The 144,179-nt window shown below is 42.1% G+C and overlaps 1 protein-coding gene and 3 long non-coding RNA genes across 6 annotated transcripts in view; all 4 read left to right on the forward strand.

Moving 5' to 3' along the window:
- The first annotated feature begins 522 nt into the window (after positions 1-522).
- LOC134513567 (uncharacterized) lies at positions 523-27,527 on the forward strand. Of its 2 annotated transcripts, none has more exons than XR_010070463.1 (4): positions 523-718; positions 3,496-3,645; positions 25,347-25,403; positions 26,935-27,527. It is a non-coding gene; the product is annotated as an uncharacterized LOC134513567 (long non-coding RNA). The 2 variants fall into 2 exon arrangements; XR_010070462.1 differs by lacking the exon at positions 523-718 and adding an exon at positions 2,527-2,866.
- LOC134513568 (uncharacterized) lies at positions 10,943-15,864 on the forward strand. Its single transcript, XR_010070464.1, has 3 exons — positions 10,943-12,229; positions 12,599-12,772; positions 15,685-15,864. It is a non-coding gene; the product is annotated as an uncharacterized LOC134513568 (long non-coding RNA).
- A 9,044-nt stretch (positions 27,528-36,571) lies between the features above and the next one.
- On the forward strand, positions 36,572-87,373 carry LPIN1 (lipin 1). 2 transcript variants are annotated; one of them, XM_063330487.1, is made up of 21 exons: positions 36,572-36,672; positions 45,701-45,901; positions 47,221-47,316; positions 48,525-48,859; positions 49,249-49,368; positions 49,862-49,969; positions 54,996-55,125; positions 57,043-57,352; positions 58,847-58,940; positions 60,328-60,515; positions 61,646-61,739; positions 63,094-63,163; positions 65,085-65,177; positions 66,568-66,644; positions 68,682-68,826; positions 72,044-72,192; positions 73,879-73,965; positions 77,479-77,631; positions 79,448-79,562; positions 82,875-82,978; positions 83,799-87,373. In XM_063330487.1, the coding sequence occupies exons 2-21, from the start codon at positions 45,710-45,712 to the stop codon at positions 83,956-83,958; spliced, it is 2,820 nt and encodes a 939-aa protein (XP_063186557.1). In that variant the 5' UTR covers positions 36,572-36,672; positions 45,701-45,709; the 3' UTR covers positions 83,959-87,373. The 2 variants fall into 2 exon arrangements, with proteins under 2 accessions (XP_063186557.1, XP_063186558.1); XM_063330488.1 differs by lacking the exon at positions 49,862-49,969.
- Positions 87,374-142,733: 55,360 nt separating this feature from the next.
- The window catches only part of LOC134513971 (uncharacterized), a 6,586-nt gene continuing 5,140 nt past the window's right edge, over positions 142,734-144,179 (forward strand). Inside the window, exon 1 of the long non-coding RNA XR_010070584.1 lies at positions 142,734-142,826. This is a non-coding gene — a long non-coding RNA (uncharacterized LOC134513971). The remainder of the gene's footprint in view (positions 142,827-144,179) is intronic.

Consider the following 144,179-nt stretch of genomic DNA (forward strand, 5'->3'; position numbering starts at 1 on the left):
TAGAGAAGAGCAGATCCATGCGCTATGTCGACGGCAACTGCAGTAATCTGAAACGGCTGGAGAAAGTTAAACTATTGTAGGTGAGTGGCAGCGTCCCAGTATAGTAGAGCTGTGATTATGTTTAAAAATACCTTAAATTAATCTTTAAGTTGAACAATTACACTATTAAAAATAAGATGATATAATCTTATCAGTTCAGCAAAATAAAGTTCACAGCAAGGTTACCACGATCGAATATTACTATATTTAAATAACCTGGGATGATTACAAATGTTTTTTTTCCTTCTCATGATACAGCATTTACAAACGCTGTTTATAAAAAGAAGTTGGCTCCTGTTTACCCTGTGTCACCACGCGGTGAAACCATTTGGCAATGTTTAAAAATGACATCGATTTCTATTTTCACTGCATAATTATTCAATGATGAAACTCGTTGCTACAGGACGTCACAGAGGCTACGAGCTGAGCAGGAGTCTAAAAACTGTTGTGAAGCTTATGTGAACTGTGAGTCTGAGAACATCTTCTTTGAATTTTGTGTCAGCCCCCCTGTTCCACGTGTGTCTTGGGTTGAAAACACCCACTGGGGAAGTAGCAGCAAAGTCAAGAAGTCCTGAGAGTGGGGAAATGGGAAGGGAGTGAAGCAAAAGCAGCCGCTGGGAACACTGGGAAGGAGGCAAAGAGAGAGTGGCCTGGCTGTGTGGGCACGGCAGCGGAGGAGGTGAGAAGGGGAAAAGCTGGTGGGAACGGCAACCTTGGGAAAAGGCTGGGAACCACTGTTCTAATTTATGAAAATTACAGAGAAAGTTCTTTTCACAGCTGGTTATTATTCCATGTCTGGACTTCTTGATCAAAAGTGTTTGGTGATGGTCACCCTTGGACGTGGGATACCAGCAGATGCATTGAACAGCAGTTGCTGGGTTCATATGTGTTGCAGGGAAGAAAAGCTCGTACTTGTTAGGTGCTTCCTGGTGAAAGCAGAAAGGTTCTGATGTTGGACGGTGCAGAACAGGACAAAGGCTTCAGAAATACAGTGTGGTGGGAAAGATGCACAGCCACTTCTTGAAGAATTTTAAAAATAAACATTACATGACTTATTACAATGATTTAAACAGTATTTCTGATAGATTGTTATACTTACCCATCACAGCTTGAGAGCAAATTTAACAGAAGTGGGTGGGAGAGTGGAAAATTACTCCAACAAACAGTGGTTCCTATCTTTTAAGTTTAGTGAATAGACCTTTCAGCAGAAGCAGGAATGCCATTGAAATTCATTAGGTGTGGCATTTCCCTCTTTAGATGAAATGAGAAGAATTGTATTGAATTTCCTTCCCCGAAACTGTTCCAGAAAGAAAATGTGATCTGTCAGGCGGCTAATAAATGGGTTTCTGTGCTCACAGTCTTAGCATTCGGCATACAACAGAAACAAGTAACTTAAGCATCTTGGTAACTTAAGTGCGGTGCTGCTTTCTCCTGGAAGTGTGAGCCTACAACTTGAGAGGGACTTGGCTTTTGGGCCACTTCAGATTCTGAGTTTCTAACATGAAACGTGAAAGAATCGAAGTAAGCATCAATTTCTCTGAAAATTACATCTCTTCCAGATGTCTCTGTGATCCTAAGGTGGGAATTCCACTGGGGACTGGCACCAGTGGGCCAGAGTGGCGGAGTTTCAGGCCAGGAGCAGGTCAGAGGAGCACAAAGCTGTATGACAGCGCAGGAGGGAAGCTGAGGGCACCCCAGCAGACTCCCGTAGGCCCAGTGAGTAACTGGAGTGAGCCGAGAGGGTGTTGCGTGCACCTGATGCCCGTCCTGTGAGGCAAACTGACATTTCCTTTGCTATGGCAGACTTTTGCAGCTGTTTGGCAGCTGTGTTACTTTTGGTTGATGCAGGAATAACACCTCTTTCCCAATACTCCCGAAGCTTAAAGGCAACTCCACGCAGCAGTGGGCTTCCCTCTCAGCTGGGGTGTCATAGCTCTTCTTGAGACCCCAGAATAAATTAGGAAACTGTTTCAGACTTTAAAAAGCCCTGAATGTTGTAATTTAGGATAAGGACGACGACGGAGGCAAGTCCAGCTGATGCTGGTGTTGCTGTTGAAAACAAGTGTCAAACCACAGCCTGGGCGACTGTGATCCTCAAGCTGACAACACCTGGTGGGCTACCAGCTGTCAGGGAGGGCTGTCACTTTTTAGTCCTCTCTGTCTTTGCACGCTGCCCAGCTTAGTGACACTCACAGTGATGAGAGACCGCGGGCTGGCACCAGGCTGTTTCTCTACTCAACGCTATATTGCCAAAGTTCTCTTTTTCCACCACTTTATTATTTTCTTACCTACTGAATTTGCATTTAGCTTAAGGTTAAATATCAAACATGGCTCGGCATGTTGTTCATTTGATAATCATTATCAGCTCATAGCTAAAGCTAGGACGCTCCTGCAGCGCTGTGCTATAAATAGCCCATTTCATGAAATGACTCAGTGGAAAGATTTAGAAGCTTTTGGCCAAAGTCAGAGATGGATCAGAAGGGTTCGGGAGTTTTGACAGCGATTTTGTTTCACCAGCTACTGCAGCCAGATACCTTATAAGCAGAGGAATAGTAGTAGTAGTAGTAGTAGTAATAATAATAATAATAACAACAATAATAATAACAATAATAATAATAATAATGATGATGATGATGATGATAATATTCAAGCTAAAGGTTGTGAATTGAAAAACATATCACAGCTATGAATGAGTGGTCAGTTCAGGCACAAAGCCTCCTCCAAGCCTGGTCTTGGTGACTAAGCTGCCATTCCTGGTGGCTGCCAGAAGTGATTTCAAGATGCTGGACCCGGCAAGTCCCCTCTTACAGAACCAGAGGTCTCACAGGTAGGTATCAGGGCAAGTTTGTCTGTAGTTACACAGGGTGATATCTATAATAATTGGATTCTACACTCGGGTACCAAACCAAACAGAAATGGAAGATCAAAAGGGACAAACGGAAAAGAAAATGACCTTCTTTCAAACTTGATTGCCCAGAAGAACGGAAAAGCTGTGCTGCCTTCACACGCACACAGTTGTGGTTGTGGAGTTGTGCAGCTGTGCAGAAAGGCAGAATTAGATTTTGACATAAAGAACCTGTCTTGAAAACAAAATTAAACCATTAAAATCCATGCAAAATATGATTAATGATGGTAATAAAATGTTGGCAGTGAAAATTCCTTATATTCTCTTCACGGAATTTATTACCCAGCAAACTGTCTGACCATAACATCTCACATCAAAGTAAGGACACTGACTGTTTGGAAGTGAATTTATGTTTGTCAGGCTCTAATTTTTCACCAAACCTTATGACTTAATTAGGATACTTGAGGAGTCAGTCGCAAGGAAAGTGTGCTCTGATTTACTGAGCTCAGGTTTCTTGCTCTGACTGTGCTTCCAAGAACTTCAGCAGGTAAAATTAGCAAGCAAACACGATCACTGCGAAATTATATTCGCTGGAGCTTTGTTGTCAACAGCTAAAACGTGAAGGCAGCATTTTTGTATATGGCCAAAACCAAGAGTGGTTTTAGGAGCAAATGCAAAGAATGGAGGAAAACGATCGGCTCAGGACGTCGTCTGAGGAGGAAGACCAGCCAGAGACCCCCACTGGCTCCCCTTGGTCTTGGGTAAGATCTTATGCCCTAAGGTTGCATAAATATAATTTTAAAGCTCTAGAAAAAAGTAACTGTGCTGTGCGAACCTAAATAGAACTGAGTATCATCAACATTTTTTACTCTCCTGTTGAAGTTTGAGTTTCCTTTAATGATTAGATTTTTCTGTTCGAGTTCTACCTGTGGACACTTAAAAAAAAAAGGAATCGGGAAAACTTGCTTTTGCTTCTGTTGCGTCTATCAGATGCTACAAGAAAACCTGGCTGGCTGTGTGCTCTTTGCTTTGCTGTCTCACTGGCCGTGCAAAGCAGCACTCTTGAAAGATACCTTTTAGGTATAATGGAGGGAAAATGCTGTAAACAATAATGTAAATGTTTGCTGTGAAGTTCTGCATTAGGAAAAGAGCCAGTGAGACCGCTATTACAAATACAGAAATGTCTTGCCATAATTTTTTTAGTAAGACAGAAACTTCCTTAATGGAAGACAGTCTGCACTGACGGTCCACTACCAGCGGTTGCCTGGTCCCGTGCTTTAAGATCTGGGCTTGATGCCTAATGCTCCTAGAGAGGATGTGGGTCAGTACGGTTTTCTGATGGAAAGAGAGGATGCATTTGCTCCGAAAGGGCTTTGAGTGGAAATAGGAACAGCTCTGCTGAATGGCCTGGGAATTCTCTAAGTTTCAGGCAAAGAGGTGAGGGTACAACCAAGGCTTTCAATTACTTTAAAAAAAAAAAAGCATCAAAGTGATTAAAACCAATTCTATGTCTTGAAATTAGTATTTATGGTTTAATTTCATAACCTTAAATTTCCATGTCTTTCTATAGACATACATATCCATGATTTTTCTGAAAATGTCAGTGTTTGAAATGGTTTCTAAGTGTTTGTGGTCAGGCACGAATGTGTGTGTAAGCATGGAAGTGATATTTCCTGCAGGTGCCCAAGGAGATATCAGACAATTACTTTTTGAAGATAAAAGACATAGAATAAATTGGCTTAGCTGATGATAGGAATGTGGATTTAAAATAGCCTCATCTTTGGAGGACCATGAAAGGAGGATGAAAAGGAGTGCCAGTTGTTCTCACTATCAGGACACAGGTTTCCTGGCGAGCAACAGTATTTGTGTGTTGGTGAATGTCTATTTTTGATGGGTAGGAAGATAATTTATAGATGTTGATTTCTTAATTAAACCTAAGTGGAAACTTTCTATTTCCACTGAAAATCCCCAACAGACTGAGCAGAACAGAGGCTGGGTGTGGAGAGATAGGTACTGAAGAGTTAGCAGATGGTTGGAGTGCTAAGGAACATCCAAACTACATTGAATATAAACCAAAGTCTGAGTATAAACGAAGAAGGCAGGGATTTAAATTTTTTTTTTAAAACTTCAAATGCCAGTGGTTTTCTGGCTATCAGTTTTATTAAAAATTAAGATGTCCTACACAACATTTTGACTATTGCATTTGTATGTTTTGTACTTTAGCTTAAGTTTCCTTCTGGGAATTTCCTTAACATATAAGTCTGTTAAATTGTCAAGGATCCCACTGCTCCATGGATCAATCTGTTCTGCAACAAATGTATAAGTTTCATTACAAGTTAAACAGTGTTATTCAGCATATTGGATTTCTGATAGAAATAGATGTGTAAAGATCATTTGAAACTGTTGCTGTTGGCCTTTAGGAGCTGCTGACTCTGGGCTTCTCCTAAGGACCATTTGCTTCCATAGATTTACTGAAGTGCTTCTGCATGTTGGTGTATCATAGAGTACAGAGAAAACTCTGGTCCTTGGAGAGGATGACAGAATACACATATTTGAGAATATTAAAAGATGATAATAGAGAGCTCTTCAATAAAAAGATTCCCTGGCTATGCAAAGATAAACAAGATAAAGAGCCCTAGGCTTTGAAATGTAGCATGTGATTAAAAAATTACATGCTTCCAGAAGCGAAAATTTGTTTTTGTAAGCGTCTAGACCTCAAAACACATCCTCTGATTTACCATGATGTTGCAAGAGGACCGCACAAACAGAATTTCATGCAGACATTTTCTTTCCCTAAGGATATGACTGAGATTGTACACCTCTGTCCCTTTCAGAGGAGGAATAAAGAAAAAATAACAAATAAATTATGCACCACTGAGAGAAGCTGATGTAACATGGTGGGGATGGTGGTACTAGAATTTAAAGACAAGCGCCCTTAGACTCGAAACAGAGAGAGACTTAGGCAGACAGCTTTCTGGTAACTGCACAAGTAAAGCAGCAAGGAAAAACTACCTTAAAACCCTGCAGAATCAGTCCAGTTTCTTTTCCACTTTTGCCCAGTCACTGGCAATGTGACGGCATGTGAAGTTTCAATAGGAAATTGTGACTGACCTGTGTTGTTGGAACTGGGAATGTTCAGAAGGGAGGACTCTGCCGGAGCAGCGTGACCTGAAACCCATGTTGGTGTTTAGGTTATGCTGTCCTTAAATATTTGCCTTTCTAAATCCTCCACAAGTGTTACAGTGCATTGCCACAACTTTGTATGGATAATGCAAAGGTGGATACCTCTAGCCCATTCTTGCACCTCTTTCACCAACCTGCAGATGATGACAGTGTCTACAAGTGTCTGACAAACTGGGCCATGTGTTACTGGTGAGGAACTCGTCCCACCCACACCATTAGCATGGGGCTGGCGCTGGCGACCCCATTTGAGCATGTTTGCCAAACAAGATGGGCTGGGGGAGCTGGAGAGGGCAGGGAACATTCCTGCACTGGCCTCTGCCTCCCTGAAACCGTGCTTGCCCCTTATCCCCGTGGTTGGACATGGCTGCATTGCGGGGTGGCCTTGTGACACCCTGTTTGCTCTGCTCTGCTGGGGTAACCCAGCCAGGTGGTGGAGCCACAACGGCTCGTGCCCACACAACACCAAAGAGCCAGGCCAGGCCATAAATAACAACTGCAGCAAAGTGGTGCGATGGTCGGATGGCTGCGAGCTGGGCATGCAAACCTAGTTTCCCGTTTGGTGACCGGGACAGGGACACATGGGGCATGTGTTGGCAGCTGGGCTGGTGTCAGGTGCTGCTGTTGGCGGCCTGGCACAAGTGTGATGTGCAGGGATGGGGTTGTTGGCGGGGACATGGAGGAAGGCCCTTTTTCGTTTGGATTCCAGCTTTTTCTTTGTTTCACCAGTTCAGTCAGGGGTTATTTATTTTGGTTTTAAGGATGTGCTTGAAATCCTGTGGGGTAGGCAGCTGTCTTGCCAGTGCAGGATGGTGTGAGGCTGCTCCTGGGGAGACACGTTGGCCTGTTTGGCTCCGGCTTTCCAGGGAGAGCCACCAGCTGGGCTGGAGGAGTCTCAGGGTGGCTGTGGAGCTGCTCTTCTAACCAAAGATTGCCCAAACGGCCACTGCTGGGCCATGTGTGGAGAACATTTCTGCTCCTCCAGCCTGGGGCAAAGAGCAATCGTATTCAGCAGGGTGATGGGACCATCTCGGATGGAGACATGGTGCCTGGCCTGACTTGCCCCCTGGCATCCCTGGGCATTGCTGTCCTTCTGCTGAGCCATGGGGGGGATTTTCTGAGTCATGCTTTGTGGTGAGCATTGAAAGCCAGTAACTTATTTAGCAAGAAAAGCACATTGGAGAAAAGAGAATATTATTAAAACATCTCCAAACTCTCCACGTGGTGGTGTTTCTTTCAATGTTGTCACTGCTGTTCACATTTAATTACAGAAATATCTAGGTGGGACATTGAAAGCACTCACCCACCCTCATTATCACCAGATTTTAGAGCAGGATTGGGCCTGTCAAAGCATAGCAGACACAAAGAAATCTGCAAATTTCTGAATCAAATACAAACTTCCCATATGGCCCTAGGCAAAATTCAGGTTTTCTTTTCCAGCATTTCCACTTATTGTAGGTAGCTCTCTCTGAGATCCTGGCTCAAGACCCTCATGTTCAGAGGAACTTCTACAAATTCCACCTGAACCGCAAGGGCTGAGCATCTGTGAAAATCCCCCCTGAGCCGCTCATATGGGGTAGCTGAAGTAAATGGGCACACTTGAGAGTGGTAACCTTCATTTCCCTCCTACCTCCAACATTTTTAGGTTAATTTAACCTGAAGCTTGTATTGTATTTTGCTGTCCCCTGGGAGAAGCCTTCCAGAAATGCAAAGCCTTGCTGCAATTAAGTTGCCATCTGCTGCCAGCGCCGCAGCTGCAGTTGATGCTGCCACAGGAGAAGGACTCGTTGACTTCTCAAGGGCAAGTTTCTACCAATCATCTCTGCCCAGTCCCAGGCCAAACCTGGGATAAAACATTGATAAAACACTGTCATTTCTCCAGGGCTGCAGTCAGTCCTGGATTTACCAAATTCCCGTGGGAGTAACAATTTAATTAGCATCAGTTTCTTTGGAAAGCTAAAACCATCTGTGTGTGTCTCACTGTGAGACTTTTACTGCAAGAAAACAGTTATCCTGTGAAACTGTGAAGAGTGGGCTGGGGCCAGAGTCATAGAGGCTGCTCTCCCCCCACGGATGCTGTGCCGACTCAGACCAGCTGGAGACCAGAGCCCACTCACCCCACGGCTCCATCTCCTTGAGTCTCCTGCACTTTGCAGCAAGGATGCCACCGGCTGCTCTGACAGCAGGACGGTTCCCAGCTGTCCCCACAGACGGGAGTAGTGTGGGCTCTGGGACTGCCACAGCCTGTGGACCTTGCCCACTGAAGGATCTGGTGCCCCCCTGGCTTTCTGTCCTGTGGCTGATCTCTACAGCCACAAGGATTCAACTACTGCCCTATGCACAGGGTCTACGCTGTGGGCTCTTGTTCTGTTTCCATAGAATCATAGAATGGTTATAGTTGGAAGAGACCCTAAAGATCACCTAATTCCAACCCCCCTGCCATGGGCAGGGACACCTCCCACTAGACCAGGTTGCTCAAAGCCCCATCCAGCCTGGCCTTGAACACTTCCAGGGATGGGGCACCCACAGCTTCTCTGGACGACCTGTGCCAGTGTCTCACCACCCTTAGAGTGAAAAATTTCTTCCTTATATCTAATCTAAATCTACTTTTTTCCAGTTTGAAGCCCTTACCCCTTGTCCTATCACTACATGCCCTGGTAAAAAGTCCCTCCCCAGCTTTCTTGTAGGCCCACTTTAGATACTATGGGCTACTATAAGGTCTCCCTGGAGCCTTCTCTTCTCCAGACTGAGGAACCCCAACTCTCGCTCTTATATTTTGTTGGGCCTTTTTTGCAGCCATCTGCTGAGCAGACCTCACGCTTTTCAGAGGCAGGAGCTCCCTCCCCCCACATGTCCCACAGGTCAGCAGCTGCAGCCCGGGGAGCAGGTGCCGCCCAGTTGCAGCCCCTTGCTCCCATTTCAGAGGGCTGACACTTCAGCGACTGGAGGAGGTATGTTTGCAAGGGTAAATAAGTCTCAGAGGTATTCGCCACAGATCTGCTCGCCCTCAGCATCAAGCGCGTGTGCTGCCTTCCCACCTACTGAAAAACAAGCAGTAAATGGAACCCAGACCCTTCCCTGCGGTTCACCCCGGAGCTCCCAGAGCACCTCTCAGGGGAACTGACCTGAGACCAAGTCCTTTTGCATTTTATTTAGAGCAGACTGACGGAGGTCAGCCATCTTTCTGTATCTGGAGATCATGTCTCAGAGAGCCTGCCCTGTCTTTATATAGATTTGAAAGTTCAGCTGAGTCCACGGGGACCAAAGGCTGCAAGGGCACTAAGTGACAGGCAAATACTGCCAAGGCTGTCAGCTGCTTCGCCCCCCAGTTCCTGTTGCCTACGCTGCCTTTGCATGATAACCTTTCTCTGCATGGTGCGTAATGCTTTATTAACACTTATTTATCTCATGCTGCTGTAAATGCAAGCGGAGTGTTAACCTCTCTGTTGCCAATTACTCCTTGTAGTGGGCTGTGACTGCCGAACCTCACCTGGAGCAGGAGTTTGCACCACCTCAAAGCCATGGGCTAAGGGCTGGTCAGCCCAGGGTGAGCTTCAGCAGCCCTGACCGAGTGGCTAAGCAATAACCCACACTGAGAGCTGGGCTGCAAGTGTGAAACACTCCTAAAAGTGGAGCACATAAGAAAAACCGAGTCCAAACAGGCAGAAAGCCCAAACACATCTCCAAGAACCAGGGCTGCCTTAAAATCTGGGATTTCTGACAGCAGTGATATGTATTTGTTTCCTGCTACCCACTTTGCATTTAAAAATTTATCCAGCTCTTACCAGTCATGGTGAAGGTTAAAAATTTTCCATTTAAAGTCCCCTGTCTCTGGGAGATAAGAAGAAGCTTCCTGAAAAGCAGCAGAAGTCTGACGCTTACACTGCAGGCTCCCAAAGAGCTTCTACTCCAAATCAACCAGCAGATAAGGGCTGGGCTGTCATCAGCTGAGCGTTTCCCACCGCTGTCACCCAGGGAGCCACGAGGCTGTGGGTGCCATAACAGGGTGTGCACAAAATGGGACCATCGTGTTGGCACCCCAGAACACGTGTCCTCTGGTTTCAATGAGCACAAGTTGGGTAGATCATCGGAGAAGAACATTCACGGCAAAATGCAGAACTGTCTTCTAGTTTGCTTGAAATTATATTGGGGGGCAGGTGTTAAGGAAATGGGAGCAAATGGTCTTGTGGGTCTCATTGCTTTTACAGAGCTAGAATTAAGAAATTGCAAACGGAGCTGCATATATCATAGAATCATAAAATCATAGAATGGTTAGAGTTTGAAAGAATCCTAAAGATTATCTAGTTCCAACCCCCCTGCCATGGGCAGGGACACCTCCCACTAGACCAGGCTGCTCAGAGCCCCATCCAGCCTGGCCTTGAACACTTCCAGGGATGGGGCATCCACAGCTTCCCTGGGCAACCTCTTCCAGTGTCTCACCACCTTCACAGTAAAGAATTTCTTCCTGATATCTAATCTAAATCTACCGTCTTTCAGTTTAAAACTGTTACCCCTCATCCTATTGCTCCACTCCCTGGTAAAGAGCCCCTCCCCAGCTTTCCTGTAGGCCCCCTTTAGGTACTGGAAGGGGCTATAAGGTCTCCCTGGAGCCTTCTCTTCTCCAAGCTGAACAATCCCAACCCTCTCAGCCTGTCCTCATGGGAGAGGTGCTCCAGCCCTCTGATCATCATGTCAAGGGCTAAAGACAGGTGTGGAAGTGAGCATGGGCACAGAAAGCAAAGCTGTGCTTGCCTGTGGAGCGAAGGAGCAGTGAGAAGAGAAGGATACGTTGTACTGAAAAGCCTTGCATGCACAAGGATTGCATGCATCCTGACAGGGCACGCTGACTTACAGCTCAACCCCCCACGCTCCCAGTTTAAATGCACCGTGTATTAGAAATGTGGCACATCCCACCTGGGACTGCAGTTCATGAAATGAGGAGGGAAAGTGACCCTGAGACCATCCTCAGAATTAATTTTCTCTCTTTTGGTACCAGCAGCCACCCTCAGGGGAAAATCGGCCACCATTTTTCTGAGAGATTACCAGTATAATGTCATATATATGAGTGCAGAAGGAAAAAGAAGTTCCTGAAACCATTTCTCATTTAACCTATGGTCTGTATTGGTCCAGCTGAAGCTGGTATCTTCTACTGCACCTTCATCACCAACCCCGAGCTCTCTGTACGCCTGCGCCGCTGCCGTTGTTGCTGTATTGGGATGGTTTCCCTGCAAAGCCGACAGCAAAGGACCGTCTCTGGTCAGCTTTGCAGAGCCTCTTTGCATTGCGTCCTGTAGGGGCCTGAGACTCCCCCCGTGGGCGGGAATTTTGTGTGGTTGCTCATGAGTTTTACTTAGGTTTCAGCAACTGACCTTCTGGGGCAGGGCCATGGCGCGCAGGGGCAGGAGTCAAGAGCCTGTTTGTCCCTCGGCAGTACCACTTAGAAGTTATAGCGCTTTAAATCTTCAACAAGTGGCAAGCTGTGATTTTTATCTTTACAGTCTCTCAGGAAGTTCATCATCAAAACCACAGACCACAGCACAAAAGGGCAATCATTTACTCACAGCGGGCGCTGTATTACAGGCGCCGTTACCAGGCAATGGAGACATGCCCATTCGTGATAAATTTTCCATTCCTTCAGAAAGGCCAAGAAGAAAATACCTGATGGAGGGATTTATGTGGTTTCTGTATTCTCTTGCTCTCTCTTCCTCTTTTCCTTTCTGTCTTCCGAATTTCACAAAAGCCTTGGTCTGATCTTGCAGTAAGGCTGGTTTTGTGGCATCGCTGCTGAGCTGCACTGCTCCAGTGGGTGAGCGGATTGTCCTTTGCCCAGGAGACAGGGAACACAAGGGATAAAGGGATTCCATAGGTGCTCCCAAGCAGGAGAGGCCAGGAAGCAGCTCCCCTTCCATAACAGCCTGAACAAACAAGAAAAACCGCAAAAAGAAAGAGGCTGAACATGGAGGCTGGGCTAAAAATCCTTTTTTTATTCAGACACAGCCTGCCTCTGACGGCAATTGTCGCAATCGCCTAAGGACGACCCCCTCAGAGGAGCAAGATTTTGCAGGAATAATCTAGAAATTAATGCAGTGCCCAGAACATCGCAGCTTTTCTTTGCTCCTTCTTTACTTCTTCAATGGCAAAAGCTGGAAACTTGGAGCCTTTGAGGTAAGAGGCAGATAGCTGATCCATGGAGCAGGTGAAGAGTTTTAACATTGTCTTTTAAATGCAGAGCCAGTAATGTGTCTGCATAGCCACAAAGACAGAAAATATGTTCTTCTTCTAACCCAATCTTACAGTTTTTCTTTCAATTCATTGATTTAATAATGTTATTGTCTTTCAGGCCAAAACAGCCACACTGCAAAACTCTGTAATATGGAAAAATTAGTGAAAATAGCTGTTTCATGAAGAGAATTTGCTAGAATTCCCTGAAGCCCTTTTAGGCTATAAAGTATCCTAAAATGAAATAAACATTTTGCAATGAGTTTTCATGAACAAGTTGCAAACCCCCGTTTTGCCTTTTTTCTGCTTTTTCAGCAGTTGTATTGCTGTCAAAAGGCCTCCAACGTGGAGGATTTCTAAACCAAAAGTGACCTCCAGTGGTCACCCACATTATTTATGGCTGAGGTCTGGTATTTGTCTTCCCCTGGTTAGAGATGAGGCGATGTGGTAACTAACAGCCCGCAGCAACCGCGCTCAATTAAATTGGACGTATCCTTTAAAAAAAAATATAAATCAGTTAATCTGGATGCATCTTTACATCCCCATATTTTCGTGTACCTGCTAACCAGTACGAAAGTTTTTCATTTATTTACTTTTACGTCTCAGGGGTGGGTTTTCTGCATTATGCTGGGGTATAACGCACCATTCTCTTTGCTCACTCTCTGCACGTAGCAGAGCTTCGCTGCTAACACACTCCACAGAGCAAGCTGCCACGCGATGGAGGGGACCTTTTAAAAAGCAAATAATATATCATCAAGCATATCAAGGTTAATTTTTACTTACACAAGCAATTAGGAGTTCTGCATAGCTTTGCTAATAAAATCATTAATTTTCCTTTAAAATCTGGAAATCATGATGGACTGCTCTATATTTTCCTAAATATTTTAGGATCCCATGGACTCATTTCTTGGGTGCTTGAAGGCAGAGAAACAGGAGGCAGAGGTACAAGCCGGGGCTCTGTGGGATCTCCATCCCAGTAAATATCTCTGAGAAATCTCTAGAGTTCAGGGATCTCCCTTTATCATAAATGTCCGAGCACCCCCCAAGTCTGCCAGCTTTTGCTTAGAGGTTTTTATGAGTCAGAGACCACCTGCAGGGGGGCTTTTATGCAGGGAACGCTTAGAAAATTCAATGGAAATATGCTATTTAATAAATAAATAAATTTCAAGAAATATTTGTATGAACACTCTCTTGAAAAACAAGTTTCCTGAATTTGTATTAGCCTAACTTAAACCAAAACAGATTAAACTTGAAGGAGGGTTTTCCCATGGGTATTTAAATGTCCTCTGTGTTTATATCCTTAGTTAAATTGGATTTACTGACCGAGTCCTGGCATTTTGGGGAGGTCAGTGGAAATGCAACAGTCATTGCAATGGAGCTAATTTAAAGCAATACAGACATGACCTTTGGTAAAAATGTTTGCGTACTCATAAATCCCTTCCCCTGGAACTTTTATGTTGTGTGTGCAATAGAGGCCAAAACTTGAATGTAAGTGAAGTAAGACTTGACTCTCAGCTAAGATTGAGAAACGAACCGGAGCTCTTGGCCTCATCGGTGCTGGCCTGAGACGGGATGACGAAGCTGTTTTCCCTTGTGCTGCTGGATGAGTGTCAGCAACCCACCGCAACTTTCTCGGTTGCTCCATCTGCTAAAAGGGGATTATGCTAATAACAGCTTTTGTAATAGACTTGGAAATTCATGGAGGCCGTGCTGTGCGTGAGAGGGGTAATGAATTTAATAAACAGATTATAAACATAACAATATTTCCCCCCTCCCACCCCTGTATAAAATAACATTAAGTGAAGGGAGCTAAAATCATGGAAGAAGGAAGTTTGCTTTATTTTTCATTTCACCTGTCCCTTCTGCTCCCCTCCAGCAGCTGTATTAGACTTGTAAAGTAGGAGTCCACGAAGATGGACACAGAACATTTCTGCAGCAACACATTTGGATATAAACTGTGCCATAAAGCTTAGCTTTTGCTCAAAATTAATATACTTTTTCTCTCTCCCCCCCTTTCTTTTTTCCCCCTAGGGTAGTAGGTTGTGGATAGTCAGGCCCTAATGGTATAGCTGACAACAAGGAGTTTCCTGTAACTTTATTTATGTGACTAGTTCACTAATTTTTATATACTTCCTCCTCTTGTAAATGCTACACAAATCTCAGTAGATCAGGAAATGGCACAGAAAGGAAAGCTGTGTTGGGACCCGTGAAAGACAAAGAAGACGGATGGTAGAAGGGGAATGGCATCTTATCTTGGCATAACTGCAACAGACAAAAAGGTGGTTTATTAATAGGGCTGTGGCAGACATACTATACCAACACTTGATGACTGCAAGAAGCCCAAAGCAGGTGTCCAGTTTCCTGCTGGAAGAATGTCCCTAATGGGTGACAGGTTAACGCAGCAGGAGAGGCAATGGTCGAGTTTCCCAACTGTTTTCTCAGTGGTTCTGGGCAGCTGAGTGGGAGAGGGAGGTTTCTGCGATGGCTCAGGCACTATGAAAACATTATGAACTAAGTATTAACCCAGTGCTTACTGCAGGACCCGGATATTCAGCTTTAGCATGGGCTGGGAACTTTTCCTTTAGCCTATAAGTAGGAAAGGGCTATTAGTGGGACAGCCTGAGGGGACGGAGCTGGGTTTGGAAGAAAGGCTGGGCAGAGATGGGGGGTTAACGGCGAGAGTGCATCAGAGTCAGGGGGTGAGGGATCACAGATCCGAAGGGATGGGGACACTGGCTGGTGGGGAAAAGGTTTCCCTTCCACAGAGCACCCAAGTAAGATGTATGCAAGAGCTGGGCTGCATCCAACCCAGAAATGCTCTCCCTTAGCTTCTGGCAGGAGCTGGAGGGAGCCTTCAGCCTGCACTGAGGAGGGCTGCCAAAGGCCATCAGCTTTTAGCCCTTCCTCGCATGGCAACTGGGGAAGGAGACTTAGTACCAGCCACTGCTGGAATTCCCACTGGTTCCCTGGGGCTTCCCCCCTCCTGCTTTCCCATGGACTCATTTCGTCTCCACCTGCATCAGATGCAGTGAAATAGGATGCTGCAGGTTTTTTTACCGCATTTGTGTACAGTGGAAGGAGAGGGACATCCCTACAGAAGGGCTCATTTCCCCAGTTAAAGAAAGACAATGATTGTGTTGGAGTAAATCAGCCCTTGAAATCGTCTCTACCTCTCCACTGCCTACAGAGGGAACTGTAAGCTCGCTTCGGCTTAGGCTCCGGCTAAGGTCAGGGAAGATGCTGCTCGCTGGGGATCTGCACGACATTTACACAAGGGAGAGGCAGTTCCTCACTTTAACCAGCTTCTGCCAGTTCACGGCTATTGAAAAACGGTGGCCTTATTGCTTGGTAATGCCGGTGGTTTATTTTCTGCTTTGTAAAAGGCCTTAATAAATCCGCAGACAAGCATCCCTGAAAGCAGGACGGCGGGAGTGTTGGAGCAGACACACCTCCTGATCGCTCGCTGGCCTCACAGCAGCCGGGCAGCATGTTCCTCACCCTGCCATACACTTCAACGAAACTTCTCAGCTCATCCTACGCTGCCTACATGCATCCATCTGAACGCAGGAGTACCTTTAAAATCCAACATACTCGATAAAAATGATTCACAAAATAGAGCTTCGAATTCCTTGATTTCACCTCTGGGGAAGACCAGCCCTGTGTAGGTAACAGAAACACCACACAGGAGCCTCCACTGACAGAGGTGGACCTCTGGTGTCCTCTGTCATGTTGCTGGTCTCTGGGAGAGGTTTGTGGTGCAGGTCTTGAGTCCTGTCTCTCCATGTCGTTATTAAGCTACAAATCCAGAGAACAGAGTCCCAAAGTGTTCCTGAGGGCAGCTGGTTGCTGCTGCATCAATCCAGCACTGCTTCACCGCCAGCCGAGCAGCAACGGCATCTTCAGGAGCGTAAAATAAACACCTGGAGTTAGTGATAGGACCTGTTGCTCTATTCTGGGGCCAGCCAGCCCTGTGTAGAGCATCCGCTGGCGATGTAACTGCATTCTCTACAGCTGGGGATCTGTAAAGTTTCACCCATAGCATTGCGCTGCCTGGATAAAAACTGTATGACATTTAACAAAAGAGAGCAATAGATGCCAGGCCACTGAGCCTGGTTTAGCCAAAATACTAAAGGAAGTAGGAGGAGAGGCAGGCGAACCTCTAAAAGTGTGATATTGTTACATGGTGGACGAATTTCAAAGCCAATCCAATTATTTTAGTATTAATTAAAGCCTGCTTAAGCTCAAGGGATTATTAACATGTCTTAAAATATTTCTAAAGACTTTTAAAGCTTTCTGTATCAACAAATACTAAACTTTTGCCCCAGGACTAATACCACATTGCATTCTGTGATGCTTCTGCCCAAGAATGTGAGTCAAAAACTTCCTCTTGTTCAGCACGTGCTGTTTATCTACTAATCAGCAAAGCCGTAGCGTATTTTGATTGGTTTTTATGATTGCCTCCTTCTTCCTAGAAATAGTCCTGAACAGTGTGTAGTGTTAGTGAGAAAAACAAATCACGTGCAATGAAAGACACCCTTAGCTTTCCCCTCCTCCTTATTTTCTGACCTCCTGGATAAAATCCAGTAGGGAACTGCTTCCAAAGTCTATTTATGAACTTGTGTTTACTTTTACATATACGTAGTCTTTACTACACGTGAGCCCTGTGTGCTGACCCAAGGAACTCAGAACCTTTGTGAACATTGGGAAATTCAGTTTCGTAACAGTAGTCTGAGGTTGATCCTGTTTTCTCTATTTTATATTCAAAAAAAGCAGAAGCCGAGTGAGGCTGGCTGGGTTGTGCAGCAGAGCACAGAAAGCTTGCGATAGCGCCAGCCCCAATGGAATTTTCCGAACTTCCTCACCCACCCCTCAGATGTAGGATTGTTTTTCCTCTCCTGTTGTTTCCACTCCAGAAAGATGATCTTGGGACACAGGTTCTGGCCTCTCCGTATTACAGATGTACCCACATTCTACGAAATAACCTAAACTTACTCCTTAAAAGGCTGTGGCTAGAAAATCACTTTAAGAAATCTATGAAGACTACTCATAAGACAATGATACCATTTTTCTGTGGTTAATAATGTGCATGTGAGGCTTTAAGATTTGACTGCATGGAAGGTTTGAAGGAATCATAGTAAACCTACCTGTATTTTTTTTCCTAGATGGACAGAGAAAAGTGGAAAAAAACCACCCTGTATATTTTAATTCACTTGCGCTTTAATGCAGGCTTGTTATCACTCTTTCAAACCTGTCGTGAAGCCAGATCTTGAATCCTGATGTGCGCATTACTCTGTCAGTACTCTTGCTGACTCTGGACTGTAACTTATACAGAAGCAGATATCAGTACTGACTCGAAGCAACTTCAGTCTGTGGCAAAATTTAATCCGCTTAATAAATTAATTAATAAATAAATTAATAAATTGCATTCTGATGGGAGGCTTACCACAAATCAATGGGCAGGGGGATGGGAAGCATCACCTGCAGTCTGAAATAGCTACGATACCCACAGGGAAGACCTCCAAGTAAAAGTCTACAAGCGAACAAGGCGAGTAAACAGAGCGCATAAAAAGCCCAGCTGATCTGCAAAGGTCGGCCCCAGATGTGACCATTACCTCCCACTTGCTGCTGTGACGTCTACGGCACGCTGCAGAGGCAGCTGCGTTAGACAAACGGACAAAGGGTTCAATTCACAACACCAAAGGCTCGGACAGCTTTTCCGCGTGCAGCACCCAGTTTTGCGACTGTCATCTTCCTAACCCCATCCCCACTCCTGGAAGTCCTGCCCAGATTTACACAGAAAACAATCAGGGAAACGCTCCTTTCCAAAAGCTCCCCACAAGCTTCTGTAAGGTATTTGCATGCAACCTCCAGCAAAATATACCAGCAAGTGAAAACACACACAGACTGTGCCCGGTGTTATTTTAAGAGCAGGCAGCAGCACAGCAGTTATAGCAGTTTTTACTCCTGAGTACTTCTGGGTGCCGCAGAGCCTGAGGATCCAGCGTGTGTCACAAACCCAGTTTCTCAAGCCTGTAAACCAGACTGCTCCGCGTTTAGCTCCGCTGCCATACCTGTTTGACCAGAATACGTCTGAACTAAATCAAGACTTTCTTAATAGCTCCTGACTTTTTTTCTTCCTGAGGGTCCCCTGCGCACATGACTAAGCAGGTATCTGCAGTCTCAGAGCGAGTATCAATGGGGCAGGCAGCAGCTTGCTCTGTTCTCTACTTATCATGAAACCCCAAAACTTTCCAGATTCTTCACGGGTGCAAATCCCATATTCTGCCAGCTCTAGCTCTGAACTCCTCGTATGTAACAGTGAGGATTGGGACGACCCAAAGTTTGCCACAAGGCTAAGCCCAACGTGCAAAAGGGCATGTATGGTGCGGATACCACCGTTGTGGAGCTCCACTACCAGCCAGCTTTCTGCCCCTAACTGTGAGGAGGAGGAGGAGGCAGTCGTTTTAACCCTCCTCTGGTGAATGGTATGTATGGCCTTCCTCGGTGGTGCGGTGGAGAGCTGCTGCCAGCAGCCGCCATTTCCAGGCATGAGGGTGAGGTTGCCCTGTAAAGGAGAGGGCTGGGAGGCCCCTGGGTCTGGAAAGGCCGAGGCCACGAGGGAGGGTGTGATGATGGGGTGATGTGGAAACATCACCTCATGAAACACCTTTTGGTAGCCTGGGGGAGTTCCTAAGAGGAACATTCCCAAGTGCGGTGTTAACTGCAGTCATTAAAATCTCCGCCAAAAGCAAGCAGCAGGCGTGCCGGTGGGGCCACCAGGCCAGCCAATGGAGGCGGCGGTCAAACACGCTCCTCCAGCCAAATGATGGAGATGAGGAAATGGGGTTTATCAGCCATCAATAGATGTGTCATAAGATTTTAGATAAACAGCTGATAATTTTCGCTGTGACTAAGAGAGGTTAAGAAATGGGAGGAGCTCGGCAGAAGGAATTCAGACCTGGCCTAAAGCACATGGATGGGTGTATTTCAAAGACCTGCGCTGGAGTCTCACACATTAACCCAGTGCTGAGACATCCTCAGCAAGGTGCCTGGCTAAATAATTTAACTGATGTGAAGTGATCCTTCTACCTTTGCTCGAACTCACTTTCAAATGTGGTTATCAATCAAACCACTGCCTGGGCTCTGCTGCAGATTGCAGCAGTCCTGCAGGTCCTCATCTCCCACTGACGCTTAGCAAGAAGATTGGAGCTCCAGCACAGAAATGCCATGGATGCCGGATTATTAAAAAGCATTCAGCATAGGTCTAGATTTTAAAATAATTTAGGAACTTGAGGTAGTGAAAAATGCATCTATCCGTATTATCAGCAGTGATGGGGCAGGGAGAACATTGTGCTTTTACTGGAGGAGCTGCCGCGGCTCCCATGTTGTCCCTGGAGCAATGAAGGCTGTGAGGGCTGCGCAAGTGAGGAGGCTCCAAGCTGCTTGGGATCTTCCCACCCTATACCTGTGCCTCTCTCTCCATGTGATGCCTTGGGACCCCAGAACTACCAAAGTGCTTGAGCACAAGGGCTCCTTTGCTTTCAAGCAACGATGCAGGCCAAGTTTGAGTGAGGTGCTAAAGCAGAACTGTTTTTTTGTTGGGCCTCCTCCACTTCATATGATAAAGCTTGACTATGCTTTTCCTGTTGCAAAGTACTTAAACTGTGCTGATCTCCATGTGCTGTAGCCCCCCATGTGGTCTCCTGCAGCCCAGTTGGCTATATTTTGGTAGCCTTCTTGTAGAAAGTAAATGTAGACCGCAATTATTTGGCATGGTGGGTTAAGATGTCAGGCCATTTGACCAGGAACTCACTGCTGCAGTTTCTGATGGAGCTCTCAGTAGTTACATTTCTTTGACATTGTTTACTGATGTCCCAAGCTTCACCTGACTCTAGCTACACCTCTCCAGTCAGTCAAACCTGACTATTCTAGATACTAGGAAATGATTTTTTTTCTTTAGGTCATTTAGAAAGGTGATTTGGTCATGCGCTAAATTTAGGATTGTCGTCTTATCTTAAAAGAAGGCGGCCCTCCTTCCTCTTCGTGGCTTAAAAGATGGTCTGTAGTGGAGATAGCATCCCCCCCTCAAAGGTACTGGCTCTGGGTGTCTGTGAAAGAACAGATCAGCCGCTCTGCGCTAGGCCCCCACACTACAGAGAAAATGTAAATCACCTCTGGGCATCAGAGCTGGGTCTTATAATTACACAGAAATTGTTTTTTAAAATCACGTGCTCCCCAAGGCAAGAAATAGGGTGTTTCTAGCTGGTATTAGCAGCAACGAAGCACACATACGGTGTGTGCTTAACTACATTAAGAGGCATGATTAGTGTAGGAACCAGAATTAAATTACCTGAGTAATTCACAAATGAGTAACTTTGTTTACAGCATCTGTTGCATCAGTGTGATGAGTTAAACACCAGTCAGGTGATGTCGTGAGACTGAGTCGGAAGTTTGAGACAGAAGAGCCTCTTAGATCACCCAGTCCACCCCTTGGCTACTCTGCCATGCTTCCCTACAGCTCGTTTCTGCACTATTTTCTTAGTCAGATTCAAAAAATTTCATGTAACAGGGTTTTCACCACCAGTTTCTGAATTTTTTGCACTGCGAGGAAAGAGCTCCGGAAAATGCAGCCTCACCCTGACGTGTCACTTTATCGCAGAATAATAGAATACAAGGCTGGAACAGACTGGGAGATCGTCCGGTCCATTTCTATGCCTAGAGGCAAATCCAACTATAATTAAAACATTCTGACAAATGCATGTTCAGCCTGCTCTGACAGATGTCAGCCTCTTCCGGCAAGGCATGCCTTTGCCTGGTATTATAAAATTTTCCTAATGCCTAAATGTTTCCTGTTGCATTTCATGCTCACTGCATTTCCATATCTTTCCCAAGGAGCCATGGATTACAGTTACCACCTTTTCATATTTTTTTTCCTTGCAATATTTTTATATATTTTTCACTCTAGTGAGAGTATGACGTATAGACTAATCTGTTCTACTGCAGATATCATGCCATAATATCTGTTGTCTCCGAAGTTTCTCTTGTTTTACTCCATCTTCTGTCAGCTACAAGAAATCTCTTCTCAAATGCTTCATGTTTAGCTGGGAAAAGTACAGCTTGGCTTAATGCTGCCAGACTGGCCAAGATGGGATCATACAGCCTCTCTTTAGGGATTAAAAGGCAAATTTTGCTTTGCACCACAAGTTACAGTTTTCTTATTAATATTAATGAATTTACCCTGAAGCTTAGGAGGATATTATTCCTATTAGACATCAGGAGAACTGAACAACAAAGGCTTGTGATACGTTCACACTCCTGGAAGGAAGAAAGCTCAGGTAGCTGCAGAGGAGATCTGTACCTGCTGGCTACACTGGTGCTAGTGAAGTAAACAGTGACGGTGCCCATCCTCTGGCTTTGATGCTGCCTGGCGCGATCTAGTCACCTCCATGCTATTAAGCTCCTTCAGCCCTCAAAACCGGTTGACCCCATTCAGATGCCTGTTGGAAATGCTCGGTGCTCATTCCCAAACTGGGAGCTGTTAGCTGGCCGGCGCTCCGGCCGTGCCAAGGGCTGTTCTTCCAGTGTCAGGGCACAGACCAGAGTGTCCCAGCACCTCCTCCTGTGCCATGACTGTTCAGTTTTCTTGTACAGGAATAGCCCTTGTGTCCTATTTCACTAGCTTAAGTGCAAGGTCATCTTTTCCCTACGTTAGCTTTGTTCTCTAAGGTCAGCAGGGTGACTACAGAGACCGGCACAGCTGAAAAAAAGGTTTGACGCATTGTTTCTGCTTTAAAATCATTTTTACTCATGTCAGTTTGCATTCCCAAGCCTACTAAATACGAAAGGAAGACAGTTGATTTATAACAGTCACTCTAAACAATGGACAAAGTATCATTCAATAAATACTAGGTTTTTCCACTAATTGCAGGACTGAATGAAAGCTCCTTAGGGTTGTTTTTCAAATGCGAGCAGGAGCAGAGATTAGACAACTCTAAAGATCAAATACTTAACTGCGACATTAACTGTACTTTCAAACTGCTGGCAGGGATCCTGGAGAGTCGCGTGGTTGTTACACCAGCACACAAAGAATGTTTTACAGGACCGTCTCTGACCACTGTTTTTCAGAGGAACTGAATGCACAGGCAGCAGCACTATTGTACAATTACCAACGCTGTTGCAACACACTGTTGACTTTTCTGCTAATGAAACGTACTGTTTTCCTGTGGCAGTTCCTATTATTGTGTTTCTGAGATTTATTAATTTAATTGTAGATGTGATTTATCAGGAACTTTGATTGTTTTTAAGAAAGAAAGAGAAGGAAAGAGAGAGGGAGAGCAAGAGCAAACAAAAGTGAGGGAAAGAAAGAAAGAGAGAAAGAAGGAGAAAGAAACAGAAAGAAAAAAAAAGAAAGAGAGGGTCAGTCTAATCCTTACATAAATACAGATATTTGAAAAGAAATCTACTCATATGAGCTGTTTTCTAGCTGGATGGGCTCCAGAAAAGACTGCAAAGGTTGGGAAAAGAGGAAGAAGGGATGAATTAATACTGAAAACCCTTGATCCACTCTGCCAACGTGTCCCTGATGTTTGGAGTAAGAAGGTGTCACCTCCTTGTGTACTGCCTGCCTTCACAGCCACTCCTTCCAGCCCACCCCAAAGCAGCTATTCTGGACCCAGCTGTGTGCACAGCTGGCAGATTGGTACCCCAAATGGTTCTTGTTTTGCACAGCTGATTTACTTTGGGAAATCCGGAGGCTCCGGCCAAACTGTGGGGCAGGCATTTTCCAGGGAATTAACCCAGTTGTTCCCCAAACACTACATCCAGCCCACACATCTGGGTTTCCTTCTTACATGGTCAAGACATGGACGAGGCTGGCACCGCTCCCTGAGAGGTGCAAGTGCTCCTAGAATTCAAAAAGTGACAAAGACTAAAGATATACACTGAGACCCACATCCCAGACTGTGTAAAATAGGATGAAACTTGCCCTATATATAGAACACATACACCATATGTATTCTGTATGCACCAGAAATACAAACATCAACTATATAAACACTTACTGTGAATTTGATATGATATTTCATCTTCTAAATATTTAATGTTATCCCTAAGCAGTCAATGCTATGATATCTTCAAGCCACCATCTTGGTCAACAAAGCATCAAGACGCATCTAAAACACAAACAGGTACAGACAACAGGAAAATGTAATTATATTAAACCCAGCATTTGCATGCAACACACATCTATATTTCAGTCAATAATTTAGCCTGTGAGAGTATTTCCGTTTATTTAATTATTGGTGCAATAATGCCAGTATTTTTGTTCTGCTTCTGATAATAGAAAGAAAGGACAGGATTGTTGTTAAAACAATGGGCCATATGGAAAGAGATCTGTTTCTAATTCTGATGCTAAGCTTCCTTTGTAACACAGAGTAAGTCATTTAATCAGGGTGTAGCTCAGTTTTCTTCATTTGGAAAATGGAATTAATAATACCTCCTGGCTTATAAGGTTGTTGAGAGACTTGTAAATGGTGTTTGAATAGTGTGGTGCAATCCCTAATGGAATGCTCAAGCGCAAGGTATTGTTGTGAACAGAGAAGGGCTCTGTGCCAGACCTCTACTGTCTTCTCCTGACGGTGCCACCCCAAACTTACTTTTCACATCACCCACATGAAATGTTATTCTAATTATACATATAACAGAGTGTGTGAGTGAGTGTAATGAACATTAATGGAACCCTTAAGAACTGCACCTACCACAACCGGGCAAATTTATTTCTGTAATGCTTGTTTTTCTATTTCTCATTCCTCCTTATTTGTTGTTTCACTACCTGTATTTAAATGACACAGAATTCAGAAAAGGAATCATTTCATACCATTTCTACTTGCTCAGTAAGATTGCACAGTCTTCTGGGTGTCATATAACTTGAGAATGATAAAGAGTAGAATGAGTTTGGTTTTTTTTTTTCTGGTATTTGTGCTTGAAAGATCTTGAGATTTGAATATGAGGGAAGATGAATGTTTTCAGAACGCACACCACCAGCAAACCTGGCCATATTTGAATGTGAATTTTTCTATGCACCAAAGGGAAATCTTTCAAATCATTTGTTCGTATCATCATAGTTATCAATCCTGTAGGATTAGTCCTTTCAGTGTAAAATTTCACTATGGAATCAAAAATAGTATAGAATGCAGTACAGAATTTCTCTTCCATAACTTTTCCTTTTATTTTAAACATGAGTCCCATCATCTCCAGCAACACTGGAAGCTTACCCTTTTTACTAGGTAGTCATTTATTTCAACGTGTCTTGCAGCTGTGGCTTCTTGAAAAAGAAAGTCATCATTCATTCCTACTTCTGAGTACTCAGAAAGCGGTTTGTCACAGTACTTGTGTGCCACCTCAGCTTTGGGGCTCTGGCTCTGAAAGTACACCCGCTCTCTTGAGGCTCCTGTGCTGCCTGTCAGGAGGGAACTACTCAGGGAATGAAGTCCTGGCTCTGCTAAACACCTGCTGAACTCCAGGTTGCCTCAAAGGGGCTGAAATGTGCTCTTCTTGTCCTACAGAATTCCTTTTCCTGTCCTACTGGGTATTAGAGGTCTTCCTGTACTATGAACAGATCTAGGGATGCTGCCATATGAAAAGATCTTTTCCCTAGGCAGCAAGGTGGGATTACAGCTCTGCCCCTGTCCTTTCCATTGGGCATCCCCATCCCCCAAAAGAATAAACAGAGCTTGTTGAGGTCCGCGCTTCTTCAGCGCTCACAGGGATCTCCTGCTTCCAAGCTCTCTCTCTAGCCGATGATACAGATCTTACTAGCAGAGGACTAAATCCTGCTGCAAAACCCCTGAAAACTGAGATGGTGGAAAGAGGGAATTGAGAACATCTCTCAGTACAGATACAAAGTGGGTACGCCACAAGGGCAAGGTGGTGTACAAAGGAATCACAGGAGAGGTATTCATTAGAGCAGCTGGGTTTCAAGGCCCATAATTGAGGCCTGGATACATTAACTTCTGTGCATAGTTAATTAACTCTTTTATTCCTCATTATTCTTTGTTTCTTTCAGATTCCGTTGATGAAAGATCCCGGTTGGATTCGAAACGTCTGGACTCGCAATCTAAATGTAGGAATTCAATTGTTCGTTTGCTTTTTAACTCCAGTGCCTTAGGGCAGGCCTAGCTTGGAGCCTGGTGGGTCTTTTGGAAAACAGGATAAGTCAGTGGTTAACTCCTGTCCACCTTCTGGTACCCAGCACAGCATGTCCAAGTGTCACCCTTTGGACACTGTGTTACTGTATGTCCACTGTGGTATTATTATTGCTGTGAGAGGTTGGGTGGCTCTGTGAAACTGGTGGCCCTCACATTTGGCCATCACCAGCAGGATAAGGATGGAAGCAGCAGAAAAATTGAGAAATCTGGCACTTGACCTGGGAATAGGAACAGAATCAGCAAAGCTGTGACAAATGTGAGATGCCAGGCACGTTCTGAACTAGGGAAAATGTGCCCAGACGCCCCTGCTGCTGAAGGCAGAAAGCACGTCTTTGAGGTGGTGGTCTTGGAACACGGCCACGAACTGAACAGAAGAACCACTCAGGGGAAGTATTGAGAGAGGGAGAAGGGCACTTCCCACCCGGGTTATAGAGCTGCTACTGCTGAACGATTGGTGAAGGAGGAAAAAGACACAGATCCAGGAAACATGATGATTTCCTAAGCGACTCTGGACTCTATTCCTCAGCAGTGACCTGCTCTTTCAGCGATGATGGGGCAGAATATTTAGCGGGTGATGTGTTTGAAATCACAGGTAGGATCACAGCATTTCTACACAGCACCAAGCAGTGCCACGTAGACACATCCGCTTAGCTGAACTATTGGAGTCACCATACAGCTCTGCGTAGGTTTCACAGGAGATGTATTAGCCCGGGTGGAGTATAATGTTAGCATAGCTATACTGCTATCTCACGTTGGTCCCACTCAGGTGTTTCCATACAGCCTACACAGTGCAGTTTAGGATATACTCTATGGTTTACAGAGGAACCTTCCTGATCCAGGAGTCTACGGCAGCTTGCGTGTAGCTCCCCGGTGTGCTAGCTGGTTGGTACACCCTGGCAGCTCTTCAGTTTGGGTTCTGGCAGTTGTAGGTCAAGATTTCCATGAAGATGTGTCAGCTTTTACAAATTGAGAATGTAACCTTTATGATGAGTTGGATATTAGCAATGTCATGTAAACCGGACAGGTGGATAAGTCAATCAGGCAGTTTGAAATGAGGGTGGGGTTGGTTGGTGTTGGCAGGGGTTGGGTTTGCACATCCAATTCCAGTAGCTGAGCTATGCAGACAGAAAGGTACCTGGAACCTGCCAGCAAAATAAACAAGGAAGGAACTCCAATTAGCAAAGGACAGCATACATGTAAAGCAATATTACAGATGTGATCTTTCCTTTCCAAACTTTGGGAACATTTGCATCTGCATTCTGGTGAGATTCTGAACAGGAACGTCTCCGGGGTTACCAAAACATGTCACATGAACTTGTACTGTAACTTTGAAAGAACTGAGGATAATGCGTTCTTGCAGTAAGATTAAGAAGAATCGGTTTATGTTTTATTTGGGCAAAATTTTGAATTATATTTTATATATTATTATTATGCTATTTGTCCTAGATTTCTCATAACGTAGTACAGAAATATATGAAGAAGAGGAGGAGGAAGAATTTTGTAATGTGGACATGCTACATTTAAAATGTGCTACAGAGAAGGGAGATCGTGGGAAATTAGCAAACCACCAATGATAAAAATATCCCAAAGATGTTGCAGATAAAAGATGTATTTGCACTAAGTGGTGCCTACGTCTGTACAGACAAGTTAGCAGCATGAAACAGAAAGTGAGAAAACCCTGTCAAACCGAATCTGCCACAGGAAGCAGAATTACACAGGATAAATTACATCTGACCTGGACAAGGAAGATGAGCAATGAGCATGATCCCAACCCCATGCAAGCAACATGCCAAACACGCAGGGTGAACGGGCTGGGCTGTCACCCAGGGCTGCCGGGGAGGGGCATCTGATATCACCGGGATGACTGCACAGGGAGGCTTTTTTGTTTGTGTCCAAATTGCAGTGTGGGGGTGGGCATGGGGAAAAACAGGGCGCCTGGAGAGTTCAGATCAGAAGCAGACATGTACCTTGACATGACTCTGAGCTACCTGTGGGTATGACTTTGTTTTTTATTCTATTAAATAGAATTGTTTTCTGTATTTTCTGACCAGGCCTTTGTCTCTTCTTGTACTATGGCAGAGCTTGATACAAAACACTATCCTCTTGCCTGTTCCAAGTCTTGCTATTTTAAAAAATATTTCCACCTGTTTGTAACAATGAGCAAGACCCTTCGCTTGTGTAATACAGAGTTCACTGGCTTGAATGGGATTATGTCACTTTGTGGGAACTGAGCATCAGGCCTGGTACTTTTCAGACTCTAAACTCACTGGGATGGGAATTCTCTTTGCGCATGATATGCTGAACACAATATCGCTGATGTGCGAATAACAGTAAAACCAGCTCATGTTGCTTTTGTGGGCAAAAGCTGCTAGGTTTGAGAGACTGTTCATGGTATGTAGATTCGTCTGCAGTAAATAAACTGAAGGGTAAACTGTAACGGGGGCAGCAGGAATGGGGCAAAGTCTGTGGTGAATTGTCATATTTGCATAACAGAATATGTAAAGCATACAGGCCGCCAGCACAAAGGCTTTCTACAACAAAACATGCTAGACCTAATGAAATGGATTCCACTAATTTCACTGAAGTAAATGAATTCCATAGGCTTATGCAAAATGCTTGTTTTAAGAAACACCTCTGCCAAATTTATGTAACAGGGATAAATGATTTCCACAGCGTGCTAATTCTTGAATGCAGCCATTTTCTTGAAATAACTCTGAAACAGAATTCTTTAAAAAAGTTCTTGTAGGTATGTGCAAGTCCTTGAAAGCTTTTTTTCAAATTGTGAAGAGAAATACATGGACACAGAGTTGACCCTCATTGGCTTTTATGTAAGGGTGGGATCTAGAGACCGATATGTAGAGCAGGCAGAGTTGATTACACGTTCATTTACAGTATTTTAGTACTGGACTAACTAAAATTGTTTCAGCTTTCTCAGTTCAACATTGAATTACATTTCCTTATAACAGATCATTGCCTCCTGAGAGCCATTCAAATACATCATACCTTCTGGTCAAGTTACATAGCCATAATACCCCCCCTTTAAGGCAGGAGTTTCACTTGCAAAAACTTTTGCGCCTTTTATACTTCAAGATTCTTTAATATTTCTGTCTTCGTTCAAATATTAATATTTGAATACTGAAACTTTCCATTAGGGAAAAAATCTAATTTTTGCTCAGCTTTCAACACAACAGCGAAAATACTTCCTTTCAGTCCACAGACTGTAGTTCCTCCATTAAATACTTCGTTTTCCAAATCTGAATTGGATGTATACTCTTTGTCACAGCAAACCTAAGTTTAGTTTTACAAAGAATTGTTTTTAGACTGATGCAGATGAAATGCTGTTTAATTGCAGTTCTAAAATAACATCCATGACTATGTTCAGGGATTGCAGTGCTGTAACACTTCCAGTGAGACTACACTCATTTTGACACCAAGAATATTTTGAGGGAAGCATTTTCTACTGAGTTACCAGGGACACTTTTCCCATTCAGAAATTTGAACATGAAACTGAAATAAAATAAAGTAGTATTTTAATGATTTTGCAAAGCCGATCACATCCGTTAACTATATTAGTGTTCCAGATGTAGAAATCATAAACATTAAGCCAGTTCCTCAGATAATGTCACATAGATATGCATGTCCTTACAGAAGATGTAAAGAAAGATAGCAGATACAAAACTGGAATAAATGACAATGTTCCTGCTTTAACAAACCTGACTTAGAAGTACCAGGGAGAGTTTTATAAGAGCCTTCAGCCTAAACCAGGAGAGTGAACTGCTTAGATAAGAGAAAGACTGCAGTAAACCACCCTATTCACTGATTAATCGCCCAGGCTTGATGCAAGTCATTAAAGAGAATTTTTTTTCCTGTGACTGTACGTGCAGGATTCATTTCTGTGCCTCGACTTGTTTCAAGGATTTCAACACAATCTTGATCATTAACTTTATCAGTAACAATATATTTCTGAGAACAAATCAGCCCACAAGAGTAAGACTAAGTCAGCTCTCACAGCAAGCAAGACTGAAAAGATCATTTGCTTAAGCCAAATGTATTTTTAAACATTATCATTGTTCCATACAGCTCGAGTTTTGCCTGAAGAACATATTATCACAGGCATTCAAAGGATGACTGTACTTTAAATCCAGAACAAGCACAGTCCTTGCAATCACTAAAATCCCCAAGAATGGAATTGCAAAGAAAATGCCTCTAAGACAGGTTATCCTAAACCAGTATCTCACCTCTTCCCCCAAATCACCTGATACGGAGTCTAGAGGTAAAAGATCAGAGAGATCTGAAATCCGTGCTGCCAGATTAAGGCATCCTCACAGCTCGGCACATGAGAAGGAATGAGAAGACAGCGTGGAAACACCTGAAGGCCAAAGTTCTTGAACAGACTTGCACCCTTGTGCCTGCTTCGCTGTTACAGAAAGCCTTGGGGAGGGCAAACAGGTGCCCTTCAGCTGGAGGCGCAGGATCCACACCTGCTGCACAGGCTGAATTGGGAGAAGTGGTAAAGTGCCCTTTTAAATGATACACACAGACTTTTCAAAAAAATGCCCTGACCTGGGTACATTCTACCACTTCAAATACTCAAGCAAGTTGAGACCTAGTGAGAGCGAGAAAAAAAAGAAGTAGCAGCGGGTTGGATTATCTCACTTTTTTTCAGCAAAATTAATACACAAGGGCTGAAGAGGGGAACTTTTGGGCAAAGGCTACAGAGGCCTCCCCCATCGGTTCACTGGTGTGGGAGAAAGCAGCCAGGGTCTGCCTCTCCTCCCGACAATCCTCCTGACAGCCTGCTCACAGTCCTCCATCGGCCTCTTTTTTGAGGGAGGATTAAAACCCTTTTCATCCAGTTTATATGACAGCCTGAACTCATGACAGTACCTGAGATAGTGCAGAATTTTCCGACTTCAAAGCCCAGCAAACCTGCTTCTCGTAACTACAAGCAAGGGACAGAGCGTACCTTCATTCACCAGGAGCCACCCACAAAACAACCACTTTTATACCCTGGTCTGCAAAGAAGTGAAGATTTTTTCTGTCACAGTAAGAAGCACCAAATATTGTTACTTCTATATAAAACTGATTTTAGACACTTTACTGTCTCAGTGGAGTCACAGAATGAACTTCAAGCTGAGCTCTATAGCACTTAATGCTTAGCCTACCATAAGAAAAAACTTTATACAAAGTATCTCTTTGTCTTCCTATTATCTTGACTATACCTGTTATATCTTTGCTAGCTACAAGAAAGAGGGACTAGTTTGCATATTAAGGAGGTAACAATACAGTGAACTAATCAAGATGTGCTGCTTTACAACCCCTGAGCAATAACTTTCAGAACCTGTTTGCGAGGATAATTCAATATCGGAAGAGAGTCTGATGTAGAAATTGCAGCCGTGAGGCTGAGAAGAAAGCAACAACCTTCTCAACAGAAGGAGCTGGTTTCCAAATGCCTTTTCCTCTTCAGGATTAAGACTGCTGTTTTAGTTTGCAAAAGTTGCAGGAATAGTAAAGAAAAGATTATACCCTGGGAAGTAGAGCAGCTTTGTTTGAAGTTCTCAAAGGCTGTTTCGTACTGTTTTGTTCTAAACAAATAATAATGGTCAACTTGCTTTTGATTTGCTGTGCTTTGAAAACACTATTCTGGGCAAAAGCTTTGCTAGGCATGCATAGATTTACCAGACTGATGAAAAGCTAGCTTTGGCGTTTCAGTCCAAAACAGGACAGAGAGGTCTTCCATGGAGTTGTGTATGATCTCCCATTTCTTGTATGTGTGTGCATTTAAACACCAGGATGTATTTTGCCTGAGCAGAGCACAGGTCTGTGTTTGAACATGCCTACGCAGGAATTCTGGGCTTTGGCTGGAGAAAGAACATGTTGATGATTTCGCTGTTATGTCCTTAATCTCATACACTGTGATTGCTTTGCTTTATCAGGGCTCAAGATTTTCTAAGCTTTCTAAGATTATATTTAGGGAGCTCAAGCCTGGTTATTTACAGATTTGGAGCTAAATTACTTTCTGATGAGATTGGACTGGTACAAGTGGATCTCCAGCAGGGTTGATATATTTAGCCCCTCTTGTTCCTAATTTAAGCATTCCTACACTCTTTTGATTTGACTGTTTTTGAATCATAGGAGTGAATAGATGCCTCTCTTTCTCAGTAGCCAAGTATTTTGTAGCAGAGAACTGAGTTTTGACTGTGGAAAGGGCGCCTAGGATATAAAGGAAGCAGTGAGGTTTTCATGGTTTTGCAAGGCTGGATGTGGATCTAGAGGAAAAAGAAAGGCTCTTTTGAGAATTTTCATCGTCAAGACTTGTTATATTCTGAGAAGGAAAAAAAAACCTTGTCTGGTAGTTTGTTGGCTACAGATCCCCTTTTTTTGGGACTGTATTTTCAGTAGGGGGCAGGGGGGAAACAGTGTATCTGTCACAAAACCAAGTCTGAAAGTACTTGGTTCAAAATCAAGTTTGGTTATGCAATGCAAGCCCTGACAGCAGGAGAGCTGATAAGCGTGTTATCGTTACAGATGAGCATTTTGGTACATGACCAGTGCCTCCTGCACGGCCCCTAATTCCCGCTGCAGCAGTTCCTGGAAAATCACAATCCCACATTTGATCATTTGACAAAATAATCCTCTCAGTTTCCCTTTTCACCTGTCACTCCCCTGCCTCATTGATGACTTAAACTTTATGGTACTTCTGATGACATGACAGCCCTCCTGAGGATGATGTCATCATCTCACCTCTTAACCATGAGGCCAAAGAAGGAAGTTAAGAAGTGATGTCAGAAGTGTATTGGCTACCATGCGCAACTGTCAGTGGACAATTACAACACTTGCGAACTGTGACCCTATGGAAAGCAAAATCCAGAAGCTAAGGCTGGCAAAGTGCAAAGAGCTCAGGTGGGGCAGAGTGGATGGCTGGTGGATGGCCAGAAGCATCTGCCTAAAATGTGACAGATCGAACACCAAAAGCAAGATGGTTTCACATGGAATAAAGTATAAAATTTGTCCTATATGGCTTTATGCTGGGCAAGGACAGCATTCTTTCTCTTTTCAAAGTAAGTTGTTTACTACTTGGATCTTCAAGCACCTGATACAGTGTGAAAAGTTGAACCCCGGAATAGAGACAAAGCAAAACCAGCAGGACAGAAAAAAATTGGCAACATGTTAAAGTCAAGGGGCCAAATGTTTTGGAAATATCTGCAACTAAATAACTTCTAGTTTTTCTAAAAAAAGTCCAACCCCCCCTGCCAAAGCAGGGTCACCTAGAGCAGGTTGCACAGGAACGCATCCAGGTGGGTTTTGAATGTCTCCAGAGAAGGAGACTCCACAATCTCTCTGGGCAGCCTGTTCCAGCACTCTGCCACCCTCAAAGGAAAGAAGTTTTTCCTCATGTTGAGATGGAATTTCCTGTGTTCCAGTTTGTGCCCATTGCCCCTTATCTTGTCCCTGGGCATCACTGAGAAGAGTCTGGCCCCATAGTCTTGACACCCGCCTTTTAGTTATTTATAAGCATTGATGAGATCCCCTCTCAATCTTCTCTTCTCCAGGCTAAACAGACCCAAGCGTCTCATAAGAGAGATGCTCCATTCCATTGTCAATCTTCATAGCCCTCCACTGGACTCTCTCCAGTAGTTCCTTGTCTTTCTTGAACTGAGGAGCCCAGAACTGGACACAAAACTCCAAATGTGACCTCACCAGGGCAGAGTAGAGAGGGAGGATGACCTCCTTCAACCTGCTGGCCACACTCTTTTCAATGCACCCCAGGATTCTTGGCCACGAAGGTACCTTGCTGGCTCATGGTCAACTTGTTGTCCACCAGGACTTCCAGGTCCTTCTCTGCAGAGCTGCTTTCCAGCTCTGTGAACCGGCTGCTTTCCAGCAGGTGAACACCTAACCTGTACTGATGTATGGGGTTATTCCTTCCCGGGTGCAGGACCCTACACTTGCCCTTGTTGAGCTTCATTACATTGAACTTTTCTATTAACTGAATCATTTTCACATGCACCTTGTGCATGCATTAACAATTGCAGTCATTCATGACCCAGGTACTCCCTGCCTGAACATGAACTCCAGTTTTAGTGGGGGAAATGCCAGACATTACTGATAATGCATTAAATAATTAACTTTTTGGTTTGAGTGGTTATTTTGCTCACGGGCAACATACTTGCCAGGAAAATCTAGTGTCCCAAGCTAGAATTTAAGGCATTTTTTTTTCCCCTGCATGAACTTACGTACTGCTCTCGAGGAATCTGTTCTTGAGTTTTACTAAACTCTTCTCTGCTTGCAGATTTTATTTTTTTTAAGCCATTTTTATTAATTTACAGAAGACTACGCAGCTCAATTTTCCTCTTAGTTATATTTTCATAGTAACTATTAGCCCAGATGATAGGCTAGAACTCCACTGTGCCAGAACTGTACAAAGAGTGAATATGTAAACCATAAGCTCTTTGGGACAGGAATCACGAGTTAGGTAATAATGGATGGATATAAGCAGACCAGTGAAGGAGAGGAAAGAAAAAGATTCCATGAGCAGGCCCTCGAAATTTGTGGACAGTTTTAATTCAAACCTTGGGAAACAAATCTGCGTTGCCCAACACGACACCTCCATAAAGAAACCTGTCAAGGGGGAAATGTTACAGGAAGAAAATGGTAATAGTTCAGAACTTCACCATTCCTGAGGGTGTGGAACTGATACGACCAGGGACTGTTCTCTTGCAAGGGCAAAGCACTGCCTTCTGACCACACTCCCCCACACATCTAGTTTTGTGGAGTAATTCCAGATTACTTTTGAGGAACCGTCCCTGACCATAGTGTCCCTCAAACTCTGCACTGGGCTGAGCCAAAACTACAGCCATGACCATGCTAAGGCTTGGAAGGTATGGAAGATTATGCTTGGTCCTCTATATAGCCATAACTGGTGAGAATAGTTATGAGCTGAAGTGCAGCAGTAAGGATTTCAGAATCAGTTGGCAGAGGTTGTTCCAGAGAAATAATCTGAAGAACACCGCTGTGCACCGTGGTCACACCATCACTAAGAGCAGAGTGAAAAAGCACGGAAGGACAAAGCCCTGCTGTTAATGGAAGCTTACTCTTGCTGTGCAAGCATTTGGCACTTTCCACAGCATCTTGTGTGTATCATGGCTTTATTTACACTGCACCGTAGGAAGAGAAAACATGACCTCGCACATGGAACCATTAAAAATGTAGAGCATTATTCTGTGGGTTATTTTACGTCAAGCAGCAGATGGTTGGACATGATAAATAACTAAACACAATACAGTACTTCCAAAGCTGAGGCTCTAGCTTCTGGATGTCTGAAAGCAGCAGAGAAGGGTGGGTGTTGTTGAGACTGTGTAAAGATAGTGGTTTTGATTCAGTGTGTTACTATCATGTTTTTATTTTAGTAGAGTAGTGAAAGACTGTAATGGAACAATATGTTAGAGCAGTCCAGGATGGTGATGGCTGGAGGATACCACCCCCTCGGAGAGAATGCAATACGGGATCGTATTCCACACGAATGTGGTGGGCAGAGCACTGGTCAGGATCTGCAGCTGGCACAGATACAGCTTCTTGTATTTTCATCAGGGGCAGGATTATTTACCAGCACGTCTCACTGCCTGCTGACTGCCCACTGACAAAGGATTAGATACGATATGCCTGGGAAACGAAACTGCAGGTATTTCTGGGCTCAGTTGCATATTATTTTCTCTTTGGAATTAAGTAAACACCCTTGTTTGCAGTGCCCGGGCAGAAACTGTCTTCACTGACTTTTTTTGTTCGAAAACTGAGGTGAACTCAGTAGTGTGGCTGTGTAACTGGGAATGGAGGACAAAAAGAAGCAGGGATTCGAGTCTGTGAGCGTGCACCAGACCCCATCAGCCAGCGGCTCTGTCATAGCTGCGTGCTGTGCAAAGCCTAGCCAACATGGAGACAGAGTAAACACAACTACAGGAGGAAGAAGTGCCAAAAAAACCCCAAAACAGTTTCAAGGATTACAATTGGGATGATGACCTAGAGGAGATTCCACTGAGATTGTTTTACAGTATAACTGGAAAGATAACAGAAAATGGGAGGTTTAAGCACTAATTACTTGACAAGGAACTCTTCCCAGGCTTCAGGTCTGTGTACGTTTTGGGGACTAGAACACACAGATGCACCAAATCCGGCTCCGAAAAGCTTGTTTTCAAGCCTAAGATTAGAAGGCTCTTCTTCAGTTGATGAACTTTGATCCTTGTGTATATTCTTTGTCCTCTTTTTATTGTGTTACTCGGTTCCTGCTCATTTGTTTTGCACTTAGCACCACCCTCTTAGCAATGTCTTCTGCAAACAGACTGGAAAAAGCCTGGAAGATTCCTCCATCAGTTAATTTTTATCATGGACATCCACTTCCTTATTTAGTTGTGTAAGGCACTCAGAGTAAAAGGAGGTTGCAACATAATTTGAATGGAAAAGAACTACTATCTGGTGGAAAAACTCTATTTCATCACATTTATTTACGGCAATAAAGCATACGATATTGAAAGAAGTGCTTCCTGTGGCCATGAGCGTTGTGCTCTGGGAACACTAGCTTCAGTCGCTGCCTCTCAAAGACCTGCCCAGCAGTCTGGGAGGAACGATTCCCTTGACCGCTCTCTGGTTTTCCCACCTACAAACGGGAATAAAGATGCCTTATTTTGATAAACACTTTTGAAATTTAGTGAAATAAGCTGATAAAAAAATAAGCTATTTCTGTGAGCTGCGCCGCGGCTCCGCCAGGCCGCGGGGTCACCTCAGCGAGCCGCCTCCCGGCGCTGACTCAGGCCGCGGGGCCCAACGGCCGCCGCGCGAGGCCCAACGGCCGCCGGGGCCGTTCCGCGGTCCGCCGGCTCCCGGCCCCGCTGATGCGGGGAGCGGCGGCGGCGCTGCCCGGCTTCCCCCGGCGGTCGGAAGGCGGTGTCTGGTCTGTCCCCGATGCGGTACACCGCCGCCATGCTCCGGTGGGAGGCGGGTCAGGCAGGGACAGCTCCAGCGCCGGTCCGGGGCGCTCGCCCCGCCCCGTCGCGCCTCACCCGGGTGCTGCGGTCCCTCCTCCGGGGCGGCACCGCCGGGCAGCCGAGCAAGTCCCCGTCGCCGCGGCGGGCGGCGCTCACAAAGGCGGCGGCGGCGAGCGGAGCCGGCGGCAGGCGGCGGGAGGCAGAGGTGGGTGCCGGGGCTCGGGGCGGCCGCTGCGCCGGGGGAGCGGGAGGAAGGCGAGCACCGCTCCCCGGCCCCGAGCTGGGCGGGGAAGGCCGGGCTTGCCCCGCCGAGCGTTGGAGCCGCCGGAGGCAGCGGGTCCCTCCGGCCTGGACATCCCGCCGGTGCTGGATGCTTTTTCCTTGCCGAGGAGTCTGGCTTTTGGGGGTGACAGCAAGCGGCGGGGCTGCGGGGTTCATCAGGGGTTGACAGTGCTTTGTGCCGGGGAGGTTAGAGGGAAAGGGGGAATGTGATGCTTTCCCGGTTTGTCCTCAGAGGGAGGCCCCCGGCGCTGGGCAGCGGAGGGGGGTGTCGGTGTGGGGTCCCCGCTCCTGCCGAGCGGCGTGAGCTCGTCGAGCCCAGCGCCCCTCTGTACGCTACTTCCCCTTCTGCGTTGGAGAGGATATTTCTCCTCCCTTTGGCTGGCAGCTGCTGATGCAAATTGCTGCATTAGTACCACTGCTTCGCTAATACTTTCCCTGAGATGGAGTAATGAAAGAGGTAACAGGCCAGAGGGATTTAATGGCATAGCAGAGCGTGGCTGGCAGCAGTGGGATTGCTATATATGAAACCAAACTTTCAGATATTTCAGGTTTCTTTGATGTGATTCCCTCCCCGCCCACCCCAAACGGCTATTAGTTTTTCTATTGATTACTGTATCTCCTCTACCTTCAAGAAGAGAAAGTAAAAGACAATGTATCTTGTGGAGAGTGGTGAGGGGACAAAACTGTGCAATATTTTTGTTATCTCTATCAAAAAGAGGAATTGTGTAGAGGCCTGTACTAACAACAGGATCTCAGCATTGATATTGCAGACTAACTAGCAGTTCCTTTTTCTTTTCACATGTTAAGTCACTGACTTCGATAGATCTGTTGACCTCTGATTTGGTTCGCAGTCTGGAGGGTGTTTTGGAGTGGTTTGTTTATTTTATTTTCTGGGTGGCTTTATCTGTGTCTTTGCTGTCTTAGGAAACAATTACCAACAAAAATGTACATAGATAAGGTTTTGCTGTCATCAGTATACCCAGTTAGAAATAAGATGGATGTACTACTGTAATAGCAGGAAAATGAGCCTAGTTCCGTGAAGGCAACTGGAGAAAAAGTGGGGAGACACTGAAGGAAATAAGATGGGAAAGACACAATTATGTTATGATTTTAGGAATAAAGCCATCAAAATAGCTTCTCATGGTTTTAGTTACTTTCTGCTTTTTTGATAGCTCCAATTCACTAATACAGACTACCAGATAATATCTATTTACCTGAGTCAGTGTGGTCTGTTTGTAAGGGAGTTGGGCAAGTTTTAGTCTTTGGCCCTTTTCCATACCTGAGGATGTGCAGATGCACACATTTGTTTATCTATGAACACACATACACACAGCAATCATCGAAAACCATTGAAATACTTTAAACTCTGAAAAAGTGGAAAATGTAAAGTTATAGCCGAACAAACAAATTTGTTTTCCAGTCCCACTGAAAGAAAGGACACCAAGTCACATGAGGTGTCAGCATAGAGTAGAGCTACTGTGTACGTAGAGCTACTGCTGTACTTCCACTCTGATTTTTGTTCCTCCTCTGACATCAGAACAGTAACACAGGGCAGCACAGTACATGTTCTACCATATAATCTCCAGTTATTTCAAAAGTTCTTGGTTTCAAGCATCAGTTTGTACTTTTCAGTTTTTCATAAAGTTTGATCTTATTTATGCAGCATCAGTCCAAAGGGGTGTCAGCCCTTCTTTTCATTCCCTCAAAATGTCTCTGTGAGGAAGGTACAGTTGGGAAGTTGAGGCACAGTGAAACCAACGGAAATGTGGAAGATCTCCCAGGAGATCTCTGGGAAAGGAGGAGACAAGTCTTGAGATATGATTTCAAGATTGCCTGAAATGCAAAAAGAGGTGGCCCTTGTACTACCCACCACTGACTCTTTCTCAGCTTCGCTCTTTATTGCCACTAGCAATTGTATGGGTATGTGGTGAGTCAGATCATCCCATTGATCCAGCTGGAATTTATTTTTGTAAGGCTTTAGTGGTGTTAGTTTTCAGTGCTGACACAAGAGCAAGATTTGGGAGGGTTGAGAATGGACAGTTGGGAGGTTGGTGTGGGACCATGGTTGTACGCTTCAGCTGGTCATGAAATCATTCTCCTCGACTCTTGAGTGCCAATCCGATACCCGGACTGTGGGACTATAGGCCAGCCCTCCCTTCATTTGAACATGAGGGTTCATTACAGGCAAGTTTTAAGTCTTCAATTTGAATTTTTGATTTCAGCTGCTCTCAAGAAAATATTCTGCCCTTTATAGGGGCTTTGTGAAGCATTGGGCCAAGTAATGTTTCAGCTATTTGAAAGACAGTGCAATACCAGAACCAAGTGAATAGTCATCTCATAGTCAAAGTCCGTATCTGTGAGTGAGTGGGTTCTGGGAGGGACCGGCAGCTTGGAAGATAAGTTTGACATTTGATCCATTTGACTCTCTGGCCACTATAAGAAGTCACAGTTTTTGGCACTGGCTGTGGCTAACTTGAAATAGGAGTCAAATAGTTCCTTATAGAATTAAGCCCAGAATAACCCCAACCGTAAAATATTCCTGGAGATTTGGCTGGCGGGAAGCAAAGTGCTCTTACTCTGGTGTAGAGCCAGCCACATGCTGCATGTTGCTTTCTGATTTGGGACAGAGAAGTGAACTGCACCTCTCTCCCAATTGACCAGATGTATTGTCAAATCACCTGCAGGAATGTGGTCTGTCCCATGCTGCTGTGACTATGGGGAAGTCTGGAAAAAATGTGCACGTAATCAGGTTTGGACAGAGTTTACTGTCCTATTTACAGAACAACAAGAATTACGCTGCTCAGCATAGTGCTCTGGAGTTCTCCCTCAACAACTTATCCAAATCAGGGTCGTGGCTGCTTATGGCTCCCTTCAAGGTCACGTGTCCAGGGTCTCCTTTCCCAGGAAAAAGAATATGCAAAGACAGTGCTTGTCTGTGTCTCACTCTGATGAGCTTGGCATGCTGCAGGTGAGATGTAGCCACAGTGATAGACGTTGCTTGAAACCAATGGGAGTTAAAACACCCTCTAAGATCTAAGCCATAGTAACTTGCCCAAGACTGTGTGGGAATCTTGTAGGAACGTAGGGACCTAAACTGAGGTCTCCTAAAGTCCTGTGCAGTGCCTTCAAGTGCTCCTCTAGAGAAGGTTCTGGCTGGGAATTTACTCGAAAAAGTGGGATGGGAATTCATGACAGTGACCTTGGGTTGGATTTATGTAGAAGCTAACAAATAGTTAAGAAAAAGGCTTTCAGAAGTTCTTAATGATTTTCAGTTTCCAACCTGAAGTGAGTTAAAATATTAAGAGTTTTGAATGTGGTATCACGCAGCATGAGTGACTTTACAATGTGTTTACCATTTACTAATAAACAGAAGTACCTCTTTTAAAAATAATAGAATGATAGTTATTATGAGCTTTTGTAGTGAAGAAGCCATAATTACTATGGTTATAGTACAAACATGAACGTCTCAGCTTAATTTTGAAAAAAATTCATCTAGGGAATCTTCATCTAAAATATTTCCTTCTCTCCCCTACAGTTTTATCATAAATCTTTTTTTAGAACTAACCTCTGATAATGCTTTTTATGGTAAAGAATATGCCAATAGTAAAGTTCCATTAATTGCTGTAGAGGGAGTTCATGTTCAATACTACAAACAAAATTGAATTGCTTCAGACTCAAGAAAAAAAGATCTGATATGTAATAGAAGAGTGCTAGGAAGCGCCTACCTAGTAGTCTTTGAAATGTTGTCATTTACTTTTTTGTAAATGAGGAATAATTCTCTTGAAGGGGCCACAGTCTGATTCCCAAATATAGTCTGGTCTCTCTCAAGCTTTACATCTTCAAAACAGAAATCAAGGGCAGATCAGGGGGCCAGATGGATCACGTTTGTAAAACTGTCATAGCTTCAGTGTCAGCAGCAGAGCTGCAGTGATTTATTTTAACTGAACACTGGCCCATCAGTTTGTGGCTCCCTTTCACCGTTTTGCAAGTTGTGTGGAGAAGTTCTTAGGAAAGTCGATTTGTTTTGTCGATTTTTTTTTTTTTTTTTTTTTCTTTTGTGTAACCAAAAGGTGTGTCTGTATGTGTTGTTTTTCTTTGTGCTAAGAATTTGGTTTGTGTTATGTTTACCATTGCTGCAAATCTTCCTCTCATGGCCTACAAAACCAGCTCACAGTCTTAACTGTAGAACCTGAGAAAAGGGGCTGAAAGGGACCTAAATGTTACATCCCTGCTAGTGAACGTTCTTGGCAGCCAGACCAGCTAGCACCACCTGTCCACATCTTCTCTATAAAGCTCTCTTAACCTTTAAAAGAAAGTGACTACTTCTAAACGGGCCATGGAAGTAGTCCCTGGTCCATCTTACCTCATTAGCTGTGCTTGGGAATTGTTGGGAGAGTGCTTATTGGCCTATGCCTAAAGTGTACCAGAAGCAGATTTTGTAATTTAAATAAATTCAGTATAGATGATCAAATTGTAACGGTCAGGTCTGTGATGTGATATGGTTTGGTTTACTGCTTCGGACACAGGCACAGTGACAATCTCTGTCCCAAAGATTACAATTACCGGTTCCTAAACCAGTCCCAACAGCTGTTTCTCCTGCTTTTCAAAATTTTCTGTGCTGGAGATTTCATATCTTCCAGAGTATGTGTGTTCCAATTTTAATTACCCTTACATGCTACCTAAATCACGTTGTTTTTTTTTTTTCCAAAACCTGTCTGTCTTTAGAGCATGTTGAATAGCACTTGTATTTGTAAGTTATTTGGACATGTGTGGATGGCTAACCTGCTATTCATTGTGTTGTGGCACCTGAGGAGACACTGGGTCTCGCAAAAGGAGAAAAAGGCCTTTAGTTCCTTTGACTTCCAGTATTTTATTTTACAAAATACGGTAAAAAAGATGACATGGTATAGGGAAGAGATGGTCTGTAAAAAACAGGCCACAAAGGGTACAATTACTAGCCTTTTCAGAGGAATTAGGACATAGTCTGGTGTACCTGTGTGAAAGAAGTGGATTATCTAGTGACAGCGTGTTTGATCTTACTGCAGCATCCAGTAGCACGTGACTTTAAAGAATTAGCTTTGTTAGGTCAATCTTTGTTAAGTTAATAAATCAGTTAAGTAATAAGGGAACACCTAGCTATTTGTTTTTCACTTTTCCACAAGATGATCAATTCTGAAAAATGAGTGCTGTCTTTAACAATCAAAAGAGTTGGAAATTTTCTGAGCCTCCTGGCAGGTGGTGCTAGTTAAATTGACATTAAAAATTATACTAGAAAATACTTTTAATTTCATAATGGGTGCATAATGTAGAACTGTAGAGTGTCTCCTGGCAAAGAACAAAACTCAAGCCATTTGAAAATCCTGACAGAAGCAGTACAGACTGTTCTCGCTTGCTGCAAGCTTAGATCAAAAAGGATTCTGAATTTTCCCAGCAGCAAAAAATATTCTGTGCTATGTCCACTAGCATGGTATGAGAACAAGTGTTCTGCTAAGTTCTGTATAATTAACAGGCAGGCACTGGGGGGTTAACCCATGACGTAAACTCATGTTTACTGCTGAAGTTGCTGCTGCCTTGTTAGTAAGTGAAAGACTTCTTGGAGTGGCCAGAGTGAAATGTTGCTCCAAAACCACATGCAGTCTCTCTGGGGTTTGAGGAATGTTGGTTTCCTGGAGTACTGACATAGTATGGACTGACTTTAGGTTCAGAGTGTAAACTTACAAACCTCAGACTCTAAACAATCTCTGCTTTGGTTGGCATGTATAAAAGTTAGGCTAAAGGGCCTACATCCATCGGAGTCCAATTTCTGAACTCTTCCCCATTTTAACTACAACATCTTTTGTTCCCTACATTTGAAATATAAAACCACTATTGTCTGGTTTCCTGAGGAAGTGGGGTTTAAGTGATTAGTCTGCCAGTCTGTCTTTTAATTCCGCAGTGATTTTGTTACACAGGCCAGGTTCAGCCCAGCTTGAAAGGAATGTCCATCACCAGCTGACAGCTTGGATGTGGCACTTTTTTTTTAAGGCGTAAGAGAATTTCACTGTAAGGAAGCAAGCTGTGCTGTGCTAGTTGGCCTCAGAACTCGAGGATGGTATCTAATTTTTTTAATTCACGAGTATAAAAATGATCACTGTGTCCTAAGAGAGGGCAGGCAGTGCAGCTAAGATTTGTTGTGAACAAGAATAGTGGCAAAATTCTCTATTTAGCAGTTCAGGAGGCCTGCTGGTGTAACTTGTCAAGAGGATGTGTGAGTCCTCATATGTGGATTGTTTGCCCGTAACTCTCCTGAACAGTAGGGTGTATGTACTGTCCCAGCAGCTCCTTCCTGACCAAGGAAGTTGTGGCTGTTTTGCACCTAGAAATTTTGTTGCTTCCGCAGACGAAGCGTTAACTGGGGTGAACTACACCATATAATTTTGTGTCTCATTGTAGCCATCTTTGAATTTAATCTTAGCTCAATAAGAGATGTGTTTCTTGTTGTGCTTTAGGTTAGAAAAATCCTCAGTAGAAACTGAAGTATTTTTCCAAAGCAAAGGGATAATTTTAAGTTTGTGTCTGTCACCTTGGAGGCTCCCTTCTGAACTTAGGTCTGTGTCTGTGTGGTGCCATCTTTTTAAAGAGTTCAGTTGATGGACACGGAGATAATTAGGGGGATAAGAGCTTATGACTTAAAAGGAGAGGCTAGGAGAGCTAGTTTTATTCAGTCTTCAGGGAATTCATTTATCTGTTGGAGGGTATAGAGGAAACAGAGCTGGAACAGGTGCACGGTGATAGGACAAGAGATAATGGGCAATAGTTGCAACAAGGGAAATTCAGATTAGATATTGTGAAGAAAATTTTCACTATGAGGGCAGGCAAACATAGGAACGGGAGTGCAGGGAGGCTGAGAAATCTCCATCCTTGAAGACACTGAGAACTGAACGGAACCAAGGTTGTGGGAAACCTGGTCCAAGTTGGCCCTCCTTTGGGCAGGCTTTTGGACCAGCTGACCTCTAGAAGACTGTTCCGTGACACAACATAGGGTGTGGCATGAGTTTCAAGTGCAGTTCCCTATGAAACAGGTTACCCTACGTTTGCATGCAGGAAGGCATGTTTCTAATGTATAACAGGAGCCCAGAACTGCTAATACCAGTTGAATACTGGAGAACAAATATAATTGCACTTTCTGCCATGAAGTTTTCACGTGTTGTCTTTTCAGTAGGTGGCACTTTCTAGGTGCCTGAATTGATGGCTGTGCAGAAATGCTTCTCCAAACATTTATGGATTATTCTTTCATTAGTTAACATGTTGTATACTAAATACTTCAAAATAGTCTGTTTGTTTCCAAAGTTAGTACCTAGTTTTAATCTTCGTGTGATTCAGCTCCCTAGTTGTCAGATGGGGAGACCATCATCGCTTTTCAGGAGCAATGTAGTGGTGACTATCACAAAGCCCAAAAGAATGTAAATAATTTTTCCTTCAGAGCATGCGTCCTGATACCCATGCATTGCAATAGAAACAGAGAAGAAAGCAAAGCTTCAGTCCATCCTATGTGGAGGGACTTTCGTAAAAAACCACAGGTGATCATCAATTCTATGCATGAAAAGCTATGCATGAAGAGACCAGCTTTAATTATAGCATTTCTACTGAAAGTCTTTCACTGTATTCTTTTAATAGCTTTTTGTTTCTAAGTATAAATCAAATTTTAAAACTGGAACTATTTTTAGAGCATTTCACACATATCTTCTTGTTGTTTATGGAAGAACCCAGCTGAAAGAGTCTCTGTTGTAGCAGATGATGCTGGTTAACACATGCCGCGCAACTCAGTGCAGGGACTGTCTCTCAGCTCTGAGCTCAGTTGTGTTCTCATCACCATCCATGGGAGTTTTACTGCTGCCTGCCCTGCAGGTGTCTCTTTTATTGATGTCTAGGTGATGGAGTCCAGCCTAGCAATGATTTCCAGGTGATATAGTCCAGCCTAGAAAAGGACTTTATACAAAAACTTTTCTGAAATCAGTATCTTAGAATGTGTAAGAGGTGTTGGAAAAATAATGAAAAGAGTAAACATTGGAAGTCCCTAAAATCTCTACTGTTCAGGAAAGTATCTGCTTAAATTCATTCATACTTTGAGAGCCCTTGAAAGAATTTTTGACTATGTCTAAGTATGCATGCTGTCCTGTCTAGGGGACTAATTGTATTAACGGAGCATAAACAGAATCTGCATTAACAGAGTAGAAGCAGGAAGCTAAATGCTAAATACTAAATAAATCCAGGAGTAGGGGAAATAAAGGCAAGCACTTCAAACATCAACACACGCCTAATTTTTAATAAACCTGCTGATACTAAAAGGCTGTTTTAAAACAAGAATGGTAAAGTTGCATTAGGAAGTACTCTAAAGTTCATATGCTCTAGATTGAAGGTTGCTTGTCAAACCCTAATGCATATCTATTGTACTTATGCATTATAATAATCTTTTAATGGGAGAAATCCCTGTAAAGTGGGAAAATAGTCTTTGACTTCAGTGTAGGGGAAAATAGATCAGCTTAAAACCATTCACTTGCCCTGCCCTTAAAAGCCTGTAGAAATACATGAGAAAAGTATATTTGGTGATGAGGGCACAATAAATGATAGGAGGAGATGTTATGCTTTTCTCTTCAGAGATAATTGAAAACATTTATGAGCTGCAGAGTCTAAAAGTCTGACAGTGGTTTTGAATGCAACTGATTTTATGAACTTTTGAAAGTTGTTACAGTTCTCTGACTGTACAAGGTCTGCTTTGCTTTTGTCTTTTAATAGCTCTGTGCAAACATGTGTCAGCTGTAAATAAATCAGGTGGGAAATCATGATTCTATGTGAAGTTGTTAGTTTGTGAAACAGGAGAATACTCCACTGCTGGAATCTCCGTCTATCAAATGTCTCTAAAATATAAAGCAAGGATCAAAATCTTATTTGTTCTACCTTTTGCCTTTCAGGTCCAAACCATGAATTACGTTGGACAGTTAGCAGGGCAAGTGTTTGTAACTGTGAAGGAGCTCTATAAGGGACTAAACCCAGCCACATTGTCGGGATGTATAGATATAATTGTTGTACGTCAGCCAGATGGAAATCTTCAGTGTTCTCCTTTCCACGTACGCTTTGGGAAAATGGGAGTCCTGCGTTCTAGGGAGAAAGTGGTAAGAAAATCAACAATTTTGATATGTTCTGTCTGTGGGGTAATTCTAATGGCATGAAAGTTACTGAATGTTCTGTGGTATGCTAGTCAAGGTTTTCTTTAGACACTCGTTACAAAGTGTCCAAATTGAAGATAGGTTCAATTAAAATAGTTGTTACCGATTCTTGCGTTTCAAAGCATAATTTGGAAGACATTGACTATAATAAAAACAAAACAAACCATGAAACTTGTAACGTTTATTTTCAATAGAGAAAAATTTTGAATGTGCTGATTTGGGTTCATAATGTAGTATGAACATGTAGTATGTGTATTAAGACCCCGTTGTTTAACACGTTCATTCATAGTTACAAAAAGAGAGTTAATCATGAAGTAATATTTTCAGATAACAGAATGTTGAGGTTAATTGAAGCTAGAAAAAGCAGTGAGGACCTTTATATAAATGTAACCAAGCTAAATGACCTGACAATATGGTATCAGTGTGAAGTTGCCAGTGAGTAATGCATGACAGATTGTGTTAGGAACTAATTTGTAACTACATATAGTCTAGGTTCTAATGTAGCTAGAATTGTTCAACAGAAAGATCCTAATGTCGCTATGGACATTGTTCAATTCTAATGTGAATCAGGAAAGAATACCAAGATTTAGGATGGGTAAAAGTTGAAAATGTTACTGTGCCAATAATATACTGTGCCCTGAAATATAACTTAAGTGTAGGCTTGTCCAAATCTCCAAAAAAGACCCCAAACCACTAGTGTGAAAATGGAGTTGGTGGCAAGGATGGTTATAGGCAAAGAGAAAGATCCTCCTGAGAAGAAATGGAAATGGTTGGGGCTGTATAGCAGTGATAAATGTGTGGAAGAAATGGACAATTTTTCTTACTTGTGCCTCTCCTAGCGTAAAGAGAAGTCTGTTAAATGAATTTGAAAGACAGAATATTAAAATTTGCATGTGGGAGTACTTCTTGCACAATGCAAAATTAGGCTATAAATCATAAGAGTGTGTGGTGAGTGAAGCATTCAGAATTACATTTGAAAGTATTCAGGACTTTATATGATGACTATAAACCTTCCCGAGTAGAGGACCAAGATAGCAATAAGCTGAATGAGTTAGAAAGACATTCTGACAATTGATGACCTTATGAAGGGGGGGGAGGGAGGAGGGGGAGAGAAACAGAGAAGTTCACTATTTTATGTTTATTATAAGGTTTCCTACACTTCCCTGAGAAGCATTTTCCCAGCGACAGTCGTAGGATAACTGAACAGGAACTGTGTACCTAACATAACTTTCTTTTCATTTGAGAATATATTTATTTTCTTCCAGGTTGACATAGAAATTAATGGAGAAGCTGTAGATTTGCACATGAAACTAGGAGACAATGGAGAGGCCTTTTTTGTGCAGGAGATGGATAATGATCAAGTAAGAGTCAAAACTAATTTTAATTTGTTAAAATTCAATGTCTGCTCTTCAGAGCCAGTTTTCAGTTTAGGAATTTTGTTGAAAAACATATCTTTACCTATTTTATAGTTTTGCAAGTTTCTGGACAATTTTCTGTAGTGGAAAGTTAATACTATGCAGTTGCTTTGTTTTTTGAGTTGCTGAGATGGAAAAAATCTAAAGGTAATCACATAACTAAAAAAATTAATCAGAATTTATGTGCACACCGGTGTGTGAATAGAAATAAACATGTATACAGTCCACATTCTCCAAAGATATGTATAACAGAGGTTAATATGTCCGTGGAACTGTTCTATGCGGAAACTTTTACATTGAACATATGCACTCAGCAGACTGCCAGTAAAAGTGCATGTGCCCTGTAAACATCTGTGCACAGAGACGTGATCTTGCAACTATTATTCATGTGGAATTACATTTAAATGAAAAGGCCTGCTGTTGAGCTGTGTGATTAAGTACTAGTCTACATAAGTCACACTAGTTTTGAATAATCTACACGTAATGTGACAGAAGAAAAGCTTTTTACAGGCATTTCTCTTCAGATATCCTAAATAATTTTTGTCACTGTCCAGAGTGGGATGAGTTTTCAAATTCTTACATCGAGTACAATACTACTAGTTTCAGGTGAGAGGTGTGTGCCTGTGCAGTATTCATCTCTATATTTAAATTTTCTGTGTGGTAACAGTTATTTGGGGACTGAAAATTGCTAGAAATACTTCCATGAATGTCTAGAGATGCGTCTATATGATTGAACTAGAGGATGGTTTTGTGACCTAGTTATAAACCACTGACCTATCTGATTACTATCTGTCATCTTGAGTTGTGAAAGAGAATGGGATTTTACAAAATGTTTGGGCTATAATGTAGTATTTTGTTTCTGCTCTGTATCTAGCATCAGGTAGATAGAGACTCATGCCGTAACCTGGCCAATATTAGATGCCCAGAGGATCCTCTTTGTTAACAGTATCGTTCCTGCCTTGTCTAATGAGATGCATCTATGAAACAATTTCCAAATGCTGTATGATCATACTGGGGACCCACATGTCTAATCTTTGTTAATTTTCTCAGAATAAATGACTTAGATTTTGGCAATTGTGCATATATTTTAGAACCAGATTTATGACTGCCAGAGGAACTAATATGTTGCATGGTTTGCATTTTTTCTTTCTCAGGAGGTAATTCCTTATCATCTCTCCACATCTCCCATTCTGTCTGAGGGAACTGCTTTAATGGAAGCTCAGCTGAAGAGGAACTCCATAGACAGGATAAGAAATCTGGATACCGGTGCATCCTCACAAGTACCACCACAAGCCCATGGATCCCAGCCTGCTACTGAAACATCTCCAGGCTGTAGCTCTGTGAAAAAGAGGAGGAAAAAAAGGAGGAAGTCTACGCATAAAATAGATAACTTAAAAAGAGAAGACAATGGAGACACATCGGAAGATGAAGACATGTTTCCTATAGAGATTAGCTCAGAGGAAGAAAAAGAGTCATTGGACAATTCAAGGTATCACAATAGAACTGAGATTTATAATGGAAACCTAATGCTAGGTTAATGTTTCATTCCATACCTTCTAACAGTAATTTCTATCTAAGTCGGTACGTATTGTCGATGACCATCTTTCTTTAACAAAAACCTTTACACTGGAAAGCTATTGAGAATGTTACTAACAAAAATAACGAAAATGACATTGAAAACATAAGAACAATCCTCCATCATGCTGTGAACAGCATGTGAATCAGCAGGTGTGAATCAGATAACATTTCTATATCTCCTTTTAGTTCAGGTTATATTAATTCTTCTCTGCAGTACATTTTTTTTTTTGTTATGTGAAGTATATGACAGTTCAGTAATCAAGTATGGTTTTTAAATGACACATCTTTCCCTCTACCTAGGGTCCCTGTTCCGGATGTGTTTGTTGATGACTTATCTGACATAAAGGCTCCTGCAGTTTCTACATTTTCTCAGTCTGCATCTTACCCTCATTCAGATGGAGAATGGTCACCTCTTCAAAGGTACTTTTTCTGATAGTACAGTTCTAATTAATCTTTTGAATTCTTACATGCTAGTGCTATATGAAGTCTTACTAAAAAATTTGGTATCAAACATGGTCACTGTCAACTACTAGGTGAATGCTTTCTATATTTGAAATCAGGTAGTCTCTACTGCCTCTGTAGTTAACAGCAGAAGAGGGGAGAACGAGGAGATTATTTCAGAGCAACGGCTTAATTTAAATTTTTTGAATTGCATTCTGGAAGAAACTTTCTCTACTAACTGTAAAGCTTAGTGTGATTAGCTTCACCAGTCTGGTGATAGCACGTGTCAAGCCCTTTCAATGGCATTTTGAACTCTGTTTTGTTTGTTTCCTGATTGCAGTATTCTGGATTTTGAAAACTCTAGATGTAAATTCAGCATTCATGTAGCTAATGCACAAAGAGCTTATGTTAATCAGCACTTGTCAATAATGACACCTTGTTTTCCTTTCTGTCAACACGCTGTGCTGTCCAGTAAGCCTATAGATTGCACAGGGCAATCCTCTCTTCTCACTGTTCCAGCTGATGGAGGCCTATCTAGCTCTTGTCCTCAACAATCTTCTCACTTTTCTCCTCCAGACAGGTAGAACGGTTGTCCTCTCTCTTTTCTGGGCTGCGCTTTAATCCTTTTAACACATTAATACACCTTTAACACATTAGTAGTATGTGAATTTTGTTGGATTTATAATTGCACTTATTGCTAACCCAGTCACTTTGAAAGAAAGTGACATTGAAAACCACTTTCTCTGCTTGCTTCTTTGTGGGTGTTGACTGGAGGTAAGTCACCAATGGAATGAGTATGGCTAATATAAAATCAGGCCAATGAAAACCTGAGTTAAAACTGAAGTTGATTAAGATGATTTAAAAAAAAAAAGAACTTAGCTAGTGAAAACGTACATTCCTCTGAAGCCACATTTCCGTGTGGCTTTTTATAGTCAGTGTATATTTTAATGACATTTTTATCCTATGGTTTTCCTGAATTGTTTGCTTGTGCATAGGTTGCAAAAGTAAAAGCAAAACAAAGGCCTCAGAGATTAAGTGAGCAATGAGGAGTGCAAAACTTGTGATGCGAGGAGCCCAGTACCAAAAAAGAACTTCTCTTCCTTTGTTCCCTGGTTTGGGGGTGGGGAAGACTTTATGTTGGATTGCCGTGGGGGAGCATCTTCTAGAGTAAAGATGACACAATAGATAAGGCATCTTGGCTAAGGTTTGGGAGACCCAGACATAAGCCTTTGCTGTAGTGTAGAATTCCTCTGACTGTTGACTCTTTTCTACAGAGCTAAAAGTGAATACAGACACTTTTTATGATACCTTAAACTCGAGATGTCTCAAGATTCCACAGACAGGCACTTTCTCTCCATTAAGTCAATGGAGAGAAGTCACAGGAACTCAGTTAAAACATTTAAAGTAGGTATCTGAATATGACCTCTATAATTCTTCATTAATGCTGAGGAAGCTTTGAGTAATAAATCAGGCTAAATTGCTCATTGCTTATCTCAATACAGATGCCATACTAGGTGTGTAAGGCTGTGTCGAAACTGATAATCTTGAGGTTTCCCCAGCTTCTAGGTCTTCCCTCTTTAACCTGACCACATCGCAGCACCAAGTCAAGGTGAGATCCTGGGACATTCAAGGCTGTCCTCCTCAGTGTTTTTCAGGGGAAGGAAGGGCAGGGGCACAGGCTGGGATGGAGCAGTGATGTGCTCTGGGTGGCTCTATGAATTTTACTCTGGAGTTCACTTGTCCTGCAGTCTAGATATAGAGCTAAAGTGCTGCAGTAACTTGTGTGAGGAAGGCCCTCTGTGTCTGCAACTGTTTTCCTCTATGTGAAATAAGAAACTCTGTTATGGCCACCTCAAAGGAGGTTCAGAGGCTCTCAGCTAATGTTTTGACATGTGCATGAAGCAGGCCTCTTTACTTCTTTCCCTGGTTTATTTGGCCTCAGTCAAGACTGGATTTTTTCTCAGGTCACACTGCTGCTTTTTCAGGGCTCTCTGCTTTCTGTGATCTGTGAAGATCAGTGTGGTTTGCAATTGCACAACTGCCAACTACAGGCCAAATTCCTTATTCTTTGGCATTGGATTACATTAAGTGCAATCATAGCTGTTAAGGAATACATAGGACTGTGACACAGATATTCAGCATTTATGGAATATGAATCAGATATGCTGATCTAAATGACTGAACTGAAGTTTCCCTTCCTTCTTGTGCAGTGCTGACAGGATGGGTGGCTCTAGTTTGATCTGCAATATCTCTGCAATCTATGTAAGGCATGAAAACTTCAGCTGGGTTGGGTCAGTGCCTAACTTAAGGACAGGGAAATTGCAAGGCATATTTCATGCCAACACAAATGTCTTGGTGGTATAATGAATAAGGAACGCATTTTGAGTCTGATCCACGGATGCATTTGCAGGATACCGACACTGTGTTGCAAATCCTACACGGTCTTGGTATTCAGCCTTATTGACCCCTAGTGCAAGCATAACATTAATTCAGGATTTAGTTTGACCTAGCCAAGCTAAAAAAAAAAATAAATAATGAAGGAATGTGATTGTGAGCTTTAGTCTTCAGTTTCATTTTACTTTGGTGGCAACAGAATGAAGTGAATAGCAGCCAAAGTAGTCCCAGTGCTGGTAAAGGAGACGACATCTGGCATTACATATGGAAGCAGAAGTATACAAACAGGAAGTATACAAACAGGACTGTAGTAGGCATAATTGCCATCTGCGTCCATAAACGACAGAGATTATTGTTGCTGTTCCAGAAGGATATTAGTTGGAGAGAGTAGGTATTGAATGTTAAACAACAATATGGCTTATGAATAAAAAAGTAAAGGTATTTCTCTGTAATGGAAAACCAGCTGTCATTGGGAGGCCACCAACCCTGGATTAATGTTTGTGGGTAGCATAGAAAATTCCAGTTTATGTTCCAGATGATATAAGGAATGAGAATGCTTTAGTATCCTTTTATACAAACAAAATAATTTATCCCCTGTTTGCCTTTTGGATGCATGTTTGCAGTCTGATTTGGTCTTGGGTCTTTTAAATTAAGATGACATTGCAATGATAATTCTGGGCTGCCCTGAGGTTGTATTAGCGTTTGTACACTACTCTACAAGGAGAAATCAACTGAAAAGAATTCTGAAGATCTAACATTTTGTTACTACTAAATCCTTATATTTTATTGTGTAGAAAAGTAGTATTTATAGAATGAGAATTTAGATGTGTCTATTGTGCTTGTGTCGAAAGTTCAGTAGATAGTGTGTACTTTGTGAATTTTGTTTTGGGAGAGTGGGTAATATTTTGGGGGTTGGTTGCTAATCCTGTTCATAATTTACCATGGTTATACTTGGAGCTGTATCTACTCTGAGCCACTAACCCAGTTGCGTGCATGGATCATCAGGTGGCTTTTCACAGCAAGAGCATTCTCAGAGCAGAACTCTGCCTGTTTTAACATATACACATATGCAAGTGCCATATTTCTGGCACTTGCATGTGTGTGTCTGGGAATATACGTATGTCTGGTTCTTGGGGCTGAGTAACAGCCTGGGCTTCTTCTCCATTCAGTTGTGTGTACAAGGGAACTGTATTTTTGGGGAAAATTATGGAAAAGGCAAGGTTCTCCCCCCACTTCCCCCGATCAGTGTTCTCATTGCAAAATGCAGAGGTTCTAGCCCAAACTGAAGCAGTGCCTGTATTCTCTCAGGTTATCTGGCTGGGTAAGTGAACCTGGGCTGAACATACCCTAAAACCCAGACTGGTGATTTTTCTAAGTAAACAGTAGGTATTTTTAAGGTTAAAATGTCTGTAGTGCACAGATTAACTTTCGCAGTGACAACATTTCCTTAAATCTAGATGTTTTGGGCTTAAAGCAGCAGTAGAAACGTTATTGCCTGCTGAGATCTTCTCAAATGCCCGGGCTTCTGATTTCCAAGGTTTCAGTGGGCCCTAGATGCATGGAAAATACTGCAAATCCTACAAACTTGTCAGTGGGATATATAGAAGTTGCTGGAAAACCCACCAGGAGCTAGAAAATACTTTTAAAATCACATTATATTGATCCCTTTGTCTGTCAAATGGCAGCTTATACCCTAAGGACTAATAAAAATTTGAAATTCTTAAGACTAAAAAAGATCTTCCACAGTGGTATTGCTTATAAATTTTGTAGTTTAGTTAGACAATGTGGCTAAAAGGTCATAGTATTTGTCGATATTCAAAATATATCTTACTGCAACATAGATGAAAACAACGAATAATGTAGATAGATAGGCTGCTGTCTTTTCAGATGTGAAATTCATTGATGTGTAAAAGCTGCTTTGTGTTAGTGTGAAGTAATTATTTTCCTGTGACCAATGAATTCCCTACCAGCTAGCTCTACAAAACTGCCTGACGTTGAACACAGCACTGGAACAGGCTGTCCAGAGAGGTGGTGGAGGCTCCTTCTCTGGACACATTCAAAACCTGCCTGGATGCATTCCTGTCCAGCCTGTTCTGGGTGACCCTGCTCTAGCAGGGGGGTTGCACTAGATGATCTCTGAAGGTCCCTTCCAACCCCTGCCATTCTGTGATTCTGCGAAAGGGCAAAACTGGTTTGGATATTCAGTTTATCCAGAAGGTAAAGAATAAATCAAACATGAAGAATTTATACTAAGCATAGGAAACATTTTGGTTTTGAGAGTGAAGGTAACTCAGTTTGGATGTTCGATTTGGGAACGTAATGGATTCTTTTGTTGCTTGTAGTTTTTAAATCAGGATTACATGAGTATACCAAAGACATACTATGGCTCAGACAAAAAATAATGGACTTTGTTCAGGGAGTTCTGGTTGAAATTCTGTGACTTGTGTATGCAGAAAGGCAGAGGAGATAATCAGAATTTTTCCTTCTGTGCTTGAAATCAGTGAATCATTATTTATTAATGGCTAACTTGACGTCACATTATTGACTTCGCCACATTAAAAATATTCTACAACCTGATAATTTACTGATTTATTATTAAATATTTTATATTGACTAGACAGCAAAACAAACAGTTTAATGTTTTTGAACTGGAAGGGCTCAAATTCTTTGTGTAGCTCTCCTGCTGGTTTCCCTATAAACTTGCACGTAAGGGTAGAACTGAACAAGTTAGTAGAAGGAAGTAATCAACTGGATTCCTTAGACTAATTTATTACTTAGTCAGGATAAAGTGTCTTGTTGATGCGAGTGAGTAATTTCTGCACTTCACATCCATTATAACAATACTAACTTCTATTCAAATAATACTAACTTCTATTCATTTACTGCTGCTGGAACCATCCTCATTCTTTTTTCCACACAGAAAAACAAAAACCCTCCTGAAATGTTCAGGTCTAGCGCACTTGTTCCATCTCTTTCAGCTTCTCGCATCCTACTTCTGTGAATGCGCTTACTAAAAAATGGATGAGACCTCTGAATAGCAGTCTAAGAGGATCCTGAACTGTTTAAACAGTTTTTCCATGCTTTCACACTTTCAGTTGGCTAATGATTATTTAAATCTTCAGTGCTTTGGGTTGGTTGATATCAGTTTGGAAAGTGCTTAGTGCATTGTGGTTACTTTTGGTTTTGTAATATTTTTGTTTGTTTTTCTTCAGTCTGTCAGGTTCACGCCCACCTACTCCTCAGAGTGACTCAGAATTAGTCAGTAAACCTATGGACAGAAGCGGACTAAAGAATAATCCCCACATGCACTGGGCATGGGGAGAGCTACCCCAGGCTGCAAAGGTATCCAACGTAATTTGTTTCATTCCTGCTAGCATCTGTTGTGCTTTAATGGGACACATGTGCTTATTCTATTGCAGACTGATGAAGCAGGAATGGATCCTGTTTTTACACAAAATTGCAATGTTTTATGTAAAAGAATTCCATCTTGCTCCTTAGGAGGTACAGGAAAGTTCCTTCTCCCATGGATGTTCTCAACACCAATGATATACAGTAGAAAATGAAGTACCCGAGACCTAGTCTTGTAAAAGTTAGAAGCTTAAATAACATATAAAATTAAACCCAATGTCCTTTGGTAAATCAGTGAAATTCATAAATGGTCTGGTGGAAATTAGGTACTTGGTGTTAGCAGTGTAGTTGACAAAAATTAGTATCAGTTGCTTGAGTACATAAGCATCCAGAAACACCGGCAGTTCTGTATCTCTGCGTGCCCAGACATGCTGTTCTCTTGGCTGAGCCGACTGGCTTGGTGCCTGTCTCCTGCCTGAAGCCATTTGGCCCGGTTAGATGGCAGGATCTGGAGCGTGCCAACAGCATTGTCTCCCATGCTGCACAGTAGCCATGTGCAGCTGAGTACAGTGCAGGTCAGTCAGGTTCTGGCTGGCTCCTTATGGTAGCTGTGGAGTCAGAGCATTCATATATAGGGAAGGAGAGATTTAGGGCTTATGCCTGCCGCAGGCTGTGAGAAAGAAAGGTCAGGTTCCGGTGGCATATTGCAGGGGTGGTGCAGGGTTTGGGCCCTTCTGCTGGAGGTTAGCTTCTCTGCAGAAAGGACTGAAGGAGTGATGGGGTCAGGAACAGTAGAAAGAAACAAAATTCCTGCTTTACAGTCCAGGGAAGTGGGTATCCTCCTCAGAAAAGACTTTTGCATTCTGGTGGTGGCACCAGAATTATAATGGCACTATTATAATTTATTTTTAATTTACTCTTGGTAGCTAGTGACCAAAGCAGGGATGGGAATCCAGGATTCTTAATTCCTTCAGAAGAGCTCTGGCTTCTTCTTTAGTAGGCCAAAGATGAGCTGTCCCACCACCTCTGCATTATTCTCCTCCTCATGTATATTACAAGAAAATTGGGAGCTATTTTCTGTACATAGAAAACTGACTTAAGTGCACAGGCCCAACAGGAGTTTCAAATTGGCATTTCCAGTCTAGAATTTAGGGTTTCCTGTGAGTAGATTTGGGTGTTTAATTTCTATGCCAGTCATACAGTCTCTTGTGTACTGCAAGTCTTATTCCTGGAGGCTTTTCCTACTGCATGTAGGATGTCTATGGCCAAGCTATTTGGAGTTGAACTGGCCATACCTGAACTGGGAGTTATGCTTTGGATGCAGTGTGAGCCGGCACAGGCAGACCTCGGGAACAGCCACAAAACCATGGATGAAATGCAAAGAGTAAATTTATTTTCGTTACTTCGCCAATCAGGGGATTCCCCAAAGCAGCACTTGGGCAGAGGCACACAAGCAGGAATGCAGGTACTGAGGAACTCAGGCCATGCTAGAGGACCTGTCCTGGTCCCTGAGAGCATCCTGATTGTGTACAAACTCCAGTCTGCGGTCCCTTTTCATGTTTGTTGGTGTTCCCTTCTGAAGAAAAGCTGGGATTTGTGCAGGAAGGGAGGAGGGCAGGGTGGGAGCTGTGATGTGCTCCCAGGCAGGTGAGTGGGAAATGAGGCCTGTAGAGCACATTGCAGAACAAATCTTTCCTGGCCCCAAGATGCAGGTGAATTTTGCGCAAGGAAGCGCACAGCAAAGAGGTCTTTCGTACACTCTAGTCTCCACTTCAGTTAGTCGTGGCTTTCTTCTGGAGTTTGTTACCTTGAGAATCTGATCTTGCTGGAGTGAACAGAACAGGTTAAACTCTGGCTGTTACATTTTTAAAGAGCTTTTCTTTATAGCAGTCTGTTTATTTTTCCTCACAGGCCAGTTCTCTGCTCAAAGCAAAGGAACCCAGCGTGGTGGATGTAAATCCTTCTGAAAGCACTCACTTTCGGGTCATCCAAAGTTCTCCTATAGAGGAGTTTAACACTGTGTGTCCCCTACCTGCCCTTGGGCAAGCAGATGCAGCAACTGCTGATGAAAGCGAGCCCTTACCAGCTGAGACAAATAAGCCAGAGACAGAGTCTCCAGAAGCAGCTGTACCACCGTTGCCTGCCAATGAAGAAATAAAACAAGCTGCAGCTTGCTCAGCCCAACCAGCTGGCAAGATAGATTCCCCTTCCAGAAAGAAAGGTAAAGCTGTTGATTCTGCACTTTTATACGTATGAATTTGTCTTTGAATTTTATGGTGATAAAGCATGTCATTGTCATAGAAATTCATCTGTGTCCTGAAGGCACTTTCAGATTTGAAAAGGAGTAAGCTGTGGAGAGAACCTTCAAAACCAGAGCTGTGTAGCAGGCTGTTCACAGAAGCTATGTAGTAAGATAGAAGATTCTCCTTGGTCTGGGAATTTTGGCAACTCTGTGTCTATGAGCACGACTGCAAAACTTGCTCCAAATTTATCCATATTTGACAGATTCAGAGATTTCTCTTCTTGGTACAAGCACACCATAGATCTGCTGGTTCACGTGCTCTGACTACTTTCTGAGTAATTCACTGGTAATTGTGGAACCTCTGTGCCCTAATACAGAGTTGTAGTACATCTTTTGCACAAACAACAGATTTGCTATAAAATAAGGTGCATTTGTTTCACATGCGCAATTTCAGTTCTGTGTGGTACTTGTCCTGAATTTGTGAAATATAATTTCAGTCTGCTTTTCTACTTCTTGATTTCTGGGCTCTGTATCCATGGTATTTGTAATACGCGTTACAGTCTTCACATGAAACTTATTTGGTTACAAATGTTATGTTTTGGAGCTCTGGTTGCTCTATAATTACGTAAGCCCTATATAAGCCTAGTTTGTCCAGCTGCTTTTTAATCAGTAAACATACAAGTTTCTTATCCAATTCCCCATGCGTTCCACTGTCTTTAGAGAAAAAAAATGGGTGTTACTCTGCTTCATATTCCGTCTCTAGATAACTTTTTTTCTGATGCTTGATGTTGGAATTTGGGACAGTGAGAAGTCATGGGTTTCAGAATGAATTCCAAATTAGGTTCTGGCCTTACAGTGGTTACTTGTCTAGATGTACCAGCAACAACAGGACAGCAATGACTCTGTGTGTTGGTACTAGTGAAAGACCTAGGAGGGATGTCTTCTTCCCTCAATGATGCATGTGCACACACAACACATCAGTTTTATGTGCTAAACAGTCAGTTGTCTCCATAATGAGCCGGTTGTAGTCTATGAGTGGCTACAGTGTATAGTCTGTTGTGTTAGTTCTCTTTTGCAAGGGGGGATTGAAGATCAGTGCTGGAAGATTAAATGCTCTGATTGCCTTACTGTGATAATAGGCCTACGCAAATACTCTGAAAGTTTTTCTTTTGCTGTTTGTCTACAGTGACCACTGACTTCTAATTCCCAGGGGTTTTGTCTGGGATAAGGAGGCGTTAGCATATCAAACTAATCCTCTGCTGTTCCATTTTGTGTATTCAAATTCTGAACATTGTATGTGAGCAACTTATTTTGAAATTTTTGGCAGTACTATTTTATACAAACACAATTCACAAACTGTTATAACTTGTCTGGTTTCTCAATCTTAAAATGAATAATTAAACAGTACTAACAGTTCTGGCTTGTTACTCAGAAAGTGGTCATTAATAGGCTTATTTGTGCCATCCCTTACAGACAAACGAAGCCGGCATCTTGGTGCTGATGGTGTCTATTTAGATGACCTCACTGATATGGATCCAGAAGTTGCTGCACTTTATTTCCCCAAGAAGTATAAGTCCTTTCCTTATATTTTTACTATTTAAAGAGCTCTTGTCACCTTCCAGATTTAGATCAAACTCTTCATTGCCAGCCAGATAAGACCTCTTTTTCAGAGTCCAAGCAGAGGTGAAGGTAGAAGGAAAATAAATCTCTGTAGAGAGGAATATTAGAGCTTTTGGAAGGCTCTGCATTTGGGCCTGAGAAGTGTGCTTGAAACTGATTTTCTATTTTGGTCAATTAAGCATCATATATTGATTGTGGGTTGTTATGTAATGTACACTGATGTTTGTGAGTGTTACTCATGTGTCCTGGGAGAGCGATTGGCCTTGGGATATATTTATCCCTGTGTCCTTGCTTATTACCGTGAAGAACATATCTTACTGTTAACAGTATTACCACAAAATTATTGCTCTAATGTTGTTCTACTGTGAGTTATCACCTGTAAAAATGAGTGTTAGAAAATAATTTTTGGAAGACACATGACAGATTTATTTATGAAAATATTGCACCCTGAACAGACAGTTTCCAACTTGTTCCAATCTTTATTAGAGCCTCTTATAACATTTATAGTCCTCTTTCCACATCATGCTCTAGTCATTTGACTAAACTCATTGAGCAACAACTAAAGTAGCTTGTGTATTTTATTTTTCTTTCTTCCTTGCTTAAACTCAGTTGTTGTAATATTAGCATTTCAATAAAACTGAGAAAGATTAGTAATATGGAGAAAAAAGTTGGGTTGAAAATTCCTTTCTCAAATGCATTCGTATAAATCTGGAATGGAAAGCAGAGTTTGAGCCTGCACTTTGTAATAATGATCTCATGTATATGCAGATTTTAAGTGGGTATAATGATTTATTATTTTGTAAAATTTTAATCCTAGTAGTTTTTATGTAGTGTATTTTTTATATATATACATGACATATAAATACACAAACATATGCATCCTTTGTTTTGAGTTTAGCTATCAGTTTATATAATTAATATAAATTAAATAATAAACTAATATGTTTATAGTGTTAAACATATGTTAATATGTTTAACTTGTTCCTGTGTGGGAATAGTTCTACTAGTATAAACTCTGTTTATACTAGCATTATTATTCCTACTAAGGTTGTACAGTTTATTGTCTTATTTTTCCCTCTCTCTTGTAAATAAGTGAAGCTATAATTATACATGCCTAGTTTAGGCAAGTAAGCAGAAGCAATCTAATGTTTGAGGATATGTGAGTCCTATACTACTTTGTTTAAATTTTATGGCAAAATCCGGCAAACTTTCTTTCTTTTTTATTTTTTCTTTCTTTTTTTTTGTAAGTGTGTGTCAGATGTAAACTGTTTGTTGAAGGGGGAGAATTTGGGAATGCATATGTGAAGACTGAATTCCTGATTTTTCTTTTCCAGTGGGGATAATACCCAAAGCAAGAACACGAACGACACGGGGCCGCGGTCTGCCAGCCACTCTCCCCAGTCTGTTGGGAGCTCAGGTGTTGACAGTGGAGTTGAAAGCACCTCGGATGGAATTCGAGATTTGCCCTCCATTGCCATTTCTCTCTGCGGAGGCCTTACTGACAACAAGGAAATAACCAAAGGTACAGAATGACCTTCTGAATTATAGGCACGTGCTGTCAGCCAAGTTTTAGCATCCGAGACCGAGGAAGCAGTGCCCTCCTGTGGCTGCACTCAAGAGTGTGTTGAGAAGATAAATACTGTCCCTAAAATGTTGTTTCCTAGAATTTTTCACACTTAAAATAGTAGTCTTATATAGGACTTATATTTTTAACACACTTCAATCTGCTATATACTATTTTTTTTCAAAGTATTTTATTGGTATTTTTATTTCCTGATAATAATACGTTTCATGTCACAATAGTGTTAATAGTACTTTTGCCACTTGATACAGTATATAGGTAGGAAACTCCCCACTGTTGGTATCAGGAGTGGAAAAAAGGGTCTGTGAATGGGGATAATAGGAGGAGGAGTTGGAAACTCTAACCTGAGTTCCTGCTCTACCGCCAGTTTCTTGTGTGACTCTTAGATCATTGTGCTTTAAACTTCCAGCTGCATAGCGTGAAGATAAATGGATTAAGACTGGCAATTTCTTCAGTTTTGACAATCATATGAGCCTGATGCTACACTGATTGCTGTTCAGAAGCTAGTTATTAAAACATTTCAAATATACTGTGATTTGTTGGAGTTGGATTTGTTATCCGGATCACTTGTGAATTACATAGACTCTTGTGAAAGGAGTTACAAGCAGTGGAAAGATTGTTTATGAGTAAACATCTTCATTTTGCTGGTGGCCTTACAAGTGATAATTAAGTTTCTGGCTATAGATTTACATATATGTTGAGCCCATCGGTTCCTTCTCCTAACCTAACCTAATCAGAGGATCGATGAAAGGCATGACAAAGTACTTCCTTGCCTTGCTTAGAAGCCTGATTTTCCTCCTTCACAGTTCCATCCTTGAGCTTTCACTTAGCTCGTATTTTGAACAGGAAAAACACCCCAGCACCTAACAAAGAAATCCTCAGCATCTCCTGAGACTGAGAGTCTCTGAACATCGTGCTTCCCTATTACTGCTAATCTCATCACGCTAGTAATGAAGGGCTGACCCTGAATGTGAAGCCAATGCGTCTGAGAGATGCTAAGAGGTTTAAGTTGGCCCATCTCTGGCATCTCTAAATGCATACTTTATCTATGTAATTTTTTCCCCCCACAGAAGAATTCTTAGAACACGCAGTAACATATCAGCAGTTTGTGGACAATCCTGCTATCATTGATGACCCTAACCTTGTGGTTAAGATTGGAAATAAGTAAGTATATTTCAGTAAAAGAATATTTTACTGCTGTAACAAACACTTCTGTGGCACTTCAGTGCATTGGATCAGTTTCACCATAGTTGAAAAAATAGATTTTGAATATTTATAGCTTAGATTCATCCAGAAAGAGTCAGCCATCTAGTGAATTCAGGCTCTTCTAGTTACCTTTCCTCCTTTAAATTTAGAGTAAAGAGCAGTTTCAGATGACCTGTTACAGCTAACTGACACAATTTGAATTTCAAGAAGCTAGTATTAAATGCTGATAGTGTTCACACTCAATTGGCAGACTAAAAATGAAATAGGATATGAACTTGCTAAGGCTTGCCCTGAGCCAGTTTGAATAATTAATATTTATAGGGATATGGCAGTCTGCTCGCAAGCACTCTGCACCCAGCAGTTTGTCTGTATATACTGAATATTTTGCTAATAGGCCTCTATGGAGGCATGGCTTTTCAAGACTTGTTAAACTTCACCCACCAAGTGTGAGACTTCCATTTCTGTAAGGCTAAGGCACTATTTCATATTTTTCTATTGCTGGCAGCTTTTTGGAGGGTGTTTTAACTTGAGAGCTCCTTGCACCTGGCACACAACATTACAGAGTAAAGGAGGGATCATGGCCTTGTACTGCCCTTAGAGGTTGGTTACCTTTAGTCATAGACATCGCTCATCCAAATCTGACGTGCCTGGTGCCATGTGATAGTTCGTGTTGTGTATGTTACCACCTCATACCTGACCCTCTCTGTGGTCTGAGGTGAGTCACTTACTGCTTCCCTGCGGTAGTTCTCTGAATTTGATGGTAATGTTTACCTGCCTACTGATACGTTGGGAAGAGAGAGGAGTACTTAGTGAGGATCTTACTGTCATGTTCTCTGGATGTCGTGTGAGCTTTTGCTTCCCTAGGCACATGGATGGTAATACTGTGTTTGTCTACTATCTGTAACAAGAGTCGACCCATGTTCAGCACGTAGTAGCAAAAGCTTGACGTCCTACAGACCACGGCCCCTAACTTTTATGTAGTTCCTTGATGGAAAAACAGTGAAAACAGCTTGTAAAAAATGTAGCTCACGCTATGATAATGAGGCATAGTAAGGACATGAGGAAGGTACCACAAATACCCTTTCTGCTTAAGGACCTAGCTTTTGTTGTGTGTTTTGAAAAGTATATACTGTAAATACCTGTGAACGTACTGTGGAGCAAGGTGGGTTTGCTATTACTGGTACAGGCCAGAGTTTGACCTGTGCAAAAGGCGCTTCATGGCTTTAACTTGCCAGATGATAAGTACTAGGTGGATTGTGAATTGGAACCTTGGGATTACAAAATGCTGTAACTGTCTCTCTTGCATGCCCAGGTACTACAACTGGACGACAGCTGGTCCCCTTCTGCTGGCAATGCAGGCTTTCCAGAAACCTTTGCCAAAGGTGAGATTGAACATCAAGGTTGGTCAGAGCAGGAGTTATGACATTCTGCCATTTATTAAGGCAGAGAAGAGAGTTGTTGTACAAAAGAATCTGCACATCAGTAATACCTATCCACACGTAACTGTCTAGCTTATGCTAAGGGCTAAATAAGCAGGACTAAATCTGGTCTGTGAATTGTGTTTATTTGCTAGACTAAGGTCATTAAAAATACTTTGAAAGAGGAAAATTTCCTGTTTTCCTGCATTACTATGAATCGGAAACATAAATTATAGTGACCCATGTTAGTGTTTGCTGTAGCTGAATACTTGGTGACTGCTTTCTATTTTATCTGTATGCAGTGTATATTATAAAATAAAAATAGAGGCCAGGAACTTTAACCTCAGGGAATAAGCTTTAACTGCTAGATGAGGAAGGTCTGTAGGTTGCTAGTTTTCTGTTTCTCTGTTGGTTGTTCATAACCAACTTGGGTAAGTAGCGGCAGATAGCTATGACTATGTTGGAATGGTCTGTATGATTGGGAAGGTTTACTTGGCTGAACTGTACTTCTGAAATTAAAATTACTCATTTATGCTACTAGTCATCCTACTGGTTTTCTTAATGACTTGTTAATTAGAGTTTTGATTCGCTGTAATAATGGAACTGAGGAATTGAAATACTAAGATGCTTTATGAAAAAAGGCCTTACGAAGTGATTGAAAAATGGAGTTTTTTCAAAAAAAACCTGTTCATGTTCTGCAAAATACACTTAAATACATGTCTAACTGCATGCATGTGAATTATCTCACTAAAAATCAATAGGATGTCTACTTGAAGTTGTCCATATGTTTGAGAACTCCCTTAAATTGTAGCCATTGTTCTCAACAGTTGCATTTCATTCTCAGTAGCTCCATCTGCTCCTTGTTTTTCTTATTTTTGTTTAAAAAGTTCTCAACTTCTTCGCTCAACTTTATTGCTCTGTCATTTCTTTCTTTTCTCATATACTTTAAATAATATAGTGAAGAGAACCTATGCAAACACTGCAAAAAAGGGATGCATTGTCCCGCACATTAGCTGAACTCAACCCTTCAACCCTCAGTTTTAATTGCTAAGAGTTCTTGGAATCTTTATTTTTTATTTTTTAATAAAAAATTGCTAATTAATGTCACAGTTTTACTTTAATGACTTATTATAGGGCATACCAAACACTATGGCCACCTTTACTGTAACATTTTTCCCCTTTTATCTTTTGCTTGCTCTCTAAGTGAAAGAATTCAGCTCTCCTTGTCACAATGCATAAGGCTCCAGTCATTATGGGCATTGAAAGAAACTTTTTCTCTACCAAGCTCTAGTATATACAACCAATGAAAAATAGCCAGGGTTTAAAAAAAACAGTTGTAACATTGTCAGTCAAATTCATAGCATCACACTAAACTCATAAAAGCTAGTAACTTCTTTGATTTTTTTTTTTTTTTCCAATCTGGTGATTAAATATGAATGTTGTAGTTATTTTTAAATGAGAATAACTATCTTGCATGGGGGTTTGTTACTGTTTTGCATGAGAGCTCCTTCAGAAAGTGATATCCTTTTTTTTTTTTTTTTTAACATGATTTTCAGTAAATAACTTCAGCTTAAAAACAGTAGGTTCTCCATTCTAGACATTATACTAACACCTGTTTATGCTTTTTTTTTTTTCTTCTTTGATTTTATCTGTTTTTCATTTTCCTTTTAAAAATACCATAAGTATTCATGTTTAAGTTACTTCAGAGCAGCACTGGATACCATTAGATTTTGCTTTAATAGAATTTATGGTCCACAGACAGTATGTTTACTTTTATTCTACTTATTATAAGTTAAAATTGTGTGTTTGGCACTTTCTTTCATTTACATATATCAGGTTGTCCTTTGTGTTGGGTTTTTTTTATGTTACCATCCATTTATCACAGGCTACTGTGGAATCTATAATGAGGGACAAGATGCCCAAAAAAGGTGGAAGGTGGTGGTTTTCATGGCGAGGGAGGAACAGCACTATTAAAGAGGTAAGTTTAAGAAGCAAGTGAAGTTTCCCTCTGGTTGCAGTGGGAAGGCTGGATACCTCCATGTTCATCCCTCAGAACTTTGCTTCTGAGAGTAGCTCAATGTTCAGTTTGACTGAGGATATACACATTAAGATGTTTAAACGGTGTCTGAAGTTTGATTTCTTCTGACTTCAAAAGGCTTTGGATCAGACCCTACCTGAAATATTTGCCTGCAGTGTTTTGGTTCTGCATTTATTTTCGTTACACAAATGTGAGGCAGTATTACCTAATGGATTAAATCTGTGTTTGGGAACTTAAAATCAAAGAGCTGTGCCACTAATTTAATATTTTCTTCTAGATTTCTGCAGCTTTCTTTTGATAGTTGAAGAACAGACATATTTATGAGTAGTGTGAGCTGTAAAATTCATCAAAACCCAAGATGGAAAATTGACTATATATTAGTCTTTAAAGTCTTTCTGAATTTTGTTTCTGAGCATTAAAAGTTTGTGGTAACAGTCTTAAAGCCATGGATGAACATTAAAGAACAATGAAAAAAGCAAAAACTTTATATGAAATATTGATCTCCTGTCTAGACATATTTAATCTTTAAAGTTGGCTAATAAAACCTCTTCATTTTAATTTATACTATTGAAGCATTAGTACTTGAGGGGAGAAAATTACTTCTAATACATTTTTATGGTTGTGCCTCAGTCAATGAACTTTTTTAGCCTAGCATGAAATAACCATTATACTGATCTGTGGGTATGAGCTTCAGAGCACGAGACTTTAGTTTTCACAGTTTTGTTGCAGTTTTTTAGAATTTCTCTCTGAGTGGATGTATTGGTTATCTCTTGAGCTGCGGCAGCTATAAATAAATAGGGGGAGGTGTTATCGTTTGTGTGTTTCAAAACCATTCACTATTTAAAAATCTTGTGGGATTAAATTAATAGAGTTTAGCATCTACTCAAGGTAAAAGCAGTTTGGAAAATTTTATTGGATTAAGAATTTTAATGGTTCTATGAAAGGTAGTTGTATTTTTTTTTTTTCCTTTTCGCCTCTTTGCTTTTTCAAGTGAAATCTAGCTATCTGAGATGCATGAACTGTGAAGTTATGGGATTGATCCCAGAACTTCAACAGTGCTAGATGTGAAATCTGATATTTCTGTACTTCTTCCATCTTAATTCTTGTTCCGAGTTTTATATTTGCAATTTTTAATTCTTTGTGCAGCCTTTGTTCTTTAAGAAAACTGTGAAGTTTTGTTTTGCTTTGTCTACAAACAAAGGAAACAAACATGCAGTTGATTTTTACCAAGTCTGTACAAGACAGAATTCTGTTTTCTAATATTTTCCTAAAAACATTTCCTGTCTGCCCCACAGGAGATGCATGGCTTCTCATACTTGTATTTTTGCAGGAAACAAAGCCAGAGCAAGGCATGAGTGGGAGTGGACTTATAGGAGAAGACTCTTCACAGATGAGCGTGGCAAACAGGTACCCCCAAAATTATCTGTACCTGAAACGAGCAGGAGTCACCATTTAAAAATGAAAGCAAGCCACCTCTTATAATTTGATAAAGAAATACCGTGTCAGTGAAATGTGTTTAATTTGTTATCCGTTGCACCAAATAAGTGCAGGTAGGAAGGCTCTACCCATGGCAGGGTTGCAGGCCTTGTGAGCGCACTCTGACATTTCTGTGGTTTGGCTGCAGCTCCGTGTTACCCATTCCAGCTCCGTGAAAACAAACAATAACTGGAGCAGTTCTCTGAAGCTATATGTATTTCTCAAGAGTTTTCAAAGGAACGTCATAGATGATACCATGCTGTTGTTAGATCCCAGTTGCTAAAATTTATGATTTACTTACATTTATGGCCTGACAACTTAATTTGTTCCTGTGTATTTTGGGAAGTTCAAGGGCCTAAGACTGTTCATAGGTTTTTTTCACAGGCAATAGTCATGGTTTTCTCTTACTCTTTTTTCAAGGATTGTAGAAGTCTCTTCCTTCTTGTGCTCCAAACTAATTGTACTGTATGGCCAGAATCTCCCCTTCAGGAGGGTTCCGTAAGATGAGATGTAACTTGCCTTGGAGGCTTTAGAGGGATGAGTTAGCCAGGGATAGCTCTCCTACCTTGCCCCTTTTCTGTACATACAGGTCTTACTGTAAGGACAGCCTGGCTGCGTGCTGTTTGCACTTAGAGCTGAAAAGGGCCAGATTAAATATGCTCATTATGTTCACTTATGCTCATTAAGTTAAATTCAAGGATCATCTTTATGAAACAAAAAGGCATTAGCTGTCATTCTTTCTGGAGGTCAACAGTTGCAGTCCAGATGAATGTGCTGGAAGGAGGATTCCTCATTCTGTAGGAGACTAGATGTTATCTCAGTTGCCCCTCTGAGTTTGTGACAGCCACAGACTAAATCGGAAAGGCTGATTTTCCTTTTAAGGATGACAAGTGACATTTAGATCTGTTTCTTTTTACATGGTTGTTTAGAGATAAGCTTTAAAGTGGGATTAAGACTTCAAGCAGACTAGATTCTGTAATTGGTGTTCTTTGTTTAAATTTTAACTGACCTTAGAAATCTGTCATTAGGAGTTTATTGCTCTCAAGCAAAATGCGACAAGTGGGATGTTGAGTAGAGCTTTTGAGAGCCAGTGTTACAAAGGATAAGACAGGTTTTTAAATGTTGCTAGGCATAACATGCAGTACCTTGATATTGGGTCAAGACTTCCTAACATCAAACAACATCTAGGTGTGATCGAAATAAGAGGCAAAATGTTGATTGTTTTAAAGATGAGATTTGTAGGATCTGAAAGGATATTTTACCTTCCGCCTAAGGTGATAGATTTCTTTACTGTAGGAAAACTTATTTTCTGAAGAAAGATACCCTTACAAAAATTCTGAAAAAGTGGTTGTAACAGGAAAAAAACCAAAACTATACTGATGTGTATTTAAAAAGGATTGTGTAAAGCAACTCAGGTTTTATGACTTATCATCATATCCTGAATGGAGTAATCCTGCAAATTCTGGCAAAGAATACTCCAATGATCTAAAGTTGCTCATTGGAAGAGAAGGAGGAGTTATTTTCTATAACAAAATTTCCATGATGTGGACTTTTTTTTATTATTATTAATTGTTAATTCTTTGGAGGAAGAGAGAAGGGGTGGAAGCCAGCATAACAAACGCCTCTTTATTCTGGGAACTGAGGAATTTTTGTAGCTACAGTATGTAATGGGCATTACTTTTTTTTACCAGTTTGAGATTTTTGAGTCAATATGGCTGAAAACTACCTTATAGACACGTGAATGACTAGAACAATACAAGTATGAATAGTGGGAAACATGCGTGAATGAAAATTTGGCACTTCATTGATATATTTAAAGCCATGATGTGAATGACCTCCTGTGAGACAGTACTTACGAACAAAGAATCAATGACTTATTTGGTGACTCACAGTTAATGCATTTTTAATGGATACTGAGATGCATTTACTGACATGATAACATCATTTTCTCTGTGTGCAATGTTCCAGAATAAAAGATGAATCTTCTTCAAGTGATGAAGACCCCAGAGCTGCCAAACAAAACCTCGGGTCATTACAAACCAACTCAAGTCATCTCTCATTATTGTCTGGAATCAGTTACAAAAAAACACTTCGACTCACTTCTGACCAGCTCGTGAGTTAATTTTACCTCCTTGTCCTGAAATGTCATTTCTATAATGCAACATGAACAATACTGTTATTCAGGCTTGCAAAGCTTAATTAGCTCTTACGTCTTGCATTTAATTCTCTCTCTTGTTATATTGAAAAAAAGAAAAATCTTTTCCCTTCTCTTTTCAGTATTAAGCATGAATGTTGTACCTTGCAGCAAGTGCTGGGGTTCAGAGATTGGGAGACATGGGATCCCATTTAGAAAAATATCAAAATTAAATTCCAAAGTATGTATTTGTTACCTGAATAAGTGTACTGGAACCACATCCTTTTTTATTATGTATAAAGTGTATATGTTAACCCACAGGCCTCTCTTTTCTTCTTTTTTCCTCCTCTCCTTTCCTTTCCCCTCATTCATAGGCAGACAGACACATTTTATATAAATACAATTTTCTGTTAGTAACTTCTGAAAGACCTGCTTGTGAATTTACTATGAGGTCAGGCTATTAATTTCTCTGGAGCCAATTCTCTTCCTCTGTGACAGAGGTGTTTTGACTAATGTTGACAAAACTGTTACAGTTTTGTGTTCTACGCTTTCCAATTTGATCTGGAAAAATGGTCTGCTTCAGGGAAATACTCTTTGTCGTCTTATCTACAGCCAATTAATTTTCTGAAGGAAACCCACACAAGGCGTACAGCATTAAACAGCCCATCACTCACTGCCTGAATAGTTTGTAAGAAATGTAGAATTTTTCCCAAGAGACATATAGGATGTGTTGGTAATTTTCTATAACAAACAGAAAGCAAGGGTTACACAAATATATTGATACTTTTCAGATACCTTGCAGAAATTAGCTGAAGCTAAAGCTACTTTTAGATTGGTTTCTGGATTCAACAGTGAGCGAGACTCATCAGTTGCCCATCAGTTGTTCTGCATTCTCACCTCCTTTTCACTTTTTAACTCACTGAACAATTGCAGGGAAATATAAATGAGGCAATTAAAGTATTAAACTCCTGCAGTTTTTGTGAAAACAAATGATTAGGTCCACAAATAGAATTGAATTATAGAATACCAGGTTGGATGGGACTTCAAGGATCATCTGGTCCAACCTTCCTTGGGAAAAGTACAGTCTAGACAAGATGGCCAGCTGAATCTTAAGCATCCAATGTTGCGGAATCCACCACTTCCCTGGGGAAATTATTCCAGTGGCTGTTTGTTCTCATTATGAAAAATTTTCCTCTTGGGTCCAGTTGGAATCTCCCCAGGAGTAACTTGTACCCATTACCCCTCATCTTTTCCATTTGGCTCCTAAAAAGGGAGTCTCCATCTTCTTTGTAGCCACCCTTTAAATACTGGAATATAGTGATAATGTCTCCCCTAAGCCGCCTTTTCTCAAGGCTGAACCAACCCAGTTCCCTCAGTCTGTCCTTATATGGCAGGCTTCCCAGTCCTTTGATCATCTTGGTGGCCATTCTCTGGACCCTCTCCAGCCTGTCCAAATCTTTTTTGCATAGTGGGGACCAAAACTGAACACAGTATTCCAGGTGGGGCCTGACAAGTGCCGAGTAGAGTGGGATAATGACTTCTTTATCTCTGCTGGTGATACCCTTGCTGATGCAGCCCAGCATCCTGTTGGCTGCCTTTGCCACAGCAGCACGCTGTTCACTCATACTGAGCTTGTTGTCCACCAGGACACTCAGGTCCCCTTCCACAGAGCTGCTTCCCAGCCAGGTAGATCCCAGCCTGTGCTGCACTCCTGGATTTTCCCAGGTGCAAGACCTTACACTTGTCCTTTTTGAACTTCATAAGGTTCTTGTTAGCCCACTTGTCCCGCCTATCTAGGTTTTCCTGCAAGGTGGCTCTCCCTGCCAAAGTGTCCATTTCCCCACTCAGTTTGGTATCATCAGCAAACTTCACCAGGGTACACTTGATCCCATCACCCAGATCACTTATGAAGATACTAAACAGCATTGGGCCAAGTATTGATCCCTGGGGCACCCCACTTGTGACAGGTTGCCAGTTTGAAAAGTAGCTAATTACCACCACCCTCTGGGTGCAGCCTGTCAGCCAGTTCCCCGCCCACTGCAGAGTCCACTTGTCTAGACCGTAATGCATCAGTTTCTCTAGGAGGAGGCTGTGGGGAACTGTGTCAGAAACCTTGGAGAAATTCAGGTAGACAATGTCCACCACTCACCCCTCATCAAATAAGCACGTTACTTTGTTATAGAAGGCGATCAGATTTGTCAAGCAAGATTTACCCTTGGTGAATCCATGCTGGCTTTTCCCAGTCACATGCTCCATTTGACTTGTGGTAGCCCCCAGGAAGATTCATTCCATAACTTTCCCAGGGACTGAAGACAGACTGATGGGCCTATAATTTCCTGGATCCTTCTTTAAGCCCTTCTTGTAGATGGAGGTGACATCAGCCTTCTTCCAGTCTTCTGGGATGCCCCCCAATCTCCATGACTTCCCAAAGATTATAGAGAGAGGCATTGCATGATGTCAGCCATCTCTCTTAGCACCCTTGGGTGGATATTTTCAGGGCCTATCAATTTGTAGGGCTTAAGCTCCTGGAATAGTTCACTTACCAACTCTTCCTTTGCTGATGGTGGGTCTGTGTTTGCATCAACCTGGACTGTTGTTCCCAAGGCTTAGGGCCCAACAGTGCTGGTAAAGACACTAGTCTCTTGACCAGCGTGTTGGTAAGTGACACAGGAGACAGTGGGATGGAAAGGCAGGGAAGTGGGAGAGCTGAGGAAACTTGGTGGAGACTGAAGGGTAATAGGACATATGGTATAAGAGGTGGGTTATTATAGGAAGGAGATGTAATACCATAGAACACAAATCCCCATATAAACACTCTTGATTAGAATTCATGGAACTCCTCATTACCTACATTCTTCTCTGCATGTGTATCTATATCTCAGAATGGAAACCCCCCATAGATAGTCCCTATTCCGTAATTTGTTATTGTTTATGTGAACTTTTGGAGATTTTTTTTTTTAATATCCCTGACTGTGAAACAGAATTTTTTTTGTTTGTTGTTTTTGTTGTGCTCTATAAATCAATGCCTAACATACAGCACAGAGGGCAAAGCTCTGCTATCTTTATTTAGACAATAGCTCTGCTGAAAGCAATGATTCAGTGTGACCGAGGCAATGATCATCTGTGGCTTTGTGTTTGCACTGTGTCCATTTCATGCGCTCAGTTTGTTGATTATCTCGCTGATAATGTCTTGCAGAAAAGCTTAAAGCTCAAGAATGGCCCCAATGATGTGACCTTTAGTGTTACAACGCAGTATCAAGGCACTTGCCGCTGTGAAGGCACCATTTACCTATGGAATTGGGATGATAAAGTTGTTATTTCTGACATTGATGGAACAATCACACGGTGAGTTCATGAACAGGGAGAGGCTTTTTCTGCAAGGACAAGTTGTCCTTGGGACTAAAGGAAAAAGTAATTAACAGGAAATTTTGAGTCACAGAATCATCTTCTAGTATTTTTTTTTGGGAGGGGGCTTGGCAATTTTCTTATATTTGGCTTTCAAACAATGCAAGAATCATTAAAAAATTAAAAATTCAGCTAAAGGCACATGCTATATTTGCCCATTATTTGTCACCTATTGGTGTTTTTTGATAGTATTTACAGTAGTATTGGAGGACCTTCTGCAAAATCATAACCTTTTTGCTGCATCACTCTTATGAAGTGCACTGGCTACATTAAAAAGAAAAAACACATGAATTCTGTTTTAAAAGGCATTACTGGGGCATTCCAGTGAAAGACATTATTATTTAGAAGACAAGACTCTGAAATCAATGTCAGAATTAGAATTTGATGAAAAGTTTCAGATTAGTACTTTGAGTAAACCCCACAATTTTGGAGTGACCAAAACGATTTGCTCACTGATTTTTTTTTTTTTTATTATTATTTTATTTTTTATTTAACAGTGGGGAAAACAATTGTGGGTGGAACAAGGAAACGCATAATAAAAATACAGGCATTTTATTTTGACCTTTTAAAAGGAAATATTTAGATTTGTTTCAAAATCAATTTCTTTCAAAATCAAACTTGGCTATATCTAATTAGGAAAAAGAACAAAGGAGAAATAATTTCCAAGAGCAATCTGGGGTGAATTAAAATACTTAAACTGAAACTCTTTTCTTCCTTGTGATTTATTCATTGTAGAGCAATTTTTTTTTGATGCCAACATAAATTAATATTTCCCCCCTTTTGTTTTCTTAAGCTTCTATAAAGTGAATGGGATCTACTCCTCTCTACTGTTGAGCTGACCAGAGAGTTACTGAAGCACTTCACCTTATAATTATAATCACCTGATATAATAACCTTATAATTTGCAAATCCATCCTAAGCCACTGCTCAGTGTTTTCTCTCTAAGATGCAAGATATTCAGGGTGTGGATTTCTTTCTGTGTATCTGTATAGTTCTTAGTCAAGTGAGGTGCTCATTTGTTTGAATTTCTAGATGTTATTATAGTGTAAACAATTTTATCTTATATAAAGTGGGAAATACATTGAAACCAGTATAACTATTTCATAACACTTTATATGTGAACAACTGCTGGCTTTATGTGGAGAAGTTATTTTGAAGTAAGCTAGAATGTCACTTCTTATGCTTGCAATTTCCCATAAATCTCACTTATGGGTAGATTTGGTTTATTTAGAAAACACTTAATGAAAACCTCAAAAAGCATGCTTAGTACTGGCTGGCCTACTACACAGGTCTGATTGATAGCCCGTGTAGATTTTAGATTGATAGATTGATAGCCATAGAGCGTATGCTCTAACTTCCACGTTACCTTATGGGTCACGAGTTTGTCCATGAAGACAAGTCCTGGGGTACAAGAGTAATTAAAATAACATGGCAAAGGATGGGCATGTCAGCCCATCTCAAAAGAAAGGAGAATAAAATCATCCATTCTGATCACAATCAGTACCTTACAGAAAACCTTGTTTTCCTTTGCTGCTAGGCAAATAAGTGGGGTTTGTATTAGCGTCATCTATTATTATACATATTGGCTTTCTTTCAGTTCAGTTATATTGTTTTTCCGTTACTCAGGTCAGATACTTTAGGTCATATTTTGCCGACTCTTGGAAAAGACTGGACGCACCAAGGGATTGCGAAGTTGTACCATAAAGTGAGCCAGTAAGTGTTCAGTAAATCTGTTCATGCATCTGTGGCTTGTGTTTATTCATTTGCACATAAAAATTTAAATTTCTCTAGGCTTCTTTTAACCTATAAGGGTGAGAATTTTATCCATGTCTCATCGCTTCAGTGGTGCTATGCAGTGTAAACATCTGCTGTATGATATCCAGAGCAAAACCTGCTTTGTGATGTCAAAAAGCCTGCTACCAATGAGGAGTGATTGATCTGCCAACCATCCCAAACAGATAGCTACACTTAGTTCCAAAGAATGTAGTAATTTGAATGAGTTGGCCCTCATGGCCAAGAAGGCCAACGGCATCCTGGGGTGCATCAAGAAGAGTGTGGCCAGCAGGTCGAGGGAGGTCATCCTCCCCCTCTACTCTGCCTTGGTGAGGCCACACCTGGAGTACTGTGTCCAGTTCTGGGCTCCCCGGTTCAAGAAGGACAGGGAAGTGCTGGAGAGGGTGCAGCAAAGGGCTACGAAGATGATTAGGGGACTGGAACACCTCTTTTATGAAGAAAGGCTGAGAGACCTGGGTCTTCTTAGTCTGGAAAAAAGACGGCTGAGGGGTGACCTTATCAACGCTTATAAATACTGAAAGGGTGGGTGTCAGGAGGATGGGGCCAGGCTCTTTTCAGTGGTGCCCAGGGACGGGACAAGAGGCAATGGGCACAAACTTGAGCATAGGAAGTTCAACATGAGGAGGAACTTCTTTCCTTTGAGGGTGGCAGAGCACTGGCACAGGCTGCCCAGAGAGGTGGTGGAGTCTCTGTCTCTGGAGACATTCAAAACCCGCCTGGATGCATTCCTGTGCAACCTGCTGTAGGTGACCCTGCTTTAGCAGGGGGTTGGACTAGATGATCTCCAGAGGTCCCTTCCAACCCTATGATTCTATGAGTTGCACAGTTGCAGCAAGTGGAACTTTTTTGCAAACTGAGAGTTGCAGCAGCATTAATGAATAAGATGCTAATACCCTCTCCTTTCTCTCCTTGTTGAGGAAATTGTGAAATGCATGAAGACTGTTTACCCCAGGGTGGTCGTTGTAGGTGGAATTCTTCTTCCCAATCTTGACTCACCTGTAGTCATGCAGGGATGAAATCTAAAACACATGGAATGAATCCCATTTGCGTGGGTTCCCTCTCTTTGCAGTGAGTAGAAAGGGAGTTTAGTGAAACAGCTTAGACTTGAGCTGTTTAAACATTAGGCTTCTAGTCAAGCAAGGTAAATCTTACCCTTAAAGTAGAGCAGGGTGTCTGAGTAGAAATGGATCCATTTGGGATATTCACTGCTAATATTGTTGTTGTTTTGTTATATAAATATTGATGAGCTTCGAAGACATTGATGATGATCTTTACTACTGATGATTATGCAATTTATTTTGTTATTTCTGTATATACATATTTGTTTTGTTTTTAATTCTGTTATTAAATTGCAAATTTAGGAAGGATCACTCGTAAAAGACTCTTGTGTCATTGGTTAATTTTGAGAGTAGTAAATGTCGCTTGAAGTGCAATTTAAAGGCATTGAAAGTCAGTAAGACATATGCTATGAAGAGCCTGAGGAACTGGCTCTTTGCCTGGCAACACCAGTGCGAGCTGCTGTATTATAGCTCAGGAGTTGATTTGCACTCGTGCCTGTTGGTCCACAGTAATAAATACCTTCTGTGCTGCTGTGTGGTTAAGGACAGGGATTCATCATCTTTATTTGTGGCTTGTACACTCTGTGTAATCCATGGAGAAAGACAGGCCTTTTCAAGAAGTAGCTGAACATACCTGAGATCTAATGGTGTTTTGAAAAAACTATTTTTTTCCATTGGGCTACGGTAGATCAGCTGTGCTTTAGGTCAGTGAATGTCATTAACAGAAAGAGTACTCTGGTATGACCTAGAACAATATACTCCAGAAAACTTGTGATATTTCCTCTGATGAATATGAACAGGAGAAGAAAGATTGGACTGACGCATGTGAGGCGGTGTGTGGGAATGCTTCTAGGTGAGCAAAGGCGGCTAGTGCAAGAGCACAGCTGTACTCTTGGTTCCCTGGCTACATTGCAATGTAGTCAAGCCACTAGGTACACTGAAGGCTCCGAGACAGAGAGTGTGGTAAGTTTTGTGACTAGCAATTGAGAGAAAAAAGGAAACGAGGAGAAGAATTAATTGATGTCCGAATGGAATCGGATGAAGTATCTGATGTATTCTGATGTTCTGCATTCGGATTTTAACTTTTACCAAGGGGGTTACTGATTGCTGTCTGTTTGGGTTGATATTTCTGCTTTATGCAGAAAATTAAAATTGGTTTTCTTTTATTACATTAAATTCAGATGTTCTTATATATTCAAATTACCATAAATTTTTGAAGAGCCTGTAGTACACATCACAACGGTCCTCTTAGCTAATCTGATTTTTTTTTTTCTGTGTACTAGGGTTATGCTAAGGTTCATTTATTGCTTTTTGTTTTACGCGGATGATGAATTGTAAATTATGGATGATGGAATCTAAATTGTGGCAGAGACACTTGTTTGTGCTTTCATTCTGTATAGCCATACGTGATCACAAAAAAGACAGGACAGCCTGGGAATTCACATGCTGAGCAGTATTTAGTTCTGTGTATAACCTCTGCATTACACTTGGTGAAAATGTTAATTAATTTTTTTAATTACTGTTGTTATTTCTGTGCCTGCCAGCATTGTCAATTGTTAGGGCTTTGGTGATCATAAACATAAGAGAAAAAAATAGATTTGAGTCATGTTGTTTTTCAAATTACCAAGTTAATTATGTAAAGGCTAGATATTACAGCAGAACACCATATAAATGTTCAATACTTAGATTTAATGACCACGAGTGCACTGAGTACAGTATTTCTTTATTTTATGAACAAGAATTTCATTATAGGACTTGAAGTAAATTGCTATTAGGTTGAACCAACATCACTGGACTCTGTTCTATCATGAACAGAACCAAGGGTAACCTGTGACTTCTGCCAAAACTTTTATTTCAGTGTCAAGTCAAAGATTACTTCTCATACTGTGTTTTGAAGTTCAGATTTGCTCCAACTTCAAGGAATGTGCTACTTCTGCACATAGACTAGTCTTTTTTTGCACGGGCTCAAGAGGCAGGAGTAAACACTGTTAATACAGCAAAGGCTAATACACCATTTTCTGCTTTATGCCAAGTGTTTTCCCCTCAGCATTAACTGAAATGACATCTACTAAGGAGTATGGTTCCACTATGCAGGGGCAGATAGAAAACCATAAGAAGTCATAAGCCATGAGAAGACCAGAGGTAAACGAGCCCTGTTTAGATGTAAATCACTAACTGCAGTGGAGCTAGATGGATTTTAATTATCCAAGGTTCTGGCATAAATGTTTTTATTCCTTTGAAATAAGTCTAGGTTAAAGATAAGTCTGTTCAACCGTCATGGTTATTTTTACAAGAATCAAACCTCCCAAAACTATTAACATCAAAATACCAGCTTTATTTTTACAGTAATTTCTTCTTTTATTTCTGTTCACAGAAATGGATATAAATTTTTGTATTGCTCAGCACGCGCTATTGGAATGGCAGACATGACCAGAGGATACTTGCACTGGGTCAATGAACGAGGAACTGTGCTGCCTCAAGGGCCACTCTTGCTGAGTCCGAGCAGCTTATTCTCAGCTCTTCACAGGTACTGCAATGTCCCTTTTATGCAAAAAGAGACTCGGAGGTTGGTGGAGACTGAATTCTCAGGTTTTTTATGGGAGTACTTGAAATCATTCATAATGGTTTTTTTCCTAACGTTTTGGTGCAAAATTTAATTAAGAAGAAATTTTATTAAAGAAAGACCAAAATCCAATAGAAAGTCACATTGCTTAGTTTATCTCTTAGACATGCCTCAATATGCATCTGTGCACTGTCCTACCTGTTGACTTCATGTGTTCAACATGGTGTGTTAATATTTAGTTATGGGAAAATGTGAACATTTTAATAACACTCTAGTCTTGACTTGTAAGGCGTTCCCATTGGCATAAATATTTTTTTGTGGAAGAATATTACTTTGTGGGTTTTGAAGAAATTCGTGGGAAAATGAAATGAACTTTTAATACTCCTGACTGCACTGTGGTATTCTGCGTGGACAATATTCTTTCTAGGTGTTGAACTGTAGTAAGTGCATAATAATAGCACAGATCTTGAATATCGTACCTTCTTCCTAATATAGTGAAGCATGTCAAGTGATTACTGAAAATATTTTAAGCTGTTAAAAGCTGCTGTGACAGGATATATTTCATTAGAATTTTTAATAGAAGGTTGTTCAGACGTTCTCCTGATTGAGTGACATGCTACAGGCTGTCTTACCAGTCATGTTCTAAATATAAGAGGCTGTGGAAGTATTACAGTGCACTTCTCAGACTGATTAAATAATAAATGCAGTGAAAGGGTAGTTACTGTTATCTTATGCTCCTCATATCTAGAAATACATTTAAAGTGATACTGTTTTCGTATCTTGTTTAGACAAAAGAATGGCCATCTTTCAGTGTATACTACTGTAACTGCTGTGATGTGTGGGCAATGACTTCGTTGTTATCTGTAGATTTAATCATTGTGGGTTTGAGGGCTCTGAGATCAGGCATATGCTGAGACTGAGGAAAGATGGTTTTATTCTTCTTTTGCACCTTCTCAAACTTTGATTTATACATGGAGCTGCTCTTCCAAAGGGCTGTATTACTCCTCTGAAGCTTCTGTACTATTCACATCTTCCTTGACATATGTGTTGGTGCTAGGATGTGGGATTCTGAGCTTCTGAAGAGCTTTTGTGTCGTGCTGGCATCTTCCTATGTTATGGGAACTCCAGACTCTGCCACCTGTTCAGTCTCCTTGCCAAGAGAAGCTGTTGTGAAAGGGCTTTTGCCCAGAGATGAGATAGCTCCTCTGTTCATTAATGAATGTGATATTCTGTAAGGAGTAACTGAAGAGAAATAGAAGATTGCTTTATTCCTTAACTTTTGCTAATTAGCAGTGATGGAGGACTCTGACTGTAGCAGTATCTTAACAGGCTGAGGTGCTTCTAGCACATATGGTAATTGCAATCCTTTTAAAAATAATGGAAAAAAAAAAGGCTATAAACAGTGAAAGCTAATATAATCTATGAATCATGCTGTAGTTCTCAGGAAGCAGTTTACTTGATGACAATTTATGTCTCATGAGGCTTTATTTAGCAGCTACTCCCTATAATCAACCATCCTTGCTCAGTAGCCATCTTTACAACATAGGTTTCAGTAGAAGTTCCCTTCTTTCAGAGGATTTATTTACTGTGCCCATTATGTAAGCTTGGGAATGCTATTTTGTCTTTGTGAGCACTGTGATTTCCAAACCAAGATTTATTGGAGAAGGTTGGAGGCTCTGTAGGAGTATCCAGCTAGGTAAAAATGTTGAATAGAGAAAATAAAATGGTTTGTGCTGTATTTCATGCGTACTTATTCAGTCTCCCTTTTTTATCATTTCAGGGAGGTGATAGAAAAGAAGCCAGAAAAATTTAAAGTTCAGTGTTTGACAGACATCAAAAACTTATTTTATCCTAACACAGAACCCTTTTATGCTGCTTTTGGAAACAGGCCTGCTGTAAGTATGAATTTTTTTCTATTGCAAAGAATGCAAAAGGTTGCTGTTATTTCATGGTTCTGTTGCATTAGAACCTACAAGCTTTAAATGGGAATTTAAATTTTATTATGTCCTATACAAAGGAAAATATAAGGGTTCTTCCTCAAAGATGTCGCAATGTAGGATGCAAACAGAGATGGAAAAGCAGCAAAATAACTATGTTACATCTGTGTAAATTGGCAGTTAAGCTGGTGTGAAAACACTGGTCTCATTTTAATCCACACTGATACAGTGTCAGTGAGATACATGTTGACAGACAGAAAATCTCTCAGATGAATATTGGTGAAATTTATACTTCAAACTCTAAGTACGCTCGAAAGAACTTGTATGCCACTAAAAAGTTCTACTTTGCATGGAAAGTGAGATGCCGTTTGACATGGAGAGGGGAAGACAGATTTCTGTCACCCATTCGAAGGCTGTATAATTGGGCTATAGGCTTTTCTTTCTCCTGTCCTAGCCCAAAAAATACTTTTATGCATCCAGAAAAGGAAATGGTCTCAGGAGCCTGGGCAGAGGCAGGGACCCTGGCATGTGATCATCCCTTCTTTTAAATTTTTAGTATGATCCAAGAGACTTTGTTGACACACAGGCAGCTAGCAGTTTCCTGGCAATTTCTTGATATGATTGCTGTGTTAGCTTGGGGCATGGACTCTTCCCAATGGGCATTTGATATAGCCTTATTGTGTGTATGTGTGTTTGTGAATGTGGGGCTGTGGGGGGTTGTTTTTTTTTTTTATGGGATTTTGGGTTTTATGAGAGGTGGCATATAGAAAGTTTAGTAATACTGACACAATGTTGAGAGACTTCCAAGTCTGAGAATGGGCATTCACCCTGCTTAGTTTACTAGCGTAGGTATCGTAATAGGTGTCTAAGGAAGGACAGGGGCTTTGTTTCACTCAAAACCTTTGAAAGCATCCCACTTTCAGAAGCATATATATATATATATATATATATATATGTATAAAACTTACTTCTTTAGATATTTACAGTTTCACTGGGCACCTAAGTTTAGATGCTAACTAAATTAGGCAGACGGGGCCCATATTTGTGCCCAGGAGCCCCACAGAGAATTTGGTTCTTCAGGTAATATCTTCTGTAGAAACACATGTAACAAGAAACCTGGTAACACCAGTGTGGTGTTTATGGCTAAAGGACATAACCATATGGCTAGTGTGCAGCTTGGGTGTATCAACCCTGTTTTGGAAGCTAAACTGGCTTAATTATATGCCTGTGTCATGGCCATGCAATTTGATCTTGAGAGAATGGTCCTTGACCCTTCATATTTCTCAGTATGATTAGCCAGAGAACATTCCAGTTGGTTACTTCTTTGTCTAGTTGGTGGAGAGAAATGGGACGTGTCTGGAGAGAGAGAAAGTACTTCAGGTTCTAGGTGACCATCTTTCTCCACTGACTCCATACAGGCGTAGTCCATGGACCATGGATTCCAGCCCCTAGCTGCTCAGAGCTGAGATATGTTCACTACCAGGAACATTGATAGCTTGACAAAATTATCATTATAAATGTGTACCCTGGCCATTGCCAGTGTGAACATGAACATTCAGAGACTGGGCAGTTGATATGCCTCAGTGTCGGACAGAGGTGCCTGGCAGGATATTTTGGCACCGAAACCATGGGTGTTGTAGCTGCGTTTGAGAGGATTCAGCATGCCTTTCTGGTGGGACTTTGTTTCTACACTTGTCTCATATTTTTGTTGGGGTTGCTGACATTTATGAACAGCAACTCTTCAGCTTCAACTTTTAGCAAATTACATTTTTAGAAGTATTATGTCAGAGAGGACAGGAGGTCCTCACTGTCCGATTGCTAGAGTAAGTCGTTAGATCATACATAGCTTAGCTTCCATTATCAAGGTCCCTTTAGACATATGGGTCTGAAATAACTTTTTAAACACTTTCTTGGGTTGGTATTATGGATGATGCCTACCTCTGGTTCCATTTTTTTGAACCTCAGGGAAATAGAATAAAGTCATTATTTTCATGCATACTTCAATAAAATTTCAAATAAAGCTGTAAGTTAACGTTTCTAAAGAAATTATTGGTAACTCACTCCTCTAATCGCTGTTGGAGTGCAGTCTTCAGGTGTGAGGTGTGCTACTGGCTTTGTGAGGATCAGGATCATCGCTGTCTCAAATTTCTGTGCTGCTTGTCTTGTGTTTTTTTTTTTTTTTTTTTTTTTTTTTTTATTTCCACAGGACAATCTCAGTGAAATTTCAGTACTTGTGTGTGTTACAGGTGTAGATAGTGCATGGACTGCCAGGATGCTGAATTCTTGAAGTGACTGCTCTTCACATTTGTTCAGTTACTTAATGTTTTGTTTTTTTTTTTTTTTTTTTGTAACAGTCTTTACAACATAGAGATAAAAATAATCTTTATATCTTCATTAACATTCCAGTCTTTCACAACCTCAGCTTTTAAAACCATGATTTATAATAGTAAAATGGAAGCTTGTTTTTGCTCTGATCTCCTGGGAGTTATTTTCGTCTTTGCTTTTGTCAAGCTTTTCTTCAGAACAGATCAAAACTTATGCACTGCTTTCCTTAAGAATTGTATTTCTTAGAAGATGTTCTTAATTCGGAGTTCTAATTGTACTTCCCAGAGTTGCATCTGCATTGTCTGCTGGGGCTCACTGCTGCTATGTTGGCATATATGCCTTGCTTCCCCTTTTTTCCCCCCCTTTGCTCTGACATGGAGTCAATATATGGCTATGGCACAAATCTGAACTGGGGAGCTAAGAGATGCTTCCTGGGTTTTAATGTAGACACAGTTGTCATGACTTCCTTCTGTGACCTTGTCCTTGGAAACCAATCACTGTTTCATGTGTCAGTTGTGTTTTCACCTCTGTGCACTGTTGCAAGATACTTGATACAATGCACCCAGGAAACAAAATATTCTCTAAAGAAAAATGAAAGTGCAAATGCCTTTACACCAAATATCATTAGTTTTTTATTGAATGTTACTTTTGCGTCAAGGGAAGCTACTGAAAAAAATGAATGTGATTTTGATCAATAGTTCACACTGAAGTGGCAAACTCCTTACCTAGCTGCAAATTGTCTGTTTCATGAACATTTTGTTAGACTGACCTCGTTTGTAACATAATGGAGAATTTCAAATACACAATAACTAGATAAATTTAGTACCAATACTGTGTGAGTATGTTCTTCTGTGTAATATAGTCCAGCAAGAATAAACATTATTGTACAAGGGCAGAATCATGATTTTTCTTTTTTTCTTCTTGTCTTTTTCCTCTTCTGTTTAGGATGTTTATTCATATAAACAGGTGGGGGTTTCTTTAAACAGGATATTTACAGTTAACCCCAAAGGAGAACTTATACAAGAGCATGCAAAGACAAACATCTCATCGTAAGTAATCTCTTATCTCTAACACCTTATAGACTAAATTAATTTGCTGTTCTAATTTATGACTCAAGTTGCCCAAAGATGCATTTGATCTTACTAATGAAAGATTCCTTAGAATATTTCAAACAAAACATAAAAAAAATTAGAATAAAATACAGGCTTTCCACCAGTAAAACTGACGAAAAGAAATAATTTAGTATTTAGTGGAATATATTCCATCTACTTTAATCACGTAAAGGAATTATCAGTGTACAATTTGGCCTGCATAATAATGAGACTAGGTAGCTTCCTGAAGCCATCTGCCTTTTCATGGCCTTCTCAAAATTTCCTTTTCCTGGAGCTTCTATCTAGAAGAGCCAGAAGACAAAATCTGAAGATAGGGCTGATGGCTTCTAGCAGGATGCTTCAGCACTGTAGTATCTAACACTGAATGGAAATGGCATTTAGTCATGTTAAGAGTGCCCTTCATTGACGGGGAGCCGTATGTGTATAAAATAGGAATAATCGATTGAGCAGGGAGCTGCTTGAGCCAAGCTGGACAGAAATGGAGAAGCAAAATATGGGGCTTGAATGTTTTAGCAGGTGATATGGGTGGAAAATTGCATCTATTTCTTGCTGTCGTTTCTTAGAATGAATGGATTTTGTATCTGAACTGTGAATCTTCTCTGGAAGCTAGGCACCAAAATCCAGTTTAGTTTTACTCACTTGAGGAGGGTGACTTGTCAGTGGGAAGAGTAGCCATGCCTGAGTGGTTGGGGACTTAGGGAAAATTCAAAGAAAGAAGATCTGCAATGGTTCATCATTCTTTTTATTTATTTTCCAGCTACGTCAGACTGTGTGAAGTGGTAGATCACATTTTCCCCTTGCTGAAAAGAAGCCATTCTTCAGATTTCCCTTGTTCTGATACCTACAGTCAGTTCACCTACTGGAGAGAACCTCTGCCACCTTTTGAAACTCAGGATGTACATCCAGCCTCATCTTAGCTGTGTCTCCAAACTGTTGGTCTCAGCTCAAAGAATGAGTTAGCTTGTATTGAAAGGATACCACTTGGCTTCTGCTGTTGACAGTTCAGCTGGAATCTGTGATGTTGTGAGCATTGTATTCTTTTGCTGTGAGCAAATTTAAAAATGCTTTTTCATACTTAGTCACGTTTCCAGATGACAAGAAGGAGTCTTACTGGGAATAGGAGTTGTGTTTCTAGCTCTTCACCCAGCTCCTCAAATTGTGCCATAGAGTTTCATCACCTAAGGTCAAATAAAAATGAAGTGATGTTGGAGTTGCAGTTTAACGTGCCATAAGGTCATAAAGTGGTTCTGTATCTTTTCTGCCTCACTGAAGTAATTTTTCATCTCATCAGAACACCCTGCAAGTAAGGGAGCTGAAGGTGCTCACCATGCCTGACATCGTCTGGTGACACTGACAGGGATTGCAACCCATATGTCAAAATTCCTTTCTCTGAAGGAGTGAATGATTCTTCCTCTTTCCCCTTGCTTGACCAACAACTGTTTGTTTAAGAGTTAATTACTGGTCTAGATCCTCAGCTGTTGTAAATCAGTGAGGCTATCAAAGCCAATTGAGCTGTGTTGATTTATTCCAGCCTGTTGTTTTGACAAGGTAACTGCTTTTCTGAGGAAATAACCGATGTGTAATCTAAACAGAAAGCAAGTGAAATAAGGTGGCTAGATTCTGGCAGTATTTCTCAATTTGAGAAGTAGCATGCTTCGAGAATTGCTATTTGCATTAAGGTAAGTGTGCAAGCGGAAGTTACGGGCTACTGTGCGTAGTGCCCATCTTACTGAAGTCAGTGATTTTCAGTAAAGACATCTTGCCCCCAGAATCTGCTGAGTTTCAAGACCATTACTGAGCCAAGAACACTGAGGATTTTGTCAAAATGGAATCGTTTTTTTTGAAACGTTATTTTGGCTAAAATGTGAACTTTGATGCTAGTGAATGATGCATCTCAGGTGTTTTACTGTATGGGGTTTTTTTCTTTTGTTTTTGTATCATGAAGAATGGATACTTTTAGTGCAATTTACTCCCCTACAAGATAATGAGATCTCCTCTTTCATCTTTTTTTCTTCCTTATTTGTCCAGACACAAGCTGTAGATACTGGTTTTGCTACTTGCTTTTGACAGCCTTAAGACTTAACTGTGCGTGCTAAAAGCAATACTGCAGATCACTTGATAATGTTTTCCAAATGGTCTGCCTTTACACAATGTGGTACTTTACTTAAAATGTAGACATCAAGTGACTACATGCCAAATGATTCTCAAATGTGCTTGTAGCTAGGAAAGAAACTTTTTCCTTTTAAAATATATTTAAAAGTCTAATTGTTCTCTGAAATGGCATCATGGGATTCCATGTATATTGTATTTCAATATAGCTAAAACAGTGGTTCACAAGCTGTGGTCTCTGCCAGCTTGTGATCTGTAAGGCTATGGTACATGTTTTGCAGCTGCTTTGTAGTGTTTTCAGTTAAGAGTTTAATAATAGGAAGGCAGAGTGGTCCAGGAGAAATTTTAAGATGTGATTGTAGTAAGTTAGCACCCAAAGTTTGGGAACACCTGCTCTGTGTCACATTTGTTCTGTTTCACCAAATTCTGGTTTTGCATGTCGAGAGTGATAGCAATGTAGGTAGGATGGCAATTCTGTAGTAGGGTTTTTTTTTTTAACTTTTAGTGCTGCAGACTTTATCTGGGATATCAGGGGCCAATTTTTGATTTCTCTGTGCCTTCAATAGTAATGAATATAAGTGCAATCCTTGATACAGCTGCAGTGTGCAGTGGTGAGTCCTCCCTGTCTTCCTTTTCACGTGAATGTTGCTGCTTCGGGCAAGGTGCGTGCCCAGTTTGGAGCTATGAGGATTAGACAAACGCAAAGAGGAGGAAATGCGTGTTTAACAACCCAGGCTGATTATGGTCTCTTGAAAGTTTAAAGAAAATGCAAATATCTTTAAGTAAAAAGATGGAAGAAATGTGGTATAGGTTTTCTGAAAGACAATCAATGGGGATTGCAGGTTGCCAAACTGAGGTGATTGCATCTCTAAATATTGCCACGCTTTCCTTTAAGTATCTAGTAATACTTGTCATTAATGATTGAATGAATGGGTGAATATACCAACTGCATCCTATTTTAATTTAGTTTTCATAAAGGCTTATTTCGATCTATTTATTATGCAAAATAAAACCAAACCAATCCTTCAGTAAGAGGCTGTCAGTTTTGTGGTTTTTATCCTTAACAGTAAAGATCTGTTTTCCTAAGGTACCACACACAGTAGCTTCCGCCAGAAAAGACGGGCCCTGAGAGTTCTCCGCAAGTAAAGCCTGTGTTGTATTTATTTATAACTTAATAAATAGTTAATCCAGGGTTGTTTGTTGCCATTAGTATTTCAAACCAAATGATAGCGTGAATGATGGTCGTTTGACTTCTGTGAGATTTGTAGGCGTAGTGCAGCACTGGTACAGGTGACCCTGAGGCGCTGCGGAGTCTCCGTCCTGGCGTTTTTAAAGACTTGGTTAAACAGAGTTACGGCTGAATTGATCTAGTGTTGGCAATCATCTGCTCCGAGCATGAAGTTGGACTGGATGACCTCCAGGGGTCCCTTCTGACCAACATTTCTGTGATTCTGTTGAAGTTCAGTGCCTGACTTCTGACATACTGTGTATCCCTTTGTAGCTGAAAGTTGAAATATAGCTGAACGGTGAAACAAAATGTGTGTTTCTATAACTAATGTTTATCAAATTTGCTCACAAAAAAGACACAAAAATCAAAGTTTTGACCTGCTAGAAACATCGCCATACGTTTTCAGAGGCTACAAGACATTTTGATTTGGTATGTGAGCCATTTTATGCCTAATATTTAAACTGCTTTATTAATTCATGTAGAAGAAAAAGGGATGGTTTAACAAACTCCTACTCTTTCTGTGAAAGAAAAAAAATTTCCGCCTTGCTTGCAGTGTAATGCTGGTTTATGCTACAGAAAGAATATTTGGCTAACATAAATATGCAGACACATTAAATCACAGTATATTCTATTTACACGATACACATAAACTAGAATACGCAGCAGTGCGGAATGACTAACGCTTATTTTCTTGAAGCTGATGACCATAGTGCTCCGGCTGTGTCGTGTGAGGGAAAGAATACCATGCCTGTTGCGTTAGTTACCCCGAAGATAAAATGTTACTGCTGTAATTTGGGGAGGGAGGAGAAAGAGAGTATTGGATATTTTTTTATTTGTAGATATGGATTATTATTTCAAGGCCTATTTATATACAGTATTTACTCTGTATATGTATGTGCTACTGCAATGATGAAAATCATTTTAACACCTCATTTTGATCTGCTGGATGCAACAGGGGTAGAAATGTATATTGTAATAAAGGCAAATATAAGTTGCGGGTTTTTTTCTGGCTTTTCTATTTTTCTGCATACTTTGATAGTGGCAGAGTGCTTTTGCGGAACTGTTGAAACTCTGTAAAGTGTTTTGTAGCTCCAGTCTCAATTGCCGGTCTCTTATCAGGGCTATCCGGTGGAACTTCCAGCACTTGCAAAATTTTTTTGCTGTTCAGCTACAGCGTTTGACCCGGAGCCTTTTCAAATGGGAAGAGTTTACTGAGGGAGACGGGGCCAGGATCTGGGCTCTGGCTGTTTTGGGGTGTAGGAACAGCACCTTAGATCCAAGAGCAACCAGGTGGGAACTGGAGTAAATTGAACCAGTCGGAAATCTTACCCCACCCCAGAATTTTTTTGAATTTTCCTTTCCTCTAATTCCTGATGTGACCTAAGGAAAAGCCAGCCATCTGTTTTGAATGGGAGCGCTGTCATTCACAGCAATGAGACTAGATAGCCTTTTCTTTTTTTTTTCTTTTGTTTTTTTTTTAACTTTTTCCTCCTCTTTGACATTGGCCATTCTGCTTTGTGAGAAGAAAAATACCCTTTCCTCCTGTCTGTGAGAACACAGCACTGCCTTCTGCTCCCTCTGCCGCGTTTGCTGAGCAAACTGACTGCAGCCGTAGTGATACTGCCAGCCTTGTGTTAGTTGGTATGAAAGCAAAGATGTTTGGGGTTGATAAGGCTCTGCGGCAGCTCAAGTTCGGTGTTAAAAATACAAGAGCAGCCGTATTTGGGCAGCCTGCAGTCACTGCTGCTTCGGTCTTCTCTATTTTCTGTGTGTCTCTGGCTTGTATAAACATTTACACTGGAACTCTGGAGACAGGCTTTGAAATGAAGGTGCCTTTTTAATTAAAAGTCAGCAAAATAGTGCTTTTGCATCAGCAAACCAAACTTTATAAGGACATATTCATTGCTCCTGGAATATCCCATTAACACTAGAAGTAGAAAAGTCTGAGGCCACGAGCCTTCTGAGGAGCAAAGACCATGAGGTCGGGGGTTTTTTGATGCTATGGGGAAGGTAGGGAATATTCCCAGAATACTACATTATTTTTTTCCTTATAAATAAATAGTGTTAATTCAGTATGGATTGCAGATGCCATCGAGTACCTCAGTATCGCTCATGGCAAGAAGCAGAAAACCGTTTGTGCTAAGCGCTAGTACCTAAAAATATAACTAATAAAACTTTCAGCTCATCTGTGAATGCATAAAAAGGTGAAGCCTGGTGCTCGTTCTTGGTGTGGGCTTTTTTTGGGTTGGTTTTTTTTTTTTTTTTTCCCTTTTCATAAAAGTTTAGCAAAGTTAGGTGGTGAAGGGAGATGGTCACAGTGCCGCAACCTCAGGTAGTCCGAGCTCTTCTGCTTGCAGTAAAATCCAGCCCCTGCTTTTATTCTGTAGCACGTTGGAGATAGGCAGGGAAAGGGCTGGTTGTAACTGAGAGACGAGAGACTGGCACTAAAGAAAAGCCAGCAGTGGTGCAGAGGAACTCCAGCTGCTGGATGCTTTGGGGAAGGAAACCTCATCAAGAGCTTTCCAGCCGTTGGGATGGGAGGGACAATAATAAAGGCGAAATGAGTTTTCTTCTAGGAGGAACTAGAGAAAGGGAACAAAAAAAGAGTGAGTGGTCAAAAGGCAGCTTCTTGTTTCCATCCCTGCGCTGACCTGGGTGGCAGCAGGTCAGGTGCTGAGCTCTGCCTTTTGCCTCCCAGGCAGCCTTGCCTGAAATCCCGTGTGGCTGCGCTGCACGGGGGGGGTGAGAAGGCCGTTTTGGCTTCATTTGCCAAACAGGAGAGGAAAACATTGACCAAAAGGAGATCTATGCTTAAGGGTCCAAGGGGTGCTGCTAACAGCAAAACAAAGTTGCAATTCCAGCTAAATTTTAAGCTTAGGTAAGGGCTAGGGCTTCTTTATTTTTTCATGAACTTGGGAAACAAAGCTCTCGCCTCCAGTGTGTACACCTCTCCGGTACCACGCGTCCACCCTTTTAATAAGGCTTGCGTAAGAAAACAGATACAGACGTAACTTATGAACCTATTTAAGCATGTGCTTAAGTCAGCTCCCCCTGCACTGAAATTTAGGCATATTCTTAAGCACTTTGCTGGATTAAGCCAACGAATGCCAAGAAAACCGTGTACTGGGGAGATACGGTTTCCAAGCTGAAGAATTGATCTGGCTTTTCTAATGGCTACCCTTGGACGGGTTTTTAGCCTCCAGCACTTTCAGGTGTTCAGCCTGCTGCCAGCAATCTATTTATTGATACAGGAAATCCATTTTGCCTTGCCTTGCTTTTAATGAGTTTTGCAAGCAAGTGGCCCCTTCCTGTGACTCATTCTGTGTTTTCTGAGCGGGAGATTGTGGTTTTAAGTTTCACGTTGGAAAGTAACCGCTGTGTCTGCTTTCCTTGTCTGCTGGAATCTCAACAAGAGGAATACATTTTGGAACAAAGAAATGGAAATGGAGTAGCACGGTTCACGTTTCTTTGCAAAATTGTATAAACATCCTCCTTTTTCAGGACAGTTAAGAGGACTAGTGCAAAGTGAAAATAGGTCGTGTTTTAAAATAACAGCTTTATCTTAGAACATTGCTGTTAACACGGGCAAAAAAAGACCTTTTCCCTGATGTCTCAATATGCGTTGGCCCTTTGATTCATAGCCAATAAAGATCCAAAAATTAAACAGCGGAGGCCTTTCTCTGATCTTACTGACACAGGAGTAGCTCCAGTAACATCTGGATGGCTGCTCAGATACCCACAAGCGACGATTGCAATCTGAAGTGGGAAGGGCAAGTGCTACAGATTTTCATCCAATTCCCGACCCCTCTCATCCTTTTAGGATACTGAAGGCAAAGAGGTAGGAGATGTGGATCTACTTGTTTCTGACTTTTGCCAAAAATACTGTGGCGGAAGGAGAGAATCCTCTGCAAGCTTGGTCCGTTAGCACTGAAAACTCAGATTTACGTTAAAAGCGGCCATAAATATATCAAACCCAATGACCGGGACAGTTTCCATTCCCCATTGCTAGATACAGCTATTTATATTTCAGGCTCGGTGGCTATGTCTGTGCAGATAAATTGCTGCCCAGTAAAGGGCAGGGCCCGTTCTTTGGCCCCCTCCCCAACTGGCACTCTTTGGCCAGTGTCCGGCTGCTTGCCTGCCCAGTCAGGGCAGTCCCTGTCCTCTGCTGTCCCTCAGACCGTGCCCGGGCATTGCTTGGAGGAGCATTGGCTGGCCAAAATCACGCTGGGGACCATACCAGCAGCATGCAGGATGGGCGGTTGTGTGCCAGAGACCGGGTTTGCATCCCACCGGTTTGCTGACGTGTCCGTGCTGTACCTGGGAAGAGCTGGGTCTGCGTCCCAGGTCCAGGCTGTAGCTCCTTTCCCCACCTGTGTCCCATCTGGCTGGATAGTGAGATATTTGGACCTCCCCTTCCAGAGGCTTTGGGATGAGCTGGGCTCTTCCTATGGGCTTGAGGAGGTGCTTCAGTTCCTCTGTAGTTCAGTCCAATGTCAAGAGGAGGCACCATCTGGTCCTGAACTGCTTCCACCTCTGTCTAGTGCAAGCCTGTGCAATATTAAGGCTGAGATCAACCCTGCAGTTCTCCAAAAAGACCAGAAAAATCTAAAAGCTCTGCTAGCACAGGCTTCTTAGAGAAAAAGTGTGGATGGGGATGTACAGAAAATCATACCTGAAAGCAAATATGGGAGCAACCTGGGAGCCCCAATATTACCATGCTCACTTTCCTGTAGGGATCCAGATGTCATGTAAAAATGCAGTGCCCTGTATTGTGGACTTCATTTCTAATCCGTGCGCTGTGTGAATGGAAATAACAGGAGAAGTGTCGTTGTTTCTCAAAGTATGATGGAGTTCGGTGGTTTTTTGGGGTGGGTGGTTGGTTGTTTTGTGTCAGTAACAGACTGTATTGAGATGCGGTGACTTAGGGAGCAGTTCAGCCTTTCACACCACATTGCTTTCTAATGCGGTCTCTGCACAGCCTGAGAGCCCGCACGAGTATTGCACCTCCCTGCAAGGCCCGTTTCTGCTCTCGCTCTTGACTGCTCCTCTGCACCTATCATTGCCATGGAATCACTTCCATTTTCTTTTGACCCAGTAAATTCTGGTAAATCAAGGCTGTGGTTTCACGGGCGGCTGATCTGATCTACCAGTTTGTTACTGCCTGAAGGAAAAAGTCGGTCTCCATGTCTCCTCCTTTGCTCCTCACGATTCTCCACCCCTTGCCGTACTCCCAGGATAGTTTTGTGCCGTGTTACCGCGTTAAATGGGCTCAGAGGGAAGCAGGACCTTATGCTTTTGTCTATGTCCCATGAAACTGCAACCTAAATTTTACCATGTCCATCTCCATTCTACACATGACCTCTTTATTCTTATAGTAATCATCATATAATTGCGAGCACACCTTATAAAGTGACATGCCTGGTATCTATCAGTGAACTTGAGAGCATGGACATAACCACAGCCAGATGAGACTACGAGCAGTGACATACCACAAGTAAAGAAATTGCAGGATCAAAACCATCTGCCCAAGATGGAAGGACTGACTGGGGAGCAAAAACCTGGTCCCAAGTTGGGAACAGGAGACAGCCTGTGCCCTGACACAGACATCTTGGGTTGGCCGAGGTGAATCTTTCAATGTGCTTTGTGCCTCAGTTCTCCATGCACAAGATGGTGATGATGGGAGTTCCTCTGTCCCAGGCATGCTCTCAGGACAAGGCATTAATACTTTTGAGAAATGAATATGAAACTGAGGGGTTGTGCAAGAAAGATATTTGAAGCACCACCAGTGACTCAGCTTCTGAACACCTGACAGTGAAGCTTTGTCCTTGCTGTCCCATGAGAAAAGGAAGAATATGGTCTCCATTTAACATCAGGAAACAAAAAGTCTTGGTAGCCTTAGTAACTTCAGCTTCAATTTTCTAGGTCCATTGCCAGGGTCCCAGGTACTGTGTCAGCCTTCAGTCTGTTCAGAACAAGGATTGAGAGGAAGCGGGGAGTGCAGGGCAGACCCCAATTTGTCAAGTAAAAAGCTTCTGGCCTTCAAACTCACAAAGTGTCCCTGCTTTGCTAATGGCTTCTGGTACTGTGGTGGCCTCTAGGATGTCTCATCATGACCCCTGCAGTAAGAGACCCAGGGAGAACCACCTACCAGAAGAACACAGAAAAATGATATTGCAAGTATAAGGCGATTTGGATTTGCCAGAAATGGGCAGAGAGTTAGGGTGGTGTGTAGAAACACCAAATTGGCGTTAGTCACCATAAGAGAGAGTAGTCTATACCAGGGCATCCTGGCTTTCGTGAGCTAAGTCCAAACAGCTAGGAGATCTGCTCCTGGGGTTACCGCATAATGTCTGTTTACTTGCTGGTTATGCCCCAGCTAATTTTGCTAAGTGAGTCTAAATCCTTCAACCGCACATCCAATTTGTAATTTAAGCCTGCAAAATTTTATCTCTGCTTGCTTACACCCACTGTCTCCTGGTTTACACAGACCATTGCTGGTTTCTGTAAGAATTGCCGCATTGATTGATATGTGAAACAGGAAGGTAGGATGTTTTAATGTGGAACGGTATTTAGAGAGATGCAGCATCTGTGTCTAAAGCGAGAGATAGTTACAGGGTTAGACAAGTAGGCCATCAATTACAGGAGACTGAGGTTAGGACCATCTGGCTGTTTGAAACAACACCAGGTGTTAGCAGAAGCAAATTTCCTGTGTTGCAACATAGGAGGAGAGCGGCAGGCAAGAAACAGCCCTCCGGAGTGAATATCAGCCATGGAGGAGGCCGCTTCTCATTTCCTTTTTTAGTGCTGTCTTCTAGGGGAAAAATAAAAAAAATCACTTGGAGAGCCTGGCACACCTGTGTCTCCTGCTCGCTGCCTCCCGGCACTGCTCGGGGGGGAGATCCCAGCTGGGGATGGGGACCCCCTCCTGTGAGGAGGGCTGAGCAGGACTGGCAGCATGCAGCCAGCTCAGCCAGCTCTTGGGTTTCGGTCCCACCAACAGCCTGACCCTTGCTGATGGACCTGAGCACCAGCACCAGCTCAGGTTCATATACCAGCATCCACAGTCCTCTCGAGGCCCTCCTGGCTGCCCGACCCGTGGTACAAGGTGTCTCCAGCCACATGCATCCCTGCCTCAGTTTCCCTCCCCACCAGCCAAAGGAGAAGCAGCCAAGGGTGGGCTGGCTGCTGGTGGAGAGGGTCAAGAGATGCAGAGAGATGTCCATCACCCACAATCCTCTCAGCAGAGGAGCCCGCACTTACAGCCATTTTCAACCACTCAGGGCTACTGGGCCATATTTTTTAACAGTCACTGGCTCAGTCTGTGCAAAAAATATTGCTGCGTTACCCATACGTGTATTGTTAAATCTGAACAAGCCTCTCACGCAGTTATGCTGCTTCAAATTTCCTCATGTATGCTTGACAATACTTTATTATTATCATTTACATTAAGAAGGGGAATAAACCATAATGCTGAAATCCACCCAACCTAAAAGCTCCACTGATATAAATGAGTCAGGAAACAATCAGATCTCCCACTAACGTTGTTCTTACTGTACTAAACTATAAGCGTAGCTAAGGCTTGACAGGGGCTCCTGCAAGAGGCGATCTCCAAGGCGGTTGTTCCCAGCAAACACCCCAGCTCCGCAGTGTCCTTCCGCAACAAGCAACAAGAGGTTAAAAATTAGGTAAATGCAATCCCAGTAACTGACAGCGGGACCTTAGATCAGTTTTTCCTCGTTTCTATTTCTATCAGTGAGAAACAGCCCTCACGGGGTTATTTTAAACTTTAATTATTATGCTTTAATTATCTGGTGACAGAGGGGGAAAAAGCCTTTGATTTGGTTATAAATGCCGAACTTACATGAATTCCTCTATAAAACACTTCATTCAGGGAACACAGCAAAGGTTGCTAAGTGACAGCGATGCAGTTGTGTATCACGGCACTTCCAAAGCCCCACCGCCAAGAAGAAAATGAAATAGCTGGGGGCACCGGTGTACAGGCAGGGCGGGGAGGCCGAAGGGCTCCGGCTCGTAAGCAAGCCTGTGCCTATGTATTTTTAGCTACCTATTAAAAGCAGGCGGATTTTCAGAAGCTCTGAGCACTTATGACACCCACTGAATAATGGCGGCGGTGAGGTGTCCAGGTCACTGCTATCCAGGTGCTCCTGTGACAGGGGATAATATGGTGTTAGCTTCTGCTGGATTTTAAAACATCGGCTATTATGCAAATCGGAAGGGCTCCCACCGTTCATTAAAATGCAGCAAGATGAGCCTTGACCCAGGGATAACATTCCCAAAACGTGCCGGTGACAAACACGGAGGTAGAGTTTTGGCTCATCTGAATTTCTAAACATTGCCTTCGAAGAGAGAGCGTCCCGTGGGGAATACTGCAGCTAATGGCAAAAAACTTTCCCGAAAAGAACGCTGTGATTGCAATTCTTAATGACGAAAATGGGAAATTCCAGATACGTGGTCAAAGTAGGTACCCACCAATTTACCTGTGAAACTGATTGATATGTGTCAGTTATGACCACACGCATGGCCTTCCATAGCCGTAGGCAAACGCTTATTAAATTCAAGAGGTGTAAGCATAAGTCAAATAAAATCATTGCCTATTTTCTGGAGCAGGATAATAATTTTTATGTTCCTTTTTTTTTGCAAAATATTTTGTCCTAGGTGAATATTTCATATTTTGTGCTTAGGATGAAAAAGTAGTATTTATTTTAATGATGGGCTGGCTATACAAGTGCATCATAGTCCTTAGCTCTTTAAAATGCTTTTTAAATTTTTATGTGACAATTTGTCAGCTGTGGGCTCATTTTGTTTTTTTTTTTTTTTTAATCTGGAATCATTTTACGTTAAAAGAAAGCCTTATTTGCAAAGCAAATGAAGCTCCAGCTTCTAAAACTGGCTAAACATAAGACAGAGGGTTGGTTTGACTGTTAAATTAATATATAAAACTAATACAAAAGGGCCAAATTCTAAGATTGGTCTAGAAAGAAAATAGCCAGAAAATTGTACTGACTGTGTCTATCCAGGACATTTGCTTGGTGCTTTGGATGGATTATTTCCTATTATGTATTTCTTTCTTCTTTTGCATCCACCTCTCCCTCCTTCTTTCCTGGAGACTTGTGGTTCCATTTCAGGTTGTGCTCTCTTCCTAGGTGTTCTATTCTTACCGTCCTTAAGAGGGGTCAGTTTTGCATTTCCGTCTTTTTGCATTTCTGTGTCAGACGGACTGTGAGATGGGGGTGCCTTGGGCCTGATCCTGCCCATACGCTCATCTGCTTCTCTGTTGTCAGGAGGCTCGGCTGAGGAGCTGTTGCAGGAACAGCCGAGCAGGAACAAAATGATAGCTGCTGTGGCACCAAGGCTGTCTGCAAAGTCTCTATTTATTATCCTCTTGAAAACTGCTGGAGTCTCCCCACCTAAATCAACCTTCAGCCTGCCCGGCCCAGCAACCAGTTCTAGCTATGAGTAACGATGCAATGGGTTTGTGCAGAAAAGCTGTATAGCATCACTTACAAAAATGCTGGAAATGACCTTTATAGGGCCCTCACACAGGAGCCAGATGACGGGCTCCATTGATGGGGCCAGGCTCCTTTCAGTGGTGCCCAGGGACAGGACAAGAGGTAACGGGCACAGACTTGAGCATAGGAAGTTCCATCTCAAAGTGAGAAGGAACTTCTTTCCTTTGAGGGTGGCAGAGCACTGGCACAGGCTGCCCAGAGAGGTGGTGGAGTCTCCGTCTCTGGAGACATTCAAAACCCGCCTGGACGCGTTCCTGTGCAACTTGCTCTGGGTGACCCTGCTCTGGCAGGGGGGGTTGCACTAGATGATCTCCAGAGGTTCCTTCCAACCCCTGCCATTCTGTGATTCTGTGTGATTCTGTGATTTGCAGCTCTCGCCTGGCTTTGCACGTGCTTGCAACCCTGTGTAAGAACATTCAGGAGCTTGGTCCCAGCCAGCAAGAATGTTGTGGTGAGAGAAGTAGAGCTCAGCACAGCTTAGGCTCAGATTGGGGCTTATCTAAGCCACAGGGTGGTGGGTCTGGATGAGATGTGGCCCTGCTCGGGCAACCACCACCACCGCTTTGGCTTCCCTGTGTCACAGCCCAGCGCTGGTGCTTGCTGGCCATGCCAGGTTGGAACTTTTCGATTGGAACAAGCCGGACCCATCTGCCAAAAGGCTCCTCTGCTTGATCAGGTCCATGCAGGCGTGCGGTAGCTGGACTGGCAGCGGGTTCCTCCATGGTGAAACAAGCCTGGCCAGCAGGAACACGATGCTGGCACAGCCTGAATGAATCTGATCCTGCAGCCAAACTACTGGTACCTCAATAAGTACCCCAGGGTACTCAAATACCCCAGGCCGAGAGTGGTGCTGAGGATGACTTTGGCCCCTTGACTGTTGAGTCAATTCCTGTGGCTTATGGGCTAGGGGATAGTTTCAGGTACCGCCTTGGGTAAATGCCGAAACAGCCGCTCTGGGAGACACTGAGCAACGACAGCGCAACCTCCCGCCTTTTTGCTCTGGAGGACGGGATGGAAACCCTGCTGTTGGGATCTGTGACACAACCTCCTTCCCTTTGGCTTGGTAGGAGGAACCAACAGAAAGCAGAGAAAGAAATAATGACACAACTGTCTTCAATCTGACCGAGAAATGCATTCTTAAGAATAATATGTGAGAAAGACACCAGAATTTTTGCCTGCTTAAAATTTCCCATTGTCTTCTAAGGAGCAAATACTTCGGTGTATATTTTGTTTAGCTGGATTCTTTTGCCATGATGGTCTGTCTACACTGACTAAATTCTTGTGCTAATGGCTCCACGATGCTGCATTTAAAGATTATAATACATTTATAGCCCACTGATAATGAAAAAAAAAATGCTGTATAAAAGCCAGGTATTAGCTATTATTAAATAAAAATAATTTACGGCTTACCACAGTCACAATGAATGAGACTGACTCACTCATGGGCTTTTGGACATTTTTTTCTAGTTTTTTGTTTTACGAGACTGTACAAGAAGGATGTTAGCTCAGTTGGAGATTTTCTCTTTTACTCTATGCCAAGGTTTTCAGAAGTGACTAACGACTTTGGGTGCCTAACTGGAAACATTGTAATAACGCCTGAATTTCAGAATGGCTGAGCACCCATCATCTGAAATTTAAGTCCTTTTATGGTCGTTTAAATTCAGCTCTCAGGACTGAGATCCTCTAATTCATCAGGAACTCTTGAAAAGCTTGGAAGTTGTGGAAATATATTAAAAAATTTAAGATGCAATTTCCTCCTTAAAAGCCTCCCCGTACCCAATTTTCCATGTCCCAACATATGTGGAGTTAGAAAAAAGAAACTGGCAGTTATTGAATGCAATATGCTTTGATTTTATGATAAAGAAAACATTGTGTTCATTTTCTTGCTACAGTGCGGTAGCGCTGCTTTTCTGATGAATTGTAATACCCATAACCTTGTTTTTAAAGAGCGTCGTGTCAGTTTTCTAGATCTTCAGCAAAAATCAATGAAGCGGTTGTGGGAATTCAGCATTTGTTGTGCAAAGGTGGACGCAGCTCTGTTGTCTTTACATAGGGAGGAGTGATTCACGGGATGTAGCAAGCCCAAAAGGCTTGAGATAGGTGGGGATGAAAGTCCCCGCACAGGCTGAAAACGCTCTTTATTTCATAGACTTTCTGGTGCCATGCTGCCACAACCCACAGTCACGTAGTGAACAGATATTACCTTTCACTAACATTGCCTTTGCAGATACCGAGTCAGATCTTTCTTTGATATCCACTGGTGCAAACCACCAGTTAAATTATGCCATTTGACACCAGGTGGGCTTAGTATTTCATTGCTCTCTGGGAGATGAAGCCTTTCCTTAGATAACTGGAGTGCTCTGGCTGATTATCTCATAAAAATCAGCTGTTGCATCAGGCGCGGAATAGGAGGAAGTTAGTCTCTTAAATGAATTGTAACTGGAAGCTTTTACTCTGTCTAGCCAGGCTGTTACCCACCGCTTAGATTAGATCTGATCTTTTTATGCTTCCCTACAGGTTTGCTTTGATTGTCTCCCCATTTTCCAATAAACACAGTAAGAGACCACTGGGCAGTTACTGAGGAAGTCCCTGGGAACTGTTCCCAGCAAGTCTGATTTGCGGCACGCAGGGTATAAGGCACTTGCCCAGGATCACATGCTCCCAGATACATGGGGCACATGGATGGCCGTTCCCAGAAGTGGATGCCAAGAAGGAAGCTAGGACGGGGCATGGGAACAGCCTTGTGACTGCAGCCAACGGCAGTGGTGGGAGACCGAGGGCTGCAGCTGGGCTGTGAGAAAAGAAGCAGAGTGTTTGGTTTTGAAGTGGGAAACCCAGATGCTTGTCTAAAGCACACCGGACACCACTCAGCACCCGGTTTTCTAGCCACAATGCTACACAGAGGTGCTGTGAATCCTTTATCTCTGCCTGATTCATCGTTTCATCACCTGGATGGCCCTGAAAATTTAGCTCCAGGCAAGGACAGAAGAGCAAGTTTATCTTGGCATCTTCTACTCTCTTTTTATTAAAGGGTTGTAGCATCTATTACTTCCTCCAACTGTTTCCCCACGTCCTGCTTCTCTGAGCCTGGACCGTAATCCTACAGTCACTCCTGTACTGGCTCCTTACCTTCCCAGTCTCTGTCTTCATATCACCCGACCGTGTCCTCTCCCTGGCTTTGGCCAGGTGACCCACTGCCTCTGTGGAGGACACAGGGGAACCAGCAGCCCCTTGCACCTTTTATTGGAACTGTTTATTTCACTTCTTCTTCAGATGAGCCTATTCCAGTCTGCAGTGTTGAAATCCAGAAAGACACATGGGAACCCCTCAGTGTGCAACCCCAGCCATGGCCAGGACCTCCAGGACCTTGCTACCCACATCTGTCCATCCTGTTGGACAGGCTCCACTTCTCTCCTGCTGGCTGTGAGGCTGCTGAGCCCCAGCTCTACTCAGGCACAAAGCCTGGCCAAGTCTGGCTGCCCCATCCATACCTGCATCACGACAGCCTCTTTTCTGCTGTCTTGCATCCTCTGAATTGCCAGCCTGACAGCCAAAGTCCTCAGCAAGACAGGCGCCATGGTGCCGAGGGCAGCCTAATGCCACATGTCCCCACGTTACTCCTCCTTCTCCTTTCTCGTGATGTGATGGGCTGGATGGGTTTCAGGAAAGGCAATAGAAGAGGAGCGTGGGGAAGCCTTCTCGCTGCCTGGCCACCTTTCAGCTGATGGTCAGCAGCTTGCGCTCCTAGATGTACCCAGCTGTCTAGACACTTCTGCTCCTGGCATTGTCCTGCAGCTAAAATATGTGACTTCTGTTTTAATAAGAGCAGAGTAGCAAGACATGTATGTCAGACATCAAAGGGCTTAGGACTTAAGAGTTTTGCAGGTATAAAATGGAGCAGATAATTTTTTAAATTTTTTTTTTTAATGAGTCTAAGAATTTGGACAAGAGCCATTGGACAGGGAAGAATAAAATCCACTCTACTCGTACGCAGGCAAATGCACATTATACTGAGTTAGTGTCCAGAATGGGTAGAAAAGGGGCTTTACAAAGGGGGTCTGAGAGATGGCGTTGGAGCGGTAACCAAACCAGCAGTCTGCTGCCTGGCTGTCACCAGGGAATAAAGTTTATTCCACTGACAAGGAAATGAGCAGGGCCCTGGAGGTGTTTCTGAAGAATGAGACGCTGTCATCTGCACTAAGCATGGCTCAATACGATCTCTGAACCTCCAAGGCCACATCTTCTGCTAGTAAGGAAGCAGAGCCTGCCCTGGCAGCGCGGTGTCTGTAAACACCATGCTGCGACAGCCCCACTGCCAGCCCCCAGGGCAGCAAAGTCCCCAGCAGAGGCGCGGCGGAAGGGAAAATGCCTGCCACCCCAACCGTGTCCCCTCCTGTACCGCTTTTGCTGGCAGAGTGATTTTGATAACACATCTGAATTTTCCTGTTTCCAGCAGACACGGCTCTGGGAGATGAACTTCCTGGTGTAGGTTGAGATTCACAGAAGACGTTTTCATATTTACTTGACTACTGATTTTACACAAATGTCTGTATCTCTCAATGCTGCATACAGCGCTGCTTGTGTCTTTATGGCGCAGGGCCATGTTGGGACCACCCTAAGGGGTTTTTTTCAATAATATTCACGGAAACTTCAGTCTCCCTACCTGTCCTTTCCCTGTGCCTTCAGCAGCCTCATCCATCCACAAGAAAAGCTGGTGAAGTGGCTGCTTGCCAAGCTGGTGACTCGGCTGGGTCCTCCTCCTCCTCCTCTCGCTGCCTTCGCCCCACCGCCCTGCGGGATGTCGCAGCTCTGGGTTTCCCCCTTTCCCAACAGGGGACCATGAGCAGGGAGCGGGATGTGTCCGTGGGCTCGCGGGGACTGGGGTTTTTCTCAGGTGATGGTGCAGCGGCGGGGACGCGGCACTGCACAGCTCTGGAGGCAGAAATAAAGCATGGCGTAGCCAAAACAGCCTAAAGGACACATCAATGGGAAATGCCGTCCTAATGACTCTCATTTCTCCTATAATTTTCAGTGTAAATCTCCAGATATGCCTGTATCCAGTATATAACCTCATTTTTTTTTTCCCTTCATAAAATGCACCTACAATTACAGTGTATTTTACTCTGAAATTTTCTAGGAAGAAGCAATTGATATCAGATCCAGGTGGCTTAAGGAGATACGGCTTCACTGGTGCCAGCACTACAAGTACCATAGCAGCAGCAAAGGCAGCAAACCCGGAGATGGTGGATCAAATCAACCCTCCTTTGGGACAACAAATGCTCAGACGCATCTTTGTCCTTGGAAAACAGGGGAAAGCGTGGTGAAGGTAAGAAACGTACTTTGTTCTCTTTGTAATATACTCTTTTTTTCCTTCTCTGGCTGTCCAGCGGTGGCTGTACTGTGCCCACGAGCGGCACAACGGTATCTACCGGCCAACCCCCAGCAGACAGGACATTTTTGAGAGGCCTCCCTCAGCCCCATCCCATCCCATCCCAGCATCCCCCGGCTTCCAACACCCCTCTCGGGCACTCAGGCGCCTGTGCCTAATTGAGGCAGCGGCTGGTTTTAATATGAGGTCTGAAAACTGTTTTGGATTGGGTTTCTTTTTTTTCTTTTTTTTCTTTCTTTTTTTTTTTTTTTTTTTTAAGATCCTAAATTGCTTTCAAATCAAAGGGATGGTGCATCCCTCGGCCCCCCCGGCCCCGGCGGCGGTGCTCGGGAGCGGCGGGGACAGCCTGCGCAGCCTCCAGGAGATGGTGCCCTGCTGTTAGGAAACAATGCTGCGAGCAGCAGTCATTCCCCTTCACTGGCACGATGTCACACAAAACGCTTTGTGTCTGTCAGCACATTCCTGGAAGGTCACAGTGAATGATGAATGCTCCTGTGTAGGAGCTGAGGAGGTTTTTTTTTTTTTTTTCTGTTTTTTCTCCTTCTTTTTTTTTTTTTTTTTTTTTTTTTTCCATGGATTGCATCACTTGGCGGCCTCTTGGCTTCATTCATTTGACTCCTGTGGTTACAAACCTTTCCCAATTGTTGTGAGCCTGCTTCCTCCACAACCCCTCTGTGGCCAAAGCAGGATATTCATGACTGACTGGCCTGGGGAAGCTGGATAACTTCCAGCTACTTTCCACAGCAGAGTTGCTCACTTCCCTCCCCCCGAGGTCTGAAATATCCTGTGGTTCTGGTTAGCTTTCTCTCCGGATGCACATCAGCTAAAGCATACGCATCGTCATGTGATACCCAAGGTTGTTTCAGCCCAGCTAATTGTGACAGAGGCTTTATTTAGATGCCATGTATAAAAAGATGAGTAAAGCACTCCAATATGAACTCAGAAGGATATTTGACTTGATCCTGAATGAAAAGCTGATTTTCACTGGCATGTAGCGCTGGAGTTCTCCATTGAGCTTTGCACATATGTCTAAGATGTTTAAATAATTCCAATAAACTATGATGTCATCTTTGCAGCTCCGTTGCCATTTCCTATGATTTGGTTCATGATTTCTTTCCCCTCTGAGTTACTAATTGCTCATGAAGCTTGTGCAATTGAATGGGGCTCTTCTATTTTTTCACCACCACCCCACTCCACCCCCCATTCAGAAAGCACAGACCCACTAGTTTTAATTGGGGAAAAACACCTACAGCCAAATTCAGCATTACCTCTCAGTGGGAATTTACCAGCACCTGAGTAGCGGTAGTCACTTGGCACAATCCAGCCAGCCACACCGAAGGGTATTTTGTTGGCATGGGGAGTGTCTGGATGGGGAGGAGGGTTCGGGAAAACCCATGCCAGAGTGAAATCCAAAGAGCATTTGCAAATAGTGTTCATGGGCCTGCCCACCGGCTCGTGTGGGCACACGTCCTTCCAAAGGATGGAGACACACTCAATGGCCAGGAGAGGTTAACAGCCTGCAGTACGCCTGCTTGTGTTTGCACAAATGCAGCAGGGCAGCGGCTCTGAGAAGGGACTGCTGGGACCCCAAGCGTACGTCTGTTGAGGTCTCATTCTTTGTTCCCGAAGCCACCTGGCAATGTCCATCCTGTTAAAGTCTCTTCGCCTTCAAAATGGGGTGGCTGCAACTAACTTGGCTAATGAATAGTCCCTGGCCTAGTCCAGTCCCTACATCGTGCGACCTTTCAAGTTATGCCCAGGAACTGGTTGAAGGATGCTGGCTGGCCCGGGTCAGGAATGGTCCTGGCACTGCTGTAACCATTTTCCGGTTCAGATGATGGGGATCTGTACTTGTGTCCTGGCTCTACTTAACTTGCTGCTATGGATGTGGCTGGCCAGACTTCTGTGGGCTGTACAGGGTTCAACCATAGGACTGGGAATCTTCATTCTGGGTAGAAGAAAAACATCCTTGGGCAGGAGAAACTGGATAGGGGGGAGAGGGGGAAGATGGAAAGTAAATTCTGTGTGAAAAAGAGAAAAGGGTCTGGACTTCAGTAACAGGCTAAATAAAGCCAGAAAGAAATAAATTCAGAGGCCAAATGAGTACTTAGGAGTCAAAGTTTGCAAACTGGAGTAGGATATATTTTTCCAGAAAGCTGCAAGAAAGCACATGTTGCTGCCAGTTCATTGGCACATAGGGAGAAACTACTGAAACATCAAGGGTTTTTTTTCAGCAGCAACAAATAAGGACATTTTGCCAACCTCTTGGTGAAGACAAGCAAATTGCAAACTGATATCCAATAATGGCTACGTGTTGCAAAATGTGGGATGAAGGGAAAAGATCTGTGAAACTTGATCTTCGCGCTTTATACATTTCCAGAGAATTCATCAGATCATTCAAGTTGTCGAAGAAACGTCAGGAAGTGGAAAACCAGAGGTTTTGCACAACTTATGAGTAATTTTTTTACGAAGTACTCAAGTCAGAGAAAGTAATTAAAACTTGTTTGGGTTTATTTTTACTTCATGAAGTCCCTTAGTGTTATTATTTCCCAGCTCTGCATTGACAGGCTCTGGTTTCTTTGTCATTTCCCTTTGAAGAGACCAAGAGCTGTGCCATATACAGGCACAAAAATAGCATCGAAACTCTTCTTTGAGCAAAGGTCATCTCAGATCAAGTGAGTTCTTTGTCAACATCACTAATGACTTAATAACAATCTGTGGAAGCAGGTTTACCAAGAGACATAACAGGATTGATTGAAGCCACCTTTTCCTTTCCACTTCAGCATTTCTTGGTACCACTAAAGGGAGCTGCTAGGAGGACCCTTATCCTGTGTATTGCTGTATCCCTCCATGCTGGGTTTCCCTGTGTGCCACTTGCGGAAAACCCACGGAAGTACTGATGTCTACAGGGTTTTTGGATGAAGAGCTGGAGGCACTGTATGGTGTGAAGCTAGGTCTGCAGTGTGTTGCAGAGGTGTGACAGAGATCCACGCAGACGTGCCATAACCAGCTAGAACAGCCCAGCTGTAGCCAAGCAGGCTTCACCAGAGGCTGTACATGCTCCTACAGGATGCTGGGTTTGCAGTTGGTGGCTATAAGTCCACCGTGCCTACTTTTCACGGGTTGCCTATGGCTCTCCTTGTTGTGTCTACCTGAGGACAGGAGATCCTCGGGTCTCCCTGACACGTAGACTCCATACTCCCGGCACATCTCAGGAGAAGATGCCGTGTATACAAAGACCAGTAAGAAGGGCAATATGATGTTGTCTGCACCTGTCTCCAAGGGCTTCCACAGAGATATTTGTATAATTATCCAGTGACAAGGACTAGAGGTCATCTGACTTCACAGGATAAAACAGTCCCCCAAATGTCCCTTTTATATCTGCCCAAGAGCAAACCTCAGTGTGCCCTGATGCAGCCAGAAGAGCCTGTAACAGAGAAGATAAGGAAAAGCAGCCTCCTATCATTCCCCGTGCAACACAGCTTGAGTAGTCATGAGTCACAGTTTGCTCTCAGCCCTGACTGACACGTCGAAGGAACTTGAGAAAAGTAAGGGCGGGCTCTAAAGGTCTTCTCAAGGTATTCTGACATTCATACCACACCATTTGAACCTGAAGAACAGCAAAACTGTTTGTTACCCGGTATCAGTAGAGTGATACCAATATGCACACAGCATTGGGATGGAGGGAAGGAAGGGATTTAGCACATGAACACGCATATAAGAGGAAAAAGAATTAGAACTTCTGAAGTTCTTTAAAGATGATTTGCGGTGCACCCTGAGGTTTGACCCATGCAAATAAAAACTTCCCATGTATTTTGTCCTCTGCAAATGGCACTTGTGCTAAGATCTTAGAGTTATTGGAGAGTGAGACCTCAGCTCCCATAGACAGTGCAGCTGGAGTTTCCCTGGCTGTCATGATCCACAGTGGCAGCAGAGCTACCTTGGAAAGACAGCACGGCTTTCTCTGCCATGGCCCGTAACTGGTGCTGGCAGAGGAAGGACTATGGCTTTGTCCTCGGCTTCTCTCCTTGCTTGTTCTGTGGGGAGGGAGATGGGAGAGGATTAATCTTCTCCAAAGGTGAGATGGCTTGCACCTGGGAGGTGCAGGACTCCCATGTTTTGGCTCCTTCATGTGTGTGCTACAGACAAAGCCCGTACTTGGTTTCAATTTTGTTCTTCTGAGGCCTCTGAGGGGGAAAGGCCAGAATACTCTGGGGTGCATGTGAAAGCTATCAAACAAGATTCTCAATTACCAGTGCCATAAATCTAGGCAAATTCAGCATTGAAGTCAACAGGGGTCCTTTTAATGGCTTCAGCTGGGCTTGGATTCTTACTCTAATTGCGTGCCTGTGCAGGGTTTGAAGACTGGGATTCATCCACCTAAATGTAGGCATTTGAAGAAGGCATCTAAGGAAGATCAGTACAAAGAGACAGATGCAGTCAGACAGCGGGTCAGACTATCTGACTGAGCCCATCCCATGCCGTTAAGAGTCATTAGAGAGATTAATCTTCTAATTTGGTGCCCTGCATAGTGCCCAGATTTAGTGGGAAGAACATGTTGAAGCACCTAAGTACCCAACTGAAACAGTGGGAGAATTATTGCATAATTTTCCCGTGTGACGCTTATTCAGATTAGGGTGGAAATGTGCACGTGTTGCTGGGTCTGACTGAGGGGTGAAGAAAGAAGACCATAAATTAGAAAAATTAAAATGAAAATAAATGTTTATTTTTATGCTTTATCCTAATGTAGCTAGAATGTTAAGAATTTATCACCTGAGGTAAAAGACTTAATCATTACTAAACCCTTTGGCAATTGTTTTAATAACATTAATCAAGATGAGCTCATTTAGTGCTAATGGGGGTGTTTTAAGTACTTTTATAGGATTTTCACTGAAATTCAGAATTAAATAATTGGGCCATTATTCTAAAGTGCTTTCGTCATCCCTCAGGGAAGTCCCAGTTTCTTGGTTTTCATCTGCTTGATTTTATTTCTTCTCAAGCATTAATTCTGATTGACCTTGTCAATTTTGGAGGACCCCTCCCAGTTATTAATTTGACCCTCTTCTGGGCAGTCTGAGGTTGGTTGCCCCTGATAATCTATTTTGTCAATGCAGTCATGGACAGGAAAGATTTAAAATACCACTAAATGAGCGTGGTGATGGATGATAAGACAGGAAGGACAGTGATTGCCACCAGCTAAAGGCTCCAGTAAGTTAGGTTTTTCCCAACACCCAGACTGGATGAGCAGTTGGTTAATTAATTAATTGGCCAGTTCTGCGTATAAAGTTACCTTAAGCATGCTTGGTCCTTATTAGGGACTGTAGTCTTTGCAATCTGGAATGCATCACCAGTTGCTGAAGGTATGCAAGGAAGGCAAGACATTATGGACTTAGGTCAGTTGCCTGAATTTATGTTCCTAGTACCATCTGATATGCCAAAATGTGTCTGAAACATCCCCATAATGATGGCAGGTGTAATGCAGGACATATGGTAGACCTTTGCCTTTCCTGAAAAGTAGTTACATGCCATGACATCTGAAATGACACTAAGTGTTTTGGGCAGCTGTATTGAGCCCTGTGGTTGTGAATCCATTTGAGATTAAGAGTCCACATGCCCATGTATACCCATCTACATGTAAATTTCATATCTAGACTCCTGTTATAGTCAGTGGAGATCTAGTTAATGCAGTCACTGAAACCCAGCCAGTGATTTGGCTGCTTAGCCACTATCTGTCTACAATCGGACAAGCTGAATCACCCTCCAGACTCTGGTGACTGTATTGAGTAGTTCTCTGCTAATACAGAGAGAACTTGAATGCTGCGGGCTCAATTCAGCTGACTAAACTTTGATGTCTAGTGCCATGGCAGATGCTCTAGTGAGTCTCCTGGCTGGCCTCCAGCTCTGTCTTCAGAAGAGGGAGGTCATCTCTGCCAGCCCAATGCGGATGTCTCAGACATCCTACGACACCTAAAAAATTTGCAAGAAGGGTGCATGTGGGCACCAAAGCACTGCCTCTTGTCACAGATAATAGGATGCAATGCGTGAAGTCACTTCAATACAAATGCTAAAATTCTCTGAATCATTCTTATAATGATATGTTCATTTAGATGATAATCATATTGGAAGGTTTTATTTAATCTAGTAGGAAAGTCTGTATCAGTCATTCCTAGTTTTGATAATCACAGGAGACGTTGCCATTTCAAACTCACCCCAGTGAATTGTCAGGTCATATTCTACCAGCATGTTTGGTAATTCAAAAGCCTGAAGAATGACAGCAAAAGTTAACTGTCGTGCATTTAAACATGAAACAATGCATATTTTTTTCATATTCAACCAACTTTATGACTGCTATTTTCAATTTTTTTCTCAGAATAACTGAAAGCTTCTAATCTCTTAGTCCATTATGGTGACTCAAAATAGTAGATATGTAAGTATGAGGTGAGAAAGGGAGGAAGAATATATTTCCACTTTATATCTGGAAAATAAGCTCGGAAAATTTCTTTGAAAAGACTATACTCAGTGCAAAGATCTTTACTCAGATCATTTTATCAAGCACAATAAACAACCGACATTACACACAGCAGAGCTTCAGCTTCCTAAATCCCATTTTCCAAGGCTTTATGTGATAATGAAGATCACATTGTGCAACCAAAGTGTGTATATCTTGCAGCTTTCTTCGGTTTTTATCTGTTGGCAAATTGCTCAACATCTCAGATAGATAGATTTAACAATTCCTGTTTTTTTTATTCACAGAAAGAAGGCAAACTACTACAGTAAGCAACTAATATGGCTGAGAATAGTTATTTTCAGGATAGCTTAATCATTGGGTAGGTTTGTAAAGGTGTCATATCTTTACTATGTGATGGCAGCATCTCTATTTTTTGTGCAATTTGTGTTCTCACAGATGGGTCTCAGCTTTTGCAGCACATGTGGGACGTGGCTTATGGCCATGCCAAATAGATGATGAGTGCAGGATCCAGGTAAAAATATATGACATGTATCCTGTTTACACTTACACAATTATAATTATTCAATCCTCTACACAAGAATGATGCAACAGGCTTTCCATTTTATGAGGGTAACCTCTGCCCACACGTGCGACATAGGACCTTAGTTGTTATTCAGCATCCTATGGTTGCAGGCTGCAGCTGACGGACACTTATGTGTCCCTCCTACAGCTATGTGTTACCAGCCTAATAACTTTTACTCCGGTCCTTGAAATTACTTATTCAGACCTTCCAAAGGTCTAACTGAATTTGAGCTTCAGCTAAGCCAGCACTGAGTAAGGATTTCTGGATTCCAGTAATGGCAGGTAACCAGTGCAAAAACGAAGCTGAAAGATTGACACCTCTCTTGTCTTTAATTCATGGCAGAATTGCACCAAACAACAGTCAAAATAGCCATAAAAAACCATGTCTTGAGAGGCCAATTTTTCATGACTAACTCTGTGGGTTAGGGCAGGGGAAAAGCAGCTTGATTAATTGTAACATTTGTTTTCATTTAATAGATTCATAGATTTCGAGGCCAAAAGGGAGCACTCTGATTATCTAGTCTGACCTCATGCAGAACAGGGGCCATGGAGCTTCACCCGGTAATTCCTGCACAGACCGGGAGGTTTTTCCCTGGTCCGTAAGGAAACTCTCCAGCCAGCCATACGGGAGAGCATTACCTCATGTAATATCCCGGGCCGTATCCTGAGCTCATTTTACCAGCTTGTAAATCCTGAGGAGTTTCCCTTGGCAGCTCAGGGTTTACATGGATGAAAGTGAAATCAGAATTTGGCTCGCCCTTCCTCACAACATGGTAGCCGGCAAAATGTTTTCTTTACTCCCCTGTATAAAAAAATATAAGATACTTACTTATGCATTTGCAGTACATTGCTTTATCCTGAAGTGTAATGCTTAGACTGAATCAGTGAAATTGAGGTAACTGGCCTCTTTCCTCCAGTCATGAGTTTTGGACTTGTTTAACTGACAAGGAAGACTCTTCAATACCTTTGTTGCAGTTTATAGGTGTGTTTGACCTTCTGCTTTGTACACATCAGATTTCATCCTTAGTATCTGCACTGAATCCAGCACTTCTCATGCCACGAGAGCAAATCCTCCAAAAGACTTAATTTAAGAATCCACCATATCCTTAAGCAGCTCTTTTTAAGCACTTCTAGAAGCTACGTGCCTACCTGCAGAGAGGAAAAAAGTGAAAAGAATGGCATTACAGACTGGAAATCCCCCAGTGTAGTCAAATTACATATTTATCCTTACTGTTAAAAGCAAAAGCAGCATATTTTAAACACAGCTCAATCTAATGTGACAAGAAACGAAACAATTCAAGTGCAGTCACTATTCAAGGTAATATTCTGCTGCTCAGAAATATTCTACATCTGTGCATCTCATTATAGTAAATAGCAGACAAATACTGTTAAACTATAGTCAACTGAGAAAAAAGGGGCCAGGACAGCTATGCGTGTCAATCAGGCTACTATACTAGGTAGCTGCTAAATCTGGGTTTCTGCCAGCCAAACTTTTCACGGCCTATATTTAGCTGAAATTGCCTGGTTTCTTTGATAGGAACGATTTTTTGCACCTATGATCTGTATGTTGTGCATTATGTTGCAGTCTTTTTCAGAAGAAAAGGACATGGTGCCTTCAAGGCCTAAGCCTAAAGTGAATGTATGAAAATGATCCATGATGCTATTATACTAACCACACTTCCCAAGTGATACTTTCTGATATCAGAAAAATTTGTTGCCATGGTGACTGGCCTGACCTGATACAGTTCAGCTGACGCTGAGTTTCCTCTCCCTTCCCCAAAAAAGGAACTAAATATAATCTTTTGGAAAGGCAATTCTTCTTTTGATTAGGTAACAGCAATCTCTCACGAGCTGCTGTTGATGCCATATTGGCTTATTAAGACTCTCAATTAGAAGAAATGAAGAACTGAAACAAAAGTGGGCTTGAAAGTGGGCTCTAATTTTAACTGAAAATTGTCCTTGTATAATGATGTTGTGCCCACCCATCTCAGGACACTATCTAATTTAGCATCCGCTGAATGGAAGTGGAGAGTTCAAACGTGCCATAAAAAATGCAAGAATTCCAGTAGTGGGTGAATTCAGCATTACCTGCCCACAGATAAGGTGGACAGCGGAATGTTAAAACTTTCTTTGATCCTTAGCAACTTAGCTAACTGGCCTCATCATTAACATGCCTGTTACTTTAATCCTCTATTGGATTAAAAGGTGATCTTCTTGTGATCCTGAAGCAAAGAATTTTTTGTTGAAAATTTTCTGTTCTTTGAAAGGGATGGTGGGAAGAAGGAAAAGTCAAAAAGTGACATCCCTCTGCAGCTCCAGCTGCATGCTGGGACATGTTGCATTAATGGTTAAACAAGGGCTGAAATCCACAATAGGTCACAGGCTCCTAAGAAAGGACTGAGATGGTTTAGCAGTCTTTAAAGACCAAGAAAGCAAATCACAAAGCCGATATCCAGCATGGACTATGCCTTCACTGGTTAAGTTTTCTAGGCATCTAGGGAAAGGCTCCAACTGTTTTGTGTGATCCAGTTTGCCTAAGGGGCAGGCCTGGGTTTCCTAAGGGCAGTGAATTGAAGGAGCTTATGTCTATCATAGAATCATAGAGTCATAGAATTGTCTAGGTTGGAAGGGACCTTTCAGATCATTGAGGTTTACGGTTGGACTTGCCTTCCAACCTAAGCAATTCTATGATATACATAAGCTTCTTCACTTTACTGCTTTTAGGAAACCTGGACATGAGGGCAGCCTGTCTTTAAAAAGTAGACCGCACTTCTTCCCAGATATCTTAGTTTTCCTGTATTTCTCCGAATTGTTTTTAATGACCTCAGTTCAGTGATGTGGGCTGTAGTCCAGGAGTGGAGTTTGGGTTAAGTAGCTTGGGACTCTCCTTGTCAGCCCCTTCAGAATGGAGCAGCATTGCCAAATGTAGATCAGCAAGCATAATGGTCCCTTTTCCCTTACTCCTCCAGTAATAAGTCATCCTTCCTGTACCAACATCCTCCTCCTCCTGGCTGAATGCTTTCACCACCATGCTGCAGATTTGACTTCATCTCACTTTTTTTTTCTTTTGGGCCCAGGGCTTTTGGAGGTCTTCTGCACTTATGATTCAAATTTTGTTTTTATTTTCTGATGGGGTTTCAAGCCGTGAATTTTGGTCTTGCACGGGGGTCTGTACTTTGTAGACAGACGTACTGTCATTTACTGGCATGCCTTTTAGGTGTGGACCCCTAGGTCCGGACATGGAAACAAGGAGACGGAATGCAAAATAGTGAGTTCAAAGAGATATGGCAAGTGTCCCCACGTCTCTTTGTGGGATATGGAGTATACTAAAGGCAGGAGAAGCAACTAATTTGCTCTGCATTCTTGGCACGTCATCTCATCTTTCTAAAGGCTCCTTTCACCAACACCGAGAGGAGACTCATTAAGAGCTGCTCAGAATATTTCAACTGAAGCACTGCCTGACTAGAAAATCAGGTTCTTAGCTAGTTGACCAAAGAAATTGATGAACATCTGCATTGCTCTAAATTTCACCCTTTTGGTTGAAAAATTTGTAAAGTAGAATTGTTTGACTTTCAGCCATGTTTAGCTTACAACATCTTTGCTTTGCTAGATCTTTTTTTTCGGGAAAAGATCATTCTGAGCATCCATATGTATATAAGACATTTCAGAAACCAGCAATGAAAAATGATCTTGAAGTGCAACAAGCAGTGGTGTTATAACTGGGGACACCAGCAAGGCAAGATTTGCAGGGAGAGTAATGTCTTTCAGTATTTCAACTTACATAATTGAGGGGAAAAAATGGGCGTGCAAGCCCTTCCTCAGACCTCACTAATTTAACTTAAATAAAGGCCCTTGCTAGTAGTAAAGGACAAAGAAGTATGTCTTCAGCTTCTCCAGAATTGCTCTCCAGAGTCTGTAATTGCTCTCTTTCACACACATGTACATACCCAAACAAGTTTAAAAACCACTTATCTTGCACGGGCCTGCATCTGCCAAATACTGTGTTCTCTGAAAGGTTACGAAGAAACATGGGATTCCTCTTACCTCAACAAACTAACTGACTTTGACAGCTAAATTTCACCTTAAATATGTTTAGAACTTCCTTTATATAGAAGTGTGAGTCATTCTGACAGGCTTAATTTGTACTGAAAAATGAATGTGTTAAACTTATTAGCCATTCAAGTTAGAAAGACTGTAAACAGTAGATTGATGGCATTTGCACTTCATGTACTATACACTATGTGCCTACAAAGTGAAAATACAAGAGTCGGTGGAAGGCATGCTGAAGATTTGATAGAAATTGTATCCTAATCCCTTTCTGCTCTTGACTCAATGTTTCCTTGTTACTTCATTTTCTATCATGAGCAGAATATGTATGAAAAGATGGCCCTTTCTTAACTGCTTCATATTTATGGAGATGTATGCATATTTCCAGCAGAACTAAACAACTAAGAATAAATACAGCAGTTTGCTGGAGTTAATAAAATACTGTGTGACAGACCAAAAAACCTGTTTGAGTTTGAAGACCCATCAATCGATAGTTAAGGAGATGTTGAAGTTCAAACCTTTGTTTAGCAGCTTTGAGGGTATCTGGGTCTGAACTCCTCTGGCTTGGTTTCTGTGCTAAAAGCATGCCTGACTTGTAAATAAGAGAGTGGAAGGGAGGGGGTAGTCACAAAGTCAAGTGTGATCTAGTTGGGAAATCTCTCAACCTCTCTTTCTTCTCTGTGGTAAGAAAATCTTTCCAGAAGGTGATTCAGAGGTGAAGCCTGACTCAGATGCTCATAAACCACCTTTAGTATTGTCAGATGAGCTCAGGATGTGAACTGATGCCCGAGCCCAATCTGCACATGCCCCTGTGTTGACCTGTTTAGGGAGAGCCGGCAGGTTCTCCAGGCAGGGAAACTCAGGCAGGAGAGTTCACGAGCTTTGTCCAAGCTCCGAACCTAATGTCCATATGGCTGCATCAGGCGCTTGGGTCTCAAGCATTGCTATGAAGGGTGATACAGATCTCATCTCAGAGTATGTAAATGAGCTTTTTGCTTTGGGTGGTCTTCTAGATGAATGCCTTTCCCTCTGTAGGAACACATAAAACTGGCAAGTTAAATTAGGATGAATAACGGTAGGAATAAATCCTCTGTTCCCCTCATAATCAAACAGTGGACAAAATTATACAGTCTGAGAAGGCTCACTTTCTTACTGTGCTATGATCTTGGTTCTATGAACTGGCTGATTGGATCAAAATGAGCCCTTGTCTCAGTAGGTCAGGCACACGGTGGGAGCCATGAGCTAAAGTTGGGGCCGATCTTTTCAGTATAGTCCTTTCCCTGTTTCCAACTCAACAGCAACTACTGGTTCAAGAAGCTTCAAGAAGCCTAGCCATATCATGTAGGGCACAATATTTCAATGTCCTTCATATTTATTTTATGGAGAATTTTCTATAGCCAAATACTTGATGAATCAACGGTAGTATGGGGAGACTAAATTAGAGTATGGTCTCTAAATTAGAGACATTTTAAGGATTTGCTTAGAAATCGTAACCTTCGTAGTCTTTGTAGCTCATAACCTTTGAGTCTTTGTAGCTCATCAAATCCAGTGAGTACATCTCTAGTCAAGAAGGAAATGTCTGCTGAGGTTACTTTCTATTGATATCCAGACCCTCTGCATCTCTCTGGAGTGCACCATGAGTGTGGATGAGAAGATGATCAGAATGCAGAATCACCGTCAAATAATAACCCACAAGAACAAAGGATTAAAGGTGTGTGCAAGTGAACACTCATCTGATCTGAATGTGCCAGTTTTATGAACCTTCGCGTGACTGACAGCTTTGGTGTAGTGTACTCTGCAGAGAACTTTGTTTTTCTTCCTTTGCAGAGAACTTTTCTGCTGGGAATCTGTTGCATTGTTATCTTCCACAGCAAATGATTGCAGCCCAATGTAATGGATAATGAAAACGTGACTCATTTGGGGCATTTTAAGCCGAGCGTGTGTGTGTGTGTATGCTCTGTCCTCTTTTGAACACTTGTATTATCAGAACTGTTCCATAGATCATGTATCACATTTGCCACCAGGCCAGACTACAGGTCTCCACAGTCCTCAAGGATTAGGACTCCTTTAAAAGAATATGTCAGAAAAGGATGCAATCGTATATTCAGAACGAGTACAAGCAGATCAAGCACATAGAGAAGTACAAATTAATCCAGGTTTTCTGGATATCTCTTTGTTTGGATATGACTATCTTTTTGGATAGGACTATAGTAAATTGATAGTTTTAGATTTTTTACTATAGTCAATCAGAAAAGATAAAATCTAGTGAATCTTTATGCTCTGGGATCTTTATGGTATGGGATTATAAAGACGATTCTATGTGCTGCAGTCTAAGCTATTTTGTACCAGAAAACAAAATAAAACAAAACCCCCCACCCAATATCTAACAACTCTTAAAAGAACATTTCTAGGGGTGCAGATGCAAAGATCTAAAACTTAACAAAATAACAGAATTAATGCTGTCTGTGTTTTTTCATTCACTTTCTTAGGTTACAGTCTTGAATTAAAAAGACACATATTTTTCCCACTCTGCCAGGGGGATGAATCAGAATTGTGCTGTGAAGGCATCTGTTGTCTGTTAAGTCCCCTGACTCATTTGTTGCAGGAGTTGGAAGATGTGAAATGAATGAGGCGGGGGACAGCGGGTTGTCTGGTGGCTGAGGTAGATGAATGTCACTCAGGAGAACTGGATTTCATCCCTGTCTCTGACACAAAGATCATATGAGGAACTGTGCAAATCATTTAAACCAGGGTTGTTATTTCCAGAACAAGTGGAAATTACACTCCAATCTTCCTGTTGCTCAGATATGGATTTCAGTTCCTTCATGGATCTCCCTGGTACAACCAAAGGCTTTCTGGCCCTCCTCTTTTGTCCTTCTCTGGTGAGCATACTAGGGACCTGAGTCCTCTCATCCAGGAGGGACTGTGTCAGGACCTTGGCAATTTGCTTGCAGGCTCTGTGGCATCTCTAATGATCTTGGGTCTTAAACGAAAATAACTCAGGACAGGGCAGAAGTGTCCTAGGAGAGGTGAGGGTACAGACCGTGCACTACAACCAATGGAGGACCATCTAGCTCACTCATCTTGCGATCTTTTCCTTAGGTTTGAGAACTAAATATCAGTTTGTTCACATTAAACAGCTTGGAGCTGACCTCCTCTTCCCAGCAATTCCCTTGTGCTGTCCCACGCAGATACCTCATTGCTCATCAGCAGTACTGCAGCTGGCAGAGTTTGGCTGCTTGATGTAGCAGGGATGCTGCAGATTTTGCACATCTACACTGGCAGGGCATGGGACATTATAGTCAGGGAAAGGACTGAGCTGAAAGATTTTGGGCTTAGTCTGCAGCTCTGAGGAGGGTCATATTCAGCTTTTTAGCTTTTCTGCTGAACTCTTGGGCTGCCTGTTCTTGTTCCGTGCCTAGCTCTTCACTAACCACCACAAAAATCTCAGAAAGTCCAGATCGCCCCATTTAGGGATTCTTATCCGATTCTTGCTCTTTCCCTTTTCCAAAACTTTTCCCTCACCAAATCTTCAGGGAGTCTTGGTCAGCCCTCAAACTTCTCCTTGTCAGCGTTATTTCTCTGCACTAACATGGTATCTCTACCCATGGGGTCCTCAGCCTTGTGTGCTCCCGAGCACAGTTTCTTTGCAGCACACAGTCCCACCTCTTCCCTCAGAATGGCCGTGCCAACTGCTTGGACCTGTGGCACACCTTGCAGTTCCCGGGATCTACCCACTATTCCTCTTCCAGGTTTCCCAGTTTGCTGTGTCCTTCCTCTGTTTTAGTCACAGTTTCTACTCTTTGACAACATCTAGACCCAGTCTTCTCCTTCAGAAAAATCCACCTATTCCTTTTCCTCACCATCTTTGATCTACCTCTTGTCCTTGTCCAAGAGGAGGTAGGCAGCTCCCTTCTCTGCGATGCCCAGTTTCAGCAGCGGGTGGACTGAGTGCAAGAAGCACCTGATCCCTGGTGCCACATCCAGCATCCAGGACTTCTCCATCTCAGCGCGCATGGGGACAGCCATTAGAGAGGAAAAACTGATTTCATTCCTATAACCCTGTGCTGCAGAATACTTTTTTTTAAACTTTCTTTTTCCTGTGGCTGTGAGGCACGTATGATTCAGCCACATACAGAGCTTGTAAGGAGCTGGGACATGCTCAGTGAAGACAGACTGCCTGGGGATTTCAGCTATTAAACTCTGGCAAGTCTTTATGAAGTATGTGTAAACTACTACTTGTCAAAGACTTGTACATTTTTAGGATGTGGATGTATTTCACAGGGAATAAAAATGAATAAATAAGGTTTATCCTTAACAAAACCCCCGCTCTTCCTCCACACAGGGTTCTTGCAAAACACAGAGTTCCAAAGTTTTGAAATTGCATTTTTTTAAACATTGTTTAGCAGTTGTTTTTCTTTTTTTCTCCTGCTTTTTTGTTTTTGAAAAGATATTAGCAATTTTTAAAAAATAAGGTAGCATGAGAGATGACAAGTATGAAATCTCAGAAAGTTTCTCCAAGCTGCAAATAAAAACATGGTTATACAATAAGAAACTTCAGGCAGCCTTAGCTGGGATGAAAGGACAGACACCAAGTTGAAGCACAAATGGACCTGCTATATATCTCCGTATCCACATGTTATTGAGCCAAAATTTTTCTTAGAAGTCAATCCGATTCTCTCTAGTCCTTTTACTCAAGTACCCCAACTCTGATGATATACGTGTGCAGATAAAAGCAAATGCCTTTCCTTGTCCTTCAGTGTCTTTTTTAGGAGTCAGATCCAGATTCCCTTCTTCGCTGAGGAGCAAACCACCTTAAAAGGAATGGAAAAAGTGAATACATGGGATCCTGCTGGATTCGCCATGCTGCAGCGGTGCTCTGGAGCCTCTCAATGGCAGCGCCTGGCCTTGTGCACCCTTGTGGAGGAGTGGGGCTGCCTCTCGGGCACGTGCAGCTGAGTGCCAGGAAGCCACAAACGGGGCCATTTGCATCTGTCTGGCCATGAAGCTCGTCTGAGTGGAGGAGGAGAGGGAGATCTCATAGCTGTTATGGAAACTTAATTTTAATTTTTTCCATATGAATCTTGGGAAAACGAACCATTGGAGAAGTTTATCATAATTCTAGTCTAGATAAACAGCTCAATAAAGAATGGAAAATATGTATTTTGTCAGAAGGCACCATGAAAAAATGTTCACATATGGCAATGATTTCCTCAGTATTCAACAAAGGATTGGCTCAGGAGTCTTCTCCTGTAGATACAGATCAGATTTATCGCTGCGGTAATGTCACCTGACTTGTACGATGTTTAAGCTGTGAGTCAGCAGAGCAGAGAGATGTAGTTCTCCAGCATGTACAGTATTTATCCTGTCCTTTTCCACGCGCTGGCGCTGATTTTGTTTTTAACATTATTGAGGAGTGATTCTTCATAGTTAAGGTTACAAATGAGTTTGTCTTAGAAGTTTGTTTTGGCTTCTCCCTACGACCTACCCCGCCACTCTGCTGCAGCAGGACCTCGGAGCCGGTAATCCGAGCCAAGAACAAGATAATGCGCCTTTTCAAAATGTGAAGCGAGTGAAAGGTTTGCTGGATTATGGCTCTCAGAAAATGAAAGCGTTCCCACACCAGGAAAAGAAGTCCTCTCTGTTTTGCCGCTTTGTACACTTTCTTCAAGAAATTAGGAGAGAAATGTTTTACTTCTCTGTGGGACACTGTAGGTGTTTCCCCATCATCCTGGAAAGAGAGCTCCTGTTCTACTCATCACAATTTAAGGACAGACAGTGGTTAGAACAAGAAAAAAAATAATAAAGGATATGTATGTCAGCGTTAACTCTTCGTAATCATCTGAACAGACTGTGGATTTGAGTGCCTAACGTGTGTGGGGTAGTGAAGTAGATTTAGATTCATACTTTTTAAGATTTAAGTGAAGATGGTGAGCCTAAATGAAAAACGTGTGACCCAGCTCAATAAGAACTGTCAGCCTGAGGCCACTGAAGCTGCAGACCCCGCTGTTCAGCCAGTGTGGCCCTGCGTGTGTTGTGCAGCTCCGTGCCCAGTGCATCCCTGCTCGGAGCAGCCAGAAGCAGGCAGGGGGATGCGGGCAGAGCAGCACCCAGACCCTGCGGGGCCCACTGCTGCTGGTCCGCGACCCCTAATGCCCTGTCAGCACCCTGAAACATACTCATGACAGCACCATCGTGCCCTCTCCACTAAACTGCGCTGTCAAGGGTGAGGATGGCAGCCTATCTTTCTTCCCACATGGAGGGGAAAAGCTGCTTCTGTCTGAGCCCTTGAGGTGCCTTAGTGCTGAGGAAGGTCTGGCGTTTAAAACAGTTTAAATCTCTCTCTCTTTGACTTTTTCCTTCAATTTTTTTTTTATTTTATTTTTTTTATTTCACCTAGCACTGCCTCTAACAGGCGGCTTGGGAGGGCAATTCTTTTGTGATGTCCCAATTTTTATATAACAACGTGGTAGGAATTTTGGGAGCTTCATGCAAGGACATAAATTCCATCCTGTGTGTCACGTGCATAAAAATTGGGTGTCGTGGTACAAGACACATAGGTAGTATTTAGATTTCTCTTCCCAAACAACAATGCGGAGCATCAAAATTCAGTTCAGTGTTTAAATACTTTTGGTTTAGTTTAGTATATTATTGTTACTAGCTGAAACAACCTCAGTCTAGGTTTGCAAAGAGTAGGATTCTCATATCCGAGGGCTGCTCAATCAGCACAACGCTCGCATGCACCCATGACACTTGCTCTGTTTGTCCAACATACCTGGGACGTGTCGCACTTACCAGGTGTGCAGTTCACAGACAGCCTCTGCATAAAATCATGGAGAAGTAGGGCTGAAAGAATCTCAGGAAATTGTATACTCCAGCTTCCCCAGCCCTAAATCACCAATCTCTGTTTGACTCTTGCAAGTTACTGGGGTACCTTGTTCCTAAAGATGCTTCACAGCATTCCAAGGCAATCTATTACACCGGGCTCACTGTTTCTTTCTTGCTTCTTCTTTGCGCTGTCATTTACGCTCATTATACTTTTTTCTTTTCTGCCTCTAGACACAGAGGAAAGAATACTCCTTTTCTCTTTGCAGTCACTTTTCGGTATCTGAACGCTGTTGTTCTGCGGCTACTCACCCTCCTTTCCAGTCTATACAACTCCTTTTCTTTCACTCTTTCCTGGTAAGCCATGTAGGTTAGGTCTGACACATCCAGCGTGCTGAAGGTAGCACGTCTGAAGTAGGTCTGATGGAAAGCTTTGAAAGCTAGTCAAAAAGAAAATAACATGGCAACACCATTGCAATGGGACCAGCTGGACACTACTCAGCCAGAAAACAAGTTCGGTTGACTACTTCAAATTTAGCAGATTAATTGATTTCAAATGAGGCAGCACTACAGATTTTTAGCCCAGAAAAATCCCACAGTAGGAGGGTTCCCCTTGCAGATGTGGGAAGTAGATACTAACATCAACATTAGAGCTGAAACCAGTGTAGCCAAAACCATATCATGAGACAGGCCGTTTGAAGGTGTGACTGGCTTAAAATAGTGAGCTTTAGAAATGAGGAAGCATTATTAACTATTTTTACTTGCCTTTGGTTTATGAGCTTGTAGGGGTAACATATTATAACATTTCCAAGTTTTCTCCTGGAAGCCTCTGTGAAAGAGATTGAAAACCGAGATACTTGGATAATCACTTGGCTCTAGAAATGGAGGCTTTGGGAGAACACCAAATGTTGTAATTACATTACTAGAATAGGTGTCATAACATTTTGTTTCTTTCTGTGTGGAAAATGAGAGAACCACAGTTGTTGATGAATTCTTGGATAGGAAAAAGGTGATTCACACAGGAGCCCATACAGCCCTTTCTTGAACATCATTCATCCCTACTCATCACTGTGAGAGATTTCAGACTGTTGTGACAATGGTTTGACATGAAGAGAATTCAGTTAGAGTCACATTGCAACTCCCCGTGCCATACACAGGGGGCCCAGGGGCACCTTAAAGATTTGCCTGGACATCAGGTCAGCAGAATCCAAGCTTAGCTGACACATCAGATGGAAATGAATCATCTGAGGTACGTTCAGACTTATCGTTAACTTTTACTAAGTTCACTGTGAAATGTGGGAACCATCAGTAGTTAATATGCAAAATATCAGACAACCCTTTGGGAGAATTTGTGGACATATACACTGACATATCAGATTGCTGCAGCACTAACTTTAAAAGATATTTTGCTTTCTATTGATTAGAATTTGGAGGAGGGAGAAATATTTAAACTCAAGACAGAGCTACAATTATGTGTGATGGGTCTCAAAGTAGATAAAATATTTACTTAATACATGATAATTTCAATGAATTAGACATTAGTTTACAATTGCAATCAAAATGTGTTTTCCCTAAGACTTTAGCTGTTCTAATGATTCTTTAAGTGTAAAGAAAAGCCTGCTGCTTGATTGAAACATGTCCAAAAGGCATCACAGCTGACAGGAACTTGAATTGGTCTTCTGCATTCGTTTCTGATGGCAGAGGCAACATAATCTGACAGCAGATGTTAAGCAGGCAACGTTTCTCTTCTGCTCCTAAGAGCAGCTGACAAGGATCTGTAGCCTAACTTCAAACAAACAAACAAACAAACAAACAAAACCACCACCAACAAAGTTGTCCAATTAAAACTGGATTACTTTTTTGGACAGAAACACCTTTTAAAGTACAACAGGGGCAATTAACAGGTCCTAATTATTTCTAGAAGTGAGTACTTAATGTATTTTGCATTGCTTGCGTGATTTTAATGTTTCTGAGCTCTCTGTTCTAATTTTCTTGCTTGACCGTTCTGTTTAACTGTGGCAGACTGATCTACATGTCCTGAATGTACGGAACCCTGACAACGTTTTTGCCTTTTAGGCGGGAATATATGATCCTTATTTGCCTCAAGGGCCTCCTGAACTGCTCTTCGATCTTGAGTACAAATCTGTTATTTATCTCTCAATTGTACAATGATTTCTTATTTATTCTCTGTAAAATGTGCCAGCTTCTAAAGGCAGGATTAAAGCCTCTTACCCCAACGTTGGTTTACCTCAATAATCAGAGCAGCCCGTGGCCTGAGAGTTAGGGCTTGTGAGGGTGGTGAGGTACTGGGACGGCTTGCCCAGGGAAGATGTGGATACACCTTCCCTGGGAATGTTCAAGGCCAGGCTGGATGGGGCTTTGAGCAACCTGGTATAGTGGGTGGTGTCCCTGCCCATAGCAGGGAGGTTGGAACTAGATGGTCTTTAAGGTTCCTTCCAACCCAAACCATTCTATGATTTTCTACTTGTGCTGGAAGAATCTGAACTCCAATGATAGTCAATGGAAAGACTGCAGCTAGAGTAGCCTAAAGAGGAATTTAGATGACCAGCTACTACCTACGACCTACAGGGTGCACTGAATCACTCCGCTGGATGTATTAAGTAACTCTCTGGTGACTACAAAGGGAGCTTTGATACCTCCAGCAGACATCTACCTTTATTTAGGTGTCCTGTCCTTGAGTAGAATCCCACCTGGAAGGTTCCAATCCGTCTTTCAACTGAAGACACCCACTGCCCCCAGGGGTGCTCTAGGATATGCACAACATCCATATGGGCTTAGTAGGTATGATGCAGGCTCTAGGAATCTCCATCTTTTTGGAGCAGCAGCAGCGGAGGAGACCAAGTAAATAACAATATATGTCTATGTTTACGCAAATGAACTGAAGATGGAGGGTGGGATTTATTTTCCAAGATGTAGGTGCTTACTGCTTTTTGAGACGCCCCTTGCCATTCCAGGAATCTTCTAGGATCACAGACTCAATGAAGGACTTGTGGGAGCCCTGCATCATTCTGGAGTGGCAGCTATGGCTTTAAGGTACTCTCAAACTATTAAAGTGTCCCTAGGTGCCTATGTCCAGGCAATTGAGTCCCAGTTTGAGAGCTGAATTAGGCAGCTGAGTCCCAGTGTAATATCCACAGGCAGAAGAGAGAACCATAGCCATGTTTCCCAGGTCCCAGCCCTAGGAAGAAGGTTTTAATACATATCCTTCTCAGCATGTCCTACAGAAATGTTTGTGGAGGCTCCCATCAAGAGGCAGATTTTGTAGTGCCTTTTGTGAAACATGATCTCTCTTCATCAGCTGTGTAGAACACAGAAGAATCTGAACACTGGGCCCTTCCAAGCTGAGAGTTAAGACAAATAAGGCATTTATTTGTTTATTTATTTATTGATGTACTGCTTTGGATGTAGCTTGATCTTTCTGGTGTCCCAAGCACCGGCACAGCATCTGCTGGAAGATCCCACATAGGAAATTACTTTCAGGCCGATGTTCAGAGAACGCCACTGTTAATTATTATGAATTGGAGCAAACATAGTATGTGAGCCATGATGAGCTTGCATATGAAACAGAAATTACTTCTAGGAACAGAAGAGAGATCAAAACCAGTTTTTGAGTCCATATTGGCATTAACACTGATTTCATTTATGGTAGATTGAACTTCTCACTTTGGTTAATGTTTCGTTATTAGAAAGACCTGTTTGTGGGACCCTAGGTATCTTTTGATAGCTGCAGAGTATTAATTAGCACTTAGTTCCTTAGTAAAGAACAGATTAAGTAACAACAACTACAGAATTTTTTCTTATACTTTTCTCAGCTGTGAGCACATAGGCAGAGCCTTTGCCTCTGTACCTGTGACATTGTCCCTTGATTCTTAGGCCTTGTTCAACACTTTCAGAACATAAGTTTTCCCTGGTAGCTAAAATCAATCTTTTCCTCACCTAAAAATATTTGAAAGAATGCAATTGTTTTTTGATTGTCATTGCAACAAAACATTTTTATTTAGGAAAGATCAAACATTATAAATGATCCGAAAGAGATTTCTCACAAATTTTAACTTAATTTTAAATTAAAAACCCAACTGGTATATATTTTAAAATCTTGAAATAATTTGCACTCTTCCTCCAGGTTCTAAGGGAAAAACAATCAAGTTTTGCCCTAGCTCTCCCTGCACCTTTTGAAGATGTCTGCACTTCCTATTCCCTTCAGCTGCAATAAATGACTACCCAAGTGGTGCAGCACTGCACCAGGGCCAGGGTCCTTAATGACACTGCCCTTGTTAGAAATCTCCTTCCTTTGTGCATTGGATGCAATAATGACAGAGCATAATGATAGAGCATAGAGTAGCCAGGGGGAGTACATGCTGCAGTTTGCAAAATCCTTCAGTTATGGGTTTGTGCTTCTGTCATAGAATCATAAAATCATAGAATCATTTAGGTTGGAAAAGACCCTTGGGATCATCGAGTCCAACCATCAATCCCACTCTACAAAGTTCTCCCCTACACCATGTCCTTCATGACGCCTGTAGGCACATCGCCCTTACGAGTTCCCGCAGGAACTCTGGACCATTACTTTTTCTCTTAGCTGAGCCTGTGCCTTAGAGCCACAATTTAACAGTCCATAATGCCTGCACTTTGATAATGGAATGACCCAGACATGTTAAATATTATTATTATTACTGCAGAGTACATGACCATATGAACAAACTCAAAAAACACCCTCTGCATTTTACAGTGACAGATCATGCATTTTTGGTGATTTCTGCATCCTAAAATCATCTGTATAAAAAATTTGATGGCCATGATGATCACTAGCCATACAGTGGCATTAGAATGCCTTGCTTCATTACTCTACTAAATACCTTCATGTAATTCCACTTAAAAAACCCCTGACCAAATCCCTAAACAAGGGTTGCACCCAAAACAGCAAAGCCTATATCAAATCTATGGCTCTGAGTACATCCTTAGAGCAATTTCTGGATGGTATTCATGCTTCATTTAACTCTGCATTTTGTTCTCCAAGAGCTTCTAATGAACATACTCAGGATTTAACAGTTTCCTTTCCAAAAAGGAGCAACTTCAAGATAAGAAAATTCATTCACATTATCATTCACAAAAACAAACAACCAAACAACCCCCAGGCTGGCATTTTTAAGCAGAAAACCTCTGGTTGCTTTCTTGACAACACTGCTGTTCTTGAAGTAAAGGGATCAATCTATCTGCAGTATTTGGATTTGGCTGTAAGACGGAAAAAAAAATCTCTTGGTTTCCCAAATTTGTTTGGCTCTAGGATATCAGCACATGTTATCACAGTTGTAAGTTGTAATTATGAAATTCCAATTAGTATTCTGGTCTGAAAAAGCAGGGTTTTTTCCATTGTTCTACATCCCTTTCTTTGCCTGTAGAGACTGTACTGACCCATGATTTACTTCATTAAGCCTATCTGAGGCATTATTGTTTAGAAATGAAGAAGTTGCACACATTTTAGTCTAGCATACTGTGCACACATAAAAATTAAAATATTTTCCAGTACCTATAATAATAAGTATTGTTCATTAAATTAGCAGTGAGTATTGTCAGCCCTCATTCGCGTGGAATGTCCTCACAGACCAGACAGAAAATCTCCTATTTTGAGGGTCAATTACTTTGGTCAAATAGGCATTTATGTAAGTATGTAAACAAGTAATCCTCTCCTTTTGGTATTGGACACATAAAGAAAGTGTTTAGGATCATTATCAACAACGAAAAATATTTCTGCTCCTTTAATTATCACCGTGGGCTTTTTATGGAGAAGCCTAATTCTGTGCTTTCAGGAAAGAATATATTTGTGTCTGTCAAAGGACTAAAACCAGCCCCCCCTCCTTTTCTTCTTCAAATGTATATCTAGAAACCTCTGTGGCTAGATTTTCAAATGAATTTTGAGTAAGAATACAGCCAAAACCTCAGAAAAAAAATACCAGTAACTCTTCAGTATCTTTATTCAGATTAACTGATTTAGTGGAAATCTGGTTTAGGGCATTTCAGACCACTGGAAGGATACAGAAGAGTTGTGTGGAAAAAAATGCAGTAATTAAAAGCCCGATTTAGGCAATATTCTTAAACTAAATGTCAATAGTAAGAATTCCGAGCCTAGGGTTACACATATGTTCATATGTCTGGTTGAATCAGGACTTCAGGTTTATATTTATAGGATTGAACTTTTTTCCCTTTTTTTTTTTTTCTGTACAGCCACTCAAACTGGTATTCTCTGCAGTCTCCCTACAAATGCCAAAATATGTTTCTTGCAGACTTGGATATTAAGAAGCTACCCAAATCCTAGATGACATACAAATCAAATGCCAGTGAAACTACTAGCGGTCAGGCACCTAATTGTATTTGTTGTTATGGTCCGTACAGCTTGCCTTTGTGGCATATCACTTACAAACATGGTTTTCTAAGAACTAATCTCTATGTACCCAAAATGAGATGGCCGTCTGATACTAATTATTGTTAAGCTTAGGTAAGGTGATCTTACATGCTCCGATTCCACCGCTGTGCAAGCACAGATGATAATATTCAAAAGCAATGCAGACAGTGACGAAGAATAATTTTCAAAATGTTCTCCTTTGGCAAGGCAAACACATTTTTGGTATTATTTTTTATTCTACTCACATCTATCATCTCAGTAAAGATGATACAGGCAAAGAAATATTCCTACTCATTTGATTTCTGTGGTCTAGTATTTGACCATGACTCCTTGGCTAATTCCTGTAGCAAGGGATTCCCAGCTAGTCTCTCAGTGAAGCACAAAACTATTTAGTTGTGATGAGACCAGACTGGGTGTGTTCAATCTGGCATAGCTTTTGGTAAACTAATATGAAAGGCAAGAGAATAATAACTAAGGTTTGGAAACTGAAAAAACACATGATCTCTTGGACAGTCAAAATAATCAGGATTCCATGATTTAGCACATTTGAAATCATGTTTAGGCCTTCTTGCTACTGAAGAACACTTTTCCCAATGTAAATCGCACTTGAATATGTTTCTGACCTCAACCTACAGCAGATCATCTACTGGATTAAATATACTTCTGTTTTTCTCAGTGGTTCAATCATCTGGACTTTTTTATCTCTGGAAAACCCCACCTGCAGAAAACCACCAACTTCATCTTGAATTTCCCACCATTTCCCACCTCCAGTTCTCCAACTGGATGTTTTTTTTTAAGAACATAAGTCTTTTAATGGTGTGAAAGATTCTCCTAATTTCCAGTTTAGGTGTACTCCTGGCTAGTACGTATGTGCTGTTAACCTGTTGCTTGAGAATAGTAACTTCCAGTAGTAATATAACACAGAAACAAAACATCAAAGGTGTATCAGGATGACAGAAGCTGGGACCTATGCTATTTTGCAGTGCCAGATATCCTTTGAAGGTAGCATATGACTTGCACCAACATCATTAATGCCTTCCAGTACACGGTTTGTCACTATCCGGGAAAGCCAAAATGGTCGTAAGTCCTGGTTCAAGTCCAAATTACTTGTGATCAAAGCCCCATAAAATGACATGGCTGACTGAGATCTCAGAAAGACGTATTCACATCACAAATAGCATCCCAGTAAAAGTGACACTCTTCCTGGCAGAGAGGCAAAGGACTGGATGGACATGCACTTGAATTATTCCTTGTTAATACTGGATAGCCAAGCAATAAGGCTTTCTTTTGCTAGTGTACCAGGAGCCAGGAGAGACTAGGATCGTCAGGGCATCCCTGTCTCTTCCTCTGATGAATTACATCTTTGAATAAAACTGCAGCGAAGAAAAACAGCTACTGATTCAAGATGTCAATCTGTCAACGTTGGACAAATGTTCTTTTCCTGCAGAATAGCTTGGTTTGATGACCGACTGCAGGAATCCTCTTCAAAGCCCTCCCTGGGAGAGCCCTTTCAGCCAGGGGCTTGCAGCCTGCAGTCTCAGGGCACAGTCAGTTTGGTCCACACAACTCTTGTCCCCAAGAAAGGAGTCTTTTCTGCACTGGCGACCTCATCGAGGAGAGACTGTAATGACCATAAACACATAGAATTCAGAGCATAATTTTAACTCTACTTATTTGATCTAGCCTCCTGTCCATAATTTGACAAAACCCATTTTTTTAAAGAACAAGGCTCCAATAGCAACCAACCAATAAAAACAGATCTTTGTGGAATGGTGGATGAAGGGAGGAAGGGCTGGGGAAGAGATTCTGCCAATAAAAGAGACATTCTCTCTAATTATTTTCTAAAGCTCCAATATACTTTGTGAAGTGATGGGCATCATTTCATACTTCAAAAATAGAGAATAAACCATGTGGGCAGTTTAGTAGATGATCAGAAATATGGTATGAGGGAGAGATGGTGGGGGAAATGTACTGATCATGACACATCTTTCTTGTTGATGGAAGCTGGCTGTTGATACTACGTAGACATATCTCTGGATAAATGGTTAGCACCAACATATTTCACTACTATTAAACTCGCATGTCATTTTCTGGATTTCTTTTTATATTTCTGTCTCCGCTGTTAGGGATAGGTTCTCTTGGAAAGAATTTCTATTTTTCTTAGTGCTACTTTTTAGAGTAGGGGAAAGACGAGTCATTTGGCACCTTAACCTTTTCCAAATACATGAACAGCTCAGCCTTCCCATTCAACCAGGGAGTTAGAGAAGGAGAAGGAGAAGGGAAAGTTATGAGGCAGAAAGTGGAAAGTTGGTAAGGGGTGGAAAAAATGACTTAGCTTAACTGACGTTGTAGAAAAGAGAAAAAGAAGCATTTCTCCAAGAAAAGGGAGAAAGCAAAAGGTTTGAAATAATCCTATGTTAGAGTGTTCTATTATAATTTTGGTAAGGTATTCAAATACCATGGTGATGAGCACAGCTGAAATATCTAAGCACTCTGGCATAGAATATAGTCAAACAAAAAGGATAATTAAAATAGTGCTTATTTAGATGAGGGATAATGTCTCAGTTCCTATGCAAATGAGCATAGTTAAAGGATCACTTGCCTTTTTATGAAAATGAATATTGAAAGTTTGATGAGAAACTCGGGAGACAAACATTCTGGAAGTCAAAGCCAATGCAATCTCTATATGCAAATGAAATCAATTAATTTTAGCAGCCATGTATGAGTGTAAATGAGAAAATCAATGATTTTCAAAATCTAGTAATTTGATAGCCATTAGTCTCATCAGACTTTCTTTTTAAAGCTTAATTATTCAAAAATACAACCCGATTGAAGTGTGGTTTAGAAAGGACACATTCTTAAATTAATTACAGTACTGATTTTCCCTGTGGCATGAAGATACAGTGCCAGTACATGCCTTTGCAGATAGAAATATGATTTTTTTGCTGGACTTGGGGCTTTATTTTGGTAGAGTCCACCAAACCTCTAGTTATCACCTAAATACCTATGTAGAAGCATGTGAGTAGTCCCACTGAAGCCCGTGGAGGATGTATTGTTTGTACCTCACGTGGATCCAGCCCTTGATTTTTAGGGATGTGCATAGACTGAAGAGTCTTGATGAAGAGTCCAAGCTGAGCAGAGAGGTGACTCTGTGCAGAGACATATTGAAACAGTGTGCCATGCCACCCTTGGGGCTGTGACTCCTCACTGCTGGCTTGTGTAAGGCTCACCTTTTCTCAGCTGTCCCTGGGGGAGGAATTTCTGCCCATCGTCTTCAAAATAGCCTCCTGGCTGCATTATTTACCCAGGAAATGGTGCAGTGAGATTTGTGTGCTTTGTCAATCTGGAGGAGATTTAAACAGATTATGACTGTAAATTTGATCTTTTTGAGAATTGTCTGTGAACTTGATGAGCTGCAACAGCATCTTTAGTCCTAAATAGCACAGTATCCATTCAGGATGCGATTTACTGTTTGCATCATTTACATCTATAAACAGAATGGCACCAGGGCCTCTTTTCTGAGCGTGAGGTCCTGGTCTGGTTTAGCTGAGTTCATTCTACTGAACTCAGTTACCATCTAAAGCAGGTGGCTGCATCCAGATGAGCCCTGGCCTTTGCTGACTCCAGAAAAGTGCCAGTTCCCAACTGGGATTTGTTTGGGTGGTTTCTGCTTGGCTCAGGCCAAAATTGTGCCAAGGGCCATTCCTAAAATTTATCAGCATAGACAACGAAGTTCATATCCTCGGGACACACCATGACACTGTTTCATTTGCTGGTGTTGATGAACTTTACTAAATAAATTATTCCAAAACATTTTTAATCCATTTCTTGCAGGAAGAAGATGTGATTACCTGGTTCCCAGCTACCTTTCTTCACCCCTTCTGAGGATCTGCCCTATAACGTTTCTGAGGAGCATATTGTGATAACTCACTCCATGGCTGCAACACTTGCCTATTGCCACTTCTCTGTCCTCTACCACTCCTCGCAGATCTCCCCTTCACTTCTCTCCTCCCCTCTCACCTCCCATTCAAAATAATCAAGATATAAGGAAGATGTACTTTCAGAGGGCCAATTAAACACAGCAGGGCACCAGCTGAGATGAGGAGCTGCAGTGAGTGAATTTAAATCAAGCTGCAGTTTCTGAGAGATGATCTCTCTACCATCACTGGAATGTATGTTAAGGGTGGCAAGGGCTTCAGGTGGATCTGCACATCACCAGGGGAAGTTAAGCCTCGCTCAGTGTCATTGTGTGAGCCAGAAGTGTGAGTGAAAAAAAAAAAAGAAAAAAAGGCTAAATTATTTCTTGTGAATCACAAACATGGCTGCAAATTTTTATACTAAGCTCTTCCAGGTGCTTACGGCAGGCAAATGAGGAGCAAAAGAGAAAGAGGCACAGTTGGGTAAATCACAATATTAGCATACATTTATATAACACGTGATTGTAACGGCTCAGGATTGCAGAGGATTTAAAAAATAATTCTCTTTTATGTAAGGCGGCTACTTTTCAGCAGTGGCATTATCATCTCACGTCTGTACTCTCTGCTTGGCAGAGGCATTTTTCAGACACCACTCCGCTGAAGTAGAGACGCTTGAAAAAGGGAGGAATCAGCACAACTCAATGCATTTTAGACTGGCCGCAACTGCGAAGATAACTCAAAATTTCAGAGCCTACTGTGGAACATCTCCCCCAGCCCCACTTTCTCATTCTTCCACTGCAAAGTCCTTGATCTCCCGCAGTGTGAGCCAGCCTCATCCCCCTCGGCAGATGGTGAGGGTTGTGTGTCCACGCGTGCGCCGCATCTGACCCCGCGCCCGATCCCCCGATCCCCCGCTGCCATGTGGCCACTGGCCAAAGATCCTGCTCCCATCTGCCCATGGCATTTGGGGCGAAAGCAGCAGCTGCGTGGCAGTGCACAGCAGCGCTGTCGGATGGTTTAGGATAGGAAGTAGATAATTCGCCCAGCTGTCTCTGCAGCACGGAGCTAGGAAATGGAAAGGTCTTTTTCTAAATAGCACCAGGTCAGCTAGCCAAGTGAAAGACCTTCAAGGTTGTCCATGATGCCTTCTGGCACTGAAAGCAGTGGGAATTTTGCTTTTGTCTTCTGCGCCATCAAGCTGAGAGATAGGACGGACATGGGATTCTCCAAGTTAGTATCTCAATTTGCAGTTTGCTTGACTGTCTTGTGGTGAAGGATGTGTCGTGTGTTGGCTGTCCTGGATTGCCCATCTAGCGAAACATTTGCTATGTGCAGTAGCTGAGATGATGGCTTTCTCAGACAAACAAGAGAAAATGAAATTGGAGTGAAATGTCTTTTCCTGTCTCCTGTGATGCTTGCAGGGGTAATGGCACTGGAATGTATTTTCGGAGTGTGGAGCGTCCCAGAACTCCGTGTATCTGTGCCACCAGGAGGCTCTGCCAATGCAGGAGAGGAGTCACAGCAGGACTTCTTTAATCATCCACGGCAGAGCAACAGAGCACTTTGCAAAACGTCCTGAAGACCGAGCGTGTGTCTCAGTGCCCTACCCAGCAGCAACAGCAGCAGAAGGATTTCAAGGCTCAGCCTTTTTCCACAACTCTGCCCTTAATAAATGATTAAACTCTGCACTTAATAGTAAGTGCCGGTGGAATTTAAATGGGTTGCAGTGCCCGAGCTTGACTTCTCTTTTTCTCCCTTTTGGAAGCAGAGCTTATAAAACCCGAAAAAAGGCAGCTGTGACTAATTCTTGGCTGCAGTTGGGGGGAAGAGAGAGAGAGGAGGCATAAAGGGCAAAAAGGGTTTTCCTGAGCATTCGCGCTGGCCCAGCCTCTGTCTGCTTAGCCTGTTAAGACTAGACAAAATGACTGCATGGCCCATTCCAACTATGTCTACGGAGAACCCCAGGTACACGGCCTGATAGTTATATGAACTAATAATATAAATCATAAAATTAAATAGTATGATTTCATTCTGCAAATGATTTGGGGACATAGTTTACAGGAAAGACACAACACAAAGGAAAATTGTATTGCATGGTATAATTCTTTATGAGTTTTTTGTACTTTAATATGATATAAAATTCATACTAATAGGTGCTATTTTTATGAAGAAATTTATAGCCAAAGTATGGCAACTTCTTTGCTGCAAGAGCTACACAGAAAAAGTTAAATTTGACCATTACTCTTTTTTTTTATTTGTATGGATATTTTGGTGTGAAGCAGAGAATTGTTTAAACTTGAGAGCTTTTATATTATATGCTTTTTTATTAGCCACTTTGTTCATGATCAGCTTTTCTGTGGCATCAGTAAAAAAAATATGGGATCTGTCCATGGGCCAAGATGACATCTGTACTTTTTCACTTGCATCAGCTGAAGAATGTGTAGCCTAGAGACACAATTAATGCTAGGCTGGCCTCTTCCCCAAATTAGTGGTCTCCTATGCATAGGTTTATATGCCATATGTGAAGGGCCAAATTAGTCCCACTTGGGTCACACTTTCCTTGATCACTTCAAGAACTAACTCCACAACAGTGGCTATTTGTAGAGATGTAATTTTCCATGGCTGAACTGGTATTTACCTGCAGAAGGATTTTTCCATTAAACATTCCGTGTGAGATGTTGGGACACAAAACACACTAAGATATATTTATTAGTGAAAATCTAACAGAATGAAATGACTCTCTGAGACAAAAATATCTAGCTGGAAAGGCTGCTGGTATTTTACTTCTTTGGCTGGTACTATAAAAAAGTACCCTAAATTGTATCTGCATATAGATGTGGGAAGTCACCTGCTTTCTTCACTGTGGCTTCAGTATGGTTCCTCAAGGACAAAGCCTCGGTTCCATTACGTGATCTAAAGGACCAGCGCCAGGACATAATAACCAAATGCAGTTAGGCATACAGAGATTGCTGGGGATGTGGCGAATACCAGTGTCTGTCTAGGTAAGGGATCATCTCCACTCCTGGCATGGCTACCCTTGGCAAACCTGCTACGGGACTGAGAATTAGAAAGTAGGGGAACATATTGGGTCATTAGATAAGCCTATAAGCATATGGGCATGTTACTATATATCAGCAAAACAGAAAAAAGATCATAGAATAACAGAATCATTTAGAATCATAGAATCATAGAATCATTTAGGTTGGAAAAGACCCTTGGGATCATCGAGTCCAACCATCAACTCCACTCTACAAAGTTCTCCCTTACACCATATCCCTTAACACCACATCTAAACGAGTCTTAAACACATTCAGGGATGGTGACTCCACCACCTCCCTGGGCAGCCTATTCCAGTGTCTGACCATTCTTTCTGTGAAGAATTTTTTCCTAATGTCCAGCCTAAACCTACCCTGCTGCAGCTTGAACCCATTCCGTCTTGTTCTATCACTAATTACCTGTGAGAAGAGACCAGCACCAACCTCTCTACAATGGCCTTTCAAGTAGTCGTAGAGAGTGATGAGGTCTCCCCTCAGCCTCCTCTTCCTCAAACTAAACAGTCCCAGCTCCTTCAATCGCTCCTCATAAGATTTATTCTTCAGGCCCTTTGCCAGCTTCGTTGCCCTCCTCTGCACTCGCTCCAGCACCTTGATATCTCTCTCATATTGAGGTGCCCAGAACTGGACACAATACTCAAGGTGTGGCCTCACCAGTGCTGAGCACAGGGGGACAATCACCTCCCTCCTTCTGCTGGTCACACTATTTCTAATAGAAGCCAGGATGCCATTGGCTTTCTTGGCCACCTGGGCACACTGCTGGCTCATGTTCAGCCAATTGTCAATTAGAACCCCCAGGTCCTTTTCTGCCAGGCAGCTCTCCAGCCACACTGCCCCAAGCCTGTAGCGATGCATGGGGTTGTTGTGGCCCAAGTGCAGGACCTGGCACGTGGCCTTGTTGAAGCTCATACAGTTAGCATTGTCCCATCGGTCCAATCTATCCAAGTCTCTCTGTAGAGCCTCCCTATCCTCATGCAGATCAACACTCCCGCTTAGCTTCGTGTCATCTGCAAACTTGATGATGATACACTCTATGTCCTTATGAAGGTCATCAATAAAGATGTTAAACAGAAATGGTCCCAACACTGAGCCCTGAGGGACACCACTTGTGTCCGGCCACCAGCTGGATTTAGCTCCATTGACCACCACTCTTTGGGACCACCCATCCAGACAGTGCTTGATCCAGCAGATCGTATGCTCATCCAGGCCATGAGCCTCCAGTTTTTCCATGAGAATTCTATGGGGGACAGTGTCAAATGCTTTTCAAAAATCTAGGTAGACATTGTCCACAGGCTTTCCCTCATCCAATAATCAGGTCATCTTGTCACAGAAGGAGATCAAGTTCGTCAGGCAGGACCTGCCTTTCATAAACACATGCTGACTAGGCCTGATCCCCTGCTTGTCCATTATATGAGTTTTGATGGCACTCAAGATGGTCTGCTCTGTGACCTTCCCTGGTACCGAGGTCAGAGTGACAGGCCTATAGTTTCCCGGATCCTCCTTTCTGCCTTTTTTTGTAGATGGGCACTACATTTGCTACCCTCCAGTCCACTGGGACCTCCCCAGTTAGCCATGACTTCAGGTAGATAATGGAAAGTGGCTTAGCGAGTACGTCTGCCAACTCTTTCAGCACTCTTGGATGTAACCCATCTGGTCCCATAGACTTGTGCGCATCCAAGCGGCGTAGCAGGTCACTGATCACGTCCTCTTTAATTGTGATGACCTCATTCAGCTTCCCCTCCCTGTCTTCTCGCTCGTGAGGCTGGGTGCCCAGCGAACAGCTAGTTCCACTGCTAAAGACTGAGGCAAAGTAGGCATTGAGCACCTCAGCCTTTTCCTCATCCTTTGTGACTATGTTTCCCTCTGCATCCAATAAGGGAAGGAGATTTTCCCTAATCCTCCTTTTGTTGTTAATGAATTTATAGAAACATGTTTTGTTATCCTTAACAGCTGTAGCTAGGTTGAGCTACACTAGTTGTAGTGAGGGGCGCAAAACTGAATACAGTATTCAAGGCAGGGCCTCACCAGTGTCGAATACAGGGGGACGATCACTTCCCTAGTCCTGCTGGCCACAGGACTTCTGATACAGGCCAGGATGATACAGGCCTTTTTGGCCACCTGGGCACACTGCTGGCTCATATTCAGCCAAGCTGATAGGATATAGAAGAAAGTGGGAGTTAGGAGTTTCCTAACTTGTGTAATACAACTTAATTTGTGCTGTCCTCCTCCACTTTGCCTTTGAGCCAGAATTCATGGCCACCTGTGATGTGCTTTGGTTTAAAGTAACTGAAGACATCATACTGGAAAGAACTGATACACATTTGAGTTATGCACTTTTGCATATGAGCTAGGATGCATGGGCTTTCCTGCTGTTCACCTAACAATGCCAGCAGAATGTTTTGATGAAATCCTTAGGTACATTATTTTCACCACATATTTTGGAAGATAATTTAGCAAACGTTTAGAAGAAAACAAAAAGGAGGCAAGAAATGTTTCCATTTTTATCTTCTGTCTTTAAAAACAGGTAACCTAGACTGTGTACTGTACATGATATTAAGATATTACAAATATCCTGGAGAAGAAAAATACTTTAAAAATTTTGAATCTATCTTTGACATGATTAAAGAAGCACCATAAATATTAAAAGTCCTATGTAATATTTATTTGTTTGTTTATTGCAAGGTGCAGCTGAATAGTGGGGGTATTGTTTAGTGCCTTTACTATACAATTTCCTGCCTTAAAGCCTGGATTGTTTTTGAGGAGAACTTTACTTCCAGCTTCCTTATGTTTTGAGTACTCAACAAGGGGATAATTGCAACATATGAGGAAGAGCTTTTATTGTAAATGACTGATATGTATGCAGTCCTAAGGTAGTTTTTTGCTTGATAATATATGTATGTGTTTATATATTAATTTACAACTTGCATTACTTCTGATTGTTATTAAAAAGTTATTATAAAGGAACAATAATTTGCAGACCACTGTCATGTGTCAAAACCCCATAATTTTCTTAAACACTTTCAAAGCAGTGCACAGTAATGGAGCATGGTACTAGGTCTGGAACACTACCTGATACCCTCATAAAATGCAACACAAAATCTGTTTTGAAGTAAAACCAGGAGGATGGTAGAAAACGTGAAATAGCGAGAGGAAGAGCAAAAACATGGAAAAGAAGGTTATTCCTTTTAGGTCCATCATCTAGAGCAGGTCATGTAATGTTAGAGAGAAAACAACAAAAATACTTCCCTCCAAAATATACAGGAAGACATATGTACATTTTTTGTCATTGTGTAACGTCCATGTCCTTAGCCATTACATAGCTTTGTCTCTAGAGGGAGAAAGGTAGTTATATGATCAAATCACTGCCTTATGCTCTTGTTTTTTTCCATGATCGGTTCAATCATGTATTTATTCACCAAAGTCATTAGAATTGCAATGGTAATCAGAAAGAGGAAATGGTCTCCATCTATCATCCTGTTTCTAACAAGAAGAGGTAACAGACCATTTTAGTTACAGTGCATTAGTGCTCATTACTGCCCTAATGAAGATTTGTGTTGCTTTTCCAAGAACCTTGAAGCTAATCTTCAATTTTCTCCTAGCTTTCAAAGAAACACCAGTTTTCGCATGACTTCAGCCCGTTGGAGCAAACAAAGAGGTATTAGTCTGACCATTATAAAACATAGTTTCATCGGGGAAATTAATATGAAAACCACGAGGTAACATCTAGTTATTTCATTACTGTGGCTAAATTCTGTGAGTTTGGCAAACACTCAGTCCCTGTGCCCAGACTTTTCTCCTAGCAGCTGTATCTATACTGCTGAACACATGGCTAGTTTTAAACTATTACCTATTAAGCTATTATCACACATTCAAGTATATGTAATTGTGATATATTATGGTAACCAAATGGCCACTGTGCATCTTGCCTAATCTAGACTTCTACATAACTGGGATCAGTATTATTTCAAGTACCCTCATTCTTACAGTGAAACGTTCAGGCTGCAATTGGAAGTCCTAAATTCTCTTGGCTGATGACTTTTCTTGATGTGTCACATGCCATCACAAAAACCCCAACCTGACACATCTCACAGTGAATAGTGCTGGGGAACCAGCTCTCCTTTGGGCGGTGTTTGCTGTGTTTATCCTGTCCTGGTGAGATTAAGTTCCAAAGGAGGGCCTATTGCACATCCCAGAAAGAAAGGCATGCCACAAAACCTGCTTTTCTGGTGTTTCAAGTCACTGCTATCTTGGGGCTGGACACAGTTAACAAGCAGACAAGGGAATGAACTTTCGCTTACTAATGCGGGCATTAGCACACGTGTCCTCTGTAAACTCTGGATTCAGGTTGTCCCTCTGGTTTTGCATCCAACAGAATTGGGTGTTTGTTCAAACCAAACACCTGTTTAAATATCTTGCTCCGTCAGACAGCCTCAAATGTTTGAGGCTCCCAACACGTAAAGGAGTTACTTTCCTGAGCTTTGTATTAAGCATCTCTTGGAACACATTCATCCTTGGTAATTACTTGACATTTGGACACAAAGAATTCTAAAGAAAGGAAGTACCTTAGTGGACTTAGGAACATTTAAATGCATCCTAAGGAAAGACCAACTTGAGTGTTGTTTGAGGAGCTTTAATTTTGTTGGCAGGGCTACTGGGAACTAAGAAAGCCTTTTACACTTGGAAACAAGCTTGCCAAACCATTTCCTTTGCGTATCTTGTTCTGCAGAAGTAACAGAATATTCCATTCCCGCATATTTTAATAATGCCAAGGGAAAAGGTGTATGCAGAGTCAAGGAAAGCAGCTTTCTGACCCGGCTGTGCTGCCTGTTCCCATGGTTTATGTGTAACAGTGATGACACACAATTCCTCCTTCCTGTGGAAAGGATATATGTCACAAAGAGAAGTCCTGTTGCTCTCTGAAAGACTGACCTTTTTACTGGTAGCGGCTTGGCAGGTGTTTGTTTTAGGCTTTAGATATGTAACTTGCAAAAATTAAAATGGGCTCCAGGGATTTGACTATCATTCTATTTTAAGTCTGCTTTCATCAGCACAGCTCCAGTGCCTTGATTCATGTTGGTCAGAACAAGAGAATTAGGCTCTGAGTTTCCATTTTTTACTATGCAGAAAAACTAACATTATTAGAAAGAGAAGCAGTTTAAGGATATTGTGGAGTATGTCTATATGGAGATATAGATCACTGCCTTGGATTACATATGGCAGTCAATTTGGTGCCCAGTAGTAGGTATTTGAAGAATAAAGAACTTAATTGTGAACAGCTGTTTCCACATACTTAATAAAGTGTGCATGGCCAGTTCAAGCTCTATAAAGTGTTAAACATAGTTTTATAAAACACATACTGGGGCCACGTGCATTTTTCAAAGAGTGCATCAGCCAGTCTGACTGTTAAGTCCTGTCTATCTTTTGATTTCAAAGACAGATCTCTGAAAATATTTTTCTTGCTTTTCATAGTGTAACTGAGGCCTGGATGACTCCCTAGTATTTGTAAAAAACATGGCAATCCTTACTCAAAAGGAGCACTAAGTTATTATTATAGGTGCCTTTCCACCTCAACTATTCTGTTTTGTGATGTTGAAAGGAGGAAAGGACAGTGACTTTCAGGCTGGTTTTATTCCAGTTTGGCTTATGGCTTCAGAACTGTCAAGAGTGTCAGCATCCCAGGGGAGCTGGTAGGGATCAGACACTAATAGTATCTAGTTAATCCGCAACCTATGAGTGGGAATTTAGAGCCCTGGGCTCTAGAAATGACCCACAGCTGTTATTCATCCAGGCATCAATCCCCTGCTTTTGATTTCATAAATGATGATCAACAAATACTAAGGTGTGTGGCCAGTCATTAAGGTTTGAAAGGTCCTTTGGGGCCTAAGCAACTAACATGTTTTCATTCCTGTTTTGAACGCAGGAGCCATAGATTCAAACAAAGGTCCATTTCCACCAGTGTGTCTTCACTAGAGTTGCATCCCTGCCTTCAGAGGGTATCAACCCATGTCCTGCAGAGTGGCCACATGACGTCCAGATGAGTCCCTCTGATGTAGTAGGTCAAAACTGCAAGCTGATACACATTTTTGAATCACTCCTTGGTTCCAAGGAGCAGAAATTATCCTACAACTTCCTTCAGAGGCCAAGGACTTCTGGTCTGAATTTAAGCTGGTTCAGGCAAGAAGTGGAGAAACTGCAATGGGTTAAGCAATCAGCTGTGTGAGAGAAGACAGCTTTAAGGAATAGGTTATGCTACAAATTTTAAAGGTATTTGGAGAATTGGTGTGATTTAGTGGAGGTCTGGCTAAATTAGACTAAACCAAATTTCAGCAAGAGGTTTAATACCAAGAATTTGCACCTGTTGAAATAAATCCAGTGTAGAGAGGGCCTTCCTTAAAGTTTCCACATCACTACCTGCAATGCATAAACATTAGTTTTGAAAGTACATATTTCTGCATTTTACATGAATGCACAGTATTCTGCCAGTTAGCACTAAGCTTGTACAAGTAAAACTAAATCCAAATTAAAAAAAACCAAGAAAGCAGCATGGCCAAATGAAGATCAAAAGGGTTTTAAACAGTCTATAAATCTCTTCCCTCCACTGCAGTTTCCATGCTCCTGTTTCTTCAGTTGGCCTTTAAGCCCAGGAGGAGAATAAACTTGCACATCCAATATAAATAAATGAATAAACAAAGTGGAAAGTTTTTTTTATTATTATTTAAGCCCATCTCTCACATGCATCTTGTTCAATGTCTATGCAAATAATGCTAAATTAACATGAATATTACCAAGTACAAATTCAAGCAATGTCAACAGCACTGAATGACAATTACCTGTTGACATTTTCTTAAATGGTCACGTGCATGGCTCTATGTGCTCAGTTGTCTTTTTGATGTAGTTTACTATGTTTATTTTTGATAATGGGGGAAAAACGATCTCCCACTTTCCTCCTCTTGGTCCTTAATGCAGATTGTCAAGGAGCCTGGTCTCTTCAGTCCTGCTTCTCAGCGTGGCCAAAGGGCTCTCAGCTGTTGTGCATCTCCTAAGTGGACCTGGCACTAGAGGGCGACGGAGACATACACTTCTGCCACTGTGTCTCAACAATTTGTTAGAAAGCAAAAGCAGAGGCATAAGATACTAATCAGCAAGTTCTCCAAAGACGGGCAGGCTACTGCTCTACCATCACCTTTACCTTCTGTTCTCATACCTTCTCTCTGGCTTCTGCTTATTAAATTGCGGGCCCCAGACTCCAGTGGTAGTTCTCCACATTCATTCCTTCCCGTTATTACCACCTTCCGCCCTTCAAAGTTGATGCTCTGCCCTTTTGCACGTGATCTGAAACCTGTCCCCAACTCCTGATCAAATGTATTCTCCTCAGGAGTCTTCTTTTTCTTTTCCTGTCCTTGCTTTTGCCTGATCTTATTAATTCTTCATCCATCTTTCTATCAACTATGCCCCTTCCTCAAGGAATCTCTCACATTCCACATCCTGTCCGTGTCCTGCATTCAAAAAATGCAAAAGCCAGGGAGATAGAAAAATAAGAGGTAAGAAGGTGCTTCATCATCTGTGGTAGTGGTTAGAGCACTGAAAAGGAGAGGCCTGGGTCCTGGTCTTTGTGCCTAAAGTTTCCATTCATGGTACAGTACAGAAATAATTGGTAAATAGGTAGGCTGGGCTGTAAATAGGTAGGAAAAGCCCTAGCTGGGGTAGGGTAAGTGTTGTAATCTCCAAATTTCAGTGTTAGGTAGCAGAGCTTCTTCAGGAGGAGTGGAGGGTGTCCTTAACTGGTTCATTGATGACCTAAGGAGTGTGTAAAACCAGGTTGACCTGTGGCTGAGGAAGGCTGAAGCCTAGACCTTTCAGTGCATAACTGCGTGCTCAGGTTGCTGTGTGAAATAGGATGGGGTCCCAGGGGACCATGGATGAGACTGGACTGGCAGTGATCTGAGGGTCCCGAGCTCCAGAGAAGACAGCAGGATACCTCGCGTGGGACCTTCCCCATCTGTTACCTGGAGGCTGCTGTGCATTCACACAGAGAGAGCAGTGTTCGCTGCCGTTGTGTCAGAGGCAGATGAAGGAAACTGCCTTCTCTGCTGCATGCAGGCAGCTGCAAGAAGGGCACTCGTGGTTAGGCTGCAGGAGCGGTTTGTGCCTGTGACTGGGGGCGGGAAGCTGCTCCTCTGGCTTTGCCAGGCATGCTCTTCTGCTAGCAGGTTTCTCCCTTTGACGTTACCAGCTTTTCTCCTTTTGTAAGCACCGCACCCCCTCAAAAATGTTGTGAACCGTACCGGCGACCTGATTAGGCTGTGTGGGATTAGTCATGGGTTAAGCTGCTCTCAAGGAAAATTTCTTGAGATGCATATAGGGAGAAAGATAGCTGTCACTCGGAGTTGCTGGCTTCAGTCCATGCAGTTTTTATTGTCCTCCCATGGCTTCTTAAACCTAGGACCTCAAAGACTTGGAAATACATCCTGGATCTGTTACTTAACCACCTTTTTCTCTTTCCAGCAGATTCAGGATTAATCTAGGGAACAGGCAGTCTGTACATAGATCTGTCATCCCACCTGCAATATTCTTTTTCTAGTAGCAAATATGCCATACATCCCCCACAGGTGACTCCAGGCCAGACATTGTCTTTATGCTCATAACTTCATAAACACTTAAAAGAATGTGTCAGGGTAAAAATAGAATAACGAGAGGGGTGGGGGAAAAGTCCACTCCAAGCCACCATAATTTTTTAAGAAAAGGGCGCTGAAAATTGCAGTAAATGACAACGCTGGGCCCTGAAAATGGATGATTCATCTTGTATTTGCTTTTCATGACTGTATACCGTACAGTGTCACTTCACTAACTCATGTCGTGTCCCCCTCGGTGAGCCTGATGGGCATGTTCTCAGTTGCCATGAAGATGAAACTCACCAGGCAAAACGGCACAATGCTCCTGAGCTCAATGAAACGGCGATGCGGACAGTTCTTGAAAGCATCCATTTTTAAGTTATTAAGGTGACAAATATTTCCTCCTCCTCCAGAAAAAGCAATCTCTCGCCTCATCGCTGCGAGATGTGGTTTGAACTGTATTTCCCTGGAAATGACACAATGACAGGAGGGTACGTGATTGAGAATGAGAAAGTATTATACAGACTCGCATTCAAATTCATTATCAGGCAGTGAGACTGATGACTCAGAGTTAGAAAAAAACCGAAACAACCAAAGATCGTGTCTCAGTCAGTGCTCATAACAAACTTGAATTCCCATTTGCACAGCTCATATACATGGGAATTACATTGCATGCTTGGAATCAATTTGCATATGCTGTTTCTACTCAGTCACACAACAAATAATGTATTAGGAGTGCTTTTTAATGCACTATATTATCATACAGCTTGAAATGCTGTCTTCTGTTAATGTGCTTTTCAAAGAGTGTGTGCATGTACGTGTGTATGTTCTCACTTGCTCATTCCCTCACTGTTCCTGTTAGAGTAAGGAGGTCCTGAGGGACCACCTGAGGGACCAGGTTAAGAAGAGGTGAATTTGGGAATCTAGGGGTTTGGTAAAAGTAGCAGATAGATGGGCATATTTAAAACTGAAGGTTTAAATTCTGTCTCTGGCACTGGAGAATTATCTAATATGCAAGCAGATTTCAGAATCTGGGCCAGAGTCGCTGCCAGGGCAGGCTCACGTGGTCTCCATCTGGCCTCATCATCCAAAGAGATCAGGCCCTTCATTAACTGCAGAACTATGATCTCAGAGTCGATCATCCCAAGCAGACCTGCTTTGACAATGTAGTGCTTTTGCTGTGATGATTCACTAGTTCTGCAGCTTGCTAAGTACCAAAGAATCCCAGAATGTGCTGCATCATTAGCTGATTTTTTGGATCACTGATAGTAAAAACAAAAACTGACAAAAATATCTGCGCTATATTTTCAGTGACCAGAAAAGTAAAAAACATCCCCCCCCGCCATAATCCAACAGCTAAGCATTAATTCACCACATTAAGCCAAACAAAACTACATTTTGAATTTCAGCTTTTCTCTTGCCTTGTCATTTGGTGGAAAACCTGGGTGTCATGGAGGGGGGAAGATAACACCTTTACCCTCCTTGCTATTCGACTGTTTTCGGTAGTCATTTTTTCTTTCTTTCCGGTAGGGTACATGGAACAAATATTGGCTGATGTGCCTGAAGAGGGGCTGAGAGAGCTGTGTGGACCTTCTGAGCTGCAAGAATCTAAGCGATGGAGGTCTCTTGCACCACTTTTCTGTTCAAAATGATGCTAACCCTTCAGTGATGGACTACCCAGGACTGTGCTGCCATCTTATTCCCTTCTCTTTCCTCTCTTTCCTGGGACATTCACACATGCATGTCTTGCACTGTATTCTCTTATTGCTGTGTATTGGGCTATCCAGTTGACCCGGAATTCAGATACGCAAACTAAGCAATGTCAGGACCTGTTTTCTATCCTGAAGGCTAACAGGTCTGGTCTGGCCATATCCATGCTATTTAAATGTTTTATACGTATGAAACAAGCTGTGCCATATGCAGCTACCCATTGAGAATGATGCCTGGCCCATGCTAACTCCTGAACTATATTTATCTGGCCTGAGCCAAAATCACACCTGGGAACATGCCTGTGGGCCATTAAATGCTCTCTGATGCTCCTTAAATTTACTAGACATAGACTGAGGGTCAATTTTTTGTTCACTCACTGCCACTTTTCATTTGGTTTTAATTAACAACATTAGGTTAGGTAGAGGAAAATGATGGCCAGAAGTAGTCTCCTGATTTTGCTCTCCACACATGCCTAAGCAGTCTAGAAGCTTCAGCTAGGCCTGCGTTTCAGCCTTCTTTTTTCTTGGTCAGAGTAGCGGCTTATTTGGCCAGTTCAGAGCTTGATCACACGTTGAGTTCTTCATCACTGGCTGTTAAATAGGGTTGGGCTGGGTATGGATCCTACAATTTATTCCACCATCCATGTATTAGTAAAGATCAAAAGTGATGGTTTCCGTTAAGACTGTATTATACTAGTCTTTACAAGACACAAACTTGAGATAATTGTCTCTTGTTGGCTTTGTTTGAAAGGTTTTGAAGAATTTAACTGTCTTTAGATATTTGAGGAATGCTTGCAAAAGAACCAAAGGGGACCCACATTAAGGAAGAAGTGAAAAACTTGGTTGTTCTGATGATAACAATGGACATTGGTATCTTGGAATAGCTAGCAGGCACTTTAAAAAAACACCTGACTGTGGCATTTAAATAATAATATTTTATTATACCTTCTAGAGTCTGTAAATCAAAAACAGGCTTGCAAAGCAAACACCATGTAGTTTTACTGAGAACATGGATGTCACAATTTAAATCCTCAAATGTTCTTTTGCATATTATTTAAATAATTTATATTAGCTTGGGTACTCCCAAGAAATACAGGAATACTAGCTATTCTAGACACACTAGAATTAAAACCTCATTGTAAAATCTGTCTGCAGTTAAGGTCTCACTCTGAAAGACAACTTACATTCCTGAACTTCTGTTACTTAAGGGCATCACTTCTAAAAATGGTAATTCATCATTAAGTGACTTGAACAGAGCACAGCCT

Source organism: Chroicocephalus ridibundus, chromosome 3 (assembly GCF_963924245.1).
Source record: "Chroicocephalus ridibundus chromosome 3, bChrRid1.1, whole genome shotgun sequence".
Taxonomy (NCBI): Eukaryota; Metazoa; Chordata; class Aves; order Charadriiformes; family Laridae; genus Chroicocephalus; species Chroicocephalus ridibundus.

Coding starts and splice junctions, on each gene's coding strand:
- LPIN1 (XM_063330487.1), top strand. CDS start 45,710: ATGAATTACGTTGGACAGTTAGCAGGGCAAGTGTTTGTAACTGTGAAG. Junction 49,369..49,861: donor GAATGGTCACCTCTTCAAAG/GTACTTTTTCTG, acceptor TGTGCTGTCCAG/TAAGCCTATAGATTGCACAG. Junction 65,178..66,567: donor GGAACAGCACTATTAAAGAG/GTAAGTTTAAGA, acceptor GTATTTTTGCAG/GAAACAAAGCCAGAGCAAGG.